The sequence below is a fragment of the Trachurus japonicus genome, chromosome 21 (genome assembly GCF_045865225.1).
Source record: "Trachurus japonicus isolate A0001 chromosome 21, Traja_1.0".
Taxonomy (NCBI): domain Eukaryota; kingdom Metazoa; phylum Chordata; class Actinopteri; order Carangiformes; family Carangidae; genus Trachurus; species Trachurus japonicus.
This window is the reverse complement of record NC_140927.1, coordinates 16,681,275-16,783,771: the sequence shown is the minus strand read 5'-3', so window position 1 is coordinate 16,783,771 and position 102,497 is coordinate 16,681,275. Positions and strand designations below refer to the sequence as shown.

General features: G+C 39.3%; 4 protein-coding genes across 9 annotated transcripts; 3 read left to right on the top strand and 1 right to left on the bottom strand.

The window, feature by feature from the left end:
* Positions 1-3,030: 3,030 nt before the first annotated feature.
* Positions 3,031-27,643, bottom strand: scn1laa (sodium channel, voltage-gated, type I-like, alpha). The gene is made up of 26 exons (XM_085764215.1): positions 27,379-27,643; positions 23,411-23,727; positions 22,845-22,963; positions 22,074-22,163; positions 21,837-21,965; positions 21,165-21,256; positions 19,968-20,174; positions 19,652-19,715; positions 19,399-19,540; positions 17,590-17,796; positions 16,862-17,131; positions 15,800-16,171; positions 15,105-15,240; positions 14,753-14,991; positions 14,486-14,659; positions 14,026-14,382; positions 13,385-13,858; positions 11,447-11,579; positions 11,174-11,328; positions 10,667-10,840; positions 10,402-10,524; positions 7,979-8,251; positions 7,800-7,856; positions 6,914-7,276; positions 6,539-6,809; positions 3,031-6,429 (listed from the first exon to the last, which is right to left on the bottom strand). Exons 2-26 carry the CDS (start codon positions 23,672-23,674, stop codon positions 5,237-5,239), a joined length of 6,078 nt encoding a protein of 2,025 aa, XP_085620341.1. The 5' UTR covers positions 23,675-23,727; positions 27,379-27,643; the 3' UTR covers positions 3,031-5,236.
* A 1,517-nt stretch (positions 27,644-29,160) lies between these two features.
* Positions 29,161-34,503, top strand: slc38a11 (solute carrier family 38 member 11). The gene is made up of 12 exons (XM_085765543.1): positions 29,161-29,281; positions 29,402-29,516; positions 30,863-30,937; positions 31,017-31,151; positions 31,282-31,347; positions 31,460-31,566; positions 31,659-31,738; positions 31,880-31,950; positions 32,704-32,865; positions 32,980-33,092; positions 33,379-33,510; positions 33,618-34,503. Exons 1-12 carry the CDS (start codon positions 29,270-29,272, stop codon positions 33,873-33,875), a joined length of 1,326 nt encoding a protein of 441 aa, XP_085621669.1. The 5' UTR covers positions 29,161-29,269; the 3' UTR covers positions 33,876-34,503.
* On the top strand, positions 34,479-57,070 carry cobll1b (cordon-bleu WH2 repeat protein-like 1b). Of its 4 annotated transcripts, XM_085765535.1 has the most exons (14): positions 34,479-34,999; positions 35,230-35,310; positions 48,286-48,474; positions 49,473-49,677; positions 49,784-50,009; positions 50,152-50,196; positions 50,289-50,383; positions 50,557-50,796; positions 50,910-51,039; positions 53,017-53,239; positions 53,340-53,428; positions 53,586-54,991; positions 56,298-56,443; positions 56,540-57,070. In XM_085765535.1, the coding sequence occupies exons 1-13, from the start codon at positions 34,959-34,961 to the stop codon at positions 56,409-56,411; spliced, it is 3,084 nt and encodes a 1,027-aa protein (XP_085621661.1). In that variant the 5' UTR covers positions 34,479-34,958; the 3' UTR covers positions 56,412-56,443; positions 56,540-57,070. The 4 variants fall into 4 exon arrangements, with proteins under 4 accessions (XP_085621661.1, XP_085621663.1, XP_085621665.1 ...); XM_085765537.1 differs by lacking the exon at positions 35,230-35,310 and having other exon boundaries at positions 34,742-34,999; XM_085765539.1 differs by lacking the exons at positions 34,479-34,999; positions 35,230-35,310 and adding an exon at positions 36,873-36,959.
* An 89-nt stretch (positions 57,071-57,159) lies between these two features.
* On the top strand, positions 57,160-82,452 carry grb14 (growth factor receptor-bound protein 14). Of its 3 annotated transcripts, XM_085765540.1 has the most exons (15): positions 57,160-57,331; positions 61,370-61,584; positions 62,725-62,854; positions 74,159-74,315; positions 76,037-76,158; positions 76,257-76,331; positions 76,458-76,595; positions 77,576-77,686; positions 77,795-77,890; positions 78,247-78,309; positions 79,573-79,689; positions 80,092-80,161; positions 80,255-80,342; positions 80,783-80,876; positions 81,062-82,452. In XM_085765540.1, exons 2-15 carry the CDS (start codon positions 61,397-61,399, stop codon positions 81,206-81,208), a joined length of 1,596 nt encoding a protein of 531 aa, XP_085621666.1. In that variant the 5' UTR covers positions 57,160-57,331; positions 61,370-61,396; the 3' UTR covers positions 81,209-82,452. The 3 variants fall into 3 exon arrangements, with proteins under 3 accessions (XP_085621666.1, XP_085621668.1, XP_085621667.1); XM_085765542.1 differs by lacking the exons at positions 57,160-57,331; positions 61,370-61,584; positions 62,725-62,854 and adding an exon at positions 69,145-69,343 and having other exon boundaries at positions 81,062-81,913; XM_085765541.1 differs by lacking the exons at positions 57,160-57,331; positions 61,370-61,584; positions 62,725-62,854 and adding an exon at positions 73,544-73,911.
* Positions 82,453-102,497: the final 20,045 nt, after the last annotated feature.

The window sequence follows — 102,497 nt, the reverse complement described above, 5'->3', positions numbered from 1 at the left end:
GTTGTTTCGGGTTAAAGGTCATATCCCAACATGCAGGGAAAAAAATGTATTGCATGTGAAAGTAAGTTTAGCCTACTTTGATTATATGGAAATGATTTGAGGGAGCTCAGTGGCTTGAACTGCACTCACAAAAGTTGGATGAATGTGGTCAGTAGGTTTGGTTGGGCTAGCCTCCTGTTTCAGAGCCACTGTAGGCTACATTCTCAGTTTAGGAAAGACATTTAAGAACATCTTATCTAATCTTTTTTTTTATAGTAGGCTAATATCAACTATAGGCCTATTATTTTTCATCTCAACCTAACAAGAAAATAAGATATTTCTGCAAACTCTCACCTATTTACAAAGCTTTGCACAGTTTTTCATGTGCAGTGGAAAAATATTTCCATCCAGTCGGTGGTAATTGTTGGCCCGCTGTTATGCAACACCATGCATTGACTGCTAAGTATGAACTCCTGATGTCTGTAGTGTTGAGTCCATGGCAGGAGCAGCCAGAGTCCAGCATGGGTGCAACTGTTCCAAGAGAGACCTTTCCATGCCTTGTCAGATACTGTTTAGCACTAACTCTGGCACATAATCATTACTCTCTGCAGCACACATCAATGGAAGAGTAAATCAGGTTGGTATCGAGCTCTGGGCATGTGCAGCAATGGGAAATGTCTGTGTGCCGTATCACACAATTTAGCTCACAGTTTATTTTACATTAAAACTTACATATTCTAGATAATATGAACTATTTTGTCTTCATTAATTCATTAATCCAACGGAAATTAACAGCATTTTCAATTACGCATAGTTACATGGAACATAGAGGTGTTGTACTTAGCAAAGAACAATAAATACTGCATGTGTTGTTGCACTTACACAGAATGCATCTGAAAACCTATTAGAGGAAATACTGTAGAATATGTACCCCCTGGGATATACTGCTATAGCATTCTAATGGCTATATCCATTGTGGTTTGTACCGACCATTATTGATCAAAGAGCCATGCCCAATAATAAAAGCAGCTCACTTGCTAATAAACTCTTTTATTTATTTTTCTTGTGTGTTGCAACAAAAACCTTGCCTGTACAAATTTGAATTTAAAATGTATACCTCAATATTGATCAGAGATTTTCTTTGGTACAGTAATTACAGCATATTGTTGTATCACCTTATGATTGAGAAGGTGACGGTTTTTGCGTTGCCAAGTTACTGAGGGAGTGGTTCACTTCGAACAGTGTGTGCGTGCAGTTCAGTGGTTGATATACAAAGTGAGTATGTGTGTGTCTGCCTTTCTGTCAGTCTGTGTCTCTGTCTATTAGCACATTGGGAAAGTAGGGGGAACTCACCACTACCTAATCTAATGGGATTTTCTTCCCATCTATCTACAGCAAATACAATTACAGAGCTGTTATGGGTAGCATTCTCAGATTTCTTTCTGAATTGTTTTTCATCATGCTCCCCCATGCATGCCAGTGGCGAGATCCCAGGGCAAATCGGCATCCTTTCACATACAGTATAGCATGTCTACATATTATTGCCCAGTTTACGAGACTCCAGGGGTGGGGACAGCAAACCAACTTCCGCCCATCCACCCTAATGCAGTCAAACAAAGGAGCTTCATGTCCTGTTGCTGGGCAACTGGCAAGGAGAATCTGCAGAATCACTCTTGATTTACTGGTCATTAAAATAAAGAGTCTGTAACCCCACCTGTTGCCATGAGTGAGGCTGTGCGCTGGTTTTAGTCATAGGCTCTCTTAGGTCATCTGACTGTCTAAAAATATATATGGATGTATGTAGTATACAAATAAACAAATACACCCATTTTGCAAAAGATAATTGCCATTTTGTTTCTCTCCTAATATTGAGAGTTCATGAGAGCATGGGCTTTGTCAGGAAAACACGTGAGCTATAAAGTAGGCCTACTGAGTGGGTGTGGCACAAGTTGATAATCACATCATCTTTGTGAGGCAGAATGGCAGAAAAAGAAATCTGCACTTTACCATCAGCCCTGTGTTTACTGCCTTCAGGATTCAGCAGCCACAATAGGTAAAAGCACTGCTGGACTATAATGAATATTTGGACTGTTGTTAATAATTAATAAAAATGTTCCACCCACTTAAGATGCTAATAGTTTCCGGCAGAAGCCACAAAGCACACTCAGAAACCAGATTCTAGCGTCATGCAAGGATATTTGCTCAAATGTGCAGCACAGTGAAATGACATGAAAAAGATGGCAAATAACACATTTTCACTGCTCCCCTCTTTGCAAAGAATGACTGAAATATTTTGAAGAAATGTTTTACATTTAGAGTATTGTCCCATCACTCAAGATGATTTACTTAAAGTCAGACATTTGTAAGTGCTGTCAATATCCCAAGAGATTGAAAGAATCAATATAAGTTGAACCATTAACAGTTTGAGTGCTCATAGTTTTGCACGTGAAATGGACACTGATAGCTTCAACATTTTACAGGTTCTGAAATGACACTAATGCTGTCATCAAGTTTATAACTGTAAAAGCTGATGCGTAACGCTCTAAATCATCTTAGTGATGAGCTCATTGGATCTGCTTTTTCAAAATTAAGTCGGAAAATTGTCATATCATGTCTACATGATACAATAATAACAATAATGTCTACACATTAACTTCATTTAGCTCTGATATCAATAACACCATTAACCAAAGATAAAACACAGGAAGGAAGCTGGGGTATTTGATAATTGTAAGAAATTATTATTATCAATAATGGATGAATAATAACTATTAAAATCTGAACATACAGAAAGTATTATTTAATTCTATAAAGAAACATTTAGGTTTGCTCTGACATTGCAGTGATACTGCAGTGTTCAGATTTTTCAAAATTTATTTGGAGTCAACATAACTTTGCACTCAAACATATATGAGAGAAAATTTGAATGATCTGATTTCATGGAAGTATCACCAGATATGTTCTCATTTTTTATTTGTAGTTATTTTGGAGATGGTGTTTGGAGCATATCACAGTATAATATGTATATTTAATGTAGGAACCAGAAAATAACTTCAAATGTGAGGGAATGTAAGCACAAACAATGCCCACCTGTGCATAGTACACAATGAAGCACACAAACGAGGAAAGGTACGGCACAGAACAATGTGGATAGTAAACAATAAACCTCAGGGTCAATAAAAAAAAGAAAAGAAACTAAGAAAGAAAATCTAGCCCATTTCCATATTCAATTTAAACACCGATTAAAGCAGGAAAACAAGGACCTTAAATACTTTATAAACACACAAATAACAAATAAAAGTATCTAATAAAGTATAAATAAAGGAATATTTTAGGCATACTTGAGGTACATGTAATCTTTATTCTTTTGGCTTTGCATTGAAATGGGTTATAGCAGTGTCTTGCATGCAGTTTATGTATACACTACAAGCATTATGCATATGAATGTTGGGAGATGTTAAATTCTATGTAATCAAAACATTCTTTCATTATGCATAAAGTATAGTGTAAGTACTGAAAGTTTTACTTACATGCAAAATATACTACATGAATGGATTTATACTTTTATAACATAGAGCAACAGATGTAGTTGTGACACATTTTCGAGTGGATGCCACGGGAAGAACTGACTAAAGTAACACAACTAACTGCCACTATGATTTGTAAACAGATGTAGGAAACAGCCAAGGGCACATGAAATGTTTGGAGCCATCTTTCATCAAATTTAGATATTTATCATGATAAAGACTGAGAGGTCAACTGTGTAAAACAGTTTACCAAGCACACAGTGCACACAGTCACAATTCCCAAAGAAAATATACAGTAAAGGTTTTGAATAAAACAGCTCACACAGTATAAGCATATAATATCACCAGTAATAAAACACAGGGCGTTGTCTTAAGAATTGCCATCCATATAACATCTATGTTCCTCACCTCACAGCTCCTGTTGAATGCATATCCCCGTCTGCATGAATACAGCAGAACATAGATAATATATCTGGTTTTATATCATGGATAATATATAGTAGCCTAATAATGTTCCATAAATTACATAATTTCATAACCATTGCAGAGTACACACTGAGGTTGATGATCGAAAACAACTGTGAAGGAGACAGACAAAATGAAGACAAGGCAGAGACCTGTAGGACACCTGTAGTTTGGAGAAGTGACGTAATGCCGATGTCCTTAAAAAAACAGACAATATTGCAGACGATTGCCTCTTTGAGCAAACTAACAGAGGTTTGTGGTTAAGTGAGGTAACTTAGAGCAGGGTCAGTTAAAATGTAGAAAACAACATCAGCTTTGACAGACAAACCCTCAGTTGAGGATTTTCTCTCTTAGCCCAGTTTCATGATAACATTTTTACATAATTAGCAATATTATAAATGGCAGCTACATACATAGCACATAGCAGGCTGAGATGAAGTATGTGACTTATTTTTGATGATTCAACAAAATGTGAATGTGCAAAGTATTTCTGCCAAGTGTTACAGCTCTGATACTCAAACATACTTGACGTACTTGGCTGGATTTGTTTGGACTAAGGTCGTCTTTCTCTAATGTGTAAAAAAACAAACAGCCATGCCATTGACTGTATAGTTTGCATCATAAGGGAGGGAGTCTGATGAAAATAGTATACTCTAACATGCATAATCATGGAGAAACATTCATGCAGGTCTACATTGTTTTGTTAACTGCAGCAGCTCTGACACTGTCTCTTGGATTTGTCAAGTATTCTAAGTGCTTAGCAAGACTAGCCTTAAAGCAATGCTGCCCATTGTAAAGACTACCCCTGAAGGAACGACCCTTTTGAAAAGTAAAAAAACGTGTATAAAAAGTCAATTAACCAAACTATGAATTCTTAAATTAAATTAATAACATTAAAACAGTTTTTTTTCTGGTTGAAAAATAAGCCAGTAAAATAATACAACAATGAATGATATAACAATAATTCAAGACAGTGTATAGCAGAACTAGCTGCAATAGAAGTTAAACCATTAACTAAGGTGTCTTTCAGAACACTTTGAGAAATGTTGCCCATCATCACAAACAGACCAAAGTCATCCTGGCTCTTGAACACAGCCAAATTGGTCCCACTACAGCTTGACTGAGCAACCTTTCCGATTAGGCACCAACCCTTACTCAAGGAAGCATAGTCAGTTTGGCATAGATATCCATTCTAAGGAAGAGAGTCCAGTGGATGTCTTAGTCGCATTCAAAGGCTGTAAACATTTTTTGTCATCAAGACTCTTTTAATTATCCTCATCTGTGACATCTTTGCCCATAACCTCCTTTTCACTTTTGTCTTTTTCATATTTGTTTTTCCCGTTCATTGTCACACTGTTAGATGACAGTTGAGAGGCAGTTGAAGGTGCTAGTTCATTCTCATCAGCACCAGTTTCTTTGAGGTCGTCCGTGACGGCAACCTCTTTGTGGATGAGCGTTTCATCCTTTTGAATCTTATCACTGCATGTGTCAGAGGGCTTACTGGCAGGATGTTTCTTTGTGTACTGTCTGTATGCTCTCTGGATGACAATGGCTGATGAGTCCTCCTGTTTGCGGCGGAGAGTGGTAGTGATGGGTTCGTAGGACACTTTGGAGGGATTGGAAGCCATGAAACGCTCCTCCATCTGGCCCCTCAGGATGTCCATCTCCCCACTCTCGCCCAGAACCCGTTTTGTGAATGCAAACAGGATGTCCAGACAGTGGATGCGCTCACCGCTTACCATAGGTAGATCCATGGATATCAGTTCCAGCTTGTTAGGCTTGGCTATGCGTAACGGTGATTCCAAGGCATCTGCAAATTCAGACAGCTTATTGTACTCCATGAACTGTGTAGCATGAGGATCAAATCTTTCCCAGACTTCATAAAACATCTCAAAATCATCCTCGCTGAGGGGGTCCGCACTCTCCTCCGTGGCCACACCAAAGTTTTCCAGGATCACTGCAATGTACATATTCACCACAATCAAGAAACAGATGATGATGTAGCTCACAAAGAAGGCAATTGCCACAGTAGGGTTCCCACAGTTTCCTGTGATTGAACTGCCAGGATGCTCAAGTGTACTATTACACTCTTCACGGCTCCGGTTGTTGAGCATGGGAGCCAGTAGACCATCCCACCCTGCTGAGGTGGTGATCTGGAACAAACAGATCATGCTGTTGCCAAAGGTCTCAAAATTGAAAAGATCGTCAATACCTGATTCCTTCTTGACATAAGCAAAGTTTGACATGCCAAAGATGGCATAGATAAACATCACCAAGAAGAGCAGGAGACCAATGTTGAACAAGGCAGGCAGTGACATCATCAAGGCAAACAAGAGTGTGCGGATTCCTTTGGCACTTTTAATAAGGCGGAGGACGCGACCAATCCGAGCCAATCGGATGACTCTGAACAAGGTTGGCGAAACAAAATACTTCTCTATCAAGTCAGAGAGAGACAGACCTACAGAAAGAAAAACAAAACACGTTAGACAATGTACACACAAAACATGCTTGCTGAGAAGTTGCACAAACATGTAACCTATGTCTGGGAAGGAACAGGCAAGTCATACCAGCGATCGACAGAATGACTATGATGAAATCAAATACATTCCAGCCATTTGTGAAATAGTACTGACGAAGTGAGATCATCTTCAACAAACATTCTCCGGTGAAGATGCAGATGAATACGACATTAATCCAGTAAAGAACTGCTTCCTTATCCTCTGACTGGTCAGCAGTTTCCACCATCATGGTTACCATGTTAAGCCATATTAGAACCATTATTACAATATCGAAAGCTTGTTTTGTGGTGAAATCAAAGATGTATCCTTGAAACTTGTTCTGAAACAGACCGACAGCAAAGAAAAAAAAATTACTTTAGCTACTATAAAATGATTGTGGATTATTAAAGCAGATTAGATGCAGTCACGAGTAAAGTTACATACTGAAGGCCTAGGAACTGGTTTTTGTGGCTTTTTTGAACCCAGCTTTTTCATGGCATTGTAGTATTTCTTCTGTTCTTCAGTCATGAAAATGTCTTGACCTCCAAAGTAAAGAAGGGATGTGAAGCATGTTAAATCACAACAAAAGTGATGAGGAAGCAGTGTTTTACAATTGCATTTCCATTGAAAACTATAACATTTTGTTATGAAAGCAGATTTGATACTTATCTTTTTCTTTTGCTGATTGAAGTTGTCTATGATGACACCAATAAAGAGGTTGAGAGTGAAAAAGGCTCCAAATATGATGAAAACAACAAAATACATGTACATCTTCAGGTTGATTTCATACTCAGGCTGTTCTCCTGGCTGTGATGGTGACAAAGAGAGATGAAGGGAAGATTTGAGATTTGGAAGTTAATGGTAATGGTTTTCTACAATCTACAATCTTGAAAGCAGCAAAACTTTGAGCAGCTTTTATTTCAAAGCACAGGGTCATGTTGTTGTAATGAATATAGCATACAATAAAGTTTATATATATAACTTAAGCAAATGCAACTTCAGTCTGATTTCACGATGCATGCGTCACACAGCACAATAGCAGGGCATAATTATCCTAACAAAGTGGTAAATTTGTTTATCAGACTAGGTTTGTTTATTAGACTAGATCCAGTTACAGAAAAAAATTGAAAAATGAAATCTCTCTTGTTTGGGGACACATTTTAATCATGCCTTATAGTAATGACCAGTTTTGACACAATCAAAAGAAATACTCCTTATCAACACTAATGTCTACTTTTTTGTGTTGTGACATAATTTAAAATTGTGATTTATAACATAACTTGAAATATTATGACATCAAAGGCTGACTTGTATATGCAAATTGGATTACCTTGCTTTGAGAGTCCACAGCAGCAAACATGATATCCATCCAGCCCTTAAAAGTAGCCTATACAGAAACAGACAATATGAGCAAAAGATAATGACCAAAAAATAATATATAAAGAAGTCTAGATTGCACACATTGTGAAATTATCTAGGTTAAACCTTACAACCTGTTCATCTGCTTACCACTTGGAGCAGTGCAAGGTAACCTGCACCAACATTGTCAAAGTTGACTTTGACATTCTTCCAGCGAGCCTGGTCACCAAGAGCATCACACTCTGAAAAGTTTTTCACTACTGATGGCAGGAAACGCTCATTTGTTGTTCTGTTGGCACAATAGTAGTACTTCCCAGCAAATAAGTTGACTCCCATGATGCTGAAGATGAGCCAGAATATGAGACATACCAGGAGCACATTGAAGATGGAAGGAATGGCTCCCAGCAGTGCATTGACAACCACCTACAAACCAACACACAAACAAAACGCGTTTGTACAACAAGCAGAGGCCTCAGAATGTGATGCACAACACTCTGGCAATGGTAAGAACAGGAAAACACAAGAGTGAATGTTTCAGTGCCAACAGATGAGCTCATCACAGCTATTACTAAGACCAAAGCTCTGATACAATGAGAACTGCACGGTAAAGGTGGGAAAAGGATTAGGACAGGAGGCAGGCCATCAGTCAAATGAAGAATACTACATATCTAGGAGTGACTTTAATGGGTTACATCAAAATTTTAGGAAAACATTGAAACAAAACACCTTGTAGAGGCAGTAGGACGCCACAAAATTTGCTTACTGTAAAAAGAAACATAATCATGTTAAAGAACCCAGAAAACAATATCCAAAACAGTGAAATTATAAAGGAAACGCATGTAGCGCCACTGACGCACATGAGAAGCTGTTCATGCAAATGAGGGAATTCACTGGCTCCCACGTGAGGAAAGACCATCATCATAACAGTGCTGTGAATCTAGACCACCACAATATGAGAGCAACTAATCGATATGTTTCATTGATTTCAGCAGCCGACGGCCCTCCCGTCTTTGTTACATAAATTATCAAACCCCTGGTTTGGCCATGCTTGCAATGTACAACAGAATCTTGTGTTGGTATGAAAAGTCACAGAAATACTTGTTGTTATTTTGGACACTTGCATATAATAATAATAATAATAGTTTTTGCATCATCACTTGCAACTGTAGGGGGGCATAATGTTAATTTCTGCCTAGTATATTGCATTGCCCTACATAAAATAGGGAGAATTGTTTTGAATTCAAAAGCCTTACATGTTTTTGATTCCCTGAAGTCTTATCTGCAGACGACCAATGGAGACTCCAGCAAGAAATAGACAGGCAGATAACACAAAATTTTCTATCCATCTTTTTTTAACCAAATTTATTGGCCTCCTGTTATACCCCACCTGCCTAATTTTTCCTATTTCCAGATCTACCTGTTCACTGGGTTCCCCTCTCCAATCGCTTAAACTTTCCTGCCAACCTATGCACCTATTTCTCATTTACCTCACCAGTATTTATACCAGCCCCACCCATCCACACCCCAGTCAAAGGCCAGATTGTCTCCTAATGTCTGTGTGTGTTTCTCATTCTGCTGCTCGTACTCTGGACATGTGCTATCTATATGTAATTACCTGTTGTCTGCACCTGCCCATCCATCTGTCCGTGTAAATCAGTCTATCAAAGCTTCTTCACTACACGATTGCCCCTGTGATGGTGCTTAGCTCTTCCAAACCAATAAAACCACAAGTTATTGTTTCTACACTTCTGTTTTCTGATTAAACAACTGTGACAAGTGTGACATGCTTTTTTTAATCAAGTTTTTGTGCAGCTTGCAAGGTGGATTTGTTTTACCTTTAGTCAGAACTGGGCTTGTCACCACTTAAAGGGACAACGAGGAGTTTTGGAAAAGCGAAGCGTTTTCACACTACATTTATGAGCCTCCGCGCGCACTGTAAAATTCTTTGACCGGCGCAAGACAGACTCATGTTTTCATTCATCAAGAATTAAAGTCAGAGGTTCAAAGATGTTCACATACCGTCGGAGTTCCGACCATAAACGGCGATTTGGCTGCGTTATTTTCATGACTCGCCACGAAGGAAACGCTGGTCGGCTCGACCAGCATTTCCGCCACCACTAATAATAACAAAATAACGATAGAGACAGAACGATATATTTATCGAAAATGGGCCCATTAACAAGTGTGGGTAGCGGAGATTCATCCACATTAACGTGAGACTTTTTTATAACCAAACAGAAACTCCTCGTTGTCCCTTTAACTAAACTACATGTATGCACATGAAAGTGAATAAGCACATTGCCCAAAATGTCAAACTACTGGTGTATAATAAGAGAGTAAGACTTCATTATTCAAATATTTAGTTCAACCATGAGGACAAATAACAGCTGGAGAAAGAGGATTAGGAAAAGAGAGGAATGCTTCATTTACATGCAACAAATCTTTGGGGGTATATGCTGCTCTGCTCCTGCAGAGTGACACAGCAGAGTTACTGTGCTCTGTACCAGTGCAGTGAGCCGGCAGCAGACAGTGCACAGTGACTCAAGTGGGTGGAGAAATTCAATGATCCTTACCCTCATGCCCTCAAAACGTGACAAGGCTCTCAGGGGCCTCAATGCTCGCAGAGTTCTCAGAGACTTGATGGCACCAAGTTCAGCGACACCCATGGCATTGGCTACCATGCTGACTATTGAAACCTGGAACACATGCACACAGATGTCAAAAGAAGAGGAGACACACTTTAAAACTATGACAAAAAAACACCTAAGAATTATCAATGGTGTAAAAAACATGAGAGTATATGTGTGTTTCTATGTGAGCAAAGGTCTTTCAACCTACATCAACGATGAGGAAGTCCAGCCAACACCAGGCATTTGTGAAGTACTTGGCAAATCCATATGCCACCCACTTCAATAACATCTCCAGAATGAAGATGTAAGTGAAGATTTTGTCCGAAAACTCCAACACCACCTTAATGGTTTTCCTCTTCTCAATGTAAATGTCTTCAAAAGCCTGGATGTGAAAAAAGGCATCATGCAATTTACTGTGAACGTGAATTCAAGTGTCCAGAGAGCTCACAAAGAATTTGTAGCTACTAATGTTACAAATTTTTTCAGTAAATCCTAGGCATCCAGAAAATAAAAATCATAATAAAAACATCAGTCTTGCTCAAAATCTTGGTCAGAAAGTTTTTTCCTACTTTGTATCATAACATAGCAGGGACAAAACATGATTAAATATGACATTGCACTTCCTCAGTAGAAATAAAGTTTAGCAGTACAGCCGAATGAGTGAAGCCAGATATGATATATGGCAGGAGCTAATTTACTTCTTGCAGGGACTCACCAGTGCTCCACTGCTGAGCAGGATCATGAAGATGATGAAGCTCTCAAACCAGTTGTGCTCCACTATTAGGAAACAGGTCTTTCTCAGTGTCCACCACACCTTCCACCAGCCCACGTCCACATTCACCTGGCAGCACTGGAACTTTTGCACGCAAACTGAGCAGAGACGTACAGGAAGAGATGAGTGATTTAGTCATGCATTATGCAGTAGCAGATTAACACTGAGGCTGTCATGGCAAGCTCAGTGGTGCCAGTGATTGTAGCAGGTATTCACCAAGAGGAAAGCAGGCATCAGGTTCCATAGATTCTTCTAGTTCAAAGTCTGTAGACTCTCCTCCCTCCCCAGCTTGCATATCGTCCACTGTGCTGCCCTCAGAGGAGCTGTCCTGCCCATCGTCATCTACATTCTGCAAAGAAGGCCAAGTAAAATTACTTTTACATTAGCACACACAACAGAGACAGGGCAAATGTAGCTAAGGGGCTGACATGCTGGGAAACCTGTCTGTCAGTACTCAGTACACTTCATGCTCTCCATAATCCTTCACAATGAAGTTATTTACACAGTTATAGCCAAAACATACCAAGAGACTTGCACAGGACACATGAAACTGGTATGTTTTCAATGAGACTGAAATAGATGTCTGCTGCCTGGTGGTGAGAGGGACTCACTGGCATGCATCCAGTTCAAGATTGAATCAAATGTACAATAAAGAACATGCATGAACCTGTATTTGCTGTAAAGTGATTAAATCTCATGATTTAATATCAACATGAACACATGTGCATGTTGCCTTTCTGCAGAACAAACATTAGGACATCCTCATTAGCTTGACAGCAGAAGAGCAGCCAAGTGCTCATAAACACAGAAGGCAATAAGGAGTCTTATGTGGGGTCATTTTACATGTTCAATTGCACAGTTGTTGTTATTTATTTAGATTCAACAACAAAATTCAGTTGTATTTTTAACTGAAAAGTTGTATTCTTTTGGCCAAACAGTGTTATGCAGTAGCTGAATAGTGTCTCCTTTAGTTTGCATGGCTTTCTACAGGGTGTGTCTCCTAATAGCTAGTAGATGAGAACAGCTAGAAATGCCTTCCTGGAGGATGCAGGAGCACTGGGCTGTCCTGGGACCAGCTAATGTAGTGCAGGCAATGATGTAAGCATGTTTCTGCGATATACCGTGCATACTAAAATCAATGTGTTTTATTTGTGTTGCCGCTCCATCGCTTCTCAGAGGGAAGTAAATTAGGGAAAAATCTAGAGTAATGTATTTTTGAATTTAATTTGAATTACCAATGCGTTGACATAACCCAATTATGAATGTTATATATAATATTTTGAATGGGCAAATAGATTTAATATCACACAGCAAAATCTTTAGAAAGTTTAACCTAGTTTCAAACTAAAATGTAACTCTGCATTAGACATTTCAAAAAGAAAAGTTTGAATTAACAAAGAATATCCTGGCAAGAAAAAAAAGGAGGGTGAATGACATAAGGCCAAATGCAGATGAGTGGCCTGCTTGTAATGTTACTGAATGGTTAATGTAAATGAGGCAGGCAACCTTTGACATGACTGTAACATTCAGTTTTTTAAAAAGTTCTTACAAGTCTCCTACAACTTTGAGAGCATCTGTAAAGCAGCAGTAAGCAAGTATTTATAACAGCACTGTAATTACTTATCCGTAGACTATCAATAGAATACTGTCCGTAGACAAATTTCTTCAAGATGAGTCAAATTTACACAATTTAAAAACATTTAAAAAATAAATAAACAAGCCAACAATAAAAAAATGACTTCACACTGTAAGCTCTCCTGAAAGCAAGCAGCCCCCTAAAGAGGAAGATTGACTTCACCAGCACTCAGACCTAAATGGCACATAATGTAATCAGCACACTGGTATTTCCCTGTCTATATGGCCTCTCCTCGTTAAAGGGGCTCAGCATATGGGATCTTATAGGAAAATGTGACTTTGTAGACTTATGCCTTGTTACCGTGGCTAAGTGATTAAAAGTGACTACAGTGGCGCCACATCCAATTTCCTATGACAAATCTGTTCACCAAAAAAGTTGACCAACATCACACATTGTAGACATTAGTGTACTTCAGATATGGCTAATAGCTTTAAGTGTCAAAGTAGCATTATCTATTATATACCTAATAGTAAAGGCAACTTGGACTGGTAAGACCGGATCCACAAGAGCATCCTTACCACGTGGCATCCAGGTAGATCAGATGAGGCACTGCTGAAGTCCTCCGTGTTGAGGTTTTCAAAGTCGGACTCTCCCACAGCAATAGGAACAGTGACAGTCAGACTGGGATTGTTGATGAAGGACATAATGGAGTCGTCACTCTTGCTGCTGACTATGTACTTGTCTCCATTTTTGTCCACTCCAATTACATCCCCATTACCAGGGAAGTCTTTGATGGTATGGTTGGGGACACCATTCGGCCCTAAAGGTTTGTGGAGCTCATCCAGAGATTTCTCATCACCCTTTCCTTTCTTCTTATCCCTGAGACAGACGCTGTTGCAGCTGCTTCGAAGCAGAGACTTGGCGAAGGCGATGCCTTTGTGAATCCGTCCAATTGCGATCTGCAAATTGTTTGTGTCGCTGTCGTCCTCAGTTGCTGCCAGGTTGTCGGCACTGAACGAACTCAGCAGCAGGGCCAGGAACAGGTTCAGCACCTGATGGATGATGACATTATTTACTATTAGCAATGTGTCATCTTTTGACCAATAAAAACATGCAGTAACTGTAAAACTGGATCTTATATCTTATACATGAATCAGCAAAATCTACAAGAGTGTGACAAGTTGGACTCATGAACTGACAATAAGAGATGATAATGTACCACAAGGTTTCCAATAACCATGACCATCATGTAGAGAACGAGGCACATGGCCGTCCCAGCCACCTCCATACAGTCCCACATGGTCTCTATCCACTCTCCACAAAGCACTCGGAAAACAATGAGGAATGAATGGAAGAAGTCACTCATGTGCCAGCGGGGCAGAGTGCAGTCAGTAGAGATTTTACACACACAGTCCCTGTAGCGTTTTCCAAACAGCTGCATGCCCACCACAGCAAAGATGAAGACGATAATGGCCAGCACTAGGGTCAGGTTGCCCAAAGCTCCCACTGAATTACCAATTATTTTGATCAGTGTGTTAAGAGTGGGCCACGATTTGGCCAACTTGAATACTCTCAGCTGTAAAAAGATAAGAAAAACAAATCATACCACATGTTTTTAGACTCAAAATGCCCCTAAACATTAAGGCAGTGACACATTTACATATATCCTGGAAACTTACCAATCTGAATGACCTCAGAACAGACATGCCAACCACATTTTCCAAACAGAGCTCCATCAAGCTTAAGCTGACAATGATTCCATCGAAAATATTCCACCCTTCCTGAAAGTAAAAGTATGGGTCCAGTGCAATGATCTTGAGGACCATTTCTGCAGTGAAGATGCCAGTGAATACCTTTAGAAAAAAGCAGAGAAATACAGAGCATTATGAAACATCATAGCTTCTCTGGAAAATGTTTCTGTAATCTGCACTCTACAGACCAATCACCTGATTGCCCACATTCAGCATCCTGGAGAAATTATCATTCATTGGATAATGCTCCATGGCCATAAACAGTGTGTTGAGTACAATGCAGATGGTGATGGTTAGATCCACAAATGGGTCCATCACAATTAGTTTAACCACCTCCTTGATCCTCAGCCATGGTGTACAGCACTCCCATATGAGGAATCTATGGGCAAAATTGTACCAGCAAGCAGGACACTTCTGCCTGGACTCTTCAAGCTCTGATGCACAAGTTGAAACAAAAATACAGATATTCATTTTTGTACAGATAACATTTATCGTATCCTGTCTGTAACAAAAAAGGGATACTTGTGCCATAGTGCAGACTACCTACCCTCCATTGTGCTGGTTATGACACTAGCTATACTATGAGCTCTCTGTCTGGCCGCTGGGCCTTCAAGGAAGTCCATGAGTCCATCCTGGTTTGTAGCTCCACCAGCCTGTTTGTATTCTGTGTCAGTGGTGTCAGCCTGGAGACAGAGAGGATTGTTAAAGGTACAACTCAGAGAATAATATAACACATTAACCATTGAATGTACAATAGCAACAAACATGAATTCATGTGTAAGCATTTTGTGGTAGCACCACAACGTACTGCTCCTCTTCTCTTATTCATACCATACACATCAGAGTGGATATGTAATGGCTAAATTCACACGTTACCACTGCTAATTTATTGATGTTGGAGCTTTCCTGAACACACCACAACAAAGTGTTCAAAATAGCATCTCTTTGCGATGGCATCAGCACCAACAATAATGTAAGTATGAAAAAACAATGAAACAGATAAACACAGCTAACTGTTGAATGCATAGCCTGTTTAGTTAAATCAACAGCACCTCACACCACACACAGATATCAGTTTTAAACCTTCTCCATGGTTTGGGAAATGATGCACAATAATGTCAAGTATCACTCATGTGATTTGTGGTTAATGGGCTGAAATATACACGGTGTGAGTCAGAGAACAGAAAGAATCAGAAAATGAACCAAGCGATAGATCATCTGGACTGGACAATCCTTTCTTACATTGTCTCCGGTGGAGGCCATATCTACTGTCACTTTAGGCAGAAAGAGCCCCACAGGTGATGATGGGATAGAGTTCCCACCCACCAGAGACACAACCCCATTGCAGTCTACAGAGCTGTGCATGATTCCATTGGGTGGAAGCAGGATATGCGGCAAAAAGCTGCACTGGCTTATACAGCTGCTGCGTCGATCAAACCTCCGGGGAAGAAACAAAGAGCTCCTCCGACTCAGGGTGTCTTCAAAAATACTGTTCTCATCATCAGCAAACTCAGTCTCTGAGCCCACGTCCTGTGTTTGGCTTTGGAAACTGAAAACGCTGGTCCTGCTGTTCCGTCTGGATGAGAACAGGGGTCCACGAAAACTCAGAAAGGACTAGGAAAAGAAAGATATTCCTCAGTGGGTACATGATACATGTCAAGAAAAATGAACAATTGACTCTGCAAATGTAAAAAAAAAAAAAAAAAAAAGGAAGCAATTTCTGCAGAAAGGTGAAGAAAAAACTGGAAGAAGATGATGATGAAAATGATGGCCATTATGATGTTGGTGAGCATTGTGCAGAAACTGCAAAATTAAAAATACATGTTGGTGATGACTGAGAATGATGCAGATGATGCAGATGATGACGATGATGACGATGATCATCATCATCATAATTGATGATAAGCTTGCAGGAATGAAAATTGTGAAATTAAAAATGCATCCTGATGATGATTGTTAATGACAAGATTAGAATATAAGACTCTGATGAGGACAAAGAAGAAGAGGAAGATGATTTTGATGACGATGACGATGACGATGACGATGATGATGATGATGATGATGATGATGATGATGATGATGATGACAATGGCAATGCCGATTATGATGATGAAATGAAAAGATTTGTCACTGTGATAGCGGTCAAAAGAAACATTGCATTAAGCTTAATTGCATGGTATGAAAGTAATCCCACAATGTGCTAGCAACTTATGAAGGATGGGGAAATCAGCACAAACACAGTGATTAATGCAGCAACATACAGCAATGAATAGTGTTGCAAATCGTACTGTGACTGCAACAAACCTGATGCGCAGACGAGCATTTCATCTCATAGTTGAGCAGGTTCGCCTCCACAGAGAAGCGGCAGCGAGCTTTCTTTATACTGTCCTGCGATTCAGATTTAGGAACCCTGTCAGCAGGCCCTTTGCCTTCCTCCTCCTGTCTTTTTTTCCGCCTGTTGCGTCTCTCTTTGGCACTTTTGGAGCTGAACTTGGAGGCATCAGAGCAGCTCTCAGCGCCACCGGCTTTGTCATTGACCTCTCCTGTTTCAGCGTTGCCTGCACCTGCTGCCACCTGGAAGACGGAGGAGAGGATGGTTAGGGTAAACAAATGGAATCAATTTTAATGGGGATGTGTCCAGCTGCGAACGTTTGTGAATGGAGTTTAAAGCTGAGCTTAATAACTGGTGCATGACAGATGTGATGCAGTATCTCACTGGAAAAGATGGGATTTTGTCTGGTGTAACAAGCCAGACATTTTTAAATGAGCAAAAAAAAGTTTATGTAGCCCAAAAAAAAAAAAAAAAATTGTTTAGTGCCTTGCAGCACCCAAGAGTAAAGGGGATGCAATACAAATTAGGTAGCAGAGACTTAAAGAAAACACAGTGGCCTCACGTGTGTCTGTAGCTGGTGTCTGTAAATCTGCTGAAAGGAACATACTGTACATAATCTAATATGTGGTAGACTACTGCCAGATACCAGTAATGAGATGGTGTGAAATAATTATATATATGGTGATGGATTGCCATGTACCTGAGCATCCTCTTGCTGCCGTTTCAGTTGCTCCAGCATGGCCTGAAACTCCTCCTCCTTCTCCTTAGCCTCCTTGATGGTGGCCTGGCTCTGCTCCTCATAGGCCATAGCTACTACAGCCAAGATCAGGTTGACCAGGTAGAAGGAACCAAGGAATATCACAAGTACAAAAAACACCATGTAGGGCTTCCCAGATGCACGCAGAGTCTGGAAGGCACACAAACTGAAAATGTCGTGATCTGAAAACTGTCTGTGGCAGGTATATATTCAAAAACAGACTGAATGATCAAATACACTTTTACAATAGCTCACACACATTCTTAAGAGTAACAAACCTACATGAAATGAAATAATATTAAATTCATCAACATAAAAGAAAATCAGTTTGTGGTTTGCTGTTGCACCACCACTGGGCCAGTGGGTCTGATGAGTTTGCTGTGTAGATACAGAGTGCTATTTTCAACTACACTTTTAAAGAAAAAAAAAAAACTTTATTTAATCCCTAATCCCTATATTTCCTATTTTAAATGCATTATTGCATGGTGAACTGTATTCCTGTTGTTCAGCAGCCTTCCTAACTCAAACCCCCCATTATACGCCCATTTCTTTTAAAAGTAATAGCAAAACTGTGTTTACATGTACTTATTATTTAAGGGCTCTCAGTTTCGGCTTCAATTTATTACTGTTCCACATCATGAATACTAAGATACTGGCACAGGTAATACGACCCAGTTACACAGAGTGCTGAAAAGATTTGCTCATGGGTGCTTTGTTTGCTTTACTTGCTGATGTTACAAAGTTAAGCAGCAGCCTATTCTCTGGACATCTATTTGCCTTTTTAGGGACATTCACACTGTGTTTGCCTGAGACATAATAGGACTCATCTTTGTTCCCTTTCGGGCCAAGATGCACCTGCACTTCATTCAAAGGTTTGTTTGAACAGGATGTTGAAAATATTCCCTTTAATACCAATATTGTAATGTGAGAATGCTTTGTCTTTTGACAGAGCCCATCCTTAACACAACCAGCACTGCGTGCTTATGTATTCTGGGAAGCAGACAGTACAAATACAACCCACCAAACCATGCATGTGAACACTTCATAAGCCTGCCACAAACACAATCTTAAAAGATCACAAAGAAACCATAAAAACAAGAAAAGACAACTCATAACGGCACTTAATCCCAAATGCAGCTACTCAGGACAACCTATACTAAATGAGGAAGTGATACCAGAGCGTAATACTTTCATGAGACCTCAAGCTTTTCAGTGTTAGTGATATAATTAACTGAACATAATCTGTTGAGGTTGTGTTCAAAGGTTTCTCAGATAGCACACTTGGTCATTAACTTGTCTCTCTGTCTATCCATAAGATGCCAGGGGATCATATTTGTGTAGACAATACATTTCCACTTTTATGCAGACGACACCACTCTAGATCTTTATCTTCTTACAGTTTTTCTCAGTTGCTTTGGTACATTTTTCTAAATCATCCTCAACATTTGCAAAACACAATGGATTACCTGCAAAAGCCAGTCTCTTGCTCAAAATCCTTAGTTCATCTTTCAAAGGTAAATATCTGTCAATGAACAAATAGTTTTGAGAATTTCAATTCTGATCTGAGAAATGTACCAAAGCAACTGAGAAAAACTGTAATATCTAGAAAAAACCTCTTAAAAACCAAGTAACCGATTTCATCCTCTCTAGTGTGGCCACTCCCAGTGGGTATGATAACAAACTTCAGAGTCAGTCTTTAAACACTATAAGATTGAGCAACACAAATTAAACTGATACTGAACCACTGCCTACCTGCTGGTAAAGGTTCTCCCAGTAATCCTGTGTCATTAGCCGAAACAGTGAAAGGAAGGCCCAACCAAATGAGTCAAAGCTGGTGTAATCATAGTCTGGGTTCTTTCCCACTCTCATGCATGTGTACCCCTCTGGACACTGCCTGTAACAAACACAGAGTCTGTGAAGCTCTGAAGGAATCACATCTCTTTCAATTCACAGTGTAGAAAAACATGTCATGTCTAAACAGTGCATCATATGGGAATAAATTTACCCAGCCTCACTGCCATTGCCACAAAGCAATGGATCTCGTTTTCCAGGAAGAAAATAATAATTACCTGGTGGGAAGAGAGGGAAAGAAGGGTTTTGTTATAGTGGTGAGAATTGTACTATACCTTGTACTGTGTATGATGTTTACGTGACAAATTAAATTTGAATTTGGTTGTTGATAGTCACAGTCAGTGTTAAGAATATAGTCACACAATTTCCCTTTCTACCTCAAAACAGTCATATATGTAATGTTGTTTTCAAGAAGAATCAATTTGTGACAAAGTCAAAGCAGAACAGAGGAAAATAAATCCAACACTTACTCTTATCACGGGAGTACTCGCTCCAGTTCTGATTTTGCAGTACTAGTGTACCGTTATCTGGCCACCATAGACACTTTTGCTTTAAATGGCCCATAAACAACTGTAACCCTATGAGGGCAAAGACGCTTAAGCAGAATATGGTGAGGATCATCACATCAGCGAGCTTCTTCACTGACTGGAACAATGCACCAACAATGGTCTTCAGGCCTGCCAGATACAGTACCACTTGTTAGCGTACATAGTCATTTACAGTAGCCGACACGTGCATTTATTCTTTCACTTTTGTCAACTAACATGTCTGTTTATCAAAGCTAAATTCACCCATTAGACAGAGGAAAGTAACACAGGGAGTTAGAATTATGCAAGTCTGTGATGATGCACATGCAACGATCAATGGGAGACACCCTTTCCAGAGATTACTGATATTTTGCACAAGGAAAGCAAATGGCAGTCAAGAAGAGTCGACTCGGAAATGTCAGTGCAAAAAGACAGAGCAGGTTGTTCAAAAGACATAAGCAAATGGCACAGATCTCACAGAGTAATATGCAAACTACTCCTTTCCTGTCGATCCTAAGGAAGGATTTTTACTGACTCATGATTTCAGTGACTACACAGTAAAAAAAAAAAAAACCTCGTTCAGTGAAGATTCAAAGACTCTCATTTCAACAAGGTCTCACCTGGGACACTCAGGTTTATTTTTTTAGAGTGCTTAAAGCAGAAGTAAGCAGAATAGTTGTGTTAATATAAGTCTTAAATAGTTACATCTTCTGACAGCAATCACTTATATAGAGTGTTTGGTCTGGAACACGCGTACGGGTCTGTCAGTCACTCTGCTCTGCTGTAAGCCGAGGAGAAAACTTTCCTTGTATCCTACAACCTTCATCCAATGAGGAGAGAGAACGGCATAAAGGGGCGGTCCTCTCTGTGTGTGCAGCCAAGGGATGCACGTGAATGTGGTGACGTAGGGACGAGGGCAGGGACTGATAACTCCATCGGCTGACAAGAAGTTAGCCAAAACAACCGGATCGCTTACTTCTGCTTTAAACAACTGGAGGTGGTGGACAGGTGGGGGTTACAGAACATCCCTGCATACATGTGATGACAGTTGCCAGAGCAGAGGTATTTGCAGGAGAAGAAGGGAGGTTGAGGTGCAGCGTGCAAGAGGCAAACTTCCATGCACTCGCTCTTACTGCTTACCTGGGATAACTGAAATAGCTTTGAAAGCTCTCAGGACTCTGAATGTGCGAAGAGCTGAAAGATTGCCTAGGTCTACAAACTCTGTTACATACCTGCAGGGAAACTTAAAATTACTGTAGTGCTCAACAATACATGTAACACACATTAAAGCCAACAAGCGATACATTACAAAATTACACTGTAGTCTGTACGAAATCAGGTGAAGAAACAGTGTGAAGCAAGCTCAGAAGCTTAAAAGATAAGATTGGCAATATAAATGCCCGATGAAGCCTATTTCTTTGTACTGTAGTTTAAGAAATGTATGCTAAAACTACACTAGAAATTTTAAACAAACATTAAATATTAAAGAATAGATAGCTATGTATACTGTATATCTGTCTGTTCTTTAATTGAATTTGGCATAAAGTGTAAGGAAATATGAGGATACGGAGAGATGTTCTAATGCACTATTAGTCTGGGATTGGATGGCTATAATAAAATACAGAATAATACAAGTCTCATCCTTCAGGACTAAAAATATGTCTGATGACTAATACAGTATTGCAGATGTGAATAATGATCAAATGATGATTGTTGCTTTTGCTGCCAAAAGTGAATCCAGAAAATTATAAAACCTGTTGGTTGCCATGTCGAGCTATGTGTTCCATGACTACTTGACTTCAAAGTACTTACGCCATAACAATGACGCAGAAATCCAGCCAGTTCCAGGGGTCTCTTAGAAATGTGAACTTCCCTATACAGAACCCCCGAGCTAATATTTTGACTAGGGATTCAAAGGTATAGATTGCAGTGAATGTGTACCTGTTGGAAAAGAAAAGCAGCTGTTACTCTACATGGCCTCTGCACATTGTGTGATGTATCTGTGATGCAGTACTGTACGTATACATGTGTAATTCATGATGAACTTACTCAACATTCTTTGCCCAGTCAGGTGGTCGATCCAGTGTCATAAACGCACAGTTGGTGATGATGGTGCACATGATCACCAAGCTGAACAATTTGCAGGCAGTTGTCAAGGAAGTCATTTATTCTAGTGTTGCACAGGTAGCTCTTTTGAATCATTTATCATTTCTCAAAAAAAAACCTAACAATTTAATAATGTTACCTTGGCTTATTAACAAATGGTGATCAGATATATGTTAAAAAACACAATATTTAGTGTACACTCAACTCAACATAAACATAATTAAACAAGTTATTTATGAGTCTTGCTATTGCTACATGGCCATTAGCATTAACAGCTGCTTACTGTACTTAGGTTGGAGTTCACCTTAAATTTAATTCATTTACTTGACAACAGCTGTGTCAAGGGGTAGGAAATCAATGCCAATGTTGACTCCAATTTTGTTTCTATTTTCTATCACTAAATTCATCCTACTTCTCATTGTTTTCCAATACTGAGTCACTCTAATTTTGTTTCTATTTTTGTCACTTAATTTCTTCTACTTCTCAATGCTTTCCGATACTGAGTCACTGTAGCACTAAGCCTGCCCTGGAGAAGCAGCACTGCCCAGAAGGCACATTGTAACACACGATTGATGATGATGATGGCTGAAGCTCTGGGTGAGACTGATGGGTAAACAGCTGTTACTAGTTGCTTACTGTGGCTTTGCAGCAATGTCAAAACTTAAGAACAGGTCCTTGAATGCTTATCATATTCCGATATTGATGAAAGGATATGAGTGTACAAAAATCCAAATTGATATTCTTCTAAGAAGGCTGAAGGGGCTCAAGAGGTACAAGGCAGGAGCGGCGTTGAAGCGGAAGATGACCTTTCCTTTGTTTAATACTATGAAAGTCTGAGAGGGAAAAGAAGTATGAATGAATGATGAAATATTCTTATTTCTATTGTGACTTGTAGTTTACAGCACATCCACTTCAGTGTTGTATATGCTATTGAACCTCATCCACATCCTTTTAACTAGCCCTGTCTTCCTGTCATCTAAGATTCAAAGCCTCTGGCCAGATACACACAAGGATAACAGCTATTTCTCAGCACAACTCTCCTCCAGCATCTTATAGGTATTTAACTACAAATAATGTCTATGTTTAGGATAAAATCAAATAATTTGTGTTCATTCTCTACAACAAAAGTTCAATGCATGGTGTTGTTATGATAATCTAGCAAACTCATTGACAAAATATTCCCTTGTCAAAATCAAATGGCTTTATGTAATGATGAGACAAAATCAAAACATGAACCATGATTCATCTGATTTATACAATCTTTAAACTGAAACACCTACTTTCTGATTACAGTAGTAGGGATCCAGGTCCTCCAGCGGTACGGAGACCATGCCTTTAGGGATGTCCCCATACAGGAGAGGGAGTGATTTGCCTGCCTCCAGGTCGTTGCTGGGCTTGAGCTCATTCTCATCATTGCGTTTTTTCTTCTCGCCCTTGGGTTTCTTGGCGTTCTCCTCGGCAATCCGTCCCTCAATGGCTTTGAGGGACTCACGACTAAAGCGGCGGAAGCTGTCTGGACCTGGTGGTACAAGCAGCTGCGCCATCTTTTCATCCTGCACCTTCAGCGTGAACTGGTAGCCTCCAACATGAGAAAGGCCTGAGGGGTCAGAGCAGACAGGATGCTGACATGAAATATTATTCAGCTGACAAATGGTTGTCCTCTGGTTGATACTCGTGATTGTTTTGCAGAGATTTCCACAACAAACTACATGGACTGCTTCAAAAGGGGGGAGAGGAAGGTGGATGTGATTCACTTCTTTGGTCAGAGATCATCATCTCAGGAAGTGGCAGGCTAAAATGAGCCTAGAGATGGCTGTCATACACATAAATTCCTGCCAGCTGTGTTAAAATTAGATCTAATTATCTGCTCTTCTGTAGGTAAAATTAAGATTTGACATGACAATGATCAATTCCAGGTAAGAACCTCGCTCTTCTCCTCCCTCCCTCAAAATGAAAAGAGCCCACTCTTCCCTCAGAGACTGAGACAGAGTGGTGGTGGTGGTGGTGGTGGAGGGGGGGGGGGGTCCATCCTACTAATAGGCCTGACTGGTATGATGTGTTAGCCAGACCTTTGCAGTATTAAATATGAATGCACTACAGACTGCACGGCATCTCTCCGGGTGCCCTGCCACTGAGAGCTTTTGCCTGATCTGGATGTAATAGTGTAATAGAATACTTCCACACGCTGTGCTGTGATGCAAGAAATCAATCACAAACACACTGATCAATCAACCGCCCTCAGCACTGAGTTGTACATGCTTGTGATGTAATTGTAACAACAAACGGACAACTAACTACTGTGGTAAAAAAGGCTCAGAGTCTATCTATGTCTGATTAATATTTGGTTTGTATCAAACCACAGAGGCAGGTGAGTTGAACAGAGACACATAAAATGAAAGATAATTGCCTATTTTCAATGGAACTGAATGTGGTATTGCTGAGAAATCCTATCAAGTTGATGAGGACACTTCTCCAGTCGATTGCCTCCACAACATCATTGGTGCCAACATCAGTGGACGGAGAGGGGACCAATGACTGAACTGCTGAGTTAGTCAAATGCACTGCATGAGCCTTTGCAAGTACAAAGCGTTGGTTACAAATATTTGCACCTGCTGTATTACTCATCTTGCAAAAACATTTCATTGCCACAGCAGTATGTCTAATAGTGATGGAACTATGCAACGACTTAAGATAAAAAATATTTTTAATATTTAAATGAGAGCTTCTTGAAATCAACTTGTCGAAGATGCTAGCATGTGTTTACAATAAGACACAGCATAAATGTAGAAACACTCTACTACAGCAATATGTGTTTTCTAACAAAACATTTCACACATTGAAACTTCAACATTATTGGAAATAACTTTCCCATAAAACCCTGATTACCGTGATTATTATTTTAGAGCTGAGTTTCTATTACAGTATCAGTTTCACTAGCTTCATGTGTGTTTCAATCAGTGACGGAGTGTTTTTCAAATATGCTCTCTTCTTCATGGTGTGGTAATGTATGGTGCAGTGGGTACTATATGGCCCATATCTCTCTTCTGCACAGCTCTGATTTGCAATCATCTGACAACTTTCTGAAAATCAAATAAAACAAACTTTGATCTGATGTTCACCCAGCAAGGTCAACCTGCAGTGACTAACCTCTAGAGAGGTATGCATAATTCTGTCAATCCAGTCTCAACTCACACACAGCTTGAGATATCAACTGGCACTTTGAGGCTTCAAATAGGCCCACTTCAATTTATCTGCAACCTGTCGGCATCATGACCTTGGACTGACTTAACCTAAAATGGATATATTAGTTTCCACCAACTGTCGTTGAACACAATGTCAACACATTAGCTTGTTATTTGCGATTCACATTTACTGTAACTGTGATGAACAACTCACATAATGGCAAAGGAAGATTGGCCTGAATATTTAATTACTCATCTCAAAACTAAAAAAACAAACTTGTTTCTTAGTATTTAAATGACAGAGGAGATGTTTGTAAGAGATTGTAAACCATTGCTTCAGGCTCCAAAATAAAACAGACTGAGCCAACGCATGGTAAAACTGTTGATGACAACAAAGACGTGTTTGTATTTGTTGAGTATATATTGACAAAGCCAATTTAGAGCTTCTTGATTAATCAAGAAAATAATCGCTGATAAAATCTGTGGCTGCTGCCTCCAGAAAATCCACTAAATGTCAGATTACAATAAGGCATTATTGTAATCTGACATATAAATCCATCCTGTCAGAACTCGTCAAATCAAGTTGGCGTCTTTGAAAGTTTGCAGTCAGTTTTTTTTTTCATTATTATTATCTCATATAGTGCCTTATTTCTTATATTTATAACATGATCATTGTCTGTGCACATGCTACTTATACTGATGTGTGTTTCTATGTCATTATATTTTTCTATGTTTATGTTATGTTACATTGTTTTTTATCTATGCGATCCTATGAGCTGCAACCCAAATTGCCCTTTGGGGCATTAAATTAAACTGAACTGAATTGAACTGAACAGTCAGCACGCGAGGGATTTCTGAAGGGCTGGTGTGGACGAGAGGGACAGTTGTAATGACACTTTTTTTCAAGGGACTTGTGAGTATTGTTTTAAGGTCAATCTGTCCTTTAACGTGAGGTTTCACTTCTGGTTTACGGCACAGGGAAACGCTGCTGTACAGAATGCTGTAGCTCAGTTTTGGTCGACCTGCAGATGTGATGTTGACTTGCCCAGAAGGCCTATAAAACAACACAACCGCAAATGATCCAAGTACACGACTGCTGTCTAGTAGGATGACATCCATCAATCAGTGGTATGGGAACAACATGTTCTTTCAACTTAAACATACAGTATACCTGTATGTAGGAACAGTGATCACACCTCATCCATCCCATTTGTGGGATCCTGTGGGACCCACTCACTCACAGCTCTTAAGTGCTCACAGCTAATGCCTGCTGCTACCTTTTACAGACTAGGGGATCGGGATTAGATCTAGCTCATTCTGGGCGTTGGCAGATAGCTGATGATACCTTTTTTATGTACAATCTGTCTGGCTGCACTGTGTCTATCTCCTTATGTGTGTGTGTGCGTGTGTGTGTATCTCTTTCTTTCTGTGTGTGTGTGTGTGTGTGTGTGTGTGTGTGTACAGTCTGGCCAGAAAGCAAACAAGGCAGGACGATCTCTAATTGAGAACAATCTAATAATGATGTTGACAATCATGCGAACAGGAAGTCATCTAAGATGGAGTGTGGGCTAATAATTGCTGCCATGCCCATTAACTCCTGTAATATATTGCAGCCCATGATTTGCACTCTAGCCTCTGCCCATATGAACTGCAAGAGATCAATCACTTTTTTTCCATACACATCTTCCAACACTTACAGTCACAATACAGAACATTTAACATTATGGGAAAATGACAGAAACAGAAAGGATTCATCTCAATGTTATATGTGAGAAATCAATACACTGTAGTTACCAAAATATCATACACACTAGACAGATAGATAGATAGATAGATAGATAGATAGATAGATAGATAGATAGATAGATAGATAGATAGATAGATAGATAGATAGATAGATAGATAGATAGATAGGATTTTAAGCAAAACTAGAAGTTTGTTTTTCTCAGCTAAAAACTATCTTTTTCAGATTTAAACTGACGTATTGATAATAATAATAAGAATGAAGAGTTGTATCTGAGAAGAAAAAGCTCAGACACAACTTTAAAAGGTTCTTCTCCACTCACCATCAGTTTTCCATCCTCGGCAGGTAAACAATACCGTGGCCTAACTTCAGTGCGGAATTAAATGTTGTTTCAAATAAATCTGTTCGTCCGTTTACGACGTTTGACGCTTGTCCCGGCGCAGAACTGGTAATTTCCACGATTTCAACAGGAAAACCCTCAGAGAGAGAGAGAGAGAGAGAGAGAGAGAGAGAGAGAGAGAGAGAGAGAGAGAGAGAGTTTCAACCGCCCCACCGCGCGGTTGAGTTAGAGAAGTGTGCTGCTGTGCTTCCGGATGTCCAAGGGGGGCAAGTGAGTGCAGAGATGTTGTGGTGGGAATCATGGTGCGTAATTGTCGGGATGTAGCCTATGCAATCTGGCATATATCAGAAACTAAAAGCTAAAGCCACATAATCAGATTGAGCTCTGAAACTGTGTGTGTGTGTGTGTGTGTGTGTGTGTCAGTGGAGATAGAAAAGTTTATGGGAGCCTGTACGTCACATCAAGTAGGCCTACATAAAATGAGAAACTGACTTGAGATCAGTGAGAAAACACCACCAGAAGAAACACATCAAAAGTGCAGAATCAACTCGTGCTGCTGTCATGCAGCCTCAATGTTTTGCGAATGGATAGTAACACATCTCTACAAAGTTGATGGATTGCCAGTCATTCACTATGACTTTAACGCCCTCTGGTGGATACAGACAGCATTAAAAGAGACAAGCATTTACAAGGACCAATGACCAGTGACCCAGAAGTATCAAACTATGCTAAATTATGCTAAAAATAACACAAAACATTGATATACGATAGGTTGTAGTGTACAAGTAGTGTATGACAATTTTCAAACAATAAGGCACATTTTCTCCCTCGCTGAACTCAAACAGATGAAAATTTAAAAAAAGGAAAATTGAACAGGAAAATAAATAAATAAAAATAGAGGTAGCCTCTATTGAATTGCTAAGAGGGCAACAATTTTGTGTCCAGTGCTGAGATATGTAGGGGAACCAAATAGCGTACACACCTTCTAGGCCATTTCAAACAAAACCACACAAGATATAAACATGTAGAGTTGAGATAATAGCATTTATTCATGTAGGTATTTGTAAACAATCATGCTTCCATTTAAGAAGCACTCATACCCCCCAGTTGTGAGCAAACAGATACAGAGTGACTGTTATATCAATGGGTGCACATACAATCTTGGTCAAACTGTAACACAAAAAAGTGTTTCTCTTTCATAAGACTCAACCCCCCCAAAATAAAAGTATTGTTTCAGACTGAGGTTAACAATGTCAAAGAAAAATCACACATTTGGCTGCTTGTGTAGTTTTGCCTGTAAATATCTATTTCCTGTCATATTTTTTTTTATTCTGGTGTAGTGTGTTTTCTCTGCAATATGAACATATTCATATTCACCATTTCAAGAAAAGCAAAAATAACCTTCGGCCTAAATCTATAAAAATTTCGCAAACCTTTCCATCTGCTCCCTTATTCTTTAATCATTTCCGTGGCTGCACAAAAGGCTCCTTTTAAACAGTCAGCTTTGCAGAATAATCCTTTGATAATACCTTTGATTCCAAATTTCCTTCCTTGCACGCGTCCATACATCGGCATCAAATGCAATGCAACCTTCTAACGAGAGATTAGGCGATTTAACCGAGTAGTTATTTAAATTTTAGACTACTGAGAAAGTGAGCATTTTATTGCACCACATCTTTTTTTCACTCGCAGTACAATGTAGATACGTTTCACCGACCAGAGGGCGCTGTTGAGGATTTTCAAAGGGCTTTAGTTGAGTGAAATTGACAATTGTTTTTACAGACTTCACCAAATTGAGTCACCCCGCAGATATGTGAGAGTCCAACTCTGAGGAGACGAGAGGAACCAAACCAGCGACTCGCAGGTGCTCGACATGGCTCAGCAGGTATGGCCTGTAGATCTAAAAGTATGTTGATGTTGTTGTACAATTTGAATAGCAGAGGGATGCGTTGTTGTTTTGTTTCTTTGTTATTCATTTCATGTGCATTGCTTTCATATTTTCCAGGTTGACAATGAAGAAGGGACCCCAATAATTCCTCCGCAAAAAGTTGCTGGAGGAGGATCAATGACATCTGCGTCCTTCAATTTTATCAATTCAATCATAGGATCAGGAATCATAGGTAGGTTAAATATTCACTTCATGATAGCCCACATTATATTGTTTAACCAAAACAGTTCAATCAAAGTGAACGGCAATTAAAGATTTCAAGCTTTAAGTTATTGATTATTTAACCCAGTGAGTTAAATAATCAGTTGCAGTCGCTCATTTTTGTGCAACAAGGAGACGCTTTCATACCGTTAGAGCCCTGCAGTGGTAGACCCTCCGTATCATATGACTAGCGCCTGTTACCCCCCCTTTCCCCTTTTAACTCCTAATATTTCTCCAACAGTAGCACGTGATCACCTCAGCCACAGCAAAAGATTTTAACCCTGTAATACTTTTTGTGTTTTACATGACAATAGAATCATTTATTTATCTATTTATTTATGTATTTATGATAAAAATGTTACAATGTAGGCCAAAAAACACATTTTCTTTACAGTGTCTAGTTAACATATCTCCTCAGAGTTTATCTTTTTAGCTCCATGCATTTAGTTCCATGTGTTTCACTGCACACTATGAAATTTAGGTTCATTCATACGTCATCACATATGAATATCTATAAATTTGTGGCCAGGAAAGCAGATCACAAAATGTCATGTTCTTTGTTTCACTGACATCCCACTGTCAGATGATCATTTATTGTTTATTGTTTATTGAGGACAGGGGTCCTTTTCAAAAAGTTCAAAATAAAACAACAATACACAGATCCAGTTACAAAACATACACAGATCCAGTTACAATAAAAAGAAAGGAAAGAAAAATAAAGTTCTCAAAATGGTAACATAAAAGACTAACTCTTAAGTCTGAAAAGTGACTTTACATGTTTCTTAAATGCTTTTTTACTTGGAATAGTGTTCCATAACGAAATGGCTCTATATACAACAGTGCTTTTCATTGAATTAGTTCTTGGTCGTGGTAATGCAAGTAGACCTTGAGTTGAGCTGTCGGATACTTGTTGTGAATAATGTTTCGAATAAATAACAATAAACTGCTGGATAACCTATGAGTAACCTTCAGCCATCCAAGACAAGAATGCATTCGGTCAACACTAGATCTATAAGAACAATTTGTAGGAAACACGACATAGCAAGCACAAAGGTACAGAATGACACACCTGAAATTTATATTGAATGTTAAACTGAAACATTTAACAACCAACAAAGTCAATATGCTGCTTGGTTTCGGAAAGTAAATCCCAGAGCATGGCAGAATCATTTTACTCAGTCTACTATTCTATGTGTTAAATTTATGTTCATCTCCCAATGTGCAATTGTTGCATTCTTAAAATGTTTGATATCCCCTCTACATTCCTCAGCTGCATCGGTGCATAACCCCCCCCCCTTTTTTTTTTTATCTAACCAGGTTTACCATTTGCACTGAGCCAGGCAGGGTTGCCTCTTGGCATCCTGCTTCTGATACTTGTGGGATATATTACAGGTGAGTACAGTGAGAAACAGGTTTTACTATGAAAATGGAGATGTGATATCAATAACGTTATATGTTCATTTCATGGCAGACTACTCTATCATCTTATTAATCAAAGGAGGAAACCTGTCAGGGACAAACAGTTATCAGTCACTGGTGCGAAGCACTTTTGGTTTCCCGGGATTTCTTATTCTATCTTTACTGCAGTTCCTTTATCCTTTCATTGGTAAGCTATTCAAAGTACAATTGAGTATTATAATATTACATAGTCATGTGTTATGTCTAATTGTTAATGTGGCCTGAAAAACCATAATCATAAGCTTTGTGCTTATCAATGATTCTGTTTTCTTCTTCAGCTATGATTAGCTACAACATCACAACAGGTGACACTATGACCAAAGTATTTCAGCGAATACCAGGAGGTATGCTGCATATGGTCTATTCCACATCAGATAATAGCCTTAAATAAGCTGTGAAGCACTTATAAACAAAGTGCATGTTTAATGTATATGTTGTGATATCTTATGATTGCAGTTGGCCCCGATCACATACTTGCGGAGCGTCATTTTGTGATCTTGCTTTCAACCGTTGCATTCACGCTGCCTCTCTCACTTTATCGAAACATAGAGAAACTTGGGAAGGTAATGCTGCTTATTATTGCTTATTTGTCAATGTATTTTGGTAATTTGCAAAAAAGAAAAGCTGCCTGTAAAACATCCTTGTATGTTGCCAGGTGTCCCTTCTGTCAATGGTGCTGACACTTATCATCCTCATCATTGTAATCATCAGGGCAGCTACCTTTGGACCTCAAATGTATGATTTTGCAATTTGCTAATCCATTGTAGTTTTCGTTTAAATATTTCCATGGGGTTCTTTTCTAATGAATACCCACTAACATGCCAATATATATTTTTTAATGTTCCTCAATGACTGAATATAAATATCACTCTCTAGCCCCCCCACAGACAATTCATGGGCATTTGCAAAGTGGAATGCAATTCAGGCAGTTGGTGTAATGTCTTTTGGTGAGTTTGTCTGAATGATGCTGATGCTATTGATGGAGAGGCCCAGAAAGATTGTAATGTTGTTCTATGAATGCATGCAAGTGTTAAAAAAAATCCAAGCTATAACAACTTTACTGAAGTGGGCAAATGTTAAAACCATTTGCCTGGTGGCTTGTTGAAGAATGTTTCTGCCTCCTAGTGGCCAAAAACAAATCCCTGCAGCTGTAGGCCTAATCTAATGTCCTTAAATTGATCCTATCAAAGGCTCAAAGCCCATAGCTTCGATGCAGTGTGTTGTCTTGTCAGCATAAGACATGCAACACAGCCTGACTCTAAGTAATTTAAGGCTATTAATTTCATAAGATCACTGTCTAAATATGCCTTTTGTAGAATTGGTGCAAAGCATCTCTAACAACATCAGTTGTCATCACTGTATTACTGAGACTCTGTCCATCACTGCACTAGAGAGTAGAGAGCTGGGTCTTTTCCAGTACAGTGCTTTGTGCATACATTGTGGTGAAAATTATGGCCTCGATTCAAGTGCCTTGATGATAATAGCTACCACTGGTACAAAGGAACCCATCAGGAAAATACAGAGCAGTTTTCCCTGGAGTTGGCAACCTCTCAATCCCAAATGGAATTGATATGATTAATTTACTATCAAACAGAAAGACATGAAATGTTTTTAAAAAAATCATCTAAATAGAGCAATAGTTTTAAATAATTTCTGCATGATAACAGTACTTACTGGCCCTTGTGTGTTTATCTCTTTAGCCTTTATATGCCACCACAACAGCTTTCTTATCTATGGTTCCCTGGAGCAGCCAACACTAGCCAACTGGTCTCGAGTCACCCACATCTCGGTTGGTTCTGCCCTAGTGATCAGTGTTGCATTTGCTGTCGCTGGCTATACCACCTTCACTGGCTACACCCAAGGTAACAATATGAAATCTACTGTACTATGGCACATATTGAGCTGTATGCGTGTTCGCTTTAAATATCATTTATAATACCACAATGGCATTTTGATCTGAATTTTCCACATTTCAGGAGACATATTTGAGAACTACTGCAGAAATGATAACCTGGCAACTTTCGGTCGCTTCTGTTTTGGCCTTAGTATAATAACCACATTTCCACTGGAGTGTTTTGTTACACGAGAGGTAAGTAATAGTCTCTCAACCTCAGACCTTAAACATTAACATATGTGAGCGTTATTCAGAGAGTTCGAGCCAGAGATGTGGCTTTGTTAACAAAATGAACACAAAAAGACAGCGTGGCACTTTTCACCCAGTTGCTCCTACAGAGCTAACAGCACAACAGTGTCAGCTTCGAGGCTGTAGTTACTAGGTCCTCATCAGGATTTCACTGAGCAAATGCAGTGCTAATTAGGGTTATTTTTACTTGCAGTTGAGGAACAATTCATTTTCACATCGTTTGCCCTCTCAGGTGGTATCCAATGTCATTTGCAGTCGGGATCTTTCCAAAACCGAACATGTGGCCATGACCTTGCTCATAGTAGGGGTTTGCACATCGATATCTTTGGGCTATGACTGTCTTGGAGTTGTTTTGGAACTAAATGTAAGCCAAACCCACTCACCTGATCTGTGCCTATTTGCATGTGTTCATTTATCTATGTTGATTTAGTGTTTGTTTTATCTTACTGGTATTTTGCATCTATCATCCAGGGTGTTCTGAGCGCCACACCTTTGATCTTCATCATTCCATCAGCGTGCTTCCTCAAACTCTCTCCTGGCCGCTGGCTTCAGCTTGAAAACCTGATACCCACCATCTTGATCATAATCGGCTTTTTTGTCATGATCACAGGGCTGACCATGACAGTCCTCTACCCTCAAGACTGTTCACACGGAGTGGAGATGTTCTACTGTGCAGATGCCAACGTCTCAGGCACTGCAGCACCTATGAAAGGAACATTAGCTGGATAATTATTCACAATACACCTTACATTGATAGTTTTTGATTGTTTGTTTTCCATAGTTTGAACATGGCTGGTTAGTGACAATGAAGGGAAATATGAATTCAACGTGTATATATTGTGCTGACAGTTCTGATGTAGCAGTTTGGAGAAGCCATTTTCTGGATAATTATGTAGGGATTTTCCAAGAAACACTTCAGTTGATTGTGCAGATAGCCTACTTGATTTAAACCCATCAAACACCTTTATGGTGAGCTAGAATGTCACCTGTGAACCACATCTTACTGGAAAACATTAAGTGCTCAAATTTACCAATAATCCAAATCCCAAATTCTGTAGAGAGCCAGGACCACATTAATGGAAATCACATGTAGAAGTAAAGCTAATGGTAGGCCTATGTAATGTTTATTTGTCCATATGTTCCATATGTATACCTATTTGTCATATATTGTATAAGGAAATATTCAAATTGTAGTTAGTTCTCTATTTAGGCTACTAGTTGTTCTTTTGGAATAATGTTGATGTTTCTTACTCTTATTGTTTTATATAACACAGTGGGGAGAATTAGTCATGTTTCCGCCACAAGGTGTCACTGTAGACAAATAAAACAGTTAATAAAAGGAAGTTCAAAACAACAGTACAGATGTCTTTGGTACGACTTACTCTACAATCAATTCACGTACATGTGTTATTTATCAAGACGTGGTAGGAGTGGAAGGTCGCTGCGGTTGTGTAGCCTACTCTTGCCCCGATGTGAACCTAGACACGATACCGTCTTGCCAAATGCCTCAGGCTCGGGATCCTGGAGGGAAGGTAAACTGGATCAGAGAGACGCCCCGCTCCTCCAGCTCAGCTCTGACACACAGTGTGCTGGATGTGCAGAGGTAAAGTTGGCAGAGTTTTGCTCGGTGTCGGGAGGGAAACGGCTTTAGGTATGCTCGACTGCTCAGTTTAAAGAGGAGGAAAATACTAACTAAACTTCGCTGGAAGGGAGGGGTTGCGTTAAACGCGCAAAACACCGACTTTAAACGGAATTATGGATCGTGTATCCAAACATCTGTGCGTCCAAGTAACGTTGCCCTTTTGAAGACTGATGGAAGTTGACATCTGCCTCGAAAACCATCTGCATTCATGGTAAAGTATAATTTCTTACCACTTGAAGTCATAAGACTTTTCCTAATGAAAATACTGAAAAAAACAAAAAGGTTCATATGACTGAAGGTACTGGTGACCTCATGTGGGGTTCGCCCACATTTCAGTATTTCTGCGTTTGCATCACTTGCAAGCAGCAGGTCAGGTTAAGCTTTTACAACATGTGAACTGCTGCAAAAAATGAACTGTGCTTCCTGTTTGTATTTGACTAGTCCGAGGGATTTTGTTAAACCAATGAGCTTAGTCATGGATGATCATGGATCCCAGCCCCATCCACGGAGCTCTGGTCTGAGGTATGTAACTGTCATCTTCATTCCCAGCTGTCATTTCTGTGAATTGTATCTGCTGACTTTACAGAAAAATGTATCTGATCTAATGGGGCCATGTGGGTTTAATAGCCTTTTTTGCTTTAGAAATAGTAATCACAATTGAATAATCCAGGAGACGTTGTTTGGAAAATAGCATTTTAAAACTAATCAAGCATTAAAATGGGATAAAAAGCCCTGGAAATGCAAGTGTTTGCATATTATACTGTGTACAAACAGCATGTGCCTCAACAACAACTGGAAGCAGGGAACTAGCTGTCTCCTGACCAAACTATTGAAGCTATGAGCATAAAGCCGCCATTGAAAAATAATGCATCATATACTCAACTTTCAACTAACATTCCTTTCACTCAGTACATCTCAGCGAAGTCGCAGTTGTTGCAGACGCCTCAACCTTTGAACTCCCCTCATTTCCTGCTCTCAGAGTTTTACTGAGAAATTGCCATGACCATATGTAGAGGTCATGGGAAGTATTTTGCAGGCAAAACATTCTGCCTCCTGTGTCTCTCTGATGAGCCTGATGTGTCTTTCCCTTATGGAAATCATGCATTCGCTTGGCCTGAAGCTGATATTCTATATAATGCAGACTCGTCATGTCCAAAAGTCAGAGAAATTCACTGTAAAAAGTGCTGAGAGTAAATGACATGATGGAATTTCCCATCAGTTTTGGTTCAGGGACTAAGAGATGATGTCAGCTGCCTGTATTCCAGTGGTTGGAATCATTAAAAAAAAAAGTGAGTTTCCAGAGCATTTTTTTTCTTCACAGAGTATCTACTCACTCCTTTGGCATTCAGGGGCGATCTGCCGAGTTTTTGAGATATAAATTAGAGGTGAGAATTTGAACCTATGATACTTTCCAATCCAGTATTCCATGCTAGCTAAGTTTCCAGTCCTGCCCTGCATACTGTAATTTCCCTTTTTTGCAAAAATAGCATTCAAGCACATCATATAGCTGCACTTACCCTAGAAAAAAAATTCACCCTCTTGGTGTGACTTGTGTTCATATTTCATAAGTATTTTGTAATCTGGGAGCACAGCCACACTCCTTGGCAATGAGGAGCAGCAGACTACCTAAATCTCTCTGTGGGTTGGCTGTTATTTGGAAAAGTAAATCACTCTCTTCCATAAGCTGCTGGGGTGTGGGCGAAGACACATGTTCTCTGTCTTATTTGTGGCTTCTTATATTTGGAGCTAACAGACCTGCTGCCTTTCACTTTTTCAAATGCAGTCATATGTGACGATTTCATATGACCCCCAAAGCTACGCTGCATTTGCAATCCAAACACTGACCCTGCCAGAATCAGTCTGGGCGGGCTGTTCTTCAACCACTGATGCTGCTTACGCTCCAGCACACATAGTATATTATTTAACATAGTCTTAACAACATCACTGAGCATGGTTTCTTTCTTGTGTTACACTCGGGGAGGGGTAGTTAAAAAAACAAATTTCAGCAAACCTTTATTTTGCTTATTTTTGTACATGTTAAAGACGCATTTTCATCCATTCCTATCTACTCCAACAGTGCTTGGAACTTGGAGCTCTGCTAATTGGACACACCTTAAACCATGATCTCACATGGCTGGCCTTCCTCAGGGCAGAATGTGGAATTAGTTAAGGTATTGTGAATCCCCACAGCTGTTTCCCGACATGCAGGCAGTCCAAGGGCACAGCTGCTCACATGAGTCCACAGATGAAAATCGTGGCAAGATTGACTGGTCAGATTGAGATAGATGAGGAGGGGTGGGCACATGGAGTCAAAACACAGTGACTACAGTCACTGGTGGACAAATCACAGGGTCTTGAGTGGACAGAAGCACATTACAATATTTTCTCATGGAAGCTATGCTCAGAGACAACATGACTGTCTTCATTCAGGACACCCTATAATTCAGTCTACAGTATGCTGCCCTCAGAAAGCCCACACAGATCATCTGTGGTCCAAAATGCAAGATAAAGGATGTCATTCAAAGATACCCACCCACTAGATGCAATAAAGCAAGAGGAAAATCGGCATTAAGGCCCAGCAAGCTTGTCCTGCTAATGAGCTGATGCTGTCTTTGAATACTGGGACATTTGGGTACTTTCTGCCTCACATGCCAAAACAGACAAAATGGCAAAGAACCAGAGCACAGGGAAGAATGGGTTGTCTTTGTTACCACTCTGAAGCCAACGCATTGACCGTAAATACCAGTGAAGATTCTCACTGGACAGTTATAAACGCAATGAAACACAGTTTGTTGGTCATTATAGCAATTTTTTTCTTTTTATCTCTTAAGTAGACATTATGATTACATATTTATATGATAGTGATGCGGTGCACAGCAGCCTATTTAACAGATTTGCTCTACAGACCCTGTCTGTACACCGGCTAAATAGAATGGAAGTCTTGGCCCCTCTTTGTTTCTGTCTTCCAGGGCATAACAGTTGGATGCCTCCCACTCTCAGCCTGTGTAATACGACCTTACATGAATAAGTCCTTTGTGCGTTCTCAATAGGAACTTTTATTTATCTCCAATAACATTCAAACATTTTATGTGACAATGGCACAAATGGCTTTGATTTGCTTGACCTTTATTATCAGTGTTTGTCTTGTTCAGATGAGATAATGTATGTGTGTACGTGTAGATATGGTCCAGCCAATCCTGTCTGGCATTGGACACGCTTCCTAAAATTCTGTTTAATAAGGCCTCAAGAAGCTTTTCGAGAGATTATCCAACCAATGACAAGTCATGGAGCCAAGCTTTAACCGTATTAGCACCAGAAACATTGGATGTAAGAATGGGAAATTGCACACCTTAAAATGGTTCACTAGGTGGCTCCATCTCAGTGTGTATGTTCATACTGTTGTATCCGCCCAGATGTTTCTGCACATGGGTATTGGAGCACTAGCTGTGGTGTATGATAGTGAAGCTTCGACATCATCATCCTCTTCCCTATAATGTAACTAATAAAGCGACACAAACAAACATCAGTTAGCAGTTTCAGTGGGCACATTCACTGACAGGAAGCAGAACAGAGTGAAGGAAGCAGAGCAACTTAGTGAAGTTCCGGTCACTTTGTTTCTATTAGGTTCAACGCCTTTGAGGTGCTGCTTGTTGTTGAGATTCAAGTAGTTGATGGAAAAGTGCAAAAGCGCCTTCTTTGACCATGACTTTGACTTAGCAGGATGGTTGTGTTGATCTTGCCTTGAGATCGCATGTGAGCGATGGGTGTAACCCTGCTGACGTTAAGATAAAATGTGGAATTTTTCTTTCAGTGTTCCAGATCTCGAGGTCTCAAGGTTTGTGCAACACTGAATATGCTGTTTACACCATTAGCAGTGAAATAAGACACTGCATGTGTCTGTTTTAGCGCAGAATCTCTGTGTGTGCATGCATACTCACTTTAGAAACCTCAGTTCATGTGATCCGCAAAAGAGGGAAAGCATGCTGATTTTCCTTTGAAAGATGCCCCACCATGGACAATGACGCATTGTTTCAGATAAAGGAACACAGTGTGATAGTTGTAATAATGACCGAAGGTTGGGGGGGCGGCTTTCTTTCTCACTGAACCATTTTATCTTAATGTTGATGTCTCTTAAAAACACATTCAGTCAGAGGTTAGAGGACTGATTACACTTTCTGTACATTATTCAAGTTAGACAGGACTATTTATGTATAAAAAAAAAAAAAAAAAAGAAAGTGTGTAAACCCAAACCAGCTCTTCCCAGTTCACCTTTTCGATAGGTTTATTCAATTCAAAGTCATTTAATTTTGTAGAAACAAAAACATACATAATGTTCTTTCTTTTGTCTCACACATGTTTTTATCTTTTCGAAGCCAAAGTTTGTTTCAGTGCACTGTTTACACTAAGGATATTTGAGTTGCTCTGAGATAAGGTGAGGGTAATGTACCATAGAAGGCCCCAGTTCACAGGCTAGAATGATATTAAAGGGGGGTGTAAGAGAACTGAGAGATTATGCCATCTAATCTTAAATCCCATTACTTAACTGTCTGGCAGACATAGTGGGCTGCTAGTTTATGGCTGCTAGTGGTACAGTAGTAGCACTGTTTAATATATAGTGCAAGAGTGAGCACCGCAGGGAGTTATAAGTCTGAGTGAGAATGAGGCGGGTCATGAAAAACGGATATTACACACTGCATTGAGAAGCTAGTAATGTCAAGATTGGTCCTACATAATGGTGTTAAGGACGCCTGCAGAGTTTGCGTTTAACCCGACCTGCGCTGGAAAATGCCGTGGGAAAAAGTTTTTGTTTTGCCTACAATAATAAACAATATACATAGGAAGTGGGAAAGTTCTCACAGGGTCCCACTGCTCCTTTTCTCCCTAATCTCTTTCCATCCCACACTGCCGCCGCTCATGATAGTGCTAATGGTCTTTCCAGACCCGCTTGAGTTTACTCTGAGTGACCTCTCACCAAATTACCAGCTGTGGCTCTGGCCCTGTGTTTTGTCTTTCCTCAGGGACCCCCTCCACTCCACTCCACTCCACTCCACTCCCCACCACCTTTCAACTTCTAAACTCCACCCCCCACCCTGCCTGCATCTACACCCTTCAAGCATCAGCCAACATAACCACCTTATCGTCTGATGATATTTGGCGACCGTGTTTGTAGAGTGGGATGCACTTTCTCAAGTGAAAGTGTAGGGCTGCTGATAAAGGACAGGCAGTCGGCACTTATTGAATAATGGAAGGTCAGATTGATTGCTTCCGTACCAGATGGCGTATAGTTTCCTAACCCCGGCTATGGCTATTCAATTTCCACCAAGCACTTGAATCTAACTGAACAATACAGTGAACAACATTCATACAGTATACTGACAGGTCTCAGGACAATGGATATAAAACTTAAGTGATTTAATCTAACATTTATTGTAATAATTTAGGGCCCTAAACTTCCTCTAACTTCTTTTTGGATGCAAAGTCTTCCAGTTCTTTTATTTACTGTAGATCAAATCCTTTTCCGATTTTAATCTGTTGATTAAAGAGACAATGTAAACAGTAATGTTTCCAAAGGCAGAGTTTCCCAGTATGAATCTGTTAAGTGCAAGGTGCTGACAGCATCTTTTCACAGCTTTTATTAATAACAGTACCTCACTGTGTCCATGAGTATCTGTGTTGACTGTCAAGTTGTGTTTTACTTGCAGCTTTTTAAAAAGAAAATAACTTGAATGGTGTTTGGACATACAAACCGCTTACTGTTTAGAAATTACATGTTTCGCACCTTTGTTTGCCAGAAACACTGTCATTGTCATTATAAGCTCAACCAACAGGCCCTGGAACATGATTTTGGAGTGAGTCATTTCTGTAAAAAAGGAAGGTGTGGTTTGGAGAAGTTGGCAATGTTTTTCACTATGAAAAGCAAACACATGAGAACTACCTGATTAAATTAGGGAGTGGAGAGGAATCCAAGACTGTAATGCCGATAAGAGTGTGCTCTCCTTTTGCTCTGATAATCCTATCATCACGAGTAGAAATAAAGCTCATTCATGATTAAAACACATCATGATAATTCAGCATATTTACTCTCGTCCTCCTCACTCCCGTCACCATTGTGAGCCCACGGTGTGTTTGCGGTCTGTTTCAGTGCACTGTTGCTCCACTGTAGCCCCGCCCACAGGTTCATGTCAGCACAGGGAGGCAAAAAGCTGCTTACCTTTCTGCCCATGAGTGCAGGGGGGCAGGGGGTGGAGTGCTACTGGTACACTGTGCTCTGAAGCCAGGAGACAGGAGAGGAGACAGATTTCTGATGTCATAACTTGGGCGTGCCATTACGGTGGGCCATTTTTTCAAACTACCTTATAGAGTTCAGTCAGTCAGATACTCAAGGGAGATACGCAGCAGAATGAAGTAGATTTGAGTGGAAACCACCGTGGACAGAGGTAAGAGTGTGGAATGAAATGTTGGCAAAGTGCGAGGAAAAGCAACTCTCTGACACCTGCTCTCCTAAATTTGTGGTTTTCATTGTTATGGCTATAGTATTATCTCTATAGCTCAGCAGTGTAGTCACTGACTTCTTCTGAATGTGCTGTATAGGACCTTAAATTGCGTTTGTCTGCCTATATAATTAATTTCTTTTGTTTTCATTCAGACGGTTAGCCGTCTATGTGTTTTGACTTGAATAGGAGGGTGTGTTGGACTCGGTGCACTCCGGCATGTTTGAGCCTGTACACATGACTGTACAGCTAAGCTAGTAAACTACTGTTTTCTATAGTTCTGGCAGTGTTGTGGTCACTGGAGCATTGAATTGTTGCTCTTGTGTCTTAAAATAATTAGGGTGTTGTCTGAAAGTGTAACTGAGCAGAGGGACTCTTTCTTAGAGCTTGTTGATGTTTTTACACAAACCCAGCATGTACATGAATCCCCCAGGGGCCATCTAGCTACTCAGCAGCTGCTAGCATACCACAGTAGGCATTTTTACTAATCCTCGACCTTCTCAGGGTCTCAAAGGAAAGTTACATTTCTACCAGTTCCGGGCTGCTTCTGCTTGATGATTGTTGCATTTGATCCAGGATTTGCCTGAAGGGAATTTCATTGATTGGAAGGATACACATAGAAGTGAGTAAGAAGCTTCTGGTAAAAATCATGCCAGCTGGAACAAACTATTATAAAATGTCAGGAATTTTTAATATTCCTTTGTTCTGTTGGACTCCTGCTGACATTTCATTTTTTTCATTGATGGTGACCAAAGGGCAGCTCCACTATACTTAAGTCAAAGTTTATACACTTTTGTCAAATATCACTCCACTACAGTGAAACTGAGTATAGTATATAGTATATATAGAAGACAGAGTATAGGATACTTAAAGTACTCAAAAGTCAATTTTCTAAATTCAATAAATGTGTTATATTAATCCACAGTGTATTTATATATCATCTAATGACAACCTACTCAATGCGCTGACTTTGTAGAACCTGTGAAATAAAAGGTTTGTAGAATATGCCCATAGAAATAGAAATCTCTATAAAAACACTATTGAATCGACATTCAAATTACCGTATTCATTTATCTTTTTTGAAGTTTGGTTGTGGTTAACACAGCAAACATTTAAAACCAAAGGAATCTTTCTTTACGTGTTTCAAACATGAGTGTTGTGGTGTTATGGTGAGGAATCCTCTGCCTCATCTTTATCTGATGTAGCATCGTTAGGTCTCTGCCAGGTACAAACTGTTATAACATGACTGACAGTGTACGAGTTGGCTGTGGTTTTTTCTCCTGCAATGGAAGCGGCATGTGATGTATCACATTTTCAAAATAAAACTAAACTAAAGCTAGAAGCTCTTATTCAAAGATATTAGTACTAGTCTAGTCCTAGATATATAGTGGAGTGGAGTCCAAACTACAATATTTCTCTTTTTAAATGTAATGAAATAAAAATCCTATTATAGCAGGTTTCCACAAAAAAACTCAGAAGCACAGATACTCGGAAAATATACCTACATTAAGTACACAAGTAAGTACTTGTTACTGTCCTCCCCTGGGTCTTTCCACCATTCTCCAAATGCTTTCTCCCCCTACTATCATTCTGTCATACACAAGCAGAGAAGTATTTGAAGTATTTTTACGTGAGAGGCAGCATCTGGATATTTAGCTGTCCTTTTGTTTTCCTTTATCATTTTGAAATTTGTCTGTAGTGATTTAGCTAAAGCTTAGCAAGCATATTTCAGCTTTTGAGGTGCCTTTTCTCACCTGTCTCCAGTTATGCAGCAGCTGACATCTGTTTTAACTGTTGCACTTATTCAAATCACAAGTCAATGGATGGCTGCAGTTTCATAGAAATCATAGCAAACCATCATAGCGTGCAGTGTTTATTTATCACTGTGCATATTTGAGTCCATTTGTTTGTGCTGCATAAGTTCGCAAGATTATTGTATGATGAAACGACAACAACGAATGGCACAATGACAACAGGCCTGTTATTTCCTCATGGTCTGTGATCAGGTCTGTTGGGCATGTCCTCTGGTAGGCTATTGAATGGGCTTGTTTGTGAGTGTCAGACCTCCCAGGGAAACCCAGTGAATAAAGCATCAGCACAGTCAAGCTTCAACACGTCTCCTCTCATTCAGCAACACATCCTGGGCTTCTGAAAAAAAAAACACCGGCCTGGACGGCAAAGACAAACCGGCCTGTGTGTCCGTGTCTGTCACCTGCTCGAGGTGTCTTGATAAAATCACTGATGACACAGCTGTATAAACTGGACTGACCCTGAATCTGAGGCATGGCTATTGTATGACTTTTTTTTATGTTAATCCATTTATTGTTTCTGTTTGGGCCATTCAAATTTACATATCACGTGATGTTTTGTTTTTTCCCCAGTGAAAATCACATAAGAAGTGTATCAATAAAATAAATCTATTTACAATGTAAAGCATTTGTAAAATGTGTGGAAAAAGAATTAGTTTAGACACAGTGCTAAAGGATTATAATCTTGTTGCCAAATAGACAGCCAGAGTCACGAAATCGGGACTTTGTACCCAGTAGAGACCACAGGGTACATGTCTATTTTAGTAACTCCTGCCTGTTGACATATGTGCAGTGAATTCATGGTCTTCATGGCCACGATTTGGATCCAGAGTCAGATCTGTTTATATTATTTATCATTCTCCCTTCCTCACTTTTTTACATCCTCTGAAACAGTCCTGTTTGGGTTAAGAGGGGTTCTTTCTTTCTCAACACTTTAATATAAATCACAAGACATAAACATTTAGAGCACCACTCACTGCTGGTCCCTAGAGGTTGTGATGTTACACTTACAGTGGTACAGTAACATCCCATAATACTGTACAACAGTGTTGGATAAAATTAACAATATACTGTACAGACAGTTTAGCTGTTTTAAGAGCACACAGAGGGTTAAAAATCAAACACTGCTACTCGGCTTGGCATATGATATAAGAGCTATATTTGCCAAAGCGAATATTGAAATACTGACATTCAGATTGAAAACGATTAGAGATCGGCATTACATGGAGAGGAAAAACACAAAGATGCTGATTATCTCCAACTGAAGCAAGATTTGAATATAAGTTTGCAAATATAGACAGTGGTCAATTTTGATGTCACAAATATAGACATTTTTTTGACAAAAATATCAGAATGAATGCACATTATGACCAAATGGACAGCCACGGGTCAGCAGCTGTCAGCAGACTATCCCTGTGAGACGCTGGACTGCATTGATTTGTCAAGCTTACATTCAAAGTATTAGAGATCATTTGTTTAATCTCATTGCTTTTAATCTAATCATTGCAAGGGGTTATATCTTATCTCATAACTCACCACTGGCTCCAAAATGTCAACAAAACTGTGGAATTAATCATGGTTGGTTGATAATCCTTTTGCGAAAGCCTTTTGTTGACCAGTCACTCTTTTTCTCAAAAGAATAGGTTGCTGAATAAAAAATATAGCAGTATGTGCCATAACTTTGAACATAGTTAAATCAATACTGCATACTCTCCTTCTTTCCTCTGACGTCTACATCCAGTACTTCACTGGAACAAGTTTTGTTTTAGTTAAGTACTGGATGCAAATGGATCAATGATGGTAGGCAGATAGTGGTACTTACTCATAGTTTCAGTCTTCCACATCGGTCCAACATGTGTAGAAAAACAAAATCAAAATCCTTATGAATACAATTTTAGTGACTGGAGGAGATGAATGAATGGATGAAAACCAAGAAAACCTGACTTTATAGTGTATTTATGGCTAATTTGTCACCTCACTGACTTCTGGCAATGTTGACTAATTACTGTCAGCTAGGTTAACACGATTGGGTGTTTAATATGAACACATTTTTCCATATCAGAGAAATACAAAATAATACAAAACTGCAAATTTTCTGAAAAACAAACCAAAAAAAAAAAAAACATCCCTTAAGTTTAACCTAATAAAAACCATTGTATTTGGCCCTTACCATACTCTATTGCTAATGATGCTATCTGCCTTTATAGTTGCTTTAATTTCAAGGTGCTCCAGTCTAAGGCACTGTGTTGCTCAAGTGTTATTGGTGCAATCTAAATGAAATGTCTAGTCAGTCAGTGAATGTCTAGTTTGAAACTAGCTATCTTAAGAAGTTAGGAAGGAATTTGTTCACAAACTAATTTGATTTAATTTACTTAAATTCAAGAAAGTATTTGACTCTTGGGGGCAATTTAAAGGTACACAACCAGAGCAAGACAAACAGTACACAGTAAGAAAAACAACGACATGAGGAAACAATGAAGTGCAAGTGAATAACATATTGGATTTTATTGGATTTAGGTAGAGATGGTGTAACCCACTCCTGAAACCACTTGGACCCCTTTGCTTGTTTTAGCACCACTTTCTTTCAATTTATTTTTCAAGGCAGATCCCATGGCACCACTGCCACACAACTGTTCACTACTCATGGCATTTGGTTACTATCTGCATTAGATTGTGTATTTGTTCTGGCTACTGGTGGCTCGAAGATGAGCTGATAAACAAGTAGGCCTATGTGTCTGCTGTGTCCCTCTGCTTATTGCTTGTTTGTTTTTCTTCTGCTGTCTCTGCTACTCTTGCAATTATTGAGTGTCTTCCTCTGTGCTGCTGGAGTCTGGCTGACCTCTGATCAGCTAAAACAGTCCCCATGGCTCCGGAAAAAAAAAAAATCCCCTGACATTTGTGGATGTGACTGATGCAGTATCTGAAATAGCCCTGTTTGTGACCATCACTTGTTCCCTTATTGTTACATTGTGTTGTAGGACATTTGTGTTATAGAGTCTCTCTGGAGAAGTTGAATAGAAATAGATGATGGAAGGCACATACAGCAGGATATATGGAAAATATATAATTATTTCTGACACATAAGTCTTTAGGGCTTTAAAGCAGAAGTAAGTGATATATTTGTGTTAATATAAGTCTTAAATAGTTATATCTTCCGACAGCAATCACTTACATAGAGTGTTTGGACTGAAACACGGGTCTCTCAGTCCCTCTGCTCTGCTCTGAGCCGAAGAGAAAACATTTATCGTATCCTACAGTTTTTATCCAATGAGGAGAGAGGACGGCATGCAGGGCTGTGTGTGCAGCCAAGGAACGCCGTGAATGTGGCGACGTAGGGACGAGGACTGTTATGGTGCGTTCAAGGAAACTCGTATTTTTCCGACCGTGAAGTGGTACCAGTTCGATCTGGTACGAGTTCACCGGTCGGAAGTTACGAGTGGCCGTTATAGTGACTTTCACCGGTAAAACAGGTCGGAAAAACACGAGTGGGTTGCCTGAAACGCTACAAAGTCGTAAGTTGTGTCTTGAAGCTGTAATTTACGATTTCAAAAGCCTGCCTGGAACGCAGCATTAGCGAAAACGACCGGACCACTTACTTCTGCTTTAAGATAGCAGTAGCTACATGAGGAATAACATACTATAGCTGCCTAAAAATGTATGGGTTCAGCTGATCTGCTGAACACTCAACTCCACAAAGTAAGAATATGCTCGTTTGAGCCTGTTGTTCTCATTGTCCTTCCTTTTGATTTTCCACAGCACACTCTGCTGCTCTTTGCACATATTATGTTGCAACTAGTCCACATGACCAAGAAATGAATCATATTTAAACCAGAAAAGTTCCCCTTCGAGACTAGAAAGAGTGACCATTTAAGTTTTATCAGGACATTATGATAATGAGTTTCCTTTCATGGTAGCAGAGAGTATAACAGTCAGTTTGTCCCAGCTCTAATTAGTTAATTATTAGCATAGAAATAGTTTACACATTTGTTTTTAAATGCCACTTTTCAGATTGACCAATACAGGGTGCTACTCTTTGAAAATACCATTTCAACATCCGTGAATGAGACAACAATGTAAACTGTGCATTATAGTTTGTTTGTGTGTGTGTTTTTGTGTGTTTGTGTGCATTTTCATACATGTGATAGTCATAGTCTTTAAGGGCAGCCGCCCCGACTAATAATCCTATGCTAGACGTGCCTCTCTGGAGCCTGTGACCTTGCATTGCTCAGATTCCTCTGTTTGAATAAGCAGTGCCCCCACGTGAGTCTTTACAGGCTATAATTCAGGGCACTGGGTCTGCAAAACCTTTTTTTTTTGTCCTCCATCTGTGTATATGCTGACTAAATGAAGTGACAGTTGAATGTTTCTGAAGTTATGAATGCCTTGGCTCAATGGTGTTTCAGCAGAACAATGTGACCTTTGCTGACCTGATGTGTTCTTGTGTTTACTTTGTTTATTTCTCATCATAACATCTGCAGCTTTTCATTTCAAGTGAGTAGTAGCACAAAACAAAATGGATTAGAGCTAATCTCTAAACATTATAATGATTGTTTACTGGCAGCCGCCCTGCTTCTCAGGAGCATTATGATGACTTTTTTCACACATTTATTATGTGTTGTGGTAGCTTTGTTTTTCTTGGTGGCGTACCTGACGAGTCTGTAACTCTCACATGACTGTGACTGCTTTCTCCCACACTTTATTGACACAGTTTTATGGAATGTCAAGCCTAGACAAACATTAAAGGTGCACTTTGTCATAGTTACACTGGAAAAATTAATCCATGTTCAGTGATGGACAGGATCATACAGTATACTCATGCTTCCATCACAACCATCTTTCCCACGTTTTACCCCATAAAACACACCACACTCTGTACAGCCACTTAAGTCTCTATCTCCCATCTTATTATTCTTCTCCCTCACATGTCTGTCCATTCAAAGCCATTTCTTCAGGCTCATTGAGTAAATCTGTCCACTTGGTTGTCTTGTGACTTGTTTGCAAAGTGGACTTGAGCCCTTTCATGTAACAGTTTCACTGCTTTCTGAAACCTCAGGGGAAAATGTTTCCTTTCGTGCTTGTCTGCTGCACTTTGATTTTCAATCAGTTTATTGTCCGAGATAGCAGAAACTGAACACACATGCACATGAGTGGAAAACCGTACCCAGTGATCTCTAAAGTGTTCATTTGTCCAAATACAGGGTGTCGACCAAAAGCAAGGCGCCATCACCGCCAGGACTAAAGAAGCTGGATTCTCCAGGTTTCTCTCAGTGGTACCCAGGAAACCCTCATTTAACCATGGACCAGAAAGAGAACCTTATTGATAAAGACCTCTCTCTGGTTGTGGTTTTGCCTGGTGGAGTGGAAAAGATGACCACGGTTCACGGCAGGTACAGTCAAACACCGCATCTTAATCAGAATCTCACTCACTCGTTATGTGTGCAGCTCAAATGCACACAGTTGAATATTGTGTATCGAGTGCTCACATCTGAGAATTGAGCAACAACTCAACAACATTTGTTCAGACTGAGCCTTTTAACAGTTACAGTTAAACTCCACAGCATGAGACTGACATCAGAATAAGTCATCACATAAACTTCAGTTCCAGTCAGATTGAGTCAGATGGGTGGAGTCTGAATGTGTGGTTTTAATTAACATGTGGAATGTGAGGCAAAGTGGATTGCATGTCTTTATTTCTGCTCTCATCAAATGATATGAGTGAGATTTAATGAACTTTTCGTTCTCTAATTGGGCACTGCATTGCAATAAAAACACATAGAATAATTTATTTTCAACACTAAAAATTTATAGTTCTCTAAGAACAAGGTGTGCGTGTCCTTTCTGTGAGTCAACACACTCACTCACTCACAGCTCAGACTTTCCATCAACAGAGTTTACTTAAGATATCATTATCTTTCTCACAATGCACACAGTTTACAAACAACCTTTCGTATGTATGTTTGGTAACACAGCGTCTTAAAAAATGACTGAGACTGAATCAGTGTGAGAGGATTAAACACTGGATTCTTTACCTTCTTTCTCCCTCTAAACCCTGTTCTGAGTGCCTGCACGACTGAGTCAAAGCTTTATTTTCAGTGTTTGAAAAGATTCATGCAGCTACTGTTGCTACTCTAACTCACTGTAAATTTTTCTTATGTTGTTTCCAGACATTCAGCACAGTTAGGGCATAAAATCAATTAACGTACCAACCAGTGAAATCAGCAACCATCAAACTTTGCTCAAATCAAAGCACAGTGAATTGTTAAACCAGACGTTGCTGGTGCCAATGTTTAATAAGCCGTTATACATGTTTTCAAAATTGCTTTTTCCAGAATGTTATATTTTCATTCATCGTACCTACTTTCCTTTTCCCCTCTGTGTCTTTCAGCAAACCCCTAATGGATTTACTAGTGACGCTTTGTGCGACATATCACCTGAACCCATCAAGCCACACCTTAGAGCTGGTCACGGCCAAAAAGAGCAACATCAAGCTCAAGCCCAGTGCTCTCATAGGAACTTTAGATGCAGAAAAGATCATACTTAAACCTAAAGGGGAAGATAAAAATAAGAAGACTAGTCCTCAAATGCCCGAGGTACGTTGAACACATCAGATGCCATGCTTACACATACAGGAAATACCGCTTTTTGCTGTTCATGATGAGTAAACTGAGTAAAAGTTGCACATTTTGTGTTCTCCAGGCAACTGTGCGGATGGTTATAAACTACAAAAAGACCCAGAAAACTATACTACGAGTCAATCCCAGAGTTCCCCTGGCTGAACTTTTACCAGCAATATGTGAGAAATGTGAATTTGACACAGAGACTACAGTTCTGTTGAAAGATGTCCAATCACTGACCCCTCTGGACTTGACCAGTTCACTTAGTGATTATGCAATAAGGGAGGTTTATGCAAGAGACACAAAAGGTAACTAGTAATGTAATCAAATATCATATTCTGACATAGGAAGCTTTAGCATTTTTAGTCCAGTATTTGTCATACATTACTTCTGTTAATGTTGTATGTATCTTTTGTTCTGCACTACATCATATTCCTACTTGTTCTGCAGGACAAACTGATTCTCCTGTGTGTCCAGCCTCACCAAGCCATGCAGGTACTTCTGTTTTTGAATTGTATGATCAGTATCAACAGCCCAATTATATTTCTCACTAAGAATATCTTACAATGTTTTTTTTTTTCGCTCAGGGACTGTCATGCCAGGTAAAGATAAAGATCAGAAGGAGAAAGAAAATAAAGGCCTCTTCAGCAAGTTTAGAAAAAGCAAGAAGAACTCTGAGCAGGTAATGTAATTTTTTGCACTGATTATGAGCTACTGTAAGATACTGTATAAAAAATAAACTTTTAACATTCAGAGGGAGGTTTGTGTACTTTGGTTTGCCATTGGTTGACGTGCTCTGTGTTGTTTGGGAACAGTCCTCTTATCATGTTCCGATTGGATGTTTGTTCTTTAAAGGCAACGACGGCCAGTGCCCCGGCTTCTCCAGTGCTCGTGAGCAAGCCCCGTCCACTCAGCATGGCCCTACCTAGCACGAATGCGTCGTCGCCGCTCAACTCTCCCACCATCTCCGCCGATGCTCCAAAGAAGAGACGTGCCCCCCAACCCCCGATCCTTGTGTCTCAGAGCTGCTCCTCTGACCCCAGCGTTCGCAGGAGACTCAATTCTGAGCCTAACTCACAATTGGATGGTGACCAGGTGAGTGGACTGAATCTTGAGACTCTGAAGACTATAATGGTAGAATGACAGTCATAAGATTTCTATGTTTAGGTGTGTTGATTATGTAACTTCATTACATCTTGTTTACACAGATGACTGGTTTAAGTCGTGGGTCCTCAGCAGAGTCCTCATTGAAAAGAACCAAACGCAAGGCTCCTCCGCCCCCCACGTCCCCTAGTGCTGTTGTCCAAGAAACAGTTCCTCTAGATGAAAATGTGCAAGGTTCGTCTTTGTTTACATTTGTGCCGGTTTGTCAGTGTTTCATGAAAGACTTACTCATTTGGGTTTTTTGGGATTTTTAATGAACATTTCAATTCTTTTAGCTGCTGTGTTGAATATAAAATGTTGCCTGAGGTGTGATGTTTTGTCATGTGTACTTTAGCCTCAAAGACACAAGACAAAGATAGCTCCTTTCAAAATTTGCAGCCAGATCCCACAATCTTTTTATTGGATTTGACTCTTGTGCCTCCTAGTGGTCACTCTTGAACAGTGCTTCATTTGTGGCAATGGTGATGGGAACCTGGAGCAGACACAGTTATTCATTCAAATAGGGTTTGGGTTTAACTCTTTGTGCTCTGCTTGATCTGTGAATCAGAGTTTATGCTACACTGGTCCTGCCTGCGTGTTCTCTGTTTTGCCCCTTTCCTTTTCATTTAGTTATTCAACACTTGAATTTTGCCTTTTTTTCCAGTCACTTCTTTTTCCATCTACATGTGTTGACTGATCCGACAGGCTCAGCCTAATTATCCAATACAAGAGCTCTCTTTATTTAATTTGACATGAAGTTTATTCAGGTGTCTGTGGCGTCTGAAAATCCAAACCACAGTCAGATGTATGAAAAAGGTTTCTGAGAGGCATGTTTATGCTACACTCTGAATTACTGTACGGGCCTGAATTATTTGGTAGTTTTTCATGGTTGGGTATAATTAACTTTCCTGTGATTGTGTAGACACATCTGACCCTCACTGCATTGCATTGTCCTGTGAGGGAAACTCTACCCATCCTGTATACACAGCAATTAAAGGGGGTGAAAATGTGAAAGTTTTTGAATTATTTTGAACTGAAGTTAAATAAACAACATAGTCAATAGATTTTAGTTTATATAATTGAATAGTTGCTTTGTGCACTTAAAACCTTAAACTGGGTTGTATTCATGGTCTGAGTCAATACACGCAAATAAGAACAACTTGAAAAGAAGCATTATGTTCTCATTTTATGTGGATGATATTCAGCCTTTTAAATAGTTATGGTTTATAATATTTATTTATATAATATATAAAGTATATATAATACATAATGCCTATGATTTCTGTGTATCTATTTATTAAATTGATTATCCTTATTGAGTTTTCCAGTGGCCTTGACCACCATTTACTAAGTTTGATTCACTCCATCAAGTGTATTCTGATTGGACATTGCAAGACTGTATAGCAATCCCACAAACGCCCTGGTTCTTGTATATTCTATACTTACACTTCTATTCTGTCTTTTTTGTTGTTGTCCAAACATGTGTGTTGTCGCATCAGAAAATTTCCCAGCTCCTTTATTAACCAGTGGTATATCTCCCCAACCTCATAAATAGAAAATGTGGTCTTAGACATTTTACGACTCGAGTCTGTGTGTATACACCACCATTTCCGCCCTCCCATTGATTTTTCAAACACTAAGTTTACAAAGAAAGATCGCCTCCTTTGCTTTTTCCTTAGGAGCCCAGTGTGGCTCAGTAGGCTACACACAGAGATCAGAGGCTGAGAACAGTGAGTTTTGTTTAAACAGCCTTGAAATTCCTTGTGCTCTCTGCTCCTGGGTGATGCATTTCCTCCGTGTGCTAAATTAAGAACCGGAAAAGAGGGAATAAGATGCAAAAGATTATTAAGGGGGCTTTGCTCATCGGTAGAGCCTTTTTTATTGGAGAGGGGGGATGTGTAAGCCCTTGAGATGAATATGTGGCACACTGAAGTTTGTTGTGATTAAAGTTGTAAAATATCTTACTAAAACAAAGCAAATATAATGACTTAAAACTGTTAAAGGACTTTTGAAATCTTGATCATTTAAACAATTTTCTATACATTAAAGTCAACATATGCCCTTGCCAAGAGTTTAATTTGATGTGGGATACTCCACTGATCATTTCTTGCTGTGTCTTGTGTAAAAGTGAATGGTGTTTGACTGATTTCCTTTGTGATAACGTTTTTACAGGGGGTTCAGCCGCTAACACACTGGAGGAGATAATGGAACAGGAGGAGACACCTCCTTCTGTAATGTCTGCAACTGCTGGTGATATCCAGGCAGAGGACAGCAGCCTCAGCATGTCAGCTGATGTTTCATCGCATTCTCAGTCCCCAGATACTGAGATAGTGAGCACAGCATCAATGGAGAGCAGTGGGGAAGATCAGTCTCCTGATCTGTCCTCAGATGGCAAGTACGAACTCTAGAAAGACCCCTTAAGTCTGAATTATGTTTTACAATGGCATTAGCAACACTTTTAATTCTTTCTATTTGCATGATTTGTTTTTTTACAGTCATCTACAGAGCAAAGGGAGTGATTCCGCAACTCTCAGTGATATGAAGACAGCTGCTGGCACAGACTCATCTGAACTGGCAGACATAAGTGGGTTTGTTTCGAAAGTGTTACTTTTATACCCTTTATGCAGATATGTGCCAAAGTTGCCTAGGAGTACTGTATGTCTCAAACTTAGCCTAAATGGGCTGGGTCAATGCATTTTTGCTTCTTACAGAAAGTCAATATGTTTTTCTCCCCTGTATAGATGGTGAACCCTGTCAGGATGAAAATGTAAGCCAAGAGCCAGGCTCTGAAGTTGAATCCTGCAGCACTGCATCCAGCTGCCTCCAACAGCCTGAAACACAGGCTGCAGAAGCACAGGCCTGTGTTCAGACAAACACTGAAACCCTCCGGGAGCAGACTGACAGGTTGGTGAGCCCAGTGGCCATCAGCACATCACGCCCCATTGGAGAGGATGCTCAAGTGCAAACAGATTTCACAGCGCTGCCTGTGCCTCCACAACAACAACAACAACAACAACACATGGACGAAGTTCCCTCTGCAGCTAATGCGCCCGCTACTGAATCAGCAGGGAAGAGCGATGCGGCCACTTTGACGCACGATCTGGACCCGCCTGACCTCGAAGAGCATGCCTTATCCCACACCTCAGAGACCTCAACACCAAGTGTTCCTGCCACAACTAAGACTGTTCATGCCACAGACTCTGAGCCAAAGCCCAAGCCTTCCAACGAGCTGACAAGGGACTACATCCCCAAGGTGGGGATGACAACGTATACTATTGTGCCTCAGAAATCTCTGGAGAAATTGAGATATTTTGAAGTTGCTCTGACACTGGAGGCACCACCGCCAGCTCCAGAAGAGGAAATTAACATTGGATCTCTTCAGTTAGAGGAGAGCACTGCAGCGCAGGGACAGACGGAGGTCTCGGAGGAGAAAAGAGAGCTGCACTCTACTGTACCCAGGGAAGACTTACTGACTAGCACTGCTACTACTCAAGACACTGTTAATGGAAGTATATCGGAATCTCCTCATCCCTCATCACCAACCAGTTTACCTAAAGGAAATGACACAGTCCCATCCTCTGCTAATGGGGCATCTCAAGCAGGTTCACCAACACAGGAGGTGAAAATTCCACCCGCAACGAAACCCAAGCCTGGTTCTTTCCGCTTGGCACAGCACAAAAAAACACCTGGGTATTACGTAACTTCAGCAGCAGAGAAAAATCTGAGTGTCAGTCCTGGCTCTGGCCAGAGGGAGGCTCAAGGAAGTACAGAGAGAGCAATGTTGCCACCCCCTCCTCCTCCTCCACCCACTGTGCTAGAGGAAACAACAGGGGCCGCTAACATCCAGCTGAGCCCTAAAGGGGATGACAAGAATGTAGCCGTCATGCGAATGACTAGGCAAAGCAGTTTGCCATGTAAAGAGCAAAGTGTGGGGTTAAGCTTGGAAAAACTAAGAAGCTTTGCAGCTCCTAGGCCCTATTCTCCTGCTATGCCGTCACGCTTTGCCCAGGCAGTGTCCTCTGCTGTGAAACGAAGCCAGTCATTATCCCATAGTCCTAGTCCACCCCGCTCGCCTGTTTCGCCAGTGCTCTCCCCAGTAACAAAACGCCCACCAGTCACAGAGTCGAAAGGACTGACAGAGCTCAAGGTGAGTTGTGATCACAGGCGTACATTGAAATATCTAAATAAAGATGAAAGTGGCAAAAGGTTATTTTCTGCTCACAAGACCACTAGTGCGAATTTTTTTTTAAATACTTTTAAAACTCATACTCTTGATATATTCATGCTTGCGTAGGAGAGCACTCTGCACTGCTGATTTAAGCACTTTTTTGGTTAAAAAGTTACACAGGACAAGAGTGTGACTTATCCCACTACCACTTCAGTTCGTTTTAAACTAAAACCACTTTCGTAGCTGCTCTGCTTTTTCTTTTCACTTCTGTCTCAACCATTTACTCTGACCACCGGTGAATTATTGAGCATTATGAACATAATATAAAAGTAGCAAAATACTTTGTAATAGTTCCTTTGACCCTGACTTGAATCATCCCAGGGTTAAATATAAACTACTGCCTGTGTTCCCAAGCCCTTCAAAAGTGATAGTGGTGGGCTTTAAAAAAAAATTCATTATTCTGTTTAGTTCATTTGAAATTAAGGATCAAGAGGGTGAAGGTGCATCAATTTGTCCAATAATGATAATAAAAGAGAAAGAGAGAATGAGGGGTGGCAGTAGAATCAAAAAAGAGATGAGGGGCCAAACCAAATAACCATTCAGCCATTTTTAATTATATCGGCAGAATACTCGTCACATAATAGATTGAGTGATGAAGGCTGTATACTTCATGTAAAGTACTTTGTGTTGCATCTGTGTATGAAAAGTGCTCTATATATAAAAAAAGATTGATTGACCCATTGTTATGTGAGCTTTAGGAATGACCAAAAGAACAAAAGAAGCAGTATTATAGACTACAAATATCCTCAGTTTTGAAACAACAACAGAATTAGATGTCTAGTATTAGATACGCTCACTAAAGAAAAGAATACCAAACAGTGCACATCATGCAGCTCAATGTAAAGCATTGTAAATTTTGAATTTATACACTGTTGCAATCTTCATGTGCCACAATGTCTTAAATGTAAAGTTTTCACTCTGTGTACAAAGACAACATTCTCATGTGCAAAGCTCACAATATGGTTGCTCGTGGAGTTTTTCATAATGTGTGCAGGTCAGGAAATAGTTCACATACTCCAAACAAATGAGGAGAATTGCTGAGTTTAGCTATAATGCAAAGTCCCTTCAGCTGTGCGTGCAGGCCACAAACTTGACTTGTAGAAACTCTGCATTTACCTTTGTTGGGTCCAATCCATTTTTATTGGCTCTTTGCCTCTGTATGCACAGCAAAGCCTTCAGTGACTGCATACATTGTGCTTCTATTTTTTTTTTTTTAACATCACAGGACGGTGAAAACAGAGAGGTGGAGAGCGACAAAGGCTCCATTCTGCAGGGAGCAGGAGGTGAACCACCATCTTTTAGTGGGATTGCTGAAATGGAACAGGAGAGCAGTCCATAGCAGTGTCTCGATTCTTGTGACATTTATCTACTGTAAGCAAAATCCCACGCATGTCAGTATGATATTATATAAATGTATGCCAGACACACGCATGAAATACTGAAATAATATATATTTTTTCCTTTTAGGAGGAGCGTATCCTGTCTACTTTGAGTTCTCCAGAACCCTTTATCCCACAGCACAGAAGCAGCATTTTGTTTTACCTCTTTTGGTAGTCTCCAACAGTGTACATAAAATTATGTATTTTGGTAATTAATAATTGCTGTATTTGGGTTTATGTCTCACATGTCATTAAGTAATATCCTTTGCTGACCTACATATTTGAATGCTTCACTTCTACTTTGTTTGACGAATATCTTGCATTTAATGCATTACTGTTGTGAGTGAACAATGACATTAAGTGATAACAATTCTATAAATTATTCCACAGATTTCCAGAGTTGTAATAGTATTGGGTTTATCCAGGAAATGTAAATCTATATAATATTCCTTGTGTAGCACAGAGCAGGTCTGACATATGGTACTTAAATGCATCTTAGATTATACAAATCTATATTTAAGTATTGCAGAGTTTTGATCAAGCTTTATGCAGAAATACACTGATGTGTACAGCACACCTGTTCTTGTCAAACTGTGTTATAAATAAAGTTTATCATTTCTGTTGTCTTTATTATTGCCGTTTCCCTCCACAAATGCATGAATGACGTTTGTTCTCTCTCGCTGCATATAGGCCTAGTACAGCTCATACGAATAGCCTACCTGTTGTTCTCAACAGGTAAAACGTGATCACAGTTCACAGTGACGTAAAGCACGTTACAGTAGAGCACCTGTGCTGCACGTGCGAACGGTGAGTCTCTACTCCCCCGTGGAGCAGCGGTATGAAGACTGTGGACTGGAAACTTCACTTTAAAAGGCATAAGGTAAAAACAGCTGTTCAAATAGGCCACGGTGGGTCTTTTCATTTCACACAGGTGTTACAGGGTCCGTGGTGGTGGTGGTGGTTGGGCTGTAGGAGAAGGGAGCAGGAATGTACCGTGAATTCTCGTCTGTGAGGTTGTTACTGAACGTGCACTTTAGTGTTTTGCGTCGTGAAATGAAAGTCACATACAGTACAGCGGTAAATGAAAATTGGTCGCCGACTTTGAATAATCGCTGCTACATGTAGCGACCATGGTAGCGACAGAGGCTGAAGGTCGTCATGTCTGTGTAGCAGCCCAGGCAGGCAGGCAGGCACTGGGGGCAGTGGCTATATTGGTGGCGAGGAAGTTGATGTCCAAAGAAAACAATGAGTTTCTCTCACACATTTTAAATAAAGAAAGAAACAAGTAGACCAGAGAGATAGCAGCCGATTACCAAGCATGTGTTTTCACTTTACTGCATAATCTTAATGCTCGCACACCATAACCGTCGACTTGTCAGTGTAGTTATAGTTGATATTTGTTTTACGTACATGGTTCAATGTTAAACTCAATTTGTAGGCCTATGCATGCACGTTAAAATACACCACCAGTTTATTTTATTATGTTTTGTGACCGAGTCTAATTCATGGATTTGGTTATGTTTCCAATTACAGTTGAACATGGATCAAATTGTTTCCCTGACAACTGTGTGTTCACTGCACTGAGGAGAGAGGAAGACAGACACAAGGGAATAGAGACTCTGACTGTCACTGACAAGCAAATTAGGCTACTTGATTTTTGTAGTAGATGCAATGCCAACAAGAGTTTTACATCAAACTAATGTCTCAAAGCTCAGCCAGAAGCAAACAACATTGGTAGCTACTGTTATCACAATTGCTTTTCAACATTTCAAAATGGGACACCTCGCTGGAAAACGGCATAATTATCACCTCTCTCTCTTTTTTATTATATGAAATGAGGCATTGAATTCAAGTAGGGAAAATAGCAGCTATAGCAGCAGCAATGAGGCTTACTTTGAATACACAATTTCCCCAAGTGACATGATTCCCAGTGTCTAACATTTTGAATGGACTAACATGGATTTTGTACAGACTGCCGGAGCAGGAGTGTTAACCAACCCTCTCCCTGTAGTTTCCAACAGCTGCTATGCCTCACTCTGTGCATTCCTTATAAGCCAACCCACACAGTACACAAATGTAGTAACCTTTCAGTTTCAGTAGATGGCTAGAGTGCATCAAGTTGAACTGGACAGATTTACCTTGACTGATCTGATCTCTTGAAGCGTTAAAGACACAACAGGAAATTGTTTTCCTTCTTAACTGTTGACAAATGACCTACCTATAATGACTTTGATAAATAATTTATTTTAAAAATATTTATTTAGGCTAGTTAATACTCTCCAGTTCTAGCCTCTACACTGTGAGGGGGCAATTTGTTCTTCGTGTCTTGTATGATGGCAAACTCAACATCTTGGGCAGTGGTTGGACAAAACCGAGCCCTGCAAGCAACACTGGAACAACAAATAGCACGAGCAGTTATCACAAAGTAGACATTTCATCCAGACTTACAGAGGTCAACCTTGTGACAGTAGTTCCTTGTACTGAGGATCTGAGACACTTCTGTTTTAGTGAAGCGGTCCAGACGGACCAGAACAGTCTAAGAATACCTCAGATTGTCCTTGTCAGCCATTCAACCTTTATCACTAGTCAGGTTCATCAAGTCAAGGGGAGTGGATCTGCACATTATTGGTTGACCTCTTCAATTACTCGGTCCTTCATTGTGGGCTGAGAACATCCTCAGAAAGGGAGAAGATGGTAACAGGATACTGTAGACTTTGATAGACAGGCAGGGTTAGCATCATGCATTCACGGGGTGTGCTGGTGAAGCAGGTTGAAAGCTAATAGTTAATCTATAGACTGGGTGATGAGTCCAACAGTATACTGTTTTAGTAGTACTTTCTTCTTTAAAGATACTGGTTATATAATGACAGTGGACCATGCAAGATATCATGTTGCGTGGAGAGAAATGCAGCATTACGGCACAACAAAGCCAGACATCAGATCTAACTTCTAAACAGTTAAACGTTTTACCTGAAGTGGCATGGTCATGTCCAAAAAACCCAGGTTATTTTCACCATTGCCAACAGGACAACAAAACTGAATGTTCAGTTTCTACCATTTTTGACATGCATCTCTGAAGGGTGGCCTGCAGCTGCAGGTTGGCAGTAGCAAAAATGAGGAGGTGACTGGAGCAGAGCAATGCAGTATGGTGGACGGATACTTCTTTTAGCTCCACTGTTTCAATCTGCATTATATTTTCTGACCACCAGTGCAAGTGCTTTCTTTACCACTAACAGGCAAATGAATGACAAGCAGCACTCATGGTGCTGTGGGGCAATGGCACCTTACCAGTGCCTCATTAGACCAATTAATCTCTGCCCATGATGTGATTTTTACAATGGGAGCAAAACTAACCCTGTCAGGTTAATGCAGCACGCTTCCTATATGGTGGAATTCCATACGACATAATGGCAAAATATTATTTTACAAAACATCATCTGTGCACCATTTAAGAATAGAAAAATATAAACTAATATTTTTATTGTTTGTTTTTCACTTATAGTAAACTAAAGGTTAGAGAAAACATATCTTAATAAATTCAATCTGTAAAACCAAAATTCATTACAGTACAAAATAATGAAGGTAAAACTGTATCTTGGAGTAATGTGAGACACTGTTATTAACTCCCTAAAATAGATTTGGCATTCATCCTACACCAATGTAATTAGCATTTGCATTGACTGATACCAAAAGAATGTGTTCCAGGCTATGAGTTATTTCTGGCTCTCTCATGCTGCCTGGGGTTTCTTGTCCTTGTATCAATCCACCGTGGGTCCTCAGTTAAACCATTTGTCTACCCCCCGCTCTCCCCTCACCAAAACTGACCGCAAGAAACTGATATTAACTCTGCTGGTTTTCCCTCTAAACCCATAGCAGCTCTGGCAGATTTAAACTCAGTGACCATTTGTTTTGTTGTTGTATTCACATTAGGATTTTTAAGTTTGATTCCATAAGAGCTCAGGTTAAAAAAGCTATCTCAAGCTACAGGGATTTACATTAATGGACAGAGAAAGAGACACAGGTCTGATTTACAACTAAGCAAGATATTTCCCAGTTAAAAACCTTGTCCTGCACCTTCATTACTCTGTGTTTATCCTTTTTGAGAGTAAAAACGTCTATTTTAACCACTTCCTCAGCTTGTCACATTTAAAGTATTCAAATTCTCTTAGTCTTCTGTTAATGTGGTGAGATATTGTTTTAGCCCTATGCTGCTTGTTAGTCTGTATCTCCAATAGCCTGTCAGACTCTGTTACACATTACCTTTCAGAAAGATGTTATCATCCCAACCATCCCCCACATGGAGCCTGTCACTGAATGACACAGCCCACAACACAACCAATCTGTTGGGCTGGCTACTCTGTACAACCACATGCCTTCTACAGTCTACTAAGTTTAAAGTGCAGTTGGGATCCCTGTGCGAAGTCCATGACAAAAGAACAGTTGGTCTTATAGACCGCCGCAATACTGAGCTTAAAACATCCCCGTTGTGTGTAAGTGTGCCTTCTGTGTGCAATCCCTGCTTTCTAGGTTTTAAAAGGCAACCACGTCGAAAACAAAGGAAAGGAAATTAAAGCAGCAACATTAAAAAAGGCTTGATAAGGTTGAACAAATTAGATGATTATTAATATGCTACTGTGTCAGAGCAAAGATGACTGTTTTGGGAGTCATTGCGTTAAAAATATCTTTATTGTGGTGGATCATGTTTGGGTAGGAGGGATCGTTTTGCCCCACTGGGCCACCCTCGTGGGCAGCAGATGAGCCAGAGAGACTTGTGTGTGTGTGTATGTGTGTGTGTCTCTGTGTGTGTGTGTGTGTGTGCAGTGCTGAGCTGTGAGCGAGGAGCCCCGCCAGCCTGCTTGCTCTAACTGTGCTCTGCACACACTCCAGTCCCACAGCTTGTCTCTTCTCTCTGCTCCAGATGATGCCTTGGATTTAGCTGGCCCACATGAGTGATATGAATAACACACTGGACGGAATACACACTTCTGGAAACCTCGGAGATAAAGCAGAGATTTTTCAGAGTGGCAAGGGTAATGTGAGTGGCTTTCCCAGCCCAACCCTCATCCCTTTGCGAGCTCCTTTACTAACACCAAATGTCCAGAAGAGCAGGACTACGCTCTGCAAGGGAAACAGGTATGACTATATTTTTCTAAACTTGCTTTAAAGGACACTAGTCTGTTTATAAGATTTCAAAAAAAAAAATTAAGTTGCACTAAAACTCAAAGTAGCACTCTTCACAAAGCCAGCTTCCCTGCAGAAGAATAGTGCACTCTTTGTATTTGCAGGAGCGAGTCACAGAGGTCTATTTGAATGCTGTTGTGTAGACTTTGTACCTGTAAACACAATTGGCTCGACCCGCATGCAGCTGTCAATGAAGTGTAATGTATTATTTCAACAGTGCAGTTAAAGAGCTGGAATGAAATCAAGCACCTGTTATATGTGGGAGATAATTAGTAACTCAGTAACTGCTGTTTCTACAAAGCAGTAAAGACTGTCAGCCAGAGCACCTCTCACAAACGGAGGCCCCCTCATTTGCAAGTGTGCTGAAATTTCAGTCCATCTCACCTTGTCATGACATAGTGGAATATCCATGTTTTGTTCTGATTTAAAAAGTGAGCAGATTACAGTGATATGTTAAATATATTTTAGAAGTATAAGAACAAAACACGGATCATTCATGCCTAACACACAAATTGCATTTATGAATCCTTAAGTGGTTTTAAAAGATGACGTAAAATGATAATATAAAAATCATTCCTATACATAGTCAGTGTCAGATCTCTTGATTGCAGTGTGGCTTACTTTACACCGGCCAGCAGTTCAAGGCTGTGTCTGTGTCTGTGAGTTAACTGCTTTATCTTATAGCGGTGAAGTCAGGGGAGGCTCACACGTGCATTATCTGCCATCTTATCAAAAGGCTGTTGGTGACCGGGGCGTGTCGTCTGGTAGTTAAGAACACAAGGGATCCAAGCGGAGACAGCCTTGTGTTCCTGTCGGACCTGTCAGTTTGTCAGTCACCCACTTCATTTATACCCCTCATTCCTGTGTATAGGACAGAAGCAGAACCAGCAATATGTTGCTCTCTAATGTGCAAGTTGTGAAAGCAGGCTTACAGTTGCAGTACTCTTGCAGGTCAATTTAGCCTGACATGCTTGGTACTTTTGAAAACTGTGATCTGAGGTAGAATTTATAATCAAATATGAATAATGCTTGGCTCATTTTATGCAGCATCTGGTTCTTTCTCTCACTGTCTCTATTTTTTTTGTTCTCCAGGAGCAATAAAGAGGGAGAGGAATCCTTCTCTTCTCCTGTTCCAAACCCTTTTCCCGAGCTTATTCCTTCAACTCTCTCCCCCTTCGTCTCTGAATGTTTATTACCATGGACCAAAAGTAGCGCAACTCAGGTGAGTGCTCCATTTACAGTACTATAGGGTGTTTGTGACACAAAGGGTTGTATTATTTGAAAAAAAAAGAAAAAAAAAGTGGCTTAACTGTCGTAAGCTTTTCCATATGCAACCTCAGGCAGCAACGTCATGCAAACTCTAATTGAAACAAGTGCCAGAAAACAACAGCAGGACATGCAGTATTTGAATTCAATAAAACGCATAGTCAGGGCATATGGTAAATTGAACCAGTTATGTGAGTATGGAAATGAGTTGCAGTGAGGAGATGATAGAAATGTTGTGTCAGCACGCACATCAACACACACAATGTTATTACTCTTGAGAGTTCAGATTTTTACCTACACACAGCACAGTGACCATTAAACCACATATAAATAGGTAAAACGTATCAAGTGTGATACCGCCTGTAGATGTTATATTTAAAATTTGATTATAACGTCATGGTTTACCCAGGAAATACCTGGCCTAGTGCCCAACAGCAACTCTTGTATGTTTGTTTTAGCAGTGGGTGTGCGATTTGTCATGCGCTGGATGCAGAGAAGTAACTACTGGTGCTGGAAAAGCTTTCACTCCAAACTCAATGATGGGCCAATTTTGGCAGATTTGCCTATGTGCAATTTAATAAAAAATGAAAAGAAATTTCTCTCCAATTGACTCTTGTCACAGCCCTGCCCGTACAAGTTACTGTCCCTGTGCCTGACAAGCTTTTTAATCCAGCACAGCAAGTGTGCTGTTGACAATAACAGTACCAGATGCACTACTTTAAGTTCATAGTTACGGTACTTTGGAAACAATGGCTCTTTGATTTCACACAGAAATCGAAAGGCTTCTCTTTGCCAACAACTGTTGATCTTTGTCAGCTGAAATCACAAGTGTCACTCACAGACTGAATCAGCTGTAACTCCACAAGTTCCCTGAAAGACAGTTTGTCTCCAGCTGACATTTTACTGAAAAGGCACTGCTCTTGAGTGTCCCTCTTAGTGCAGCCGCACCCACACTGCTTCAACATGTGAAGAAATCCAAAGTTTGACAGGGCTGTCGTTTGTGCTTAGCTTTGGTTGCTAAGGTATGATTCATTGGACAATGGCTGTTTGAAAACAGGGGGTTAGTAAATTATCAATTTCCAGAGAAAATGTTAGTCTTGAATATAAAATAAATATATATTCTAATTATAACAAGATAAATCTACTAATTAGAGCATTTTTGTCATGTTATAGAGCTATTGTCGCTTGCCCCTAAGATCTAACAAACTTGTCATCTTAATGTAGGTGGTACATAAATTGTAATGAATAATAGTTTGCTTAATTTCCCTCTCTTTTTCACCCAATGAGTACAGGTCAGTAGAAAATTACTTATTATGCACAGCAAGAAAAATATTTAACTTGTCCCTGTGATCTGTAGTTGATTTGTACGTTTATACAGAACTCGCTGTCAAATTCTAAAAAGAGAGCACATTCATTATGTTGGAAAGCTAACAATTATGGGTCTGCTTCAAAAGTGCATGGCTTTCAAAATGGATTTTGTCTATACATTTTCCAGAGCTGTTAAATAAGTCTGGTTTGTCAACCACTAGATATTTCCTGGATGTGGATCCCCTATAATGTATGCTGTAGTTGATTTCAGGTTTGTCAGTATCTTTGTGGTCTGTGTGTATGTGTATTTGTGAGTGTATGTGTAGCAGCAGGGGGCAGGTCAAAGCAATGACTCATAGGAAAGCTAGAAATAACAGAGCTCAGCACTTACCAACAGCTATCAGCAGTATTAGACCTATGTGTGCTCATGTGTTGTTTTCAGGTTGAGAATGAGAAATTAAGAGAGTTGTTTTATTTTTTATTTTTTATACTCAGTAGAGTATGTGTGATTAATGCAAGAATGCGATCAAATTGGTATTTGTTCCTCTGATTTCCAATTCTCTCTTGCTCTCACCAGCAAGACAGGTCAGGGAATTGCACGGATTTGGGATTTTCTTTTGATAAGTGAGAGAGTAATCCTTAGGTTTCTCAGTGCGGGAGCAAAATGACACCCAGTTGACCTCACTCAGCAACAACGTGGCTTCCTTGTTAGTAAATCTTAAAGTGATCTTACTGATGAAACCCGTGCCTGTAACTCATGGCCCTGACAGCCTCTTACTTAGCCTTGTCAGCAGTAGTATATAGGGAAGACAAAGGGAGAACATCAGACTGAACTGTTGTTTTTGTGTGACAATCCTTGTTTTACAGCATTATGACTTAATTTCAGTAACACATAAAATTATGCAATTAGGTTCCACTGATGTGTCGTTTGGGGGGTCGTACATTTCCCATTGGTGTTATCTAAAAATAATAATCTTCTGGTCAGGACATGTTTAGAGTATTAAATGAGCAAGCCACAAAGATGACGTCTGTCGTTGTGGTATCTCAAGCTTCTTGGTGTCTATCCGAGACCCTTTGCCTGACATTGTGCTTTTTTTTTCTCTTTTTTTTTTTTTACACAGGCCTTAAAGTTGTTCCACCCGTTACAGACTAGTTTATCTGAGTCCTCTGTTAGCCTTGTGTTTCCAGTGTCATGGAACATTTCCATAAAAAAAAAAAAAAACAAGTCATGATGGTCATGATGTCAAGGAGACACTTAGATTCGCCACAGTCTTGTCTAAATGCATATGCAGTAAAGTCAGTACGTACTGTCGCTGACCAAACTTTACATAAAAAGACATTGTTATATGTGCAGCAAGATTGTCAGGACGGATCAGTTTCCATGGTGAATAAATCAGTTTGTGTCCTGCACTACTTCAGCTGTTTCAGACATACAACTGTCTGTGACATCAGAGGTTACTTTGTGAAATCAAATCCTCCTGCACTTTTGAGATTGACCTCAGGAAAAGTGCCCACTGGCAACGCCAAGGGTTCAGCTTCTCAGACATTCGGCTCAGCCACTTCACCACATCACTGCAGACAGAAACACAAACTCTAGCATGACATGATGATTCTGTAAATATTTGTTGGATTGGGAAAGCTTTTTGTCCTGCCAGTTGGTGAGTTTTGTTTTTTTTTCCCTGTGCAGACATTTTTGTGTTGATCTCGTCGATAATCGGTGTAACCTGGCTTGGAGTGCAGCATCATGAAAGAACTGGTGTGGCTTCACAATACAATGGCAAAATAAATAGTTTTTGGGGAAGTCCAAGTGGCTGGCACCGCCTCCACTCTCCAGGAATATTGTGGGTAGTCATGCTTGGACTCATACCAGATACCAGAAACACACAGACAGTCTGTGTCCAGACGGTGTTGAGTGCTCAGTTCAGCCATATGACTCAGAGGAAATGCCTGCCTCTCTAGAGATGTTATTTCAGATGGAACATGCATCATGTCCGTGTTCTTCACTCTGAGTTTAAGTCTCTCTACAGCAAATGCTACGTCGTCATCGGGTCACATTTAATAGATAGAAACCATCTATACATCTATACATCTGTACTCTTGGCTCCTTGATAAGTTGTTTGAAAGCTGCTTACTGACAAAACAGTTTAGTTTAGTCGATGATTAATTTGTGTTTTACAGACTTCAGTCAATATTTGGTTGACGATTGACTGCTGGAAGTATTCAGAAAAGCAGCACTGGGCAGGTTTTTTAATTTAACTTTTTTTTTTTTTTACTTAGAACAACACCAATTTGATGAACTGATGAACATTGGTCTTAATTGCTGTCGGAAGATATAACTATTTAAGACTTATATTAACACAAATATATCACTTACTTCTGCTTTAACATCGCCATTTTTACCAAACTGCAAATTCAGCTATGTTTACCAAATATATAAGGTGTGGTATTATTCTATGGCTTAACTGTAGTCTGTGGAATGACAGCTGCAGATGCGGGTCCTGTGTAAACAGCAACAGCCAAGGATTAAACTGTGAGAGCACTGCCATGTGAATAGGTCAATGTGTTGTCATTATACCGTGTCAAACACAAGTAGCACCTACCTCTCGCTCTGAAAACACAAACACACAACACACAGACGGATACGCTGTGTTAACCCTCCTGTACGATCTTATCAGAACTAGACAGAGCTAAATATTATGTGAATGCATGGAAATCCATTTCTCACTGAAGGCTGGCTAAGTTAATGTGAAGTGGCACAGGACGCCTGTCAAGCACAGCTGCTACACCCGTGCCAAACAACTTGGACAAGGTTTTTAAGTTCATAGTGAGGTAGAACATTAAGCTGCAGTTATTTTTTTAATGACCACTGGATACTGGTTACTACTACCTTATTCCACCCTTTGACAGAATATGAAGTTTTGGGCACAAGTAATGGCCAAAAAATAGCAGCGACTACAAATACTGGAGGCAAATACTGTACAATTTTGGAGTAGGCTCCTATAATTCCACTGTTACTTTACAATGGTCTAAATTAACTATCAGCAATACTGAGGCCTCTTAGTCAACTAACATTAGATCTGTCATCTAAAACCCTCTTGCAGATGATTCCCCCACTATCTGTGCAGAAGCTGTTATTGTTTTTGCACGTTTATCTGTTATTATTCACTTTATAACCTGCTACAAAGCTCACAAGTAATTGAAAGAGAGGATAAGGAACAGTCTTCAGTTGCTTCAGTAAGATCTTAAGACTTTGAGTTTTTTTTTTAGCCTCATGGGCAGAGACACTGCCTGTGAGGCTAAATTCAGGGAACAAAAGTTCTCCAGAGATAGGACTGGAAAAAATGACTAGTCCTCGCTCTGCAAGATGTAAACTGATATCTGTCTCTGGTTGTAAGAATACTGTAACCCCCCCCTGCCCAGAGGTGGGTAAACATTGTGTACCTGCATGTTCACACCACTGCACCTCTTGTTGCTGTGTTGTTGCTCAGACAGAGCCTGCAAGGGGGTCTTGATTGAATCAACTGTGGGCAAAACTGTGGTCAAGTGTGTCTAGAGCGGGCTTTGTTATGAGAGTTGTGGAGACTCTGTTATCATACTGGCTCCATTAATTCCAATTCATTTTAGCTGTGTGATAACTAGCAGCGTCTGCTTGTCTGTGTTCTCACAAGTTACTGTGCTGTGTTTCCAGATAAACATGAACCCTGTTGTGGGAGGTTCCTCTTTTCCTGTCTGTTCTCATGAGTTGAAAGAGAGGACAGTGATTGGTGCCAAGCCTCCACATTCAGTGCGGTGACATTAAATATAATAACATGTGCTGCACATGTCTTAGAAAATGTCATGAAAGAAATATAGACCCATGCTTAAGTTGAAATGCAATGTAATAATTTCTTCCAGTAGCTTTGTTTGCAATATACAGTAGCTGCATTATGTCTCTGGGATACTTGTGGTCTGTGATTGTTTCCCACTAACAGCTTTATTGAAATGACATCTCTGTACAGTGTGTGATATTGGTTTCTTTTGTAACTAACTGTAGTGTGTCTCTGTGTAGTGCCGGTTTATAGTTAGATATTGAAATAGAGGGAGACTATTTAAGCTTTGATCTCAAGTTTTTAATATAAATGGTAGGTCCTGAGGCTTTATAATGGGCGTGTCCTGTAAAGATGGCACACTCATATTTACAAGGCCTCTTTTGTCTAGTCTTACAGTAAAACAGATGTGGGCTGTGAATTGTGGCTGTGGGAGTAAGGCCTATTTTGGATGCCTATTTCTCTCATGATTTCTTTTTCTTTTTTCGCACATTGAAACATCCTGCAATGGATCAAAAAACTAGTGCATATCAAAATCTTCAGGTAACACAAACCCAAAAGAAAAACATCAGTCTGTGTATGTCTACCCTTTGTACTTTCAAATAACACATACCTATCCATACTACTACTAATAATAATAATTATATGATATTTGTGTATTGAGCATCAATGCAAAATATTCACGAATATGCCTCTGAATAGCTGTTAAGTTAAATGTATTATGCCAGGGACTAAAAATAGCTGTGTAGTGTCTGGCCAGTCACTAAGTCAGTAAAAACAATCTGATGTTCTGGGCACTTTCTGGGAAATCTCCAGCTCCTTTGCTGTGGTTTTCACGTTATCAGTTGGCAGAATTTGTTACTTTGATTCTTTTCTCTGGCTTGTATATTTTCACTCTATTCAGCATGAGAAAAACCTTTTTTTTCTCCCCAATTTCAGCTTGCTTTTTTGAAACCTTCTTTCTAAAAAGAGTGAAAAGGAAGAAGCTTTTACATTCTCAAGGACAAAGGAGGAGTTTGTGTTGTGGGGAGGCAACGTGATTTAGTTTCTCACACTTTCAATGTGACGGCCTCGCTGCAACTAGTTTTCCATACCTCTTAATAGAGTTACTATTTTTTTTTAAACTCTTTTGGATAAATAGATAATTACAATCATATTGTTTTTGGTTTATTATTACAATTGGAACCAAAATTTGAACATTAGCTTTAGTTTCAGTTATTATGTATGGATATTTTTCATGTGGTAAATTGTGCACCTAAGGCAGAAGCATGAATTTCCATGCGAGAAGAGTCACCTTGCCTGCCATCACACCACTTTGTCTGCAGAAGCGGGTAGGAATCTTACATGGTTTTCCTCTGTACTACCTCTTTGACTTACATGCTTTTTCCTATTTATTAGTGAAACACAGGTTTCCATCTGAGAGTTTCTTCTGATTTTAACCTGTTTTTCAGATTTTGGTGGACCTGGTTGTGTTACAGCGTTCTTTAGTTAAAATTTTCATCTGTGTAAATATGTTCATACTCTGCTCACTAACTCGGTTCACAGCCAATTGTGCTGTTAGTTGTTAAAACTGACTTTCCTTTGCTTTACACGGCTGGCTCACCGAAGAGCACGTTTTTCAAATAAATCTTTGACACAAATTCAAGATGTCATTTGAAAAATGATGTATTAAACTAAGAAAATAGCCAGCTCCCACTGAATGCTGGAAATAGGCTGAAATGTAAATGCTGACAAAGAAAATTCACATGTTCAGTCAGAATATTAATAGACTATTTTCAGTGTGTTGTCTGTGGAGCTGTGTTGTACATCGGTTGGAGATACCTAACAGCAGTGTTAGTTGACTTGTCCATGTGCAAAACTGTATCCATTCAATCCTGAGTAAAGCAAGTTGCGCCAATCCAATTAAAGCAAACTAAGCACAGTAAAAACTCAGCCAAATAATATTTAATTCCTGTATGTCACTCCCTCAGTGCTTCACTATCATTTTACTATCAAAAACCATTTTACCATAAGTACTGTAGCGTTCAGCAGTGGATGGATAACATTTGTCTGCTGCCCCTCTTGGGTGACTACTCTGTAAAACAAATGTTTTTCTGGCATACACCAGTAAAACAGTAGACTGTCAAACTGTTACTGTAAGCTGTAAATTTCTCTTGGTCTGGCCATTAAAGAGAAAGTTTGATATGAACAGCAAGGAGCTGGGAGGACATTTCTCAGTGGTTGTCTGAGCCAGACAAGGCTGGAGGCCACCTCCTCACCACCATGCGATGATACAGCTGCAGCTGTGAGAGTGCAGTTCAAGGTTAAACCATAGTAGTCTAATTGGCAAAATGGCTCACACTGTCCTGTCCTTGAGATAAGAAGGTCTAATAAAGGAGTTTATATTTAACAAAGCTATATATAGTCCTGCAACATGCATGTGGATTTATTTTGCCTTGTATGTAATTATTATTTTCTTTTTTCTCTTTTCATTGACAGCCCCATAGCACATTATGTTCTGTTGCTCTGCCCACTGCTTTAACCCTCGCCTCTGAGGTACAGTGCTACAAAATGATAAAGTCGAAGATGGCTGAATGTGGCTTGCAGTCTCATACTGTAGCGATAGAGCCTGACTGATGAATTAGAGGGCTGACATTAATGGCCAGTATCAGCTCACCACATCCAGTATGCACCATTGACTCAAAACATTATGACCAGTCATATGAAGCAAATGTTGATTATCTCATAACAATGGCACAAGTCAAGGTCTTGAATGTATTAGGCAGTGACTTGACAGACAGCAGGAAAACGGGCAGGTAACCGGATTTGAAATAATAAAAAGGATGGCCAGCCAACTGCATCAGAGAATCTCTGAAACAGCAAGGCTACTGGGGCACTCCCACTCAGCAGTGGTGAAGACCCACTGACAATGTTTGACCAGATCAAGGGACCGATCACAAACCATAGCAACATCAGTGCATGAAGAAAATGATGAATATATTCTTCTCAGGTCTGAACTAACCGAAGACCTCCAAAGTTTGTCCAACTCAGGAAATATTTTCGTCACCACTCTGTAATCCACAAATTTCTGCCAATTTGTGGGCACAGCATGACAAAAAAAAATCTTCAACTGCAAAACCTAGCAAGTCTCCTGGCACAAAGTAGCGTAAGGCACAACACACACTTTGAAGACCAAGAAGTCAAGAGGATATTCCTACAGTACTGGGTTGGTTCATCAAAGGTTTTTGACAACAGCAACAGACTTTGAGTTGGAAGTGGCTCATTTTTTTGTCTCATGTGAGAGGTGTAAAAGTAAATGAATGTTGACAGTGTCACTGATGCTCAAAGTTGCATAGATATATGTTTGCCACTACTGGTGTGTGCAGCCGAGCAGATTATCATGAATTCAGCCATTAATCAGCCAAACTACTAGAATTTAGACTAGACTTACAGGTGGTCATTTAATTTCATTCAGACCAAACCATATCCTATAGAAAAGAAACTATCCATACGTTTTATATGCACGTTTGAGAAAATTGTTGTCAGTATCTGTCTGCAGATTTTGACTTGTCATTTCTTTATTACTGTCATAGGTCAGATATACTAAAACAGCAGTGTTAGGTTTTTGACATGCACCCAAGAATTGACTTGAGAAATGAATAGTTATACCTGAAGCCAGTTTGTTTGAAGAACACAAATCCGACAGGGAGAGGTAGATCTGCAGGTTATGTTCTTTATTTCTGCATTTTGCAACACCACAGGTGGACGTGATTGACATGATGTGGGCGGACATGTATGCTTTTCAGGTGAAAGTATGTGTACATTTGGATCAGGGCTACTTGCTGATGAATGCAGCTCTGTGTTCACTGATAAAGACTCCAGCGGTTGACGCAGCATGCTGCCTCGCCTGGACATTTATTAGGAACAATTAATGATTAACAGTGCTGTACACTCAGTATTTTCAATTGCCTTGTGTGAAACAATGATGCATAATAATGATACAATAATTTGGTTAAAGTATTCAGAGTAATTACATTGAGTGCTGTAATTACAATTATTTGTCCAATCTGTTGATATTATAGACGGTCTGTTTATTTGTTGACAAATAATTGGTGTTTATTATATAAATGTGACATGGTGCTAAAACACTTTTCCAAAACAAGGCAAGGAATCTAGCGGTCGCTAATATGCTCATGGTGACAATGTTCACATGCTCAATGCATAGAGGGTGTAACATTGACCGTGTTCCCTATCAGAGTTCAGTGTGTTAGCATTGTAATATTGGTGAAATAGCACAAAACACAGTGTACAGCAGAGGCTGATTATAATGTCATTCACTTTGATGATATTTAGTTAGAAATTAAATTATTTAGACTAGAGGATCCATCCTCTGGAGACCATCTGTTCTTAATGTCATTGCCATCCATCTAATCTGCTAAGATGTCTTAGTGTGGACTACATTAGTGGACCAACTTTAGTTGGCATAAGTCTTTACAAAATGGAAAACAATTAATTAACAGTAGGCCTCCCTGTAAAGCAGTAGAGGTCACATATTATTGCCTGAGTATTTGATTAGATTAATGTCATAGTTCAGATCAAATTTGATCTTCTGAATCAGTGGCTGCTGATGTGTCTGCTCCAAGTCTAATTGTAACTTGTATGAAACAAACCTCCATATTTTCATTGGGTCTGTGCTAAGTAATGCAAACATGAAGTACATCTGCAATGCTAATGCACTAAAAAAAATGTTTCGTCAACCTCTGACAAACCCTACCCAGGCTGTTCCTGGTGAAATGTGATGCCTGAATGATTTGATTTGGCCAATTCTCAGTGAGCCACTTCCTACGGCAACTCAACTGAAGGATAGATGCAGTCATGACCAGCAGTGCTGCAAATACAACTTTTTAAAATTCAAATTTGCTGTGGATGTCTGTTTGTATGTGTTCTGTAAATGAATATGAATCCCTGACTACAGCTGTTGTCGTCTGCAGCGTTACGATTCTGTGTTAGATATACACATACAGTATAATGTTACATTCTAGCATCTGCAGTAATCTATTTAAACACAGGCCTTTGTCTTTGTTAGACATGGACTAACAAAGATATTTGTCTTGTAAGGCTCCATCTGGGCTGATTAAACACTAAATGGTTTACACAAAGAGGTGATGTCATCGCTTACTGATGGCTCCTTGAGGGCTCAAACCTCAGCCCCGCTTGAGAGCTCTGACCTCCCATTATCTCCACAAAAGGAGTCAGGCTCATCCTGCTCAGCTTAACCCCACCCCCCACCCCCCACTCTTCGTACACACCCCAGTCAACTTTAGGCTGAGTTGACCCAACTAGCATTACATTTAACTAGCACCTTTATAATTGCTCCCTTGGTTATGCAGGGAGCACTGCTGCTTGCCATGGGTGTGTGAATGTGAATAGAGAGGGGGTTGGAGCCTTGTGACTTCTTCTGACCCTCTCTCTCTCTCTCCCTCTCTTTCTCTCTCTCTCTCTCTCTCTCGCTCTATCCCTCGCTCCCTCCCTCTCTCCCTTTCTCTCCACCCACTAGTGAATGAGAAGATTGATCTCTGGCTTCTTGACTCTGTGTGGTGAGGAAAGGTAGCTGGTGATTTGGTTTTGAGTCCCAGCAACATAGATATGTGAAGTCAGAAAAGCGTTGCGCTAAGAGGCAGCTTTGTCTAATTGCCTCTTTTCAGCTCCACTGCAGCACAGAGAGCAAGAGAGGAAGAGAGAGCGAGGGAGAGGGAGGAAGAGACTCGTTGCCTCCCAGCTGACACTTGCTCTGCCGTCTGATGCGTGTTTTTATGTTTCTTACAAAAGCTTTCCTTTTACAATGCTGTGTACTCAGCCATGTATAGGCTACAGAGCTTGCCCAACCTCAGAACCATGCTTGGCTCCAAACAGAGGGGGGGTAAGTTATACCTCGAGATGGATTCATGTTATTCTATTTTCTGAGTATATTGTTGCTGTAATGGAAAACGGGGCCAATCCAACTGCTGTATGTTGGTCAAACTGATGAAAGTATCTGATCATGTGTTTTACTTTTAATACTGGTCGTTGGATTTCGTAAGGCCAGAAACAACAGGCTGCTTTTACTCCTTGAAGGTGAGAAGTATCCCAGTCTGGTAAATTGTCTTAATTTGATGCTTCTTTTCCAGGTAATCAAAGTTTATAATGAAGATAACACCAGCAGAGCAGTAGAGGTTCCCAGTGACATCACTGCCCGGGACATATGCCAGCTGTTCGTTTTGAAGAACCACTGCATTGATGACCACAGCTGGACTCTTTTTGAACACCTCTCCCATCTGGGGATAGGTAAGAGTCAGCCTTTTTGGGAGAATATAAAAAATCTCAATTGCATACATGGGCATTACCCTAAACAAAATATTAAAATGTTCAAGTTGTGTTTAAGCAATAGGTTCCACCGCACCCTGCAGCCACAGGCTCAGAGCTTCATCATTCCCTGTGCGGTACCTTATAGCAGAAAGTAAAACTTATTGTTACAATGTTGCTTCAGTGTGTGTCAATGAACAGTGAGCAAAAGTTTTCATTGCTTATATTTCAGTTTGTAAATCAAATTGCTCTCTCAATATGTAAAAAATAATATTCAGAGCCTTTTCTGGTTGTAGGTTGTTGGTCTAAATATACATGAAACCAGCACCTCTGTGACATATTTACAGTACAGTATGTGCTTGCATTTATCATGTGATGGTAGTGTTGTTAGTCCTATGGGTGAGGTTTGCTTGATTTGATTGGAGGAGTGGCTATAGGTTGTGGGATTAGCAAACTGTAGTGGACCAAAGCACTGTCTGTGAGTGTTCTTGTTGAATCCTAAACCACTCTAAGGTAAAATGTGAGAGGAGCTGATGTTAGCACAGTTAGACCTTAATTATAGATCTTCTTTAGTAGAATATTGTATCTCATCCTTTAGTGGAGTTGCATCAGTAGAGAGCTGGTGCAGGGCATGTATGAAGACATCAGTCTACAGTAAAATGTATTCAGTTTCTCCCACTGTATCATTTTCAGCCCTTCTGATATTGTCTGCATGGTTTGTTGTTGGATGCACCAGGTCGCTGTAAGCTGTAAATTACCCACTGCTGCCAATTTGCTTTTAGCTATAAACAGTTATGTAACATATACTGTGATGTCAGTGTTTGTAAATTAAAGGGACATCACCTCTATTTGCATTCAGTAGTGGTGTATGAATGCCATAATATAGTGTTTTTAGTAAGCCAACAGTGTAAAACACACGGCATATTAACACTGACGCTGAGAGAATGGTGCGATTGCATGAAGGCTTTTTCAGCTGCATTTTCACACTGTTGCACACATTACATAATTCATCCATCTGTTCTGTTCTTCTCATCAAATGTTTATTTTCTTAATCATATCATTGCTATCCACAGAAACTATGTATCTAGATGTATTTGCTTTGGTTAAAGGACTACATTCTTATTTTAGGGTTGACACAATTCCACTGAGCTAATGTAACCATGAAGAACCCACTGATACAATATCTCAAGGCTCAAGGCCTTTATGGTATTTAGCCTGTGCAATGTTGTTTCCTTTTTTCATGTGTAAAGGTCACATCTATAAATCTGTATTTATTAAATTAAGAATTCATGAAGCAGGTCATATGTAATTTTTCTGATATATTTTATTAGTCACGTAAGTCATGAATAGCCACTGGTTGCCTATTGCATTGCATGTCATAGTTCATTGTACAACACTGCTTCACATAACAGTCTGAACAAAAAAATCAGTTCTAGGAAATAATTAATGTTTATGTTGTATTTCCTGACTTGAAAGCCACACTTTCATCCAGAGGTTACTCATTGATACAAGGTTAATAATCAAACTCCCTGTCTGGAAGTTAAGCAATATAACTGCAGACATAATTTCTCTGTGATCTTAACAATGTTTAGAGTCATATCTTTAACTTTGGTTTGACATCGTAGCTGCTTCTAATTGGGTTTTTTATTGACATAGCAGTGAAAGTTAGGCTTAACAATTTTCTTTCTTTTTTGTCTCATCAGAGAGAACCATTGAAGACCATGAGTCCGTCATGGAGGTGCTATCAAGCTGGGGGATGGACACCGACAGCCGGCTCTATTTTAGGAAGAATTACGCAAAATATGAATTCTTCAGAAAACCTCTTGTGAGATTATACTTGAACTATTGAACTAACCCACTGATATTCCCACCACATGTGGAGGTCAGAATGTGTTGTACTGATGCTGCTTTTATCGCTGATAGGACTTTTTCCCAGATCACATGGTCTCCATATCCAGTGAAACCAATGGGATGGTGGATCCCTCTCAGATTATACAGGTATCAGGTTCTTTCTGTTTACATTGAACTCACTGCCCTCAAGTGCCAATTATGAGTTTTTCAGCCTCTGTCTGTATGTGTCTGCACACACTCACCTACTGACAAATATTTCTCTATCCAACACAGACCTTTCTCAACTCCAGTACTTGTCCAGAAATACATGGACACCTCCATGCCAAAGAACAAAGCAGGAAGTCTTGGAAGAAGTTTGATTTTGTCCTGCGGAGGTCGGGGCTTTATTTTTCCAATAAGGGAACCTCCAAGGTCAGTGCAAAATCCACATGCAGTTAATGAAAATGTTTATATGCAGTCATATTTGGTTATGTAATTGCTGTGTATTGGTATGTCATGTGTAGTATTGTTCATAATGCAGACAGGAATAAAATGCATGGCTGCAGTTGGAAAAGACACAATGTATGGACACTCACTGTAGTCCTCTGTTTTCACACTTTGTGTTCACCAGTTATTTTCCTGTATATATACTGTATCTCACTCATGATGTGACAGGCCAGTGGAACTGGTTGAGCTTGATTTTCCTTAGGTCAGCTGGCACAGCACTCAGGCAGAAACGATGCTCTCAGTGCTGCTGACAAGTGAACCTTATACCTAGGCATCAGCTATGCCAACACAACCACTTCTCAACTGCTTTCATTTCCTACAACAGTAGACCTTTTGTTGTCCAGCACAGGGAGGTTTTGGTATGGTGCCCACTCTTTACTCTAGCAGGTTTACCATTCATCTGTGGTCTTGGTCAGACACGTTGCTAGTCAGTCAGCACAGACACTAACGGCTCTGCATGGCATTACTTTAAATAAGGAAGTGGGAACGGTGTGTCACATGAAGGCAGAACAATGGCAGCCCTTGTGTCTTTTTTCTTTTTTCTTTTTTATCTCTGGCACAGTGCAACTGTTGATACTGTCTCAACACAGCCCCCAACAATATTTCTAAATTAATCTCTTATCTCTGTTACTACATTAATAGGTTAACCACACCCTGAAATACTGATAGCACTTTTTAACAGATTTTTAGATAAATATGTATTGTTTAAATTTTGGTGTGCTAGCCTTCTTTATTAGGTTAGGTTAGACTGTAAGTGGGATTTAATTCAAATTCACTACGGTATTTATCCACTGTTTTTTTAGTTATAGTTTATAGTTAGAGTTGTTTATTTGATGTTGCATGGAGGTTCATATTGCACGACCTACTGTACATTAGTTTTATTAGGATGTTACTTACTTTTCCAGGAACCAAGACATCTCCAGTTCATTGCCGACTTTAGCGATAGTGAGGTCTACACCGTTTTGTCAGCCAAAAAACTCCATGGAGCGCCAACAGATTATGGCTTCTGTGTCAAGGTACCATCACTCTCTAGACCTGTCAATACTGTACAAAATGAGCAGAAGCAGAGTATTGATTTCCAGCACGTTGAACTCTTTTTGTTTTAATGTAACTTCTCTCTCCAGTCCACAAAGTGCGGGTCAGCCCGGGACTTGAAGCTGCTTTGTGCGGATGATGAGCCCACCAGGACCTGCTGGATCACAGCCATGCGCTTGTTAAAGGTTGGCTTGCTGATCTTAAACTGCGGGTCTGTGTCTAAGAGGGGGAATGCTGAGTCAATGCTAGAATCAGATTTAGCTTTGGGAGGAGGTCAAGGGAAACTATTGAGTGATGCTGGATTAGCACTCCCTCTCTTGATAGAAGCAGCATGTGTTCATTGTCTGGATGTCTGTTGGATACAGTTTAAAGCATAAGTCACTCTCCTGCTTCTCTATAAATAACATACAGTAAAGCATAATCAGTAATAGTATTTATGTCCATCCATTTTCATCACCATGCTACAAATTTACAGTATTTTACAGTTTAACAATGAAGAAGTTCATATTTAAAATTAATTTGAACATTTTTTCTGTTTCAGTACGGGATGCAACTGTACCAAAACTTCATTCAGCCACACCAGAAACAAAAAGCCTCTCCTATGGTAAGCTGAAGTTGAAGCTCCTGATATTTCACTGTTCTAAACCTGCTTTAATCTGATTTTTTTTTTTCTGCAGTCATCCACCTCATTTCTAGCTACAACATTTACCTTTCTTTCAGCCAAAAAGCTGTGATAAATCCACCAAGCAACACTATACTGGCATACTGATATTAGTGAATAGCTAACTAGCTCTACCACCGTCAGGCCACCAAAAATGAATTGGAAGTAATTTTCATGTATTAAAATACTGTTGGAGCTCACACATGCCAACACATAGGCGTGTAGTAATAGCCTATAATTACATAGGACAAATGAGGCACCTTCAGTGTGTTAATGTAGGTTTCTTGTCCCATAATAGCTTCAGACTCTACTGGGAGTATTTTTGTGGCAGTGAACACAAATCTATTTATGGCTTTTGGACATGTTCATGAACCCTCTGCTTTCTAAAAATACACAGTGATCAGCTGCTCTCAGATTTAACAACTCATCACCTCTTCTCTGTTGTCAGAGGGTCATATGTGACCAGCAGTCTCACAGCCAAGAGGATTCGCTGGAAAGATAGAGGAGTTCATGAATCTGCCAAAAGGAGATATATCCTGTAGTGTACATGACAGATGGAGCTGTACATGCTACCCACAGCTTCATTTGTTCACAGTCAAAAGAAAATGAAAGCCATGTTTTACAAAGTGTTAGCATTGGTAAGACTTTGATAAGTGGCGATAGGTATCTTTACATTGGAATTGGAGCAGAGTAGATAAGAGGATCTGGAATGCCTCTATCCTCAAAGTAAACACTGCTCACTTTGTTTCAACCACTTGTTCAAATTTCAAGCTTAGCTGGTGGCAGAGGAACAAATGCTGTCATTTAAAAGCTTTTTGTTAATCCTGATAAAAAAGATTTTTCTTCAGTGTGCTCAGTTATTTCAAGCCACTCACTAGATGGCAGCTTAAAGGACTAATATGTGCCCATGTGTCATTCTTCTCAAAGCCACGCTAATCCTTTTTCAATGGGGTTTTCAGTCTGGAATCATCTAAAAGTGATGGAGGATGGAGTCATGTTGCTCAGACACTAGATGGCAATACAATACCACACGACAGAAGAAGTCGGTCCACTTCCTCTTCACAGAATACAAAGGAAATAATATTAAGAAGTTGCTCCGTCTTTTCCATGAGAAAATACAGCAAAGAGTGAGGAATGATTTAAACATGTACAGTATAAGCTTTTACATAATCATTTTATCAAAATCATGATAACTGTGTGTTTTAGAGAAGCATCTCAGAGAACTCACTGGTTGCCATGGACTTTTCTGGCCAAAGGAGCCGGGTGATTGAGAACCCGTCGGAGGCACTGTCTGTGGCTGTAGAGGAAGGCCTGTCATGGAGGGTAAGTTATTAAACAAACTTCATGTTCCTCTGAATCAAAAGTATGACAAGATTCATAATAACTAGAAAAGAGGGGTAAACCGGAGGTTGGTAAGTAATAATGCTTTATTTTGCTGTGTAGGTGATACTTAAAAGTTGGAGGGAATCTAGGATCTAATTCTTTAGAGTAATCATCTTACAATATACAACCTTATTGTCATTAAGAATTTACCTCATGTTTTTGAACGACTTGTTATATTGGTACACGCAGCTGTTTGCCACAACAGAATGAAGCTTGTAAGGTCAACAGCTGTAAGCACCTCATAATTGAACGAGAATAAGAAGAGAGGACAGACAGAATAAATTAGCTATGTTCTAAAATTAATTTGACTAATGTTGCGGCTGTAACTCATTTCTGCCTCAGAGGAAAAGCTGCCACCGTCTGAGCAGTCACGGGAGCCCCTCCACATCACAGAGTTCAGTGTCAAACATAGGTGCGTGGGACACATTTTGATTATTCTGATTTCCTGAAACATACACAATCGAAATGAATAATTAGTAACATATCCTCTCTATGTACACACCAGCTCTTCACTTGGCTCAGCCATGGTTCCACAGCAAACTGTCTCGGGATGAGGCTCAGCGTCTAATCACTCAACAGGGTCTTATTGATGGGTAAGCGCTACTCTATACACATTACTGCATGGTTTTTAAGTGTTGGCAGCATTTAGTATATGTTCCTTGTAACACAATGGAGATTAGAGTCTATATCTATATTTTAAAGCAAGGCAGAGCTGTTTTTAAATTGAATTGTTTGCAGAATCACGTGTATTTAACAAATGCATTTTCAGTTGACAGTAGTACAGCTGTGTAGTAGTTATGAAAGCCTCTCTACATATCTTTACATGTTTAGGTTTGTCAATGAACTGTGAGTAAATCTCCAATAAGCAAAAAGGAGGCAGCTGAAGAAAAGTTATTGAGTGATTTTAAATACATTGTATTTTAAGACAATGTCAAACTATTGTGTTAAAAGTTCTAATTTCTTTCACATTTTAGTAATATTATTCCATGTATTTCAGAAAGTCAGACAAGTGAGGTTTTCTTTTTGCTTTCAGGGTATTTCTTCTGAGGGACAGCCAAAGCAACCCGAAGACATTTGTACTGTCACTGTGCCACACCCAGAAAGTCAAACACTTTCAGATCTTACCTGTGAGTACAATCCATTTTATATATATATATATATACACAGTATATAATTATATATATATATATATATGTGTGTTATACAGCTTTCATTAACCTTTCAAAAAAAACCAACTCCAAATTGTAACCTCATTTCCAACAAGTCGCTTATCTCTTGTGTGTGATTCCCTTGTGTGTGGATGCATGTGTAGGTGGAAAATGAGGGCGAGTTGCTCTTCAGTCTGGATGATGGCCACACACAATTCACTGACTTGATCCAGTTGGTGGAGTTCTACCAGCTAAACCGTGGGGTGCTGCCCTGCAGGCTCAAGCACCACTGTGCCCGGATCACCTTGTGAGCAGGGGAAGCAGCAGACCCCCGAGGGCCCACATGCACCTTAACTCCAGGGCCTTTCTGGACAAACACTCCCAGTGTTCTTGTGCCTTGAAGAAGACATGCACCTGACAGAACAGTCATGCTAACTAAAACCACTGTTATCTTCATCTAGAGTCCACATTTATACCACATGGTCTGTCTCGTTTTTTTTTATTTTTCAGAAAGATCTGAATTCAACAATAGACCGTATAAGAACTGACTATGGGCGTTAAAGATGATGTGCAGTTTTATCAGGTAAATACTCAGCCCTTTAGTGTGCACATATGTGGCCGTAAATCCGTTGTGCAGAGCTCAGGCTCACGGCTTCTTGACCTGTATATTGTAAAGCTGACTGTGTACTGCAAACAGATCGTGGTTTTAACAACATAATGACGCCATGAAAGAAAATAGAGGTTCTTGGTAAGTGACATACAGTAACTGGAATTTGATTTTTCACTGACAACATTTCAAAAGAGCATCTGCTGCAGTACGTACAGTATAGTTCTGGTCTGTCAAAGGTAATGATGATTCAGTCCCAACAAGGGCATAGTTGTTTTTTTGCTACTATGTCAAGTTGTAGTACAAAACACCTCTGTCCTTGTAAAATCTGAGTAAAATTAAGCTATCGTACTTTTCATTGTCATTACATCTCTCTAAGTATTCAGGTTGTGTGTTTGTTTTTTTGTTTTTTTTAAAGAAATTGATTGTTGTTTTCTACATGAGAGATAAAAATGACCTCTCAGGAAGTGTCACTGTGCATGCTCTGTGCGCTGGGCTGAGACTGCTGTAGAGAGAACAAGAGACATAATGTACACGTGGAGAAGTGGCACTCAGCTTCACTAGCCTGCACTGTACATTACTTTTAAAATGTATGTGATTAAATGAAGTTTTTTTATCAGATGAAATCAATTCTGAGCTTGCTCTAGAGTACAGGCAGTGAAATATTTCACCTATTTTAGAAATAAGCCATTAAGATGGATATCAGAAATACTGTATGACTGATTTTGATCATATCTGAATTCATTGTATATTGAAATTCAGCTTTTATATTTTTCCAAAGATTCAGGTACACCATTATGCAAAGCCTGGGTTGGTTGTATTTTGTTGTCATTACCACTGCTGTGGACAAACAGTGTCAGATATTGTTTTGTTTTTGAAAGGCCAACAAATGCATCAGCTTTTCAGAACAAGGTGTTCTAAATCACTGACACGACTGAAATGACCATCTGGTGTTTGTTGTTTCATTTATTTTGCAGCTGGACAACAGTGCATTGAACAATGAATGTCATGGACTGCATAGTTTGTGTGTGTACTGTATGTGTGTGTGTGTATGTGTGTATATACTGTATATATATATACACACACACACACACACATACATATATAAACACAGCCTGTTTGTAACGTATGCTTTTGTGTGGTTCATTGTCACATTTAGTTTTTTCTGAACCATAGAATAATGATCAGATAATAACCATCTATTTTAACCCACATTACAGTTGGTTTCATTGATGTTTAAAATTAGCAGTGTGTTAATCGTGGTTACCATGGCTCAGAAAGGAGAAGCACAAAACTCTTAACTCTACAACCTAAATAAGATCAGCTACAGAATAAGGCTATTCATCACTAGGCTAATAAACACTGTCTTTATTTAAAATATAAAACAGTTTACATTGTAGTCTTTGGATAGTAAGTAGGACATACATAGTTATCATATAAATACAATGACACATATGAAATATAACAGCTAAATGAAGCCTTCTCATCAGCACACAGTGGGGTGCTTCTCTGCTCAGGACGGTTTTGCAGTGAATACATAAGTCATGATTTTCTAATGGGAACTAGCACACAGTTAAATTTAGTCACACCACATAGCTTGTGTATGGGATACATTAGCTTAACATTGTCAAGTATGATTTACTGAATTCTGTGGCCACTATGTATATTGTATATGTGTCCTCAGAAATATTTTTTATTACCACTAGATGGTACTAGAAGCATTTAACTTTTGCTTGTCCAGGCATATGTCTGAAATCTTATTGTGTTCAGGGCAATTTAAATTACATAATACATAAGAGATGTGTCAAAGATACAATTTGTTTTAGTGTTTGCTTAAAGTAAAACTATCTACGTTACTTTAAAGTTATTATTTAAAGACCTCACTGATATTGATTATTGATATTTTATGTGGAACAAGTTATCTAGATCCACCATGCAGAGATGTACGGGAATAAGAAACTGTATTTTCCACCAACACCAACGACAGTCTGTCCGTGCCTGTACTCAGATTAGTGAATTAACATTGTATAGTGCAAGTAGTCAATTTGAGATAATCACATTTACATTGACAAAAAAAGAAAATTGTTTTAAACCTGAACATAAATTTCCGTCATTCCATATGAATAACTTTAACATACACAATGATGGTTCCCTACGCAGCAGTAAAAGGCAGAAATGTCTCATCTGGAAGCATCCGTGTTAAACAATCTTCTCTGTTGTGATACAACCACATTGCCCCCATACCTCCCCTGCTCTACTTCAATAGCACATTTTGAAACGGAGCTCGCATCCAGGGGAGATGTGCGCACACAGAGAAGTCTTAAATGCACCCCTGCTTCCGAGGTCTTGTGCTAAATGTTGTTTTGGATGTATTCCTGCCATTGATCGGAGTCTGGCTGCAGGGGAGAGATGGCAGCTGGGAGAGCCTGCGCTTCCTTTAATGAATTCATCCAGCTCTATCCAGCCCAAACGGCCTGTGGATACAGCATCTCTCCCAGTAAAGAAAGCCTCTTTCCGCTCTGTCTCGGCCCTCATGGATAACCACCACTGTTCGTAACATTTCACACCACTACATTGGATTTACCTCTGCCTGCACTCTTACTCTTATGACTCCAGGTTTTGTACTTGAGTGTTGTCAGCTCCACTCTGTACTTAAATGCCCCTCATGTTGTATTCCCCGAGTCTGTTTTCAGTTATCTGGCTTCGATGTCTTTGGCCAGTTACTGATTATCTTCAATGAAGTGAAGACCTTGCTGTTTGCTCTGCTCTTGATCCACAAAAGGGCATTATCTGGGCTTGGTTACGAGTCTGAGGAAATGGGGGCTAGGTTTCTTTAGGGGATGCACTTTAGTGAAGGTTAGAGGCTTTGACTATTCCTTTGCAAAGGGCTCTCCCATCAGGGTTAGGGTTAGTATCTAAAACCAGAAGCAAATCCAACAGCTCTTTACTGTAACTGCAGCGGCCACAGTGGACTGAAGCCGGGATAATCATGGGTGGAGTGGAAAAATTATTAAATACATGAAAGATTTCCATCTGTTTCTTTTTTTCTGTTCCTTTTTTTTCCTCAAGAACAATTGTAAAATAAAACAAATCTATCATTTACAGATTTACCCATAATGCATAAAACATACACACACAATTGCTATCTATTTATTATTTCATTTTGTGGCATTGAACCGTCACTTTTCAGAAACACGGTCATACTCACTGTCAAGCCACCAATTCCACCCCACCCCCTTTGACACACAAACACACACACTTTTCTTTATGTGCCTATAAAGTGAGAATTAAGAGCAGCTGTAACATTACCTCCTCCCCCTTAAAACACTGATGTAACACTAGTGTACCGTTGGCTTTATTCAGATTTAACAGTAAAGTCTACTTTGTTTTAATCCGATAAATGAAAAGCCAACCTTTTTTGCTTTGATTATTTTTATGAACTTTGATGTATTTTATATATTACATTATTCTGTTAATAGCAGCGAATTATGAAAGGTGATGGTAGTTTATTTGTCATTTGTGGTTAAACCAAAATGTATTTAAATGTCACATAACATAACATGAGATTATGAAATATTGCAAGATTCATCAGGGTTTATTGATGGATAAAATAATCTATGCATTTTTATTTTGCACACATTTTCCCACACTATAAATATTCCCTCTTACTGTAAATCAAGGTTTTCAGGGTTTGCAAGTTGTATCCATTTACAAAAATTCTTCTGTGCTTTAAAACAGTGTTGATTTAATGTATACAACAGTTGTAAAATGTATAAAATAACACGCAGCAGCAGCAGCAGCAATTATGCATGTTTATTTTAAACCAAATCCACAGCTACCATACAATTAATGTCTTTCATATCTTTTTCCACACTGCATGAGATTCTCCGAGAACGTGGTCATGCCGTGGAGGGGAAGGGGATTTTCTTGGTGTATTGAGCATCTTTGGTAATGTATTATGTCTCAGATAATTGCCCAGACAGAGCTTGCTCTATAAGTCGCCTTTCTAACCTCTGATATATTTTTCTGGGGGTCTTGGAACTGGCAAACGGTAAGTGCCAAGCTTTGTTAATTACAAGGATAACACATGCACTCGTCAAATAATGGATGTGGTTTGCAATTTCAAGTTTTAATAATCAATTACTGGCTGTAATTCTCTGTGGAGTCACAGGATAGTCATTAAATCTCAAAAGGCAAGCAATGTAGCTTTTTCCAAAGCCCTATTTTTAAATACATAGGGGAACAGGGTCTGCTTTAATCCGATGCATTTTGTTGCCTTATTACAATGTAAAGTACCTCAATTAGACCTGGACACTGCCGCTTGTAAAATAACTGTTCAAAACAGTGAGTGATGAATGGTCATATCAATTCTTATTCCTACAGGAACTGCGCTAACAAGGACAGGAGTGGAAAGATGCTCTGTTACAGTAATACTGCAGATCATCTTGGGGGTTTTTTGTTTGGTTTTTTTTTTAACGTGAATTACTGCTTTTAGCTAGAAGTCATGTATGAGCTCATATTAAACAGATGTATCTGTCTTTTGATGTTCAGCCTGGAACACCTCTGTAACTGGCCTCTTTGATCTTAGCAAACAGGTAGTTGTAGTGGTATTGAATCTTTTTTTTTTCTTTTCTTCCTATTCAGCAGGGTTCCTGTTATTGTATTTTCAGTCCACCTTCAAAGCTGAAATGTTGCAGAGGTTCTTCTTGACCTTGAGAAATTAACATGGGAGGACTGGCTTTGCTCTGAAGGGAGCCCTATAGAGGCCACGTCCCTTCCTAATCCCCCAGCTGAAAGGCATACCTCTGCGGTTAAGACCAAACATCCCAGTAGGCCGAGTGTTTACATGATATCAGATGATATCCGGACATAAAACAAGACATGGAATATTTCATTCATATCATTTAATTTGGAAATATTCTCTTTGTGACAGGTATAGGGTTGTGATAGTGTGTAAAGTGCCTGTGTGTGTGTGTGTGTGTGTGATGGAGCGACAGAAAGAGAGAGCAAGAGGGAGGAATGAGTTTGGCCCTGCACAGATGAACAAATAGTGAATCTGAAGTGCAAGCGCCCTGTGTGGCTGCCCACCAACTGAACAACATTAAGGCAGTCCTCCATGTAAAACCTGCTCACTTCTCCCACAAACACTTGAGTTTGGCAAACGGGCAGCGGCTCAGCGGGGAGAAGCTCTCACTGGAAGGCAGACAGTGAGCTGTGGACAGCAGGGAGACGTAAACCACAGCTTCTGGTGGTGATGGACTGATGTTTTAGGTGATCAAAAAGATGAAGAAGAAAAGGAAAACGACAGGGGTAAAACCAGGAGGGGGTCTTGGAGAGGAAAAACATTTTGGACTTTAAAGGTAGAAAGACATGAATAGCAAAGTAAAGCTGAGATGTTTGACAGTGCAGCACTTGGGGTGAATATTATTGCACTGTAAAAGTAGATCCAAACTCTCAGACTCCCTCTCCTGTGTTCACTATCATTTAAACCTTAACATGTAGTTGGGCAAAGAAACTTTCGAAGCAACATGATATATATCACGGGGCAATTTACTTCAAGGTTACCGAGCAGATCTTTGGATGATGTATTGTCCTTGCATTTTTCTGCAAAATAGGTCAAAATGTTCACCGGAGCACTCACTGATACACATGTGCACATGCGCACAGGTGCATATACACACGTATTGGATCAATATACATTCCTGCCTACTTTTTTCCCTCTCATTAACATGGTGTGCGAGTGACTCCTGAATAGAGAAGGAAGCCTTGTGGAAGAATTAGGAAATGGTCCATTTCTGCGAACACAGTGGAATAGAAGCAGAGCAGCATATGTTGGGATTTGAATGGTCAATCGATGAATAACCCAGAGCGTTGTTTTTCTGTGCAGATTGGCAGGCATTGTGTAGTGGTATCTATGTTCTATATGTGTGTGTGTGTGTGTGTGTGTGTGTGTGTGTGTGTGTGTGTGTGTGTGTGTGTGTGTGTGTGTGTGTGTGTGTGTGTGTGTGTGTGTGTGTGTGTGTGTAAGAGAAAGAGAGAGAGTGAGGGATGGGGGCATGGAGTAGTGGGGATTCATCCTTCCCCAAAGTATTACGCAGTGGTCAAAAATATTTGCAATGCCAGGAGGTATTTTGAAAGATATTTGAAAAAATTCAATACTGTGCTGACCTTTTGCTGGGCATTTGTGAACAGATTCACTTTCCGTCTAATCTGGCTCAGAGTCAGGGAGGATGTGTGTTAGTGTATCATGTTCTCAATTCTAAATTATGTTAATCTATGCTGTGTGTACAGTGTCTTTATTAAAATCTTTTGTTTTAATTTCACAAGTCAAGGTGCCGTATTTCGAATTTAGCAAAACAAGAAGCCAAATATTTTATTGACACACACTGGGCAAGAATATGCATATTACAAAACTGACAGTTGCCTGTATAATTTATAAGGGAAATGTATTATATATGATCCACAAGTATTTATTTATCCTTGGTGGATACTTTTACAAAAGTGTATTATTTGTATCAAAATAACTATCGTTATTATTTTTTCTCTCATGTATACATCTACATGCTGTGTGCTTTTATATTTATCAGTTTAATTATCATATATATTTTCATTTGCATCTTCTTACTGATGAACTGATGAGGAATGTTCATCATTCTGCCTCCACAAGAGGGCAGAAAGTGTCCAAGCACAATCTAATGAATTTGCAGTTCATTATGTTATATGCCTGCTCCATTTATACTAAACATGTGCTTATTATATTATAGAGTGCCATTGTTTTTTGGACAAAATATCCTTGATTGTTCATCAGAGCAGACAGAGGCACGCAGTTTGCCCTTCTGGTGTTTTTATATGGGAGTAAAATTGATGCTGTTACACACTTTACACAACTTACCTGAAATATTATGGATATTATGGAGAAGAATTTAATAAAAACAAACTAAATATATATATATTTTTTAAATGTATGATATAATGATTGGGTGATTTCAGAATTTTAAGCAAAAACACAAAAATGTCAGTGGACAAGTTCCAAATAATAAAGTCTTAACTGTAAGTTTAACTTTAAATCAGTGGGTGGTATCATCACAGATTCATCCAGAAACAATTACTGAAGGTTTTAACTTTCTGAATTTTCCCAGCAAAGCTTAATTTAATCAATTTATCCTATGCACAGAGAAAGAGTTACACAACACAATTAAAAAATAAAACCTTTAGTGTTCAGTCCTCTTTGTTAAATTACAAAAGTAACAGTATGGAAAGAGAAGAAGGCGGTAATTAGTCAGGTGTAAAAGTGAAAAAGAAATACGAAATAAGAAGAACAATTACGGGGCTTCAAAGGAAGTGTCACGCTGTCAGAGCATGGTGTCTGTAATCTGCAGTGCTGAGACTGTGCTGATGAATCAGCCTTCTAATGCTGATCGATGCTCGTTGAGGTGGATCCTGTCCCACACACAAGTTCTATACAGCAACATGAGATGATGACAGGAACACAAACATACTGTAGATAACCCCAATGATAAACTATGAATTTACTCGCAGCGATATACTAATGACACAGAAACGACAGTGACCATCTGTCTGTTAAAGCAAAGGGCACTGGGTTATAAATACATTTCACATGCGTAATTTGAATATTATGATCTTTTGCCGCAATATTGTAATGAAAGTCGTCATTTTTATTTAATTTGAATTAAACAGAACCGGTGATGCCCAGTTGGAAAAGTTTACATTATGCCGTGAACCTGTTACAGCGATCTTGGCATGCCTCTTAACATCACTGTTTGCCTCTTTAATTAGGTGTGTGTGTTTAGTTTACAGCACATTCATGCCTCACAAACATGACCAAACACGTATCAACAAGACTAATATATATTCTGTGGCTGCTGCTGTTAAATGTGCAGCCAAGTGAAACATAAAAGGTTTCTGACACTGCCATTCATTCAGCACATAGGAAAATCTCACTTGTCACCGGATGATAAATATTATCTGCACCATCAGAACACAATCAGTTTATTTAAATGTAAATAATAGTTTTTTAAAAAATCAAGAAAGGACAATGTTTTTATTCTTGTGAAGAAAAATATTGAAAATAAGATGCAGCTGAAATTACCAGCTGTCTCTTCACTGTCCTCTCTACCTCTCTATCATTGCCCAGAGGCTTTCTCTCTCTCAGATAGAAGCCAGTATAAGATACAGCTCGTCCTTCAACTCAGAGATTTACAGCGCAGCTTGCAGACTTATTCAATTCGTCCACAAGCCACAATGCACACACATTCTGGCACTGATCCGGTAGACAGAAATGGTACTTTATAATCGTGTGTAAACACCATTTCATGTTACCAGAAAATATGAGTTTTCTCTTTTTTCAACAATTTAATACACAGAGAATGTTTTGAGAGCATGCTATTTGTTTACTTAGCGCTTCCTTTCATGCTGAGGTTGAATGGAGGCTAACGTCAATCATACCTCTGGACCTGAGTTGTGTTCTGCTAAGTCCCAGTCTATGCCCCTTATTATAACACAAGTTAATTGAATCTCACTCCTGTACTGGCGTCCAGATGCTTCTCTGTGTATAAAGGTACAAAAGTGATGGAGCAGGTGTAGCAATATTTGCACTTAGAGTATTTCCACTGAATATCAGTTTGCTCTGGTCAGACATTAAAGAGAATAGTTCTAGCTTTGTAAACCCCTTTCATTTAGTGCTGGCCAGTATTCCTATCTTCCTGTTTTCAAAAGATTCCTCTTTGACCCACATATACCAACAACAGAGAAAGACTTCAGTGTGAGCTACAGCAAACAGTTTGCTTGGCTTGCTAAAGATACACCAAGAAATGGGATATGGACAAAATGGCCATGACCTCAGACATGACTGCACACTAAAAGGAAAGGAATGTATCTTTGTCCATAACAGACTGTTGAACACAGGGATCACAACATATTTATGTGTAATGGTTTGCAGAGGTGGTCAACGCACATGGTGGTGGAGTAATTGCTGTCATATTTCTGTCAGAATTTACTGGCCATAGTCTCTCTGCCTGTACATGTTTGTCGCTCTGTGTTCCTGTGTGAGCAATGGAGGTGGATGGTAGCTTGTTCTTGGTGCGCAAATTAACAGTGGCACATGGGTTTGCACAGATTCTGTACAGGCAACCACATCTCCTTTTGTTCTAAACAATCAAGTAGAACAAGTAAAGAGAGGCTGAGGGGTCGGGTCGACCCTAACGAAGGTTAATGCTGCTTTGTGTGTTTCAGATCTATAGCAAAGTGTTTGCTAGCAGCTTCACCAACTTTATCTTTTGATAAGAGTAGGTGTGTTACCGTTAATCAGCTCAATGTGCAATTTGATATCGCAATTTCTTTTTGTTTATTTTTTACGACTATTTGAAAAGACATACAGTAGCATGCCCCAGGAAGTCAGTTCCAACTGAGATGCAGACTGCTGGAAAGCTATCATCACATTTAATTGTAATGATATTGTGTGATATTGTACGCATCAACGATGCACATCATGACATCTCCTTTCTACGTTTTTATGGTATCGAAAAAGTGACTCTTCCACCCGGGGGTGGCAACCATGACAAACTGTTAAAACAAAGGGAGGCCTATTGTATAGACGCTTCAAATGCTGGCACCTATAAGAGACTCAATGATGAATTCTCTTTGAAGTTGTTTCATACAGTATGTCTATTTCTATGTGTCCTCGGACATACTGTATATTTTTGTCTATTGTACACACAGTGAGTAGCCTACTGTATTTGAAACTTTTATATGATGACATGAAAATGGTTCTTTGTTGTGGGGAATTTTTGATCCATGGAACATGCCTATGTGCAGCAGATTTTTTTGTTACCCAGAGTAAAAAAAAAAGGTTTCTTTAGACATTTTTTTTGTTTTTGTTTCAATGTCTTTCGGTCAATTTCATGATGAACCTCTGTTTGTCCGATGAAGGTCTAGTAGGCCTACTGCAGCGTCATAAATAAATACATTCATTTTGTAAGTGAAGACAGTCTGCAGAGGTTTCTATCAAAAAATATTGTGGGAAATAAAAATTCAAGCTTTATTTGCATGACATTGCTTATTGGAAACACATAGTTCTGCGTTTTGTGTTTTCAAATAAAAAAAACTGCAATAGAAACCAGGCTAATATAGCACTGTCCCACTGTTGTGAAAGTGGAAAAAAAAAAAAAAATCTGTTGATGTCAATAAAAAAAAAGCTCAGTTGACACCATGGAAACTATGAAACCTCTTCACACTTACGAAACGCTCCCTGTTCAAGACCAGTGATGATAACTTTGTGGTGAACAGCAAACAGTTCTCTAGCTAGCCTTGGTTTACTTTTACATGCAAAATTGCACTAGCAAGTTGTCTTAGTAGTGCTGACATTTAAGAAAACAGCCTAAAAGTAAGAAAGCTATAGTAGCTTATTAGTTGTGTTACATTATTTGAGGGCAGACACTTAGGGATATACACTTCTGCATTCTTGTGAAAAGTCAGATGAAAAGATTATTTGTCTGTTAGAAATGAACCTATGGTCAGTTAGATTAGTTTAGCACAAAGACGGGAAATAGCAGAAGAGCTAGCCTGGCTTTCAGCGACAACCTCTGGCTACCAGCACCTCAAAAGCCACTAAGCCAAATCTACCAAAGACAGACATGCTAAGACAAGCCAAGACACTGCCTGTGGTGGCCATGCAGAAGCCAAAGATTTTAGCTGACCATGCATAAGGTCAGCTAATTTAATTATGTAATCTAATACATAACCTGCTGTGTGTGACTGTTGCCTTGACTCTGTCTGCTGTGGCAAGTAAGTCACCCCTTCCCCCAATAAATCACATGACATTTTGACCAGTGTAGTCCAGCTTTAAAAAATGTAAACAAATCTGTTTATATGATATCTTACACCTTGTTATGCAATATCAAACTCAAAATTACAAAATTGCATGGAACAACTGATGGAAATGTTTTTATAAATAACATGACCAAATTAGCGTTATCATGAAAAAATACATGAAAATAAGTGAAAGTTTAAATAAAGGAAAAGCTGAAATTTATTTTAAATAAAAACTCTGAACAACATCTGAATTAATCTTTGCTTTTAAAAAACAAAATGAAAATTATTTTGTAATTGACATGGTTTCAGAGTTAGCCCTTCAGCTATACATGGTATACACATGTGCGCTCAATCCACTGTGTGTGTGTATGCATACACAGCTACATGTTGCTGCCAGAGAACAGCTAATACAGATGCTCACATCAATAATAAAAACATATATTCTCGCTGCTGCTATGTATAGCTGCTAAGGGAAGAGTTTCTTCTTTTTTTGCTCCTATACACTCTTAATCTGCTGCACACTCATACTGTACCAGCCTGTATGTGCCTTGGTCAATGTTTGCATGGAGGATAGCTAGGTTATGACTTATACCACCACTTACAGTATAGCTACAAGGTGATCTGACGGCCTACTGAAGACTGTAGTGTGTAACATATGCTGTTACATTTCTCTTTGGAGATACGTTAATTCTATTGCTTCTCTTTACTTTGACTGAGGGTGTAATAAACTTGCACAAACCTGTGTCTTCCTCTTCAATCTGAGTACTGTAAGGACACTTCAAAAACACAATGTTGTCAAAAACTCCTCTGTGAGGTTTCAAGGACTCTGGACCTAATCATTTAATTGGACATTTAGATTTTTTTTTCACTAGTGCCCATAAATCTCTCTAAAAAGAAACTGCTTTAAGTCTTGAATATGAAATAATAGAAAATATACCAAGTGTTGAAACCAGTCAATCTACAGACGCCCCTAGCAGCCAGACATTCATTTTCGATTTCCTTGACGGGATAATTTACACAAGCTCTCAAAAAAAGATTTTATACATAATGACATGGTTAATTAGAGATGTGCCTGAGTTTTCCGTCATACATAGTGCTGATTGGCATCTCTCAGTCATCGTCCAGTATCCATGGAGATGCTCTAAGCCACAAAGCTGGTCAGCGAGGTAATTAACAAGACATCTTGCTCACTAACATTGCATCGCTGATAAAGCTGAAGCTTCACTAACTTCTTAGATGACGCCCATTAATGTATTCTCTATAGCAAGGAATGATATAGAGAAAGGAAAGATGTTTCAGCCTGTGTTAGGCCTTGATGAAGAAATAAATTATATGCTGATCGATATTTCCTGCTCCTCTGGTAGACTGAATGATGTTTCTTTCAATGAATAGCCTGTTATAGACTGTTGTTTTGTTATCTCAATACCTTCAAATAATTACGTGTGTATCTCTTTTCTTGAGATCTCAAGAAAAATGATCCTGTCATATCAGGGAGGCAAAGGACATACAATGTGTTAATGTATGACCATTCGCCCTGACCCAAACCCTCCTGTACAAAACAGGGCTGATCCTGGCTCTGCCCACCCACTTATTGGTCAGTGGAAATGCCTATTGTAGAGAAGTTCGGAAAAGTTGCGGGAAAACAGGCTTTTATGATGAAAGAATAGTAATATCGTGTTACAGTGATGTTGGCTGTGAAATCAGATTTTTACATGGATGCTGCCATTTTTTTTCAACGTTGTTTCATACAGTTTGAACAGTTTAAAAGGGCCACATGAAATGCGTACACCTAACATAATGTTAATAACAAAAAGAAACACCGGCCACCTGCTTCATATAATATTGTCATTCACCTTACGTTGTACTTACGAGTACAAATCAGGGTCTGCAGAGTTGTGTGAAGGACTGAGCCTAACAAAGGCAACAGGAGCATTTTCCATTAGAGCCATATGAGCAAATGATATGTTGTGGAACAGCTGTTGTTACAGGTTTCTACTAATGGTTTGAGCTGTCACACTCATGCTGAGCCTGAAAAGAGGTACTGTAGGTGATATCTGAGTGAGGACAACTTAGATTTAATGTACATTGTGTTATCATCTGTTTTCTGTTCTCACATCTGAGGGAGTGTGGGTAACCTGCTATACATTTAACTTACTTAACATTTTACTGAGATACATGATGATGTTTTGGTAAAACCTTCAGTAATTGGTCCGAATGATTCATTTTAATTAGATACATGAAAATAATTGACTGATGGCAATAATTACCATCTAATAAACTCTAAGGTCTAGCCTGCATTGATCTCCAACCAACAGCCTATACTTTTCATGGTTGTAACATGACAAGCTAACATTTTATTCCATCAATAAATTCTAATGTGTGGACTAATCCTGACTGACGCCCGCACGGTGCTGTTTAAATGTGCTTTTTATTTTTCATCCTGTGAGAAAGGGAAGCAGCTTTTGTCTTCATTTGGATTTTGATTTGACATTAGGCTGGGGCTCAATGCTACAGTAAAGGCTGTTGCGATTGTTTGCCATTGAACTGATTGGGGTCAGGTGACTGTGACAGAAAGACGTTGAGTGTTCATTGTCTTTCAGTTAAAGTAAAACATTTGAAAGCAGAAACAGTGGCACAAGAGGATAAAGAAACTGAAGGCCAAGAGCTTGTTTGAGTTGACTTCATAGCAAGGTGAGGTGTGCTGTAATATTGACAAAAAAGTTGTTGTCTTCAGAGAAACCACTGTCAATCAAACACTGCCTGGACCTGACCACAACTCTGTCTATTGACAGTTTTGGCCTTTTGATTCTATTTGTTCCCTTATAAAAACGACTAAGGTCACCATTGCTAACTTTCACTCATTGTACTAATGCATTTGAATAAAATACCAAATGTATTGCCTGTTTCTATCATGAGCACACATTTTTCCATGGATTATCCTAAAAAACAACAACTTTCTGTTGAATTTTCTAACTAATCTAAATATTTACATAACAGAAGGTAAATGAAATGGAAAACAAAATTGGTCCTCAAGGATTTTTTTTTTCTTAAAAACAAAATAAATTATAAATATATAAAACACAGAACTGAATCACATTACTTGAATCTATTAGACAACACTGGATTGTAAATTCTGCCTTATACCAAACATATTAACAAATTAAGTCATATAAAAAATACGACCTGAAGAATAGATCTAGTTACGTTAATGTCACTCATGCCATTCTCATACCAAGATTTCACCACCACCACCCCACACCACCCCCCGGCTTGCCGGGTCCCCTGATGTTGAAGAAATGGAAATGCATGCAATCAGGATTCAACACATCAGGTCGCTATGATATAAATTCAGGACCACAGAGGTGACTGAATAATAACATTAATGAAATTTTTACATTGACTAAAAGTCAGAGTTCCCCTTCATTAATTTTGCACTCTGTCTTCAGAACTTGAAAACGCACCTCAAATTCTGCTCCTCAGCCTGTATTTTCACACATGGGTTATTTCCAATAAATGACATAAACTTAACTACTAGCTGGGATAATGTTAACATTGTGTCAATGAATGCACATCATCAGGTAGATAAGAGCTCATAAGTGCAATCAATGCCTTTGAAATAAAGACGACAAAGCCACAGGAAAATGCAGGACACTGATTATCTCTTAAAATTGCCACTGGCTGTCCAGCCAACTGTCGGTGCACTAATCTTTTTACATCTCATGGCTTTGTTTTGTTTGTTTTTTTAATCCAGTAGCACATGTAGCCAAGTAAATAATATCTTTATCTTCTGATCCCCTTTTATGCTTGAATGGAAGATGGTGTTTTAAAAAAAAAATGTATTTATTTCAAGGGAGATTTTGGATAAAGATACATGATCTGCCTTAAAGAGACTTCACAGGGTTTCCTTACTGCATGCATGCATGTAATTGGAAATGTATGATACACACATTGACATGATCTAGCTATTATTACTGCAGTAGGTTTACACCAGTCTGGAGCTGTAATGCCACTGATGCACTGAGTGAATAATTCAGATATCACTTCTTTTTTTTCCGGTAAGAAGCAAACGTCTTCAGTCTATAAGCGATGCAGGGTTTCCATCCAAACCTGAGACCTTCTTATTTGACCATGAATACTGCTTTCCTCTGGAGCCTTAGATTGTTATTGTACAGGATGGCCTTATTCCTGTTAAAGGCCTAGAGCCCAAGCTGGGACATCTCCTTTAAATCAGCTTTGGGATCTCATAGACTGCACTGATTTCCTTGTAGGCCTTTCTGCTCTTAAGAAGTGATCACCCTCCTTCAATGCCCCGTGGATTAAACAGGGCAGGCTGGTTCACTCCTCTCTCACTCGGCTTCACAACGACTCTACCTTTGTAGCCAATAAAAGACTAACTAGAAAAGAAAGAAGCAATGGGAGAATCAATCTACTGGAAGCCTCCCCACAGTTTTCTCATCATTTCTCGTGTCGTATGTCATCTTGGATTGTAACACAAAAAGCAAAACTCAGTGTGAGGGATGATTTCTCAGCTATTCAATGTTCAGAGAAGCCGGAGCGTGAAAGGGTTTCAGGAGAAGTGCGAGATAAGTTGTGTTTAGGAGTTAAGTGGAGTGTGTAGTTGTTTGTGGAGCATGAGTATCAGTAACAGTGTCTCTATTCAAGTCCCACAGCCACTGGTTAGCTAAATAATATGTGTGTTTTATCTTTTGCACATGCATCTTCTTCACATACATATGGCTTTTTAATATATATCTTCTAGGCACCACAGCCTAATCAATCGTGTTATCCAATTGATATCTAATGATTATTAAAATGATAACTCAAACAGCAACCAAAACAACAAAGAAAAGGAACAAAACGTGGAAAATGTCAGCCAATTTAGCAGCTTTAATAACCCTGTGATTGTTCATGACAGATTCTCAGATTCTTCATTATCTATAACATGTGTAATTAATTCTTTTGCATTCACTCACAAACAGGCCAACATCAGAAATGTTGACGATCATGTTACCATGGCAATTTGATACAGTATAATAATTTAATTCTGTGATGAGACATCTATTAATTAACACATCTTACAAATAAATGAAGAGCTGGAGTTTATAGGAATCCATTTAGATCCATAAATTCATTACATATCCATATTTATATGAATGCTTTTGTTTTCCTGTATTAGTAAACTTGCAATTGTCTATCTGCATATTGTGGATTAATGATATTCACTCATTAATGTTTTTTTTCTAGCTATTAATAATAATATAATCCATCTGGCACCAAAGTGCTTTCTTTATTATTTTCCATATTATTGCTACTGTACAGAACTATTGTATTTCCTTTGGTCTGCTTGGCTCTACTATGTGACTACTCCATATCAGGGGATAAAGCTGTCTGTTCAGGTGATTGACACAAGCCCACATTAAGAGGTGGTTTTGGAAATTAGTCCGTGGAGACCCTTTGGAGCTGAGCTGGAGAAGGAGGGCTGTCTCTGAGAGGAGCCGTGCCTTTTTAACCCCACTCATTGGTATGCCGATGCGCGAGTGGCAAGCTGCTCTCTAAATGGCTGAGGCATCCTGGCTGGTACCCCCTCGACACGTTCCTGCACAGACAGACCCCGTGGAGAGCTGCCAACAATATGCAGCACAGAATCCTCAAATTACAATGGGCCCAATTAATAATCACATAGTTAGTTCATATCTTATATCTTATAGAGAGCGCGGCAGAACAAAGCATCCATCAGAAATTTATAGTCGCCTTTTCATAGCCATGACCAAGCTTTACCTTAGCACTGTGAACTTTGTGTTTTCTTTTCCTCTGAATGTTACAATTTGGGATTTTTTTTAATGATGTGAAAGCTTGACCATTCTTTCACCCTCCTTTTAATTCACTATTATGGGCTGATGTGTAAAAAATACATAATAATGGGACCACTAAGGGATGGTCATGAAATTTGAATGAGTCTGTCTTGGTGGAATACACCGTGAAATAAGACATATACCTAAATCAGTAAAGCACTGCTTTAGAGCCAGTCTTTACTTTGCTGGTTACTTTCTAATCAAAGTAAGGATAAGTTACCCATTTAAATTTGTAGTTTTAGATCTAGCAACTGAATCAACATATTGGTCTTCCCTGCATATTCCATTCTGCTCATTTGCTCGTTTGTTTGCCACATTTCCAAAATGAACATTTCCCCTTGAGGAATATACAATTAACAAGATGCTTTAATTTACAGCAACTCTATGCAGCATGCATGCGTTGGAAAACATCATATGATAGTAATCACAGTTTATGTTCAACGTTTTGTTCCATTACATTTCATGGTACAGAATCTGCATGCTTCTCTATGTCAGTGATGAACAATTTCCAGATTTTGACATGTTCATTTAAAGTTGTTAATCAGATGTAAATATGCAAAGTGGCTTCCCAGGGGCTCCCTTTGAAATGCAAATACAGGGTGCAAACAAAGGTGGGGTGGATATAGGTTCTGATGCAGCAAAATCATGGCAGTGTAACACTGTTCATGTCTCATTAAAATATGAAAGACATCATTCCCCCAGCCTTTTATTAATAGGCTTGCTGTGATTTGGGGGACTTTGTGATAAGATGTGACATTTTTTAGTTTAATTTCCATCACTCAAATACTAGAAGCTTCTATCTATCTATCTATCTATCTATCTATCTATCTATCTATCTATCTATCTATCTATCTATCTATCTATCTATCTATCTATCTATCTATCTATCTATCTATCTATCTATCTATCTATCTATCTATCTATCTATCTATCTATCTATCTAACCACTACATTGCATTTCAAATAGCAGATCTTATAATGTGCTGGTGAGAAGCATGTGAAATCAGGTGGGAGGTTGGTGGGAGGTTTTAAGTGATTGTATGAAGGCAATTTATGAAAAGTGCCCCATTATGTGTTATGCATTATATTAACCTATTATTACTTGTATAATTTATATACATGTGTTCATAAGTTAAATCAGTGGGAAATCTTTTCTGCTCACATAGCCTATAGTCGTCTGGAAATTTCCAAGAGAGACCTGAATGTACATAAACACAATGAAAATAAAAACATCCAAAGAATGATACAATTAAAAAAAACTAAAAATACTAATAGTTCATTAATAATTATACTAATATTTAAAATAGACAATGGCAATTGCATTCTGTTTGGGAAGCTTTCTAAATGTGGAAACCACTTTTTAGGTACTCTGTCAGTTATTCCATTTGCCTGGGGCATTGAATCCAAATACAATCTTCCCAAATTCAAAGTTTCCATGGATTGAACATTGACAAAGTTTGGTCATTTGATCACTCAGTGTTGGAGAGACATAATATACCATGGTAATTTCCCAAACAAATAATTGAAAGGGAAAGGTACCAATGCATGTTACATCTCTCTGACAGACAGCACCAACCAACCATTGCAATGAATGAGTACCATAAACACACGATGAATTAGGGCACGATGGTACACTGAATCTATAGGGGATTTCAGGTATTTATACTCTGGAACTTTCTAAATGTTGAATGTACCCTAGAGATATGTTGACTGTGTTAGAGGCTCTAGAAAATAACATAAACATGGTTAAAAGAAGTTTGCAGAATGGCTGAATGAAAAGAATCTGCAAAACAATAGTGTCATCTGCATATAGATGAACACTGCAGTGCGTTCTATGTGACAGAATGTAACACTGGGTCTCTAAATCAAAACAATAATGCAGAAGACATTGGATAACGTTGTGAAAGAGTGTGCAATTATGGGAGTTGTCCTCACCACTGTTACTGTAATCTTCTCCTGGCTTCAATTCATCCAGTGTCAGTTGTCAATCAAACAAATGCAGTGATTACAACTGTTAAAAGCACGAAATAAAGCAGTTTAACATTTAAAGTCAGTGTTTCACTGAAGTGTACAATGGACTTAGATGTTTGTGATTGGTTGGATAGCCTTTAGTAACAGAATGCAAACTTTTGTTTCTTTAGCAACTTATTAAGAAAACACTGTGCAGGTTTTTACTAGCAGCCGAACTATCTGCAGAGATGTCTCCCTTCCTCTCCATAACAAACAGACCAGGGAATTAAAACCAGTGAACAAATAAAGCAGTAGAATCAGAGATTTTCCAATGTATAGAACAAAATGTCTCCACTAGCTGAGAGCCAAGCTGCACAAACATTTACCTAGGTGATAACTTAAGATTCAAACGTCCAGTGACTAAAACACAATTCAAATATTTATATTTAACATAGGTCCAGTCATTTTTAGACCTTTTAATGTGGAAAAGTTATGTATTATAACTTAAAGAATGAGTAGTTTAGATTATTACTGTAAATGGAAACGTAAAAACAAAATTGGACCCATATGGAGCCCTGTGGCACACCTTTTGTTGAAGGCAAAAGTATGTATTTCCCAGTTTAACTTGTTACCAAAGATTCTCGTATTTAGGACAGATTGATTGATATTTGTTACCTTCTCTACCTTATTCAATGAAAAAATATGAGCAGCTACAATATGATATATAAATAAATAGTGAGATTGTGAGAGAGACAGTAACACTTGCAATGAACCACAGGGGAAGAGCGAGAAACATGTGTGTGTAGTAATTAACACTTTCTTCTCAATTAGGCCAGAAGCATATCAATACCACATAATGAATAATACATGTCCCAGGGAACTTTGAGCAGTTGCATCATAAGGTTTTTGTGGAGGAATTATAAAGCATGGGATAAAGATCATCTGAAGTCCCTCAGTACTGTCTTTGAAACAACCAATGCTGCACAGGTATTCTCAGCTTATACAGCACATAGAACATTATTGTAGATGTAGTCAACACTAGCTTATACAGCACATAGAACATTATTGTATGTGGCATAATTTGTAGCATATAACCAGACAGCTGAATCTAGCTCTGCCTCCTGGCACTGGTCAGCCAAAACTTTGTTGATGATTTGCACCTCACACTCATGTCTACACATTTCCAATTTCAGGAGGAAAATTGGGATTCCTGAGTGTCTGAAGTACCATTTTCTGACTCTATGGAGTGGAAAATAGGATTCAATTCCTGTTCAACACCTCTTCATTAACTAACCACCAAATGCCAACCATAAAAAGTGCTCATATCAAAGAACTTTGATAACTAAATTTCCATGCTTCTTAAAAACATTTGGGGCGTTTTGCACAGATGTTTTAATGCTTTGTAAAAAAAAAAAAAGTGCACTGAAACACTAGAAAAGTCAAGTTTTGTGTAATTATTCACTGTGCCTTTGCAGAGACAGGTGAATGCAATTTTGTTGAAACAGAGTAACCCTGACCAATCCCTCTAGAGAGGTGTTTCAGCTCCCGGTGTGTACAGCCACTTAACCAGACTCACAGACATTAGCCACCCATGACTTTACCGCCAATCCAGATTCGACACCCACTGTACTCCCCATTAAAATTTTACAGGTCAAAAATTTAAAAGGCAGTTAAAGAAATGTTCTTTTTCATTACATGGGACAAAAAATGAGTAGGTCAGCCTGTGGCATAATGGCACGGTAATTAGAGCCTTACGCTTTGATAAAGTGTGACTGTGAATCAATGTAACACTAATTAATCAATATTTTAATTATTAGACCTTTTAATGAGCATTTTGTTAAATTCCCCTGGATCTTGCTGCCATATTGGCCTCTTCTGTCATCATTAGCAAGAACACTGAGGCTTTACAGTGTTGAATGTGCAACGCATAGTGACACCATAGAGCTTCACTTCCTGGGTTGTTTTACACTTACATGTAAACAAAATAAGTTTGTTCATTCGTCTTTAGTTGTTTCTTAACATCTTTTGACCCACTATCTCCCTAAGATATGTCTCTCTTTGTAACTGTCGTGTTTTTTCATTGGCAGTATTTTATCACTTAATTCTTGAAAATAACGTATTTTTATGCTTAATATGTGTGTATTTAATATGCTTGTGATGTGCAGCACTAATTGTGAGAATGAAGTTTCAGCATCAATAGTGACAGTAAACTTTTGTGGTATTTGGGTCACTTATTCTAATCGTTTGTGGTTCTGTTGTTTGTTTGTATGTATTTTTGCTCAATAAAAGTGACTGAGAAAGATTATTTCTGTCTCAGAGCTTAACCAGTTGAAGATTGTTGGCTAAGAAGAGTACAGTATA

Bases quoted from the DNA above. Each gene is read 5' to 3' on its own strand.
- cobll1b (XM_085765535.1), top strand. From the start codon at position 34,959: ATGGAAGTTGACATCTGCCTCGAAAACCATCTGCATTCATG. The intron at 35,311-48,285 runs GTATGTAACTGT...GTCCAAATACAG, and splicing joins CCACGGAGCTCTGGTCTGAG to GGTGTCGACCAAAAGCAAGG. The intron at 53,240-53,339 runs GTACGAACTCTA...GTTTTTTTACAG, and splicing joins GATCTGTCCTCAGATGGCAA to TCATCTACAGAGCAAAGGGA.
- slc38a11 (XM_085765543.1), top strand. The intron at 30,938-31,016 runs GTGAGTACAGTG...ATTTCATGGCAG, and splicing joins ACTTGTGGGATATATTACAG to ACTACTCTATCATCTTATTA. The intron at 31,567-31,658 runs GTAATGCTGCTT...GTATGTTGCCAG, and splicing joins ACATAGAGAAACTTGGGAAG to GTGTCCCTTCTGTCAATGGT.
- grb14 (XM_085765540.1), top strand. From the start codon at position 61,397: ATGAGTGATATGAATAACACACTGGACGGAATACACACTTCTGGAAAC. The intron at 76,596-77,575 runs GTCAGTGCAAAA...TTACTTTTCCAG, and splicing joins CCAATAAGGGAACCTCCAAG to GAACCAAGACATCTCCAGTT. The intron at 78,310-79,572 runs GTAAGCTGAAGT...TGTGTGTTTTAG, and splicing joins AACAAAAAGCCTCTCCTATG to AGAAGCATCTCAGAGAACTC.
- scn1laa (XM_085764215.1), bottom strand. From the start codon at position 23,674: ATGGCGCAGCTGCTTGTACCACCAGGTCCAGACAGCTTCCGCCGCTTT. The intron at 22,964-23,410 runs GTAGGTGTTTCA...TTTCCCTCTCAG, and splicing joins CCTACTACTGTAATCAGAAA to ACTTTCATAGTATTAAACAA. The intron at 17,797-19,398 runs GTAGGCAGTGGT...TGTGCCTTCCAG, and splicing joins GGGAGAACCTTTACCAGCAG to ACTCTGCGTGCATCTGGGAA.